Source organism: Grampus griseus (genome assembly GCF_964374135.1).
Source record: "Grampus griseus genome assembly, chromosome: 2".
NCBI classification, from domain to species: domain Eukaryota; kingdom Metazoa; phylum Chordata; class Mammalia; order Artiodactyla; family Delphinidae; genus Grampus; species Grampus griseus.
The window spans coordinates 99064069-99195144 of record NC_139018.1 but is presented as its reverse complement, the minus strand read 5'-3'; the positions used below and the strand labels follow the sequence as shown (position 1 = coordinate 99195144).

The window sequence follows — 131076 nt, the reverse complement described above, 5'->3', positions numbered from 1 at the left end:
GTTGTGGGCATTAGAGTCTTGAGTGCTTTATCTGCTGTATCCCAAGTCTCAGCCTGCCTAGAAGCCGTGCCTTTTCTACCTGCTCCTTTGCCTGACAGTTGGCCAAAGGCTGCACTGTCTAGTTTGCAAAGCATCCTCAACCTTTCCAGAATTAGTTGCAAAACTCCTTGCAGGAAATAGACTTCCAAAGAGAACAGGTTAGGGTTGGTGTTTTGTGTTGTTTTTTTTTTATCCCAGCTTGGCTTAAAGGGGTAAAGAAGTTTCATTAAATATTAATAATGAAGATAAATGCAGCAGTAGACAGTAAAATGAACTTGAGGTTATCACGGTAACAGTGCCTTCCATTATATATTATGAAGTTCTTTGCCTTATACCTTTTTAATATTCATGAAGTTGTTCAGGATAAGAGTACAGAAAGTTGCCTTAAGAGTTTCTTGGATTTTATCAGTAACTCTTTTGATGTACAGTATTTTATCAAAGCATTTTGGTTTGTTTTTATGCAGGTTTTGTTTAGGGATAAGTATTCAGATCTCTACCAACTTGGTTGTATTTTCTTGAATTCTTAAGAGAATTTGGTACTCTGTTTAATCTTCCTTCAGTGTCAATGCTGTGAATGAGGAATGCTAACTCCAGGAGTGAGTTAATCCTCTTGCTGGTTTGAAATCAGTAAACTGTTTACTTAGCCACATAGAATAGGCCTTCTTTCAGTAATGAGACAGTTACCTGTTAGGTGCCCAGCAGTGAGAGACAATAAAGAATTAAATACATGGTGTAGAGAAGGGACCCCCTTTTCCTTTTAAAAGTATTTCTTCAAATTATCTGGAAATGACTTTTGAGCCGCTTTTTAAAAGGAATCTTAATGGGTATCCCCCTTGAAACCTTTTATTTGTGGAAGTGGGGGGTCATGTTAAATGGTGTTCTAAAGTCAAAAAAATGTTACTGGATGACAGTCCCACCTCTATCATCTTCTACCCCAGTGTCTGATGACACAACCTTTTTTGGTTGTTTTTTAATCTGTAGTTTTGTGCCAAATTGGATGTGTTCAGAAGTAGACCAACATTAATTGCTAGCATGCACTTCTGAACCAAATTCACAGTCCCCCATTTAGTTATCTAAGTATGGGCTTAATGGCAAAACAAAAAAGCAGAGCTTTAGGTGAACAATCTGAGGCCAGGAAAAATGCTGCTCCTGCCTTTATAGCTCCTGTTTATACTACCTCCTTTTAAACTTATTCTAGTGTTATTTTTTTTTTCCTGTACTCAGGGAACGTTTTGTTACTTTTGAGCTGCCTCATGGAAGCATGGGCAAATTGACAGGGTATGGCGTTTTGGGGTTCATAAGTAGAATTATGTGAGGCCAACTTTTATCAATATCTAAAACTAAGGACTACAGTGAGTTCATTTTATGTTTTTAAACTTTCGTTACAAGGCAAACAGAATCTAAAGTTGAAACGTCATCCATCATGTCTAGGACTCTATTAATTTGAATCATTTTAAAAGCCTAAAATGATGATCTGAAGTCCTTAAGGAAAGTATTTTGTTTGTTTTGTTTTTGATGAATAGGCCCATAGTTATTGTAGATCTTTAGGCTATAACTGTTTGCTAATTATTTACCAGTACATTTTTCACTCTTTCACCTTTTCATTTTGTTCTTATATAAGATTTTTTTCATAATAATCCTATTACCAAAGAATTTTCAGTAGGAAGTGAAAATTTGACTATGATTTCCCCCAAAATTTAATTAACTAGAAACATCTATAGGTATGACGCTTATACAAGTAGTTACTAACCCAGAATAATAGGGTTTATCTTGATTGTTGTAGTTAATTAGACTAGTAATTTTAACTACCTTATTGTTACCAGAGCATTTAAAATAATTTCTTTACCAGCAGATAGTTCCAAAGAATTTCAAGTGTAATTTTTTTTTCTTCAGCAAGTAAATCTTCAGCTCTACAGTATTAAAGTATTTTGAAATTGTTGAAACTACTTGTTGTAGAGAAAAAAAAGTCTTTTCACCAAAGAGAAATATTTTGGTCTCATTGAATAAGGTATTTAGTGAACACCAAAGACTTCTTTTTACTTGGCCAAAGCTAGCTTCTTTGAAGTCTTAAGTATGAAATTGTAACTAAAATGTGAAGGTTCTCTTTCATCTCTCATAGTGGTGTTACTTCATGGTATTTTCACTCTGAAGGGGCTAATATGCAAATAGTAACTATTTTCTTTTCCAAAGACTTATTTGCTGTAAGTACTAATACATGCATGTCATTTTTATGCCAAATATTACAAGATACTGCTCATCAGTATTTTCATACCAAAGATCATGCAAATATATAGATTAGCCTGTAAGTAAGTAAAGATGAGCAGATTTGAAATAAATTTATTTAGAGGCTGATAGGGAATCTAGCTTTAGTAGCGAAAGATATCAAAGGGCTAAGTTTACATAATTAAAAGCAATACAATTATATTGGTATTTATCAGTGTTTTAATTCACGTACTTTTTATCAACAAATTTTTAGAAAACCAAAGATATTTAAGGTTATGTCCACATATAGGCAGATTTAGTTGTACATTAAACCATTGTTTCTTGTTTTTATGTCAACCAAACTTGTCTCTCCAGAACCCTGTCTGTATACAAATAGCATACATAGGGACTTCCCATTAAATCTGCTGATTCAGCCACAGGATGTTTTTGCCAAATGATGTGATACTTTCCTAAGCACCTTGAGTGTGAGATGTCAACAGAAATATCAGCAGGCTTTTCCACTGCAGAGCATTCTGGCAACCCCTGAATCAGTCTGTGCTGTCTTCCTTCTGCCTAAAGTATTATGTGGTTAACTCTGAAGGCTTGAGGCAGTCCCTTAATAATAGGGATGTTCTCATCTCTGGGGAGCAATGGGATATAACAGGGAAAAGAATCATATCACTGTTTTAAGTGGCTGTTCTTTGCTCTTTAAAGTTGTCCATAAATTGAAATATTTTAATTGCATCAAGGGAACAAAAATCTTTTTCATGAAATCTGGAGTTTTATATTTTGATTAGCCTAAAAGTAAGGACACAGCTTTATCCACTAAGTGGCTTTAAAAAATCAGTTTTGGCACCCCAGGGAAATTAGATCCTCAGTGAAATGCTTTTCATTTGCTTTTGTTTCAAACAAGCGCAGTGCCAACGCTGGGAACAATGACAGTGATTTGCATTGGTGTGTCTTGGCTTCATTAAGGACATATGCCAGAAACTTGCTCATGTTGACAACTCAGGGTCATTGTTCAAGTCGATGAAGACACCTTTGGAAACAATTGAGTGTCACAAAAAAAGATGATTTGAAAGGTTTTTTTTTTAAACGCTAGAATATCCAGATGTGGTTCCATCTCAGCAGTGGCTGTAGTGATTCACACATACTCTTCTGTTTCATTGAATATAAATGTTTAATACTGAATGTAAAAAAAGAAAAAAAGTGCCAATACATCGAAAGAGGCATGATTTAAGACTAAACATGTATTTTGTAGACTTTGTTCCTGACAATTTGGCACATGGGTCTCTGGTAAAATTGCTTTGGTTTAATAGTCATAATTTCTGTGGGCTGTGAGCACAGAGCACAGGGTTCTGGAGATCACCATACACAACCAGTTGTCTAATTGTAAATTTTATTGATGTTTAGAAGAACACATACCTAGAATTCTGTGTGAAGTTGATTTATGCTCAGGACATAAGATCACAGGCTAATGCAATGTGTATGTTTGCAGGCTTTAATCCCCTCAGGCGGTTTCCCTTGGTAAGCCTTTGAAGGTGTTTAAGATTAACATGACAGCCTTGCATTTTTACCAGGCAGATACTGTATTATTTTCTTATTGCTGCTGAAATGAGTTACCACGAAGTTGGCCTTGAAGCAACACAAATTTATTATCTTACAGTTCTGTAGGTCAGAAGTCTGACACAGTCTCAATGGGATAAAATCAAGGTTTGTTTCCTTATCTTTTCTGGATTTTAGAAACTGTAGACCCCACCCCCTATTCTCTCTGACCCCACTTGCATTATCATATCTCTTTTTCTGACCCCAACGGGGAAACATTCTCCAGCGTTAAGGACTCATGTGATTAGTTGGGGCCCATCTGGATGATCCAGGGTACTCTCCCCATCTGAAAATTCTTAACTTAATCACCTCTGCAAAGTCCCTTTTGCCCTGTATGGTAACATATTCAGAGTCCAGGGATTTGGGCGTGGACTTCCGTAGATGGCCGTTCTCTTACGTACAACAGATATATTATTTCTGTAGAATTCTGATCTGCATAAAATGTATATAGCATTACAGAGATTGGAAGTGTGAAGCCATGTGCCCTTTAGTGATCTTCAAAATGTCAAAGTATGAAAACCTTGGCTTATCGCCTATTGAATGTTTACATTAAACTTTCTCTCTAAATCACTTGCAAAAACAGTTCGGCTTTAAACTTTTTGAATATGTGCTTTGTAAGTTAACATCTCAGCTCTATGTGTTTAACAGAAAGTTTCCTAATATTTGACTCTAACTTTATGGAATTTCATCAGATATTTTTGAAAACTGTTCATATTATAGTTGAGCTTTCTCCTTTTCTCTTAAGTGATTACGTCGGTGGGGTAGGGTTGGGGGAAAGACCTCAAACGTAGGAACTCAGATTAGATGAGCAGGACCATGCTCAAGTTCATTCTTCATTTTCTTTTAAAAGCATTTTGCAACATTCACCCTTTCTGACTTTTAAATTGGGTTTATTTCTTCAGCTTCACCAGCCACTGTTTGGTTTTCAGTTTGATAGCCTCTTGATTTTCCATCAGCCTTAGCAAGAACCTCCACTTATACTTAGCAGCATGTACAACTCCTAGGAAATTTTGTCTTTGTTTTCTTTGATTTCAATTGTCCCTTTTCCTAGAAAGCTTTAGATCCCACAGCTCTAGTTTGTTCTGATTCCTGGATCATGTCAAGTCAAGCCTTCTTTCAGATTTGAAGGATAATTTATAATTATACCCTAAGTTTCAGCATTTCTTCAATGAACGAAACAAAGCTATCTCCATCATGGGGTGGAGACCGTGATGATATTCTGAGTAAGGTTAAGAGTGCTGGTCATTTTTCATCCACTTCTGACTCTACTCCTTAGGAAGGGATAAGGCCATTTACTGAGCGTATGCGATGTGCCAAGCACATCTTCATCCCTGCACACTGCTACATTCTGCAAGGCAAGTATTATTCCCATTTCAGAGATCAGGAAACAGGTTTAAAATGTCTAACTTGCCAAAGATCACAGCTAGTAAGTGGCTTAGCCAAGATACAAACCCAAGTTGGTCCAACTTCAGGGTTTATAGGATTTCTACTGTGATAACATCATCTCAGCTAAGACATGATATTTAATTACCTAGGCTCATAGTGCCTTCCACTGTGTCAACACAACCTGTCCACACAGTCATAGCCAATCAACAGAGAGAAGTCTGTCTTAGTTACGTTCATTTATTCAAGGAGGAATTTAGGAGGCTGGGCTATAACTCACTCTTTGTCATCTCGTAAACTCCCTTTTTTCCTCGTTTAAAACCTTCTATTTCTCTTAGCCGAAACTGTGTCTGAAAGCTGATGCTTGTGCCTAGAGTTGCAGTAAACAAGGTAGGCATGGTTTCTGTAGTCCTTATCTGTTCAAGCATTTCCTTATTAGACTAGGTGTTCAGAATTTAATTTTATCTTTCGTAATTTTTCTGTAGTCCCCATATCTAAATAGAAATTTATTAACTAGAAAAAGCCAGGTGTGTAAGCAGTCATCCTTTCTTGCTAGATCTGAAGAGCATATTTGTTATTTGAATTCAACCTAATTAATTTAGGAGAGAGCAAAGTTGAGGAGAATCATATAGTAGGACAAGTATAAGGTTAGTCTTTGGCACATCTAAATTCTAGTTTTTGACCATTTTGCGAATTGTTTGGTAGGAAAGTTCTTAACCTATTTTTGTTCCTTTTCTTAACATGAAGTAAGGATACTTTGTTGTGCAGAATGAAGCAGTAGTACTTTGAAAACTTAAAAGTGTAGATAATTATAATCCAAAAGTAATTTCTATAAGGCTGTGAAACATATCTTAACAGATTTTTTTGTTTTACAGGGCAGCCTTTCCAATTACAATTTTGCCTGTGCTAAAATGAAAAATGTTTGCTTTCCTGTATACGCACCAAAAAAACAGAAGAAAGTGATGGATAAAAGATGTAGACTGGGATTTAAACACTCATCTTTAATGTAGGTAAATCTGTAAGATGAATAGGGGAATTTACAGTGCTTTTGAGAGTGCTAAACATGAAATCATCTTACCCTAATTTAAATCTTTCATTTTTTGATATCTTGGCTTTTAAAGATCTCTCTCTTAAGGAGAGAGATCTTTATCCCCAGAGGGGTAGATGGGTAAGACAGAAGTGCATTTTTAGGATTCTTCTCTAACAGATCTACTTTTTCAAGATTATGGAGCATTTCTAAATTTATTTAAACTATTCGGAATAAATTTTAGGGTAACACCTACTGGCACCTAATTCTAGTTTACTCAAGTCAACCTTTAAGGCTATTGACAAGAAATATACGATTATCATCTTTTTTTAGAAAAAGGAAATACTTTACCTAACTTTTTCTTGAACCAGCCAATATCACTCTTAGTATAATCCATGAGATTCTGAACACCTTTCTTGATTTACTCAGGTTTATATCTTGTAAGTAGTTCATGGTATGTAGACACAGTCCTAACTTACAAACTTTATCTTTAAAAATGTATGTTACAGAAGTTTCTTTTTCTACAGAACTGTCTTTTAAAATAACAAAAATACTTAAAATGTTTACCTAAAACATTTTTCTCCCTATTACCACATTCTTCATTCTGTTTGCAAATGAAAATGATTACCGATGATTAGCAACATGAGCCTGTTACAGAAATTTGCAAAGCCTGAATACACACACATTGCCTTAGCCTATCAGTAGACTGGAGGACATATATTAAGTAAGTTTGTCTGTCTGTTGCTGTTGTTGGACAAAATTTTATGTCTGTGTATGTGCGATTTTTTTTTTCTATTTTCTTTGAAGATGTGAATTAAATGAAAGTGTGGGAGCCAGTTACATTGTTTCATATTATGGGTGTTCTGGATCCTTTCACTCTGTATACAATTTTCTTGTAAGGGCAGCATTTGCAGACTAGCTAATGGACTCTAGAGCTGAGCTATTTTAATTTTATACTTGACTCAGGGGATCAGCTCTGTGAACTCCATTGCATGAAGAAAGCAAATGTTTACCTTGATTTTGAATGTACCTTTTTAATGTCTTCTTAAAACATATTTTGCTTAATAATGTGGGTTTGTTTTCCTTTTCTAGCATCATAGTAAGCATTGCCTAGTACTTTCCCCCTCCCCAGGATAGTTTATATACTATCCTACAGGTCATGCCAAAAATGAATAAAAGTTTAAATGCCAAAATGTTTATAAAACTGCTGTCTAAATACTGATTGATTGCACAGTTTAAATAAAAGTTTTCCTTAGTTAAAAAAAGAAATAAAAATGTTTTCTTTTACTCTTCACTTTTGGGTGATAGAAAATGAAAACTTTGAGTTTATAGAATGATGGCTTTCATATCCTGGGATGGGATGATCATAGAGTCTACTCCAAGCAGTAGGAATAGAGCCTATTTAACGCATCTAAGAATTGTTTTCATCTGGCATTTACTGAATAGCAACAAGGAAATAACAATTTTCCCATTCCAGTAGATGATTGCTCACCTCAGGAACTAAATAGCCTAAAAGCTATGGGTCATCCAGATAGACACATTTCTAATTCAGGTTAAATTTTTGGTTTTTTAATATTATAAAAAATGGTTAAGAAATATTGAAAACACTTCCACTTAAAAAATCTAGAACTAACAGGTAAAATATGACCCAAACAAGCTTTGTAAGATAGCTGAATTCTTATTTTTTAAAAACTCCCAATTTGGGAGGGGAACTGAAAAACAGAACAGGAACTTCTTGAAAGGATATTGTGCTGACTGTGGAGGACATGAAAGAAAGAATTGAAACATTAGAGAACAATAAACTATATATTTAAAAAAAAGAACAAGTACATTAAAAAAAAGAAATAAATGGAATTCCCAGAAATTAAAAAAAAAGTCACTGAATTTTTGAAAATCTGTTAAATAGCGTATCAAATACACTGAAAGAATATTCTAAAACTGGAAGATAGATGTGAGGAAATTATCCAGGATGCAGCACAATAGATAAACAGAAAATATAAAAGAGATAAACAGAAGATTCAACATACATCTGACAGTCATTCTAAAATGAAGGGGAATGAAGGCTAAACAATTTTCAAAAATAATATGACTAATTTATGAAATCCTCAGATTCAGGAAGTATAAACCTCAGTCTAAAAATATAAAAATAAATCCAGGGCTTCCCTGGTGGCGCAGAGGTTGAGAGTCTGCCTGCCGATGCAGCAGACGCGGGTTCATGCCCCTGTCTGGGACGATCCCACATGCCGCGGAGCGGCTGAGCCCATGAGCCATGGCCGCTGAGCCTGTGCGTCGGAAGCCTGTGCTCCGCAACGGGAGAGGCCACAACAGTGAGAGGCCCGCGTACCGCAAAAAAAAAAAAAAAAAAAAAAGAAATCCAAACCAAGATGTCTTAGTGAACTTCAGAACATCAAGGCCAAAGATAAGAACTTAAAGGCAGTTATAGGGGAAAAAAATGATAAATAGATTGCACTAAGAAGATTTCTCAATAAAAGAAGCAAGAAGATGGTGGGATAATATCTTCAAAACATCACAAAGAAAAATAACTGCAGTGTGGAGTTCTGTAACCAGATAAATTATAATTTAAATGTTAAGGTTAAGTAAACATAATTCTAGATACAGATATGAGTGAATTTACCACACACACACTCTTGCTAAATAAACAATAAAGGATATACTTTAGGAAGAAGGAAATACAATACACAAGGAAGATATGAGAAGAAGCAACAATGAGCGGGAAATACAAATCAAAAAGACAGTGAGATACCACTCCATATCCACTAGGATGACTATAATCAAAAAGACAGATCATAAGTGTTGACAAGAATGTGGAGAAATTAGAACCCTCATAGATTGCTGGTGGGAATGTAAAATGCTGTAGCCACTGTGGAAAATAGTTTAGCAGTTCCTCAAAAAGTAACATAGTGTTACCATTTGACCCAGCAATCTCATTCCTTAGATATATACCCAAGAGAAATAAAACATGTTCATATAAAAACTTGTACAGGCATATTTATAGCAGCATTATTTATAATAGCCCCAAAGTGGAAACAACCCAAATATCCACCAACTGATGATTGGATAAATGGAATGTGGTATATTAACTTAATGGAATGTTATTCAGCAATATAAAGGAATTAAGTACTGATATATGCTACAACAAGGGTGAATTTTTTTTTTAATGCTAAGTGAATGTAAGCAGTCAAAAACCCCAACATATTGTATAATTCTATTTGTATGAAATGTTCAGAACAGGCAAATCTATAGAGACAGAAAGTAGATCAGTGGTTGTATAGGACTGGAAGGTTGTAGTGAATGGGAAATGACCACTGGTGGATATGAGATTTCGTTTGGAGAGATGAAAATGTTCTGAAATTGATTGTGATAATGGTTGGACAATTCTGTGGATATACTAAAAAAAAAGAGCCTGTGCTCTGCAACGGGAGAGGCCACAACAGTGAGAAGCCCGCGTACCGCAAAAAAAAAAAAAAAAAAAAAATCCATGATGAGCAAAGAGAGAAGTGTGGGTAAATCAACACTGACTATATAAAACAAAAATACTACTAACTAGTTTTATATTAAAACAAGGTAAAACTAAAATACTAGACAACAATGAGCCATAAAACTAGAAGAAAAATGAACAGAGCCAAAGTATTCTACCATTCATTTTAAAAATAACTATGTTAAAATTTAAGATTAAGTGCTAAAATAATAGAAATAGAATGTATCATTTCTAAGTCTGCTAATTTAGGTGGAAAAGGAAATGAAGAATACATGATCAATTTAAGAGAAGGCAGTGAAGCAGATGGGAAAAAAGCAAACGATAATACTGAGAAAAAGAACAGAGTAATATGGTAGGAAAAATACAATTATACCTGTAGTTACAAAAAAAAAAAAAGTAAACTACTCCTACTTTAAAAATTGGATAAAAAAAAATCTTCCTATATGTTGTTGCCACTTAAAACTTAATGACCCCAGTCTCCCAAGGCAGTAGAAATAAAAGCAAAAATAAACAAATGGAACCTAATTAAACTTAAAAGCTTTTGCACAGCAAAGAAGACCATAAACAAAACGAAAAGACAACCTATGGACTGGGAGAAAATATTTGCAAATGATAACAACCTGTTAAGGCTTAATTTCCAAAATATACAAACAGCTCAGCATTACTCGAAAGACGTATACAAATGGCTAACAAGCACATGAAAAGATGCTCAACATCCTTAGTCATTGGAGAAATGCAAATCAAACCACCATGAAATACCACTTCACATCTACTAGGATGGCTATAATAAAAACAACAAAATTGTAAAGGAAAATAAATATTGGAAAGGATGTGGAGAAACTGGAACCTCACACATTGCTAGTCGGAATACAAAATGGTGCAGCCATTGTGGAAAACAGTTTGGATTCCTCAAAAAGCTAAATGTAGAATTACCATATGGGCCAACATTCCACTTCTAGGTACATAGCCAAAAACATGAAAACAAAGACTGAAACAGATACTTGTACACCAGTGTTATTTGCAGCTTTATTCACAATAACCTAAAGTTAGAAACAACCCATGTGTCCATCAGCAGATGAATGGGTAAACAAAATGTAGTGTGTCCATAAAATGGAATACTATTCAGCCATAAAAAAGAAATGAAGTTCTGATACATATTACAACATTGATGAACCTTGAAAGCATTACTGCTCCCCCATGAGCTAGTTTAGTAGGTAGAACTGCAAAAGAAGAAACAAAACTATCATTACATGCATATGGTGTGATTGTCTGCATAGGAAATCCAAGAAAAATCTATAGACAAACTATTGGTCCAAACAGAAGATTTAAGCAAGCTTGTTGGGTATAGGATCAAAATACAAAGTACAATAGAGTTCCTATTTATTGGTAACAAACACCTACAATGTGTAATTTTCAAGAAAGGTATAATTTACCAAATCAACAATAACTAACGATTAAAAATATATCATACCAAACGTGTAAGACTTTTGCAGAGAAAATTATAAAGCTCTATTGAAGGACATATTTGAAGAACTATTTAAAGAAGGAGAGAGCCCATGTTTATGGATAGGAACATTCACTATCTTGAAAATGTCAAAACCCCCAAATCTATATATTTAAGGCAATTCAAATGAAAATCCTAATAGGATTTCTCACAGAAATTTCCATATGAAAAAGATAATTTTGGATGCCTACCTAATCTAAATGAACAAAACGCAAATAAATGAACAAAACATTAAAGACCTGATTGCAAAAAGCCCAGTAGAATTCTATATAGCACTTACTACTATTCTAAGCACTTTATGTACATTAACTCATTTAATCTTCACAACAACCCCATGAAGTAGATGCTATTATTGTACCTATTTTGCAGATGAGGGCACTGAGGCACAGACAGGTCAAGGAACATTCCCAAGATTATACAACTAATAAATGTAGAAGCAGGATTTGAAGTCAGGCAGCCTGGATCCAGGTGTCTGAGTACTTAACCAGTATACGTACTGATTCTCTTTTACATGTATTTACACATATATTCAGATCAATATAAACTAAAGAAAATTGATAATTAGGAAAATAGCCTTTTGTTCTATTAGATCCTCCCTGACTTCCTCCAATCCTCACCGTTCTCTTTCTCACCCTTCTTCACTTCCAGTTCCCTCCAGCTCAGCCTTATAAGAGCTATCTACTAATCTCTGTGTAAGGTATAAACCAATGGTAAAGCCTTTAGAGCTAGGTAATATACATTTTAATAGATAACTCTTTAAAACCAGAGCAATTTTACAATCCAAAAGCATGGTGAAGAGACATCAAAATAATAGTGGAGCAACAAGTGGTGGTGAGGTTGACATTTGAGGGAAAGAGAGCCTGACTAAAATTCATTCAAATGAATGACCGTGTACTCTCAAATTGTGCATGTATACATGAGTGCACATGCTTATAATGTGTATGCATTGTTAATATAATTTTGAATTTAGAAATGAAAGCTGTGCTTCCACATTTTGCTTATTTTGTAACAAAAGCTATAATAAAAATGGGAACTCTGGGAACCAGGGTTCTCATTTTAGGAAAAGAAGGATACAAGAAGGGAAACAGTAAAGGCAAAGAAGAACCATGTGAAATTGGTTTGGAATTATAGGTATTCATATGTATTGATATGAATTCATGGTTTAATATATTTAGATGCACCATATGAAACTGCATTTTTCCCCAAAAAAGAGTCTAGAAGCAGTGACAGTTTAGTGGCAAAGAGCACACCAAGCACTCAGAGTTTGTTTTCTAAATACCATTTCCCACTAGAAGGAATGAGGGCTCCTTGTGGGAAATTGTGTATCCTAGGGCTGGAGCAGAGACGGTATTCGATCCTGGAACACCTTGTTGCATCAGAAAGTAAGTAATAGCTCAAGAAATTATGGGATATGTTCAAAAGATTACAGGGGTCACCCAAAGGGGCTCCTACTAGCCAAATCTGGAAATTTGAGTATTAAGTATTAAGATGAATAATGAATTACTATTATAACCCTTTGAATAAATGTATTCTGATAGGAAACAAGAAAGAAAGGAGGTGAGGGAAGGAGGGAAAAAAGGAGAAAGGCAAGCTCTTTCTTACACTAGAATGCCAAGTAAGAAATGTAGCGGAATGGCAGAGTTAGAAATGACCATTTTGCAGCTATGATAGTAATAACTGATTCAGATAGGAATCACTAACTAATGCAAAAACTAGCAGATGAAAGTTTAATGAGGAAAGGGATATTTATATAGTCTCAAATTATTTTCCCAGAGAGTACTCACTAACTTTACAGTGATGATATCTTTATAGTGTAGAATTCTATTGGACACCATTTTAACCAAGTGATCAAAGTTAACATCACCAATAATAAAACAAATGGATATCATGTGCCTCCTGGTGTGATACACTGAGTAGGACACAGACTCACTTATCCATTATTCCTGCCAGGAATGCAATAATCAGTCTAATCCTGAAAAAAAAAATCAGACAAGTCCAAACTGAGCATCATTACACAAAAACAACTGTCCTGTACTCTAAAAACATCAACATCATGAAAGACAAGGGAAGACTGAGGAACTATTCCACACTGAGGAAGACCAGAAGGACATGATAGTTATATGCAATCTGGATCTTTGATCAGAGGGAAAAAACTGATATAAAGGATATTATTGGGAATATTGGTGAAATTTAAATATGGACAGTAGGACTTCCCTAGTGGTGCAGGGTTAAGAAATTGCCTGCCAATGCCAGGGACACTGGTTCAAGCCCTGGTCTGGGAAGATTCCACATGCCGTGGAGCAACTAAGCCCGTGCACCACAACTACTGACCCTGTGCTCTAGAGCCCACGCGCCACAACTACTGAAGCCCGTACTTAGAGCCCGTGCTCCGCAGGAAGAGAAGCCACCGCAGTGAGAAGCCCACGCACTGCAACATAGAAGCCCACACGCAGCAACAAAGATCTAATGCAGCCAAAAACAATAAATGAATAAAGTTAAATAAATATGGATGGTATGTTAGATAATAGTATTTTATCAGTGATAAATTTCCTTAATTTGATCATAATTTTCTGATTATGTAAGAGACTACCTCATTATTAGGGAATATATTCTGAAGTATGGGGTAGAGGGGTATGATGGTTCAGAAGATGATTCAGAAAGTAATAATAGCAACAATAATAATGTGTGAGGGTAGAGATAGAAAAAAGAAAGAAAGCAAATAAGCAAGTGAGGCAAAATGTTACTTTATTTGGGTAAAGGATATATATGAGAGTTCTTTTTATTATTCTTGTACCTCTTCTGTAATTTTGAAAATAATTTAAAATTTAAAGATTTCAGAAGTGAATGTTCTGATATATTCATACAATGGAATATTATTCAGCTATAAAAAGAATTGAAACACTGATACATATACAGGATGATGGACCTTGAAAACATTATGGAAAGTGAAAGAAGCCAGTCACAAAAGGCCATATATTGTATGATTACATTTACATGAAATGTCCAGAGTAGGTAAATTCATAGAGACAGAGTAGATTAGGGGACTTCCCTGATGGTCCAGTGGTTAAGAATCTGCCTTCCAGGGCTTCCCTGGTGGTGCAGTGGTTAAGAATCCGCCTGCCAATGCAAGGGACATGGGTTCGAGCCCTGGTCTGGGAAGATCCCACATGCCGTAGAGCAATTAAGCCCGTGCGCCACAACTACTGAGCCTGCGCTCCTAGAACCCGTGAGCCACAACTACTGAAGCCCACGGGCCTAGAACCCATGCTCACAACAAGAGAAGCCACCGCAATGAGAAGCCCGCACACCACAAGGAAGACCCAACGCAGCCAAAAATAAATAAATAAATTTATAAGAAAAGAAAGAATCTGCCTTCCAATGCAGGGGACGTGGGTTCGATCCCTGGTTGGGGAACTAAGATCCCACGTGCCGCGGGGCAACTAAGCCTGTGTGCCACAACTACAGAGCCAGAGTGCTCTGGAGCCCACACACCACAACTAGAGAGAAGCCTGTGCACCGCAACCAAGAGTCAAAGCACCGCCACGAAAGATCCTGCATGCCTCAACTAAGACCTGATGCAGCCAAAAATAAATAAATATTAAAAAAAAATTACTAGTGGCCAGGGGCTAAGAGGGGTCAGGTGGGTGGAGGGGTGCAATAGGGACCAGCACAAGGTTTCTTTTTGGGGTGATGAAAATGGTCAGATTTAGATAGTGGTGATGGCTGCACAACTCTGTGAATATGCTAATACACACTAAAAAGTGAATATACGATACACCGAATTGCATGTATTTAAGTGGTGAGTTTTATATATAAATTATATCTTCATTAAAAATTCTGGATACAAAAAAATGGGGGGACTCAAAGAAATGTTACTGTGCAAAGTTGTCATTATCTTGCCTCCCCTTTTCCAATCTTTCCCTCCCAACACACATACAAACTAAAAAGGCTTAAAATTGGCACATTTTCTGTCGTTTAAAAGAGATTTCATAAAATTGTTTTATATTTACAGTTTGTTGTTTTAACACCCAGATTTGTCATGTTTCTTAGGTAGTCCTGCCTTGCTGTGTTTCATTCAGAAATAAGCACATATCTTGCTCATTCCCACATGCTCTTAAAAAATTTCTCAAGCACCCACAGTGTTGCAGTCTGCCTATATTGGCAGTATTTATATCCTGAAAAAAAAATCTGCCTCTTTTCCCATTGCTGTAAGAAACAGAGCAAAACAAGGCAAAACTCCCACATTACTTTGCCATATTGGTTTATCAGCTGTCACATAAGAAGTATGTGACTCACTATGTCTTTAGAGTCGAAGATCAAACACAGGTGCCCCACTGGAGGCACCTCACTTAACCATGTTTTAACCATGCTGCCCCAGGAAAGATTGAGGACCTTCCTTGACGATTATGTTAAACTCAAGTCTTGTGCTTATTTGCAAAGGGTATGTCAAGTTCATATGACAAACAATAATCATGATGAAGAGCTACATAGACACTTGTCCCCTTTCTTGTCTTGCAAGCCTCCTTAATATTTTATAAGAATAACAAATCCTCTATCAATCATTTCCTTTGTTATTTTTCAATAACAATTATCAAGTAGGAATACTTTGAAATATGTCTTAGTCTGAAATAATATACTTCAGAATGTATTAGTCTAAACTTTGTATGACTGAAATTTTTTTCGGCTGTAAGAATCTATTACTTAGTTGACCACCTTGAACATGAGTAGTTAATATATCTTTATCCCCCCCAGCTTTAGAGTAGTTACTATATCTTAAATAATCGATAGACAAAATTATAGAATGTTAAGACTTTGACACTGAATTCCTAGCAAGTATATAATTCACTCATTCATTCCAAAAAATGTTTATCGAGCACCTAATATGTGCCAGCAAAAATCAACACAACGCTTGTTCTCATGAATTTTAAAGTCTGGAGGTAAAGACAAAATGTAATCAGATAGTCACAGAAATTAATATGTAGTTTCAAACTGAGAGAAGTGATGAAGCAAACAACATGAAAAAAGAGAATCTGACGTAGACTAGAGAGAGCCTTCCCTGATGAGAGAAATACTTGAGTTGAGAATGAAAGATTAGAGTTTGAGTTAATTAGAGTAAGAGTAGGGAAAAGAGCATTCCTGCAAGAGGAAACAGCATTTGCAAAGCCCTTGTAGCAGGCGAATGTTGGAGGAAACATTTTTTCCCATTTATTAAAGTCTTTATTGCATTTGTTACAATATTGCTTCTGTTTTATGTTTTGGTTTTTTGGCCACGAGGAATGTGGGATCTTAGCTCCGACCAGGGATCAAACCCACACCCCTTGCATTGGAAGGCGAAGTCTTAACCACTGGACCGCCAGGGAAGTCCCTGGAGGAAACTTTTAAAAGGCCCGTGAGCATAAAGAGCAAGGGCAGTGGCACAGGATGAGGTTGGAGAAATCAGTGGAAATCATTGTATAAGCCTTATAGTCTGTGTTTAGGAAAAAAAAAATTTAGCCTTAATTATAATAGCAGTGGGAAGCCATTGAGGAGTTTTATGTAAAGTGATGACAGGATGAGATTTGTGTTTTAAAAAGAGCACTCTACATTCTGGAAAATAGTTTGGCATTTCCTTCAAACTAAAAATGGACTTACCATATAACCCAGCAATTGCATTCTTGGGCATTTTTCCCAGAAAAAAATGAAGAGTTATTTTCACACAGCAACTTGTACATGAATGTTCATAATGGCTTTATTCATAATAGCCAAAAAGTAGAAACTACCCATGTAGTACTTCAGCGGGTGAATGGTTTAACAAACTGTGGTACATCCATACCATGGAACACTACTAAGTAGTTAAAAAGGAGCAAAATATTGACACACAGCATAACTTGGATGAAATTCAAGGAAATTATATTACATGAAAAAAATCTCAAAGGGATATATACTGCGTGATTTCATTTGTGTAACCTTCATGAAATAACATAATTATAAAAATGCGTAATAGATTAGTGGCAGCCACTGATAGGTTAGGGATAGGGGATGGGTGGATGTAAAGAGATGACACCAGGGAGTCTTGTTATCAGGGAGTCTTGTGCTGATAGTAAAGTATCTTGATTGTGGTGGTGGTTATACAAGGCTATACCTGTGATAAAATTGCATAGCCTTACACACACACACACATATACACAAACCCATGCATGTATAACTGGTAAAACCTGAATAAGTTCTATGGATTGTACCAATGTCAATTTCTTTAAAATTTAAATTTTTGCTTTTTAATATTGTACTACAGTTGTATATGATGTTAACATTGCCGGAGGATGAGGGAAGAATGCACAGGACTCCCTGTTAAACTATATCTCAAAATAAAAATTAAAAAACAAAGAGCACTCTAGCTACAGAGCAGGAAATGGATTGAATAGAAGTTAAGGCTGATATGGAGGAAACTACTGAGTGATTATTATATTAGTCTAGGAAAAAGACAAATGATCATGGCTAGACTTGGGTGGTGGCAGTAGAGAGAGAGAGAGAAGAATGGACACATCTGAGAAATATTTAGGAGGTAAAAATTATGGAATCTGGTGATGGATGGGATATAAGAGGCTAGAGAGAATGAGCTCAAGGGTATTTTGAAGTGTAACTTTGCCCCATATTTCATAGCCTAGAAAATAAATATACATTTAGGGCAAGACAGCAAAAAATTGGAAGGCATCATCTCATGACAGAGCATATTCCACAACCAAAGGTGCTGTTGCTATGAGGTCACTTGGGGAGTTTTGCTAGCCTAAAGTACACAGTATTATTGTGTCAAAACTCAATTTATTGTCTCTCAACCCCAATTTACCCTTCATTGCCTGTTCTCCATAAATGAAGCTGAACACTTTAACTATTTTTGCTTTGCCAACTAGCATGATGTTATACTTTCTCAGCAGAGGGTGCTGGAGAGAGATTACAGGAGGAAGGGGCTTTTCTTCCTGTCTCAGTTGCTCCTCTTTGTAGGCTCCTTTCAGCATGCATGCCTCCTCCAGCGTCTGGCTGCTGCAGCACTGGCAACTGATCCAGTGCCAGGATCCCGCAATACAGGCAGCACCCAGGAACCAGCAGCTTCCACGGGGACTCCCCTCAGTGCACGGCTGCACTGTCTCCAATAAGTTCAGGATCTTAGCCTGGAGAGGGAGGGGCCTCTTCTCTGGGGGCTCTATCGCAGTTTTAAGGGTAGTAGCTCCTCCTTATATCTGCTTTTCTCATTCTCTTTACTCCTTACTATCCAATCCCTCCCTACTTCAACCTCCTGCTGTACTTAAGAATTCTTTGATTAAACTTACCCTGTTCAAATTACTGTATGACTTTTGTGTTTTGATTGAATGCTGACTCAAACAATCCCCCAAAGAGTGCTGTTTTGATTCCCTCAACATTGAGCTTTTAATAGCCCATCTATATTTGTCAACGAAGGGCTCCTGGATGTGGCTGACCAATGTATAGAGGTTGCTAAACTGACCATGGTTTCAATTATATCATGAAAGCATTCAAACCGATGTTGCAAATTTTCCAAATATCTAGAATTGGGTTTTACTTTTTTTCAACTTGAAACAAATCTATGATTTTAAGTTTGAAAATGGAGTTTATAGCAATATTTTTTTTTCTGAAAAAACGTTTGCATGTTAATCTAAACCAACTTATATTCGCATCTTTATGTTTAAAAGCTCCACTATGCTACCTTGCACAATATAAACAGGTAAAATTTGAGATGTAAAATATTAAAAGCAAAGACTATAAAATACTTCAAAATATAAGCAAACAAGGTTGAGTAGACTCCAGGCCAAGGATGGTGATGATAGAAATGAGTATTTCTTTCTGCAGCATGTGAAAATGTTGATCTTTTCTCCCTTTTCTTGATTGCCCTAACACTCCTGGTTTTTGTTTTTGTTTTGTTTTGTTTTTTTTCATTCCTTCTCATTTTCCTTTACAAGCTCCTCTATTTCAGTCCACCCTTTAAAATGTCAGTGTTTCCCTGGATTCTGTTCTTGGCTCTCATTTCTCATTGGTGTTGGGTGAGTTTATCCAGACTTAGGTAATGTCTCCTTTATTTGTATCTGCAGCCTAGGCCTGCCTCCTGAGCTCCAAAGTCCTTTACATGATCCAGTTTCTAGTCTGGGGTCAGCAGATGACAGCCTATGGGTCAAATTCAACACAGTTTTTGTAAATGAAGTCTCGTTGTAACGCAGCCACACCCACTTGTTCACATACGGTTCTTTCCTACTATAATGGCAGAGTTAAGTAGTTGTGACAAAGAATGCATGGCCTACCAAATCCATGTTTATTATCTAGCCCTCCACAGAAAAAGTTTACTGACCCCTGCTCTAGACTAAGCTGTGCATTCTACTGTGGTTTAGGCATGACTGAGCATGTACTTCTTTTTTCTTTTTTTTTTGGCTGTGTTGGGTCTTTGTTGCTGCGCGCGGGCTTTCTCTAGTTGCGGCGAGCGAGGACTACTCTTTGTTGTGGTGTGTGGGCTTCTCGTTGCGGTGGCTTCTCTTGTTGCAGAGCATGGGCTCTAGGTGCACAGGCTTCAGTAGTTGTGTCAGGCAGGCTCAGTAGTTGTGGCACACGGGCTTATTGCTCTGCAGCATGTGGGATCTTCCCCGACCAGGGATCGAACCCGTGTCCCCTGCATTGGCAGGTGGATTCTTAACCACTGCACCACCAGGGAAGTCCGAGCATGTACTTTTAAGTAGAGGGGTAGGCCCTTTACTTGCATCTCTCTGTATGAGAGAACCATACTCATAACTGGAACTCATATCCAAGACCCACGGATAAAGAGTACAACAGCAAAGTGAAGGGATATTTTTGTTAGGAATTGTCATACTGGGAACATAAGGAGGATAACGCACGATGCTCTTTGCTGTAGAATCACCTAGAGAGCATTTAAAGACAGATTGCTAGACCTCATTCCCAGAGATTCTGATTCAGTACAACCGGGGAGGGCCTTGGGAATCTGAAATTTTAGAATGCTTTCCAGGTAATGCTGATATGTAGCAAATAGTCAGGATTTGGAAGTCCAAATGATCTAAAAATCCATGGCCAAGTAAGATGGTCTTTTTATTCTTGATGAATCATTAAAAAGAGGCCAATTCGTTTCTCTTCAATTTATATATTATTTATGAGTCCCTAGCTTTAGGGAATACAATAAAGAATTCAAAATCTCTTAGCAATGATTTTTCTCAACGACTTTTCTTGCACTAAGGATCATGTAATAAAACTCTACGCTTCCATACTGCCTGATATTTTCAAAGTGGTTTCACATCTTCTCTCAGTGACCCTGTGAGGTAAAGTGAGGATCCAATACTTAGCATTCGCTTGAGTTTATCACACTTACCAAAACCCTGTCAATCCGTTGACCAAGGGCCACTTCCAGTTCTGTTATTCATGCATTCATTCAACAACAAAAATTTTTTTGAACACTTGCCAGTCATTGTTAGGTACAAAGAATTGTGGACTGGATAAAATTCCTGCCCACATGGAGCTTACATTCTAGTTGTGGGACGGGGAGGGGGGAGAGGGGGAGCTCTCCTTATACGTGCCTTCTGTAAAAATTTCCCTAACCTGTCCTAGTCTGAATCTTCAAATTAGGAATTTCCCCCCAAACTTATTAAATGAGAAAGGATAACACTTGTCCCATGGTCACACCATATCTTGTCATTTAAAGCTGATTCCTCTGCTGTGGTGCTTGTCTGTCACGTAGCCCTTAAGGCTGTAACACTGGTTTCATGTTTACATCTGTTCTGACATTATATGTGCAAGTGAATGAGTTCTATGGGTCTTGTCTCTGAAAGGAAGAGACTCCTATTTGTAGTTAGTTCTAAGCCCTCATATGATTAATGAGTGCTTCTCAGTGATTCTGGATCAAAATAATCAGTCTCACCTGATTGAAGATTAGAGTCTGCACCTACAGATTCTCTTTAGTAGGATAACTGGAAACCTAACAAACAGGGAGAACAGTTTCGTGAAAGTAAGCCAAAGAATGTCAGAGATAGAAGAGACCTCAGGGATGTAGCCCCACTGCCTTTTCAAGATCTGAAATCTGAGACTCAGAGAGGTTACCTAAGTTGCCTCAGGTCACACAGCCTAAACGATGGATGTGGAATCAGTAACCAAATACAATCTACAATCACATGGGGGCGAGGAGATCCTTCTCCTAAAATTTAACGTCTACATCAGGTCCCGGCGCCTCACCGCTTCCACCCATCCCCCTTTCTTGTATTAATTACGCATCGCTCTTTTTTGAAGAATCGGGTCGTTAAAACTTGCAGTTGGGGCATTCCACAAACAGGTGTCCAGATCACTGACACATAGTCGGGGAATCTGGGTCTCCACCTGCCCGCCTGCCCGCCGAGAACTCTCCAGCTCCCGCGTACAAAGTTTGCTCGGCTCATACATTCCTCTTTCAGATCCCTGGCCGCGAGGCCAAGATGCCTGCTGCGGCCTCCGAAGAAGTTCGGAGATGCAGTTTCCTCGCAGAAGCCGGGCCGGGGTGCGTCGGCCGCCGAGCTGAGCGTCCTCTGGCTCGGTGGCGGCGGGGGAGCGCCGGGCGCCTGTAGGCGCGGGGCTGGGCGGGGCGGCCCCTCGGCGCGCGCTGCCCGCCCCGGCTCCCAGGGCCGCGGGCCCGCTAGCCCCGCGTGGAGCGAGAGGCGCGCGCGGGCCGTGGGGGCTGGGCCGAGGCGGAGCGCGAGGCGGCGGCGGCGGCAGGAGGCGCCGCGGGACGAGGCAGCGGCCCCCGCCCCCCAAAGTCCGTCCCCGCGCGGGGCTGGGGAGCTCGGGGCGGGGAAGCCGCGGGGCCGCGCCACGTCCCTCGCCCGCCCCAGAGCGGGTTTTGCAGGCGGCTCTAAGCTGGGGGCTTTTGTGTCTGCGACTCGGGAGCGGCGAGAGCGCAGACCTCATCCTCAGAGGGCGCTGTGAGTGCGCCGCCAGGGCCGGGCCGCCCGCCTCCCGCCTCCCCTGTCAGCGGCTCCTGAGGCGGCGGTGGCGGCGGCGGCGGCGAAGAAGAAGGAGTGGGAGGAGGCGGCGGCGGCGCACTCGTCCTCCGCACACGCCGGCCCCGGGCGGGGGGCCGCCCCCAGGCCGCTCTCCCGCCGCCGCCGCTGAGCCCGGGTGGCCCCAGCACGCTGCCCGGCCGCCCCGAGGCCTCGTCCTCCTCCCAAACTTTGCAAAGTCGGCCCGCGTCCCCACCGCCCTCGGCCGCGCCTCACCTCGGAGGCTCGCCTCGCAGCCGCAGCGGCCCCGCGAGGAGGAGGAGGAGCCGCCGCAGCAGCATCAAAGAGACCGAATTCCCGCGGCCTGGGGGGGAGTCATGCTTTGCGGTCTGTAATGTCAGCAGAACAGGAGAAGGATCCCATTTCGCTGAAGAGAGTTCGAGGTAACCGAGAAGGGCGCCGGGTTGAGGGGAGCGGGGGGAGCGGGGCGCGCGGGGGCCGTGTGCCCGCCGGCCGGGAGGCAACGGGGCTCTGTCCGGGCCTAACTCCGCGCAGCCCGCGTCCCGCCTGCGCCCCGGGGCCCGGGCTGCGGTCGGAGGCGCGCGGCCGCCGCGTCCCCTGTGCCGAGCCTTGGCCGCCCCGACTTTGTGTTAGGAGGCAGTTGAAGCCGCACTCAGCATCCCTTCATACCCCGCTCCTCGCCCACCTTACCTCGTTGGCCAGACACAGCACAATAGGCAGCTCAGAGGGTGAGAAAGAAACACCCCCTGGCAGAGACCACGAACGATGCCCTCCACCCCCCCCCCCCAAAAAGTAAGTTGGACCGCACTGGAGTTGACGCTCTTGCAGAAGGTGTGCCGGGCCTCCGTGTCTCTCCCAGCCCCCCTTCCCATTCTCCAAAAGGCAACAAACATACAGCTTTATTTTCCTTAGGCTTAAGAGGAGAACCTATATTCATTCAAAAGGCTTTTCTCTATTGGCTTATGGATAAGAATCATATCGCCCCAAATCAGTTTTATACACGGCTGGCTTGCTTCTTCCTTGCACACTAGTTAGGAATTTTCCTGCTGCCTTACTATCTAAGAAGTATCAGAGGGAACGATGTGCCAGACAAAAGATAACGCATGTAAGTTCACAGACACCAAGTGCCGTCTGGAAATTTGGGGAGTATCCTCCAGCTCTTATTTCCAGCTTTCAATAGGGTTCAGGCCGAAAGTCACAAAGTTCAAGTAATACTGTTTGTTCAGTAAGCAAATATTTATTGAACATCTACTGTGTGCCTGGCACTGTTTTTGGCACTGGGATACCGCGGTGAACAAAGCAAAAAGACCATCTGCACCCAGGAGGAATGCACACTCTTGTAGGGTAAACAAATGATGAACAAATAAAAGGTATAGGATGTCAAATGGTAAGTGGTATGGAGAAAATCAAAGCAGGGAGAGTGGTTAGAAAATATGTATGGGGGTGGAGAGGTAGCAATTATGTATAAGAGGGCTCAGCTGGAAGATGATGTTTGCGCAAAGACCCAAAGGAAGTGACAGAGCAGAGCCATATGGATATGTGTGGGAATAGAAGTGTTGGCAAAAGGAACAGCAAGTGCAAAGGCCCTGGGTCTGGAATTTGCCTAGTGTGTTCAAGCAACTGCAAAGAAGCTATTGTGAGTGAGCAAAGGGAGAGTAGTGTGAACTGAGCTGAAGTATGGGGTGAATGTGTATTGGCCTTGTGAGCCATTTAAAAGGTTTGGGCTTGTACTCTGAGATAGCGCCTGGATGATTTTGTGCAGAAGAGTGAGTGATCTGCCTTATGTTTTTTTTTTGGTTTTTTTTTGCGGTACGCTGGCCTCTCACTGCTGTGGCCTCTCCCGTTGCGGAGCACAGGCTCCGGACACGCAGGCTCAGCAGCCATGGCTCACGGGCCCAGCCGCTCCGTGACATGTGGGATCTTCCCAGACCGGGGCACGAACCCGTGTCCCCTGCATCGGCAGGCAGACTCTCAACCACTGCGCCACTGGGGAAGCCCTGCCTTATGTTTTTAACTGGCTGTTCTGCGGAGAATAGACTGTAGAGAACAAGGGCTAAAGCAGGGAGGCTAGTTAGGAAGTTATTGAAATAATCCTTTCATCCAAACAGGATAAAGTGCTTTATAAATCCGTAAGTAGTAAGGTAAATTTCCAATTGACTTAAGTGATGTAGAGATCAAGGACCACAGCCATTCATCTATGTTTTTGTTCCTTGTGACTAGAGATTAAACCTATAGAACTGGCTTGTGACACAGTGACAATGTGATATCCAAATAACATCACTTGAGTATTTAGTTAGAGATTGATTTTCTTAGCCATTTAAGCAAAAACATAATTTAGAGCAGAATATTGTTTTTACAGGCTTAATAGCACAATCTTTCATTTGGTGAAGGTTTTCTATTTCAACTTTCTTTTCTCTTTGTTGTTATGAATTGCCAAAGCCTTTAAGGAATAGACCTTTCTGAGATAGTTATTTCTTTGATATGTTTGCCATGTTATTTTGCCTACTATTAAAAATTACTTGGGGGTTGAAGGAAAAGAAAGCTTTATCAAGTTTATACCTTTGAACTCAATTATCAGTCTTAATCAAATGTAATTTTAAATAAAATTGATGGATATTTTATTGTGCATCAAGACTACAGATCTGTCTTTGTTTTATTACAACTGCTGGTTTTAAGTTTGATGCCCTAGTTGTTGGAAGTTGACTTAGGTGTCAGCTCAAGAATATTCTGAGAGTCAAGTACCAAAATAAAAGACAAAGCACTTTTTAAAATAAAAAGCCAATATGAAGAGGGGTTTTTATGATGTCATTTTGTACTAATTAGAACATTAATTTTTAAAACATTTTAAAATTATTTTATAATCCATAAAAGGTACCAGATTATCTACATGAGCTCTTCCGAAGCACAATTCTGCTGAACTTCACTGCCCTGGAGCTTCTAGTTATAATTTATATCATCAGACTGCACGTAGAATGTGGTGTTTGCAGAGCATAATCTCTTGAACAGTGCTTCTCAAACTGTTTCTTATCCAATGATATATATATAATCAGACTTTTTCATGGTTATGTATTTATTTCATGGGTATTATCAAAAATATAAGTTATCAAACCTTTTGCTTAGGATAAGACTAAGATATAGATAAATAGACATATCTTTCTCTATATATAGAGAAAGACCTATATATTTTTTTAAATTTTAAATTTAAAGGAATTACTAGAAAATAATATTATAGACATAACTCAGATATGGCAAAATTATGGCAATGTGAATGACTAAGGACTTCGTAGACCAAAAGCATCGTAATCCCCTAGGATGCTTATTCAAAATGTAGCTTCCTGGACACACAGAATCAGAATTTCTGAGAGATTTCTCTGCATCTTTAACAAGCTCCCCTGGTGTTCCTTATGTACACTAAAGTTTGAGAACTGCTGCTGGTAGACCTAGATTGTGAAGGTAAGTGGACCAGAGGAAGCTGATCGGTGGTTTTCCAAATGTGTCGTGATAGTTTATTTATTTATTTTAATTTTACTTTTTAAAATATTTATTTATTTGGTTGTGCTGGGTCTTAGTTGCGGCAGGCAGGCTCCTAAGTTGTGGCTCGCCAGCTCCTCAGCTGTGGCATGCGAACTCTTAGTTGCGGCATGCATGTGGGATCTAGTTCCCTGACCAGGGATCGAACCCGAGCCTCCTGCATTGGGAGCCTGGAGTCTTACCACTGCACCACCAGGGAAGTCCCTGTCCTGATATTTTAATATTAGATTCACAATTGCTATTTAATGGCAAAGTATCTTACTCCTGTTTCCTACCAGTTCTTACCACTCCCCAAACCCTCAGCCCTGGGTTGTAAGACAGATCCATGAGGATAGGTGCAATATCTTGATTATCCTTCTGTTTCTTTCCTAATTGCCTTGCTCACAGTAAATACCAAATGAACGAATGAGTGAATACATGAAGGAACTGATTCGTATCGTTATGCTGCTTTCGGATTGTCCGTAGCCCCTCCCACCACTTTTACTTGCCCTTTTTCCTTATTCTAACCAACACTCCCATTATCCAGTATTTTTAGAACTCTTAGGTGTTGATCTGATGACGCTATTCATTCGTTTATTCAACAAATATTTGTTGGGCAGTTATAGTGCCAGACAGTGAGAATACATTGATTAAGAAGACATAATACCTGTCTTCAAGAACTTTTAGTGTAGTCTGGGATACTGACAAATAAGTAATCAATTACAAACAGCATGATAAATGCTGTGATAATCTACAGGACATAAAGGAACGTATATAACCTATCTTTAAGGGAGTCAAGGAAGGCCTCCTGGAGGAGAGTTCTACGAAGTGGTGGGTGTTCCTTTGTTTTAAATGATGTAGAAAGAGCAGCAAGGAGGATGAGGGATGAGAAAAAGGTCTAGGAAGTTAGTGGTGATTTTGAGAAGGCATTTTTGGGAGAAAACTACATTTCAAAGTAGTGAATATTAAGTGGTGACGATATAATTTAAAAGAAGCTTGATGATAGAAGGAAAGACATAGCCAATAACTTGGAAAGAGAGTCAAGAGGAAGTTTGTATGGGTTCTCTTTATTTTTTCTCCCTTGAAAAATGACAGACATATTAGTAGACAAACAAAAGAACCTGATTTAGAAGGAGAGGGGAGAAACTGAAAAAGCAACAGAAAGAGAGGATAATTCATTAATAGAGCATTCAGTACGTGTTTTTTAATATCTGCCATGTGCTAGGTATTCGCTGTTGTGGAAGCTGGGCATTAGACAGACAAGACTCCTCATAAATCAGGTTTCTGCATATGAGAGAAGGAATAGCAACAAGGATGCAAATGAAGAGTTAGTCTTGGGGAAAAAAAAGAGAAAATGAAGGAAGAAAGACAAATTTAGAGATGAAGAAGGAAGCTGAAGCATTCATTTCAGATGAAATGCTTTTTTTTTAAACATACATGCCACATTTATTGTTTCAAATACAGTTATGTCTGATTTATTACTGATTTTGCCTGAAGAAGTTAAGACAGCAGACTTAATGACTCATATCAGAACTATGGTGAACACTATATAGTATCAAGATAACTCCATCTAGACTATGAACAAATGATAGTTCTTTAGTAAAAGTAGAAATTTCTCTAGTCATGAGGCAAAAGTGATTAAGTAGCTATCTGCTTTTAAAAGACTGTGCACCCTCAGATGAAACACTTTTAACCAGAGTTAGAAATGACATTGGAGAGGTAAGCATGTATTTTAGAATGGCATAGTAACACAAAAATGTCACAGAAGTGCTAAAAGTAGACTGTACTAAAAAAATATAGACCATCTTGATCAGAGAAGTGTATGGAAGATTTGGATTAAGATTGAAGAGGAAGCATGATTTACAGTCACAGAATTGAGGGGAAGAACTGATGAGAGAAAGTCTGCAGGAAAGGATTGGGGGTTTTTGTTGTTTTGTTTTTTAATTGGCATATGTAAGGGCTAGGCAGAGTGTCAGGGAAACGAGTTTGGTTTTCAACACATTGAATGAATATCCCCCTGGGATGTTGCAGTGTATGCAACAGATACACGTGGTTTGGACTGAGGCCGGTGGTCTGAGCCAGAAATAGAGATCTGGAAGTTATCAGTAAACATGTGAATACTAATTGATGCCTTGGGAGTAGATGAGCTCACCCAAGAGAGTGAAGAGTGAGAAGAGAAAAGCATTGAGAAACGCAACTTTAGGAACACTAACATTTAGGAGATAAAAGGGGAAAGAGGACCCTGAAAAACAGAATGCGAAGGAGTAGCCAGAGAGGTAGAGGAGAAAACTGTAAGAGAATGGTGTCAGATATATAACAGGAAGAATAAATTTATGAGGGGGAGATAAATGGATTTTGTTGTTAACAAGTAGAATGAAAGGTGTCTATCTGTGAGACCTCCAGCATGTTCTTTCTCCCATATTCCCTAACCTGATGAAGATCATTTATCTAGAGATCCAAACCCATGCCCCGCTGCAACTCAGCACTGTCCCAGAGTCCTAGATTATCTGTCTCCTTAGTATGTTTTGAACCCATCATCTCCTCAGTCTTTCCACAACCACTTCTTTAGTTCAGGTTTTGATTATCTCTTTGCTTATTATAATAACCCTATCACTGGTTTCAGTGGCCTCCCGTTTTGTCTTTCTTAACCCATTTTGCACATTGTTACTTACTGCTGGTGGTAAGTAACTACCATCTATTGAGTACTTACCAAGCAGTTTGCTAAGTAATTTAAATGGATCATCTTGCTTAATCCTCTCAATAACCCTATAAGCTGGCTGATATCATCATTCTAGGTTTATAATTGAGGAATTGATATTCAGAGAGGTTAAGTAATATGTGGTTAAGTAACATATTCAAGTTTACCCAGCTAGTAAGTGGCAAAGCTAGAACTTAAATTCTAGGGCCCCAAATCTTAGCCGGTGTGTTCCATTGCTATAATGCTTCCCAAACACAATTTAGTCATGTTATTCTTTTTTGTAAAATTCTTCATTGGTTCCCCATTGCATTTAGGATAAAAATCCAACCTTCTTATATTAGCCCAATCCAACCTTCTTATATTTTTATTTGGCCCAGGCCTACCACTTAGTCCTCCATCCTTCCTATTCCATGAAATGCTTACCCTTGTCTCCCATGCTCCAGTTCTGAAATAGTCACATTTCCTCTCTAGATGTTGTCATGATCTCTCATGTCTTTAAATTTTTCTTTGCACATTCTGTTCCTTCTGCTAGGCATGCCCTCTTTTTTCCCGACTTTGGTAAGATACTCATCCTCAAAGCTTCAGCTCCACCAAGACCGCCCATTATTCGAGGTATTGACATTATTGTGTAGAGTCAGCTTCACACTTGGATGCCATCCACCCACCCTTCTAAGCTTTACCTTTGTGAGCAGCCTTAAACCTCATGTACCTCAGGAATGCAAAGATCATTAATTTGGGGCGAACAGCTGGCACAAGAACCACAAATATATGAAACTTTAAATCACTGATGTTGAGGGCTTTCTGAATTTAGTATTTATTACATACCCAGATTGATCTAGGTTTGGGGCATCACATAGCAGACACTTTCTGCCTTGCATTCTAAAAGGAAATAATGTCTTTTTCACTTCAATCATATAAGACCATTTTGCCAAATGCTTAATGGAATTCATACAATACTATATTCACTTTTTTTTTTTTTTTTTTTTTGTGGTACGCGGGCCTCTCACTGCTATGGCCTCTCCCGCCGCGGAGCACAGGCTCTGGACGCGCAGGCCCAGCGGCCATGGCTCACGGGCCCAGCGCTCCACGGCATGTGGGATCTTCCCAGACCGGGGCACGAACCCGCGTCCCCTTCGTCGGCAGGTGGACTCTCAACCACTACGCCGCCAGGGAAGCCCTATATTCACATATTAATTCACAATATTTCCATTCCATGGTAGAGACCAGTATTACAGAAGTATGTGTTTCAGGTGAAGATAAAGCTGTTAGCTAAGATGTTCACATCCATAGTAAATGGTAGAGTAAACTGACATTATATCCCAGACTTCTCTGCTGTTGTGAAAAACCGATACTTGAGTGTCCACTGATTGTGCTGACACTGCTGGCTATTAGATATTTTGATAGGATGATAAATACTATAGAAGCTGAAATGAAGTGCACTAGTGGTATAGTTTAGTCTAAAGGAAAGCAAAATGAAAACTAATAATTGAGTACCCATTGTGTGCCAGGCAATGTGTTAGGCACTGTCTTAGTCCGTTTGGGCTGCTGTAACAATACCATAGACTGGGTGGCTTGTAAACAACAAACATTTTATTTCTTACAATTCTGGAGGCTAGAAAGTCCAAGATCAAGGTGCCAGCAGATTTGGTGTCTGATGAAGACCCACTTCGTGGTTCATAGACAACAGTCCTTCTCACTCTGTCCTAACGTGCGCAAGGGGCTAGGGAACTCTCCCAGGTCTGTTATGTAAGGGCACTAACTCTCCCAGATCTGTTTTATAAGGGCAGAGCCCGCATGACCTAATTTCCTATCAAAGGCCCCATCTCCTAATACCATCATAATGAGGATTAGGATTTCAACATACGAATTTTGGGGGAAAACAAACCTGGGTTGAGTCATTTAATGAGCCTAGAATACATCCTTATACCACATACACATATTAAAATAAACACTTATTTGGAATAATGATGAAGCAAGTCTCTTTAAAGGAAAATGTTGATTATAAAATATTTTAAAATAATGTAGTCACATTACTTATGAGAACAGTCACTGTCACAAACCAAACCATTATTGTGAATAAAGTGAGTTTAACAAAGGAAAAATTTAAATATATTAAAGGCACACTGCTATCTAGTGTACAGAATAATGCCTTCACTCCCTTTTAAGGACATGGGGCCAAAATAGATTGAGTCTTTAATAGGAAGAATAACTAGACCTAAAAAAAAAAAAAGCATAAAAGGCCTAAAGTAAATAATCCGCTCTTTACAAAATAAAAAGTACTTACAAATAAAAGAATGAGTTTATACTTACAAACAGATTTCATATGAAAAGATCATTGATTTGTAGCGTCTTTAGATGGGGAAGAAATTGTATCATTTAGTAGGTTGGACTGTCCTCTAAGACTACAAGTAGAGAAACAACTTAAGCTTCCAGCTCTAAATAAAGGTGAAAGGGTGAAAGGAGAGGTAAAACTATTTTTGTGCTTAATTGAGATTGATTGGCATGATGAAAAGTGATAATATATAGATAAAATTCCTTAACTTAAGATGAGAGAGGTTTCTTTTTCTATTGTTGATATCACCCTTTCCCACTTCTCTTCCGCCTTGTGCATTCGGAGGGCTCTGGGAAGGTAGGAGTGAAGAGATGAGTTGAAGAAATTCAATTATTAACAGAAGGATCAGAGTAGCCACTGTTACAACAAGATTTGGAAGTTTCCGTTTTCTTGGTTCTGTGCTCCACAACTCTCAACTTCTGGCTGAATGTTCATGGTTTACCTTGCAGAGTCAGCTGCAGCAGATATGTAGAGCAGATAGAGAGTCGCTTTGGTACCAAAAGTTATTAAGGTAACCTAAATAACTAGCTTTATGACCACTACTTTCCCCTCCCCTTGCACTTCGTTTTTAAAGAGTAATAATTACAGAAATTCTTGGTAGCTTATATTCTGATTAGCCCCAATGACCATGAATCTGATCTAACATTACTTATTAACATCATGGAGATGACAGAACCACCAGTATTACATATAGCAGTGGGAGGGACCTAGGTAAGGCCAAGAGTCAGAGCCATTGGAAATGTTACATAGTTAACTTTTTAGATGAACAATAAGTGAGGCAACTGAGACCAGTGGGAACTTGAAGATTGTTTTATGGAGGGAAATATTAGACTCTTAAATAAAAAACTAATACTATAAAACTCAATTTTCAAAAAAGAATTTTAGGTGGTTTTGCTTACAGATTACTTGAAAATAATGAATTTATTTAACTGATTCCAAATGTCAGAGTTTTGCCTTACAGTAAATACAGGAATTATCATTAAAGTTTTAGAAAATGAACAGAGATGGTAGATACTAACCATTAAGAGTACGTTTTGTCCATCTTTAACTTACAGCATTTTAATAGTAAAATTATAATTATTCAGTAGTCTTAATAATGCTGTGAATGGTAATTTATATATTCTAGATTAGAGACTAATTTGTTAATAACTTTTTATTTTTTAAGAATTACCTTTTTCTGTTGATACTTTTGTTATAATGAAATACCCATAAAAAATGTTAGGAAGGACAGGACTTTGATGTTTGGACCTTTTGTTTATTTATATAGCCACTTTATTATTTGACCTCAAGCCCATTAGTAATTCTTTTCCACAGAATTTCTAGGTATTCAGATTCAAGAACAACACATTTCTCTGTTCAGTATGTTAGTATATACTGTTATGGAAAACTGCATACAAATTGTTAATATGAACTCATTAGTTCAGTGTATATAGGCTACTGAAAGTTATACATTGGTTAAGTAGTTTAGCCATTCCTGAACCATATGATTTTGAATGAATGACCTTGAGGAGTGCACTGGATCTCTCTCTTAGTTCTTTACTTACCATCTATTCAAATGGGATTACCATGTCAAATTAAAATTAAAAGATAGGAGTCCCTTTATCATTTTTTTATTAAAGATTTTTTTTAATGGTCACAACTATAATTTAATGAATGTTTATATTTTTCCCTGTTTATAGTTTTTTTAAAAAATTCAAGTTTAGTTTATTTACAATGTTATATTAGTTTCAGGTGTACAACATAGTGATTCAGTGTTTTTTATTGATTATATTAAGATAGGAGTTCCTTTAGTTTGAACCAGAAGTTTCCATTTTTGCCTTTTGTGGGCCACTGAGGAAGACAGTATATGTACAAGATCTTAGGGAAGCAAACTACTATATTAAAAGCAGATAAACCTAGTTTTATCCAAGCAACAAAACAAAAATAAATAATTCGAACTTCATCAAAATTAAAAACGTATGTGTTTTACATCTGATGATTCTAGTATCCTTAATATATACATAAAGAATTCTTAAAACTTAACAGAAAAGACAAACACTCTAACTAAAAAATAGGCAGAGAACTTGAATAGGCATTTCTTCAAAAAAGATAAAGAAATGGTCAATAAATACATGTAAAGATGCTCAACATCATTAGTAATTTTGGAAATGCAAATTAAAAGCACAAGGAGATACCACTTCATACTCACTAGAGTCACTATATTAAAAAAAAACCTATAAATCTTGGGGAGAATGTGAAGAAATTAGAACTGTCAGACTTTAGAGGTGGGAACATAAAATGGTGCAGCCACTGTGGAAAACGGTTGGGCAGTTCCTCAAAATGTTAATCATAGGGATACTATGTGACCCAGCAATTCCACTCCTAGGTGTATACCCAAGAGAATTGAAAACATACATTTATTTAAAAACATGTGCGTAAATGCATTATTCATAGTCCCTCCAAAATAGAAACAACCCAAATGTTCACCAGCTGATGACTGGATAAACATAATGTGGAATATTGTTCAGCCATAAAAAAGAATGAAATACTAATATATAAAATTACATGGTTGAACGTCAGAAATGTTATGCTAGGTGAAAGAAGCCAAACTCAAAGCCACACATTAGGTGCTTCCCTGGTGGCACAGTGGTTGAGAGTCCGCCTGCCGATTCAGGGGACACGGGTTCGTGCCCTGGTCTGGGAAGATCCCACATGTCCGGGAAGATCCCACATGCTGCGGAGCGGCTGGGCCCGTGAGCCATGGCCACTGAGCCTGCGGGTCCGGAGCCTGTGCTCCTTAACGGGAGAGACCACAACAGTGAGAGACCCGCGTACCGCAAAAAAAAAAAAAAAAAAAAAAAAGCCACACATTATATGGCTAACAGGTATGGGGTTTCTTTTTGGGGTGCTGATAATGTTCTGGAATTAAATAGTGGTGATGGTTACACAGCCTGGTGAATACGCCCAAAACCCACTGAATTGTACACCTAAAAGCAAAAGAAAAACAAATACTAGTTTTAGATTTCAGAGCTGCTTTTTTACCAGGGGTATGATCCATACCTTTGCAATTCCATTTCTTTTTCTTTCTTTTTTTAAAATGGGGATGATTTTCCTCATAGGTTTGTTATGAAGATTAAGTGAAAGAACATAGATACAGATATAAACTTCTACGATGGTAGAACAAAGCTACCGTACAGATTCTCTTCTAAATTTCAAGTGAAATGAACCAAAACAGTTTTAAAAAACAGCAAAAATGTCAGCGATAGCAGCAAACAAGGGAAGTGGCATTGCCCGGTAACATAAATCTGGAACAGGGTGAAATCTGGATCACTGTTTTAGGCTTCTAAAACAATCCCTGCCCCTTGGAAGCTGCTGGTGATTTACAAAATTTTGAGAATTACTAATAACCTCAAGTCTGGAGAAAAGCAAATTAAATGAGTAGTCTTGTCTTCTCACTCCTCTGAGTAAGAAAAAAATGAGTGAAACAGGGGAAGTTTTTGTTGTTGTTTTTAAAGGACTCTCTGACAGAAAAGAAGCCTTCAGGGATACAAATTGAATCAGAGGACTCAAGGGAATCCTCCCATGTGAATGGGTTACTGCACCCCCCTACTAGGTAGATGTGCATTTAACAAAATCTTAGAATTAAGAGCCTGGATGTTTCAAGGAAACACAACAGGTTAATCTTACTAACATAGGCAAGCATTATAAAGAGAATATTAGCATATCCAGTCACATAAATATAACATTCATATAAAAATTAGTAAGTTGGGTTTACTAACATAGGAATGTCAGACTGGGTTCAACATTAAAATAAGGTAAAGGGGACTTCCCTGGTGGCACAGTCGTTAGGAATCCACCTGCCAATGCAAGGGATACGGGTTCGAGCCCTAGTCCAGGAAGATCCCACACGCTGCGGAGCAACTAGGACTGAGTGCCACAATTACTGAAGCCTGCATGCTCTAGGGCCCACGAGCTACAACTACTGAGTCCACGTGCCACAACTACTGAAGCCCGTGCGCCTAGAGCTGGTGCTCCACGAGAGAAGCCACTGCAATGAGAAGCCCACGCACCACAACAGAGTAGCCCCCACTCGCCACAACTAGAGAAGACCCAACACAGCCAAAAATAAATAAATAAATAAATTTATAAATAAATGTATAAAAATAAATAATGTAAAGGAAAAACATCATATGATTATCTCAATAGATGCAAGCCATCTAAGCCAGGCAAACAATCTTAGATAAGAATAAAAGGGAGTCAAAGTTATGCACATTAAATCAGAGCTTAAAAGGTCTGGGCAAAGTTACAAGATAAAAATAAAAGCATGATAATTATGTAAACATACTGTAGCAAACTAGTGAACTGACACAAAGAATAAGAAGAGAAAGAGCATGCAGAAGATGAAGAACCCATAACCTACAGGACAGAAGGAAATAACTCACATGTACTTCAAGTTGTAGAACTTAAATAAAATAAGAGCTCAAAGACAAGATAATATTAAAACACAGAAGAAGGGTAAATTGCAGACCTAAGGAAATAAATTGACTAAAACAACATATATAGAGAACAAATTAGAAACAGAATAAAGATAGTTAACAATTAAGTTACATAATAGAAAAACTTCAGATAATCAGATTAAGTGCAGATGAAAAAGACTAGTCAGATGAGCTAATAGGTATGGAGCTAAAAAATCTCCCCAGCATAATGATAATTAGTACCCCTGAAATAGAGCACTGAACAAATAGAGTGGAAAAAAAGTATTCAAAGATATGAGAAAAGAAAATTTATCTGAAATGAAGAATCTAGAGATAGAAAATACCCTGCTAAATTTAGGGAGGGAAAAAGAAGAATAAGATGTGATACTATACTATCCTCAACTTTCAAAGCAGGAAGTCACTTGACACCATCTAAAGATTGAAAAAAGAAAAACCATAATTTCTCCAACTTAATGTTTTTCTTGTTGTCTTTTCTTAGCCTTAGAGAATTATTTTCAAAAATTTCTCTTTTGGTGAAGAAACATTTAGCATATTCTTCAGTTTAATTTATTTCTTTTTCCTTTATTAAATTCTAATAAAGTTAAAATTTAATGCTTTTATTTAAAAAATAATAGCCCATTTTTGTAAAGGTATTACTATCACAAATTTATACACAGGAGGAAAAGTAGGTAGGTAGATAGTAAGCTAAATCTCTGGAATGATGTTAACGTAGGAGTAATACTATTTTCAGCCTGGGAGGTGTTAGAAATATGTATCAGTCAGAGTCCAGCCAGGAGACAGAAACCAGACTATTTTTAAATTTATTTATTTATTTGTCCTTGGCTGTGTTGGGTCCTCGTTGCGGTGCACGGGCCTCTCACTGCGGTGGCCTCTCCCGTTGTGGAGCACGGGCTCCAGGCGGGTGCGCTTCAGTAGTTGCGGCAGGCAGGCTCAGCATTTGTGGCTCATGGGCTCTAGAGCGCAGGCTCAGTAGTTGTGGTGCACGGGCTTAGCTGCTCCGCGGCATGCAGGATCCTCCCGGACCAGGGCTTGAACCTGTGTCCCCCGTGCCGGCAGGCGGACTCCCAACCACCGTGCCACCAGGGAAGCCCCAGACTAGTTATTTTTAATGGAAAGAATTTGATATAAAGTATTGTTAACGGATATTAAACTGGCAAAATAGGATACTAAAGTTTTTACAGAGGTAACAACTGTGGGAAGCAGCTACCATTCTTAAGGCTGAAGGACATAGGAAAGAGGTTGGAATTATTAAAATATATAAACTCACAAGAGGGTCCCTGTGGAGTTTAAACTCAGGTCTCTGAGAAGGGGGTGCTGCTTAGGCTGGTATGAATGCCTGTGGGGTTAGAGGATGGGCCCTATGGGCCTGGGACTCAGACACCAGGTGCTGATGTCTCTGAGGAGGGCACAACCAGGCTATCTGGGATAATATGTGAGCTAAATAAAAACAGTATTATTTTGTTCTAGATGGCTAGCCAGAACAGGGAGTACCTTTCTACTTATTAGAAGTCTTCCTCTTTGTCCCTCAATAGGGCTTTTAAAAAGTTTTTGTTCATACTGATCTTGTGCACCTCTTAAATTTATTGCTAGCTATTTTAGTTTAGTTTTGTTCCTGTTAATGAAAGCTTATCTTCTACTTTATCTTTTAACTGGTTATAGTTTGTAATATGAAAGCTTTTGATGTTTAGATATTAATTTAACATCCAGAATCCTTACTAAAATTTTGTTATTGTTGTCATAGTTTTTTACCTCCACAATATTTAAACCTCTTCTAAATAGCTCTTACAGAAATCTGCTTTGCATTTTTATGTGTGGAACTATCGCCAGCATGCTGATTTCTCTTTATTGCCAAGTACCATTACTTTTCCTGAACTACTATTGTAAAGATATCATTACTGGTCTCCCTGCTTCTACCCCATTCCCATCACCAATTTATTCTCAGCACAATTGCTAATGTAATCTTTTAAAAACATAAATCGTGTTACTTTCCTGCCCAAAATCCTTAAATGATCATCCACTGTTCTTAACATAAAATCCAAATTCCTTACCATAAACTCTAAGGCTCTATGTCTCAGTTGGCTCGCGCTGCCATAACAAAATGCCATAGACTGGGTGGCTTAAACAACAGAAATTTATTTTCTCTCAGTCTGGCACTAGGAAGTCCAAGATCAAGGTGCCAGCTAGTTTGTCAGCTCCTGGTGAGGGCTGTCTTCCTGGCTTGTAGATAGACGCCCATCTTCTTACTTTGTCCTCATATGGCCTTTCCCACTGTTTGCATGTGGGAGGAAGGAGGGTGGAAGGGAGGAAGGGGGTGTGGAGAGAGAGAGTTCACTTTCTCTTCTTAGAAGGCCACTAATCCCATTACCCTCATGACCTAATGTAACCCTAATTACCTCCAACAGCCCCCACCTCCAAATACTATCACATTAGGGGGCAGAGTTTCAACATATGAATTGTGCGGGGACACGAGCATTTAGTTCATGACACTCTAAAATGATCTGGTCCCTGCCTGTCTCTTCAGCCTCTTCTAAAGGTGCTCTCCAGAGTTCCGTAACACACTGGCCTCTTTTAAATGTCTCAGACAGGATGACACATTCAAGCTCCTTTCTATTTATTCTCTCTGCCTAGAGGCTTTTCGTTCTGCTCTTCATATGAGAGATTTCTTATCATCTTTTAGGACTCAGTTTAAATATCTCTTTCTCTGAATCCACATGTATGAGCAAGTCTCCTATAATTCTCTGTCAACTCATTGGATTTATTTATTTATTAATCTATTACAGATATGTGTTATAGTTTACTACAAATGTGTATCTACATATATGTGCACATAATTTTATTCTGTCTGCTTTTGTATATGTTCAGAATTCTCTGTAATAAAAAGTGTGTTTTTTTAATGGAAGAAAATCCCATGTTTTTTTAAACTTCTTAGATTCACAGTCAAGCTTTTGCTTTTGCTTGATCATATTGAGAAAATCATACTCACATACATTGTTGTATTTTGACAATACCTTTCAGAATTAAGAGGCACATACCTCTGATGCCATAATTCCAGTCCTAGGAATCACTTTTACATGAGTGTAAAGACATTGATACATGGATTTTCATTGCAGAACAGCAAAGGTTTGAAAACAATCAAAATATCCATCAATAGGGAGGGGACTAGTTTAATGAATTATGGCATAATCATACTGTGAACTACTCAGTTATTAGAGAATGGAGCAGTTCTATATGTAATGACATGGAATGATTTCCAAGTAAGAAAGCAAGGTACAGACCGTTGTTCCATACTAAGCATGCCATTGTTTGTGTACTCCCCAGAGATATACTGGAATTTATCTAGATTATCTTTGGAAAGATAGATCAGAAACTAGCAACAGTGTTTGCTTCAGGGATAGGAAACCAGATGACTGAAGGTTTGAGGGTGGGATGGAGAATTACTTTTTCACTGAAAGAATAATAAAAAATGCTATGGGGTAGAGGTGAATGACTGATTTTGGCTGAGATTATGGGGAAGACTTTTTGGAGAACAAAGATAATAAGAGCTTAGTATTGCTTTTACATATTAACAGGTAGCTATAATACATATTGCTATGAGAGATATAAATTTCACTTATAAGTAGAAATACTATCTGGATTTATTTATTTATTTATTTTTAGGTGGTGATAGTGGACTGGATGGGTTAGGAGGACCAGGTGTACAACTAGGAAGCCCAGATAAGAAAAAGCGCAAGACAAATACCCAGGTAAATTGGCATTTTCTTTAATAACAGTTTTTCTTCACTGATATGATCAGGCTATGAGGTAAATTTAACTTTCGTCGTGGGTTTTGTTTCCTATCCTAATTCAGAACCTAGTAGTGACTTCTGCACTGATTTGTTTTTTGGGTTTTTTTTTGCTTTGCAGCTAGCGGCTATTATTGGACTGTAAGCCTAGAGTGAATATTGCAGGAAGGAAGTGTAGGCAGATAAATTAAAATGCTTACTCTTAAAGCTAATTTAAAAGGAATAGATGCCTGTACTTTTATGAAAAGATTTAAAAATATATGGACACAAGTTTAACTTGGAGTAATGTTCAACTATTATAATAAGTAGTATGTACATATCATGAAGCAATCATGATGGAAGCATCTTTTGTCTGAAACCTTTGGTTGTAATAAACAGTTATAAATACAGACTTTCTTGGTTTTATCCTCTGTAAATTTGAAGCACTGTTTTTATTATAAAGACTGCAAGTAACTATGAAATGTGTACAGATTACCTGTTTCCATTTTGGCCACACTGTTAACGCTTGCAGTTGTGACTAAAACTGGCAGTTTATTTTTCCAGTCTGAGGCCTAGGCCTTAGTGCTTTGGGAATACTTTAATAGCTAACTCTCTGAAGTTAAGCTAGGGAAAGAAATTTAGATCCTGTTTACTGTTATTTCATTTTATGGCTGTTTGGAGGTATAAAGGTATTTTCAGTTAAAATTTTAAGTGAAAGATTCTAGAGTTACAGGCAAGCATATTCAATGAAAATTACGGTAATGAAGCTTCTTTTGAAGGCTGAGTACTTCTAGAGTTTGTAACAATTGATTTGAGCTCAAAAAAGTACACCTTATTTCCTTTTCTAAATGAAAGAAACCTACACAGTTTTATCATTAAATATAAATAGAAACATTATTTGGAATTGAAAGGTCAGGTGAAGAATTAAATTTTTGTAACACTTGAAAAGAAATTTAAAACTAAGTTCATAAATGTTAACATTTATGACTTCTTTGATCAAAAACATGTATTTTACATTCTCATTTCAGGGGCCTTCTTTTCCTCCATTGTCTGAGTATGCTCCACCACCAAATCCAAACTCTGACCATCTAGTGGCTGCTAATCCATTTGATGACAACTACAATACTATTTCCTATAAACCACTACCTTCGTCAAATCCATATCTTGGCCCTGGCTATCCTGGCTTTGGAGGCTACAGCACATTCAGAATGCCACCTCACGTTCCTCCAAGAATGTCTTCCCCATACTGTGGTCCTTACTCACTCAGGAATCAGCCACACCCATTTCCTCAGAATCCTTTGGGCATGGGTTTTAATCGACCTCATGCTTTTAATTTTGGGCCACATGATAATTCGAGTTTTGGAAACCCATCTTATAATAATGCACTAAGTCAGAATGTTAACATGCCTAATCAACATTTTAGACAAAATCCTGCTGAAAACTTCAATCAGATTCCTCCACAGAATGCTAGCCAAATATCTAACCCTGACTTGGCATCTAACTTTGTCCCTGGAAATAATTCAAATTTTAGTTCTCCATTAGAATCTAATCATTCTTTTATTCCTCCCCCAAACACTTTTGGTCAAGCAAAAGCACCACCCCCAAAACAAGACTTTAGTCAAGGAGCAACCAAAAACACTAATCAAAATTCCTCTGCTCATCCACCTCACTTAAATATGGATGACCCAGTGAATCAGAGTAATATTGAATTAAAAAATGTTAATCGAAACAATGTCGTAAATCAAGAGAATAGCCGTTCGAGTAGCACTGAAGCTACAAACAACAGCCATGCAAACGGGACACAGAATAATCCACGACAACCTAGAGGTGCCGCAGATACATGCACCACTGAGAAAAGCAATAAATCCTCTCTCCACCCAAGCCGTCATGGGCATTCTTCTTCTGACCCAGTGTATCCTTGTGGAATTTGTACAAATGAAGTGAATGATGATCAGGATGCCATCTTATGTGAAGCCTCTTGTCAGAAATGGTTTCATCGGATCTGCACTGGAATGACTGAAACAGCTTATGGCCTCCTAACAGCAGAAGCATCAGCAGTATGGGGCTGTGATACCTGTATGGCTGACAAAGATGTCCAGTTAATGCGCACTAGAGAAACTTTTGGTCCCCCTGCAGTGGGCAGTGATGCTTAATCACAGGCATTAACTACAGTGGTTTTTTTCTCCTGTGTATTACAGAGGTTCAGTGACACAGGATTTTAATGTTTTACATTATTTTTTTAAATGCACACACAAAAAAGTTATTTACCTTTTAGTTTTTATTAATAACCACTTCATTGCTAGTGCAAACTTTGTATTGTTTTTGTTTGCTATCTTAAATAAGAATAATGTATATGGGGGTGCATTAGAAAGTAATATACAAGTAAATTTTAGTTTGTAATCATGAACATAAAAGCCTCTTGAAGCTTCAAGATAATATATAGCAAATGTAGGCAAGTTTTGACTTTTAAAAGTTAGAATCATTGAAAAATGTATCAGTTGACCCTTGAACAACAGAGGTTTGAATTGCCTGGGCCCACTGATTTTCAATAAACACATACTATAGTACTACATGATCCACGGTTGATTAAATTCCAGGATGCGGAACCACAGTTTTGGGGGGCTGACTATAAAGTTGCATTCAGATTTTTGACTGTTAGGGGGTCGGCACCCCTAGCCCCCGCGTTGTTCAAGGATCAAGTGTATTCCAGTGCTGAACTTTGGCAATATCAAATTAAATATTTAGTTCAAAAAAATATTTGAGGATCCATTTAACATGTTTTCAGAAAGAATATATGTAGTTAAAACATGGACGAAAGCATACATTTCAATGAGTGTTTTAAAAAGTAATAGAGTATGACACCAGATTCGTCCCATATTAGGGTCCTTGAAATTAGTGACCTTCATATTATCAACTCAGTCTTTCCAGGATGTCTGTTTGTACAGATATGAGACAGATGTTAGCATATAGTAGATGTTCAATAAGTATTTGTTGATTAACTTGTGGATTGTACCACATGAAATTGCTACCATTAGATCAGTTGAAAATTGACTACAATTAGTAGAATTGTCATAAAGGATTTTTTAGTTGTGCTATTTAGAAATATAACTATGCTCTTCACTCTTCAATTTGATTATTGAGTTGTTTTGTTATTGTTTTCCAGAGAAATAAATAATACAGTATCCTCAGAAGAATTGTGAATACTTTTCTTAATATCATTTCAAACCAGGGACATATTGCAAATGAGATAGGTAGAAACATCAATTTGGCCTTAGAGAGCTCTACTGGCCAAAGAGTGGTGGGTTGAAAAATCTTGTTCTGGGGATCTGAAAATTAAAAATGAGCCTCAGGGGAGTTCAAAATCCATTTTAAGCAAAGATCAATTAAGAGCCAAGATGAGAGCTTACTCACAGTTCGAGGCCCTGCAGCAGACAGGAGTTTCCGCTGTGACTGGGGAAAGAGTAAAAATGGACCTGAGAGTATTCTCTTGAGAGATGATTAAGAATGGAGACAATTGGAGGTGCACTAATTAAGATTTGAAACAACAGAAGCCTGTTTTTGGAGTGGATCATAACCTGTGACCCAAAAAAAGGATTCTATATGACAATTGATAATAATTTATACAATGGTTGGATGTTGGTAAATCTCCCAAACTTGAACCATCGTTGTGACCAAAATTCTGAAGACTACGTGGTGACCTGCAAAAGGGATACTTTAAACCTTGGTGAAATGACAGCAGCAGCAATATTGCCAAGAAATTTAAATTATGCATGAAAATTTTGATTATAGTCCTTCGGTTAATAAACATGAACCCACACTTTTACATGACAGCACTGGTGTCACATGTCACAAGCCACTAAAGCAAAGTTAATTGAATTTTTCAATTCTGTTGTTTACAGTGTAGTCACCAGAACTTTATCCAGTGAACTGGTATAGTTTTCATCATTTGGAGATTTTTCTAAGAAACTTCATATTCTCCAATTGAAAAACAGTAATTGGAGGGTTTGAACAGTTTATACAGCCTAGCAAATGATGAATTTTATAAAAATGAAATATTTAATGTCCTATTAGAAGAAAACTGTTAATGCTTGTGATGTGTATTTTGTTTGAATAAAACTTATTTTTTTAAGTAGTGTTTTAATTTTGACCTACAGAAACAGCAATTTCATATGGTACAAGGCAATATAAGGTTTTCTCCATTTACCTGTGACTAGTTAGAGATGAGTACAAGATATTTTAAATATAGTTGTAATATAAATGTCTTTATAGTTTTAGGAAATGAAATGATATAAACTCTAATACTAGGTACTCCTTTGTGTGAAAACTTTACCAGCTGAAGCAGGTAAAAATGCAGTAGTTTGGGCTGACTCTTGACATTTGGTACGTTCAGTAGCATACTCGAAGATCACATTTTGCTTACATTGTAGTTTTTGTTAAAGATACATAATTTTCTAAATGTTTAAGGACTTAATTATGTTGTTTTTGAAATCCTAGTGACTGCAGATTTTTAAGATATGATGCACTGTATGCTATATGCCTAGTTCTAGCATCAGATCATGGTTGTTTTTTTTAATGACTGAATACAGTTAGGTAGATGCTGAGTAGAACCTTCCAATGTCTTCAGGAGTTAACACTTTACACAGTAGTACTCAAGTTGTGCTCATTGCTAAAACTGATTATGCAGTTTCTAAAGCCCTCTATTGCTTACACTTTTATTAGTAGTTTTGTGAAAATGAAATAACCTCTCCCAAGTTAGTCTAAAAATACTTGATTTATAATGTGATTCTTTTATTTTCCATTTCCAAGTAGTTGTTTTTAAAAACTTACAAACAAGTGAATTTTTATTCTTGTATTTAGGTCTTAAGAGCACCTTACTTAAATACGAATCTGTTAAATTTACAGAAGAAAAACCCGTGGTTGATTTTAACAGTGAATCATAGGCAAACTACACTCATAGCTGTTGAATGTTTTCATGTATTTGAATTAATTTTCTTACTAGTTCCACATTTGTCTCTACATAACACTGTCAGAAGTTATCTAGAGGCTTTTTGGTAGGGAAAGTGATGAACTATAAGAATGGCCAGATATTAATTTGCCTAATGTGACTCAAAGAAGGCTATGATACAAATCAATACGACTTTCTTAAGACAAGTGATGAGCTGTCCTAAACATTTAAAAAATACTCAGTGAGGGAACTAACTGCACACAGGTGGCATAATCTTCCAGTAGCATCGCACCTTTTTTGGTGTAATCCTTTTCCATCACTGAAAGGCCTCATCTCACATGCACACATACACGCAAAGACACACGTACATGCAATTGAGCAGGAAATCTTGGGGTTTCTCCTACATTCTCAAGTTTTGCCAGAGTTCAACCTGGCTATCAGCAGCTAGGCTCTCTCACCAAGGCTAGGTTACTAGAAAGTTTTAAAGTGTCAGTTCCTTTCTCAGAACTTGCTTTGTTCATTTCACTAGAGAATTCCTGATCCACTTGCTTCTAGATGCTACTGGACTCCCTAATGCAGGACAGCTTAGCTTGCTATAGAAAAATAAATTATTTTTCAGATAGAGTGCTTGGAATTAGATTTGTGGTCCATGTTTTCCTTTTGTGTGAAATACTTTAGCATACTGCTATTATGATTCTTGTTATCCAGACTAGAAGATTATGTACATAAAACTGAAGATTTTCTTGTACTAGTGCTTATTCTTCATAGATGAACACAATATAAAGAAATCCAATTTGTGTGTTTGTGTGTGTGTATGTGTGTGTGTGTGTGTTTAGACTCCTAACTCTGCCTAGTGGTAGGAAAAAAACTTCAATAATAGGTTACCCTGAAATCTGCTGACTTTGATCATCCAGGTAAAATATCAGGAGTTTTCTTCTAATATTCTTTTACATTTGTTTGTCTTGAACAAACTGAGTGCTAGTACTTATTGTCCAACATACTATGGTAATTGTTTGTAATAGTAAAATATATATATATAAGCAATGATTTTTAGAGGGAGCTCGAGAGTTTTTGGATTTCTTTTTTGCAGTGTATAAAGGTTTCATATGCATGAACATTTGTGCTATTTAAGATTTTTTTAATTAAAAAAAAAGTTTAAAAGCATCCAGATTCCCAAAGGTCATTTGTAAATAGTGGTTTAGAACTCTGTATAAGGTGATTAGATTCTTAGGGAAGCTCATAAAGGCTTATTTACACCATCATGTAGTTAACAATGTTGTATCATACTGAGTGCTCAGTCCTCTTTAGGGAATCAATCAATGTAGGAAGGAGAAAGAAGCAGAGGTCTTTCCTTTTTTCTGATTTGGTTCAGGAAGGTTGAGATGTTTGGTGTGTTTCCCAGTTGCCCTCTTCCCATCCTAAACTCTCAAGTGGAATGCTATATAAACCAATTTGCCTTGTGCCTTCCTGGATGCTCTGCACTTCAAAATTTCATATCTTTCCTCTAATCAGAATTCTCATTTCTTTGTTGGCTGTGGTTGGCTAGATTTTAAGGGGACAGTCTGTTGCAGCAAGATTTGAACAAAGATAATGAAGTGGAATTAAATTTCTCTTTTTTTAAAGACTTTATTCAGAATGAATCTTTAATATCTTTGATTTCATACAATATGACCACATTTAGGCACCATGGAAAGCAGTATTTTTATCAAATTGATACGTTCTTGAGAGTACTTCCCAATCTCCTTTAGGTTGTGGAGACTTTTCACAATTTCTTTTCCTCTACTTCTGAACTCAGAGGTTTTCTTCTCATTTCCAAATTTTATCAACTTCCCCCTTTTCTCTATTCCATTTATCTGATAAAGCAGTATAGAAGTTATATCTGTAATTTTCCAACTCTTGGTACAGTGATGGGCTTAGAGGCATCCCTGGAGTAAAGGGACTAGGGATGGGATTAGTATCTCCCAAGACAAGGGGTCTAGGGCAAATAAAGGGAAGAAAGTTTTCATTGAAGACTTTTAATGAAACCCAATGGATAAGCTTCGTCTTTGTCATATTTTGTCGAAACACATTACTTGTAATTATATTAAAACTTATTCTAAATACCTGTACTTCTCTTGTTCTGTAGGTGATGTAGATGATGTTGCTTGTTAGTTAAAATACCTTTTATAAAAGAAAGTCCTGCTTCTTATCATGATGTATGTGACTTAAATGACTGTTTCATATTAAAACTATTTCTTCCTTATGTACTGCTTACATATACCTCTTTTTGGGATATTAGTTCAGTACTTTTATACAAATCTGAGTGTGTTCCACATTGGTGACATGTATTTTTGCAGTAAATTTTTGTTTTGTTCTTAGAGCATGTTTAAAGTAATACATGCACTAGTGCTGTGATCTGTGGCAAAATTACTGTAATTCAAATTGGAAAATAAAATGTTTCCAGACTTTGTCCAACATTTATTCCTATGACAAAGGAAATTACTATGTAATACTAATTATTTCATATGCTGGTATGTTTAAGCTACTCTATGAAGTATGTGAGACATCAATATTTATGGGTTAGTAGATGGCCTGATGTCTTTGAAATGGGAGAGAGGGGTAAAATTTGGTGCTGGCAATTCATAGCACTCATAATACAATAAATACTTCTTAAAAATTTGATCTTCCTCTTACAGTTATAATTTACTAAGGAATTATCTTAATTTGACAGTGCATATTCAATTTTTTTAGCCCATACCATTAAAATTATATATTAGACTTTGAACTTATTCTGATGTCTTCCAACCAAAAAAGATATCATTCACTCCACTGTAACCAAAATAAGTAGTAATATTAATCTTCATTTATTAATAAACTATTAAAATACCATAAAACTCCTCTAATTTACTTACAATTTATAACCATTGATACAAGACTTGAATGTTTACTTTCTACTATCTGATGAAAAGATTTGTTAATAAAAGTCATAATCAAGATTTTAAAGAAAAATGTTTAACCTTGGGAAAATTTTAAGCTTTTTAGAGACACTTATTTCAGAATACTAGTTTAAAAGCATTCTTTTGTCATTAAACCTTAAGTACCCAAAAGAATCGTAATAGATAATACTTGGAAATTTGTATATTTGAAATTACGTGCTTAACAGAAAAAAAAAGAATGCTTGTGAGTGCTTAAACTGCATATCTTTTAAAATATTCAAATTTTTAGACTTTTATCAATTTAACCTGAATTAACAAGGTTTTACTATATCAGTGATGTATATTACAAGATTAATGTCTACCAATGTTATTCTAATGATCTCTCTATACAGCATCGTTTTTGGCATGGTTGTTGTGGTATATTTTGTACATTTGATTGTTAGCTGTTGATAGAATTGACATAGCAATAAATCTGATTCAGTTCTTAAATTTTAAAAAATGCCAGATACAATACTGTGTCATAATCCCATTATACTTTATTTGAATGCCCAATGTTTTCATGGGTTTCTTTTTTTGTATTAAAAATTTAGTTTTACATGTTAGGGATTTTTTTTTTTCTGGTATTTTCATATACAATCTTTTAGAACTGGGTCTGTTTCTATTTGAATCATAGAAGTTGAAAGAAGTATTCGTATTAAATGATTCATGAATTGCTTTGTGGAAAAATCTGAATAAAGTATGAAATGACTAGGTTACCCCCAAATTGTTTATGTTCTTTATGTGGTTAATGTACAGGTTACAGTTTTCAAGGAAATAAAATTGGCTTGGTAACTGATTGGATATAGTAGATAATGGATAGTTTAACTGTCTAAGGGCTTCCAAATATTAAACCAAATAATTCTCAATTCTGAATACTTTTTAATAATTACTATAAATAATGGTAAGCCAATTCTCATTTTTCTTTTTAAGATATTTAACTCTATAATTTCTTCCTTCTTATCCTTTTTCTTTCTTCCTTAAACACCGTGCTAGAATTTAAAATTGGATGAGTTTAACTTATCTCCACATTTTAGTTTTTTATTCTGTAGGTAAATAGTAAGACGGGTAGAGGTTCTATCAAACAGTCCATGTTATTGTTGGCCATTCTTTTCAGGGATCATGCTAAATGTCATTTGTGCATTGTATAAAGAATGTTATCAGTATATAGACCTACTATTAGTAGAAATTATGTATGGCAGGCTTTCTTGAATAATATGTATTGTAAGTTTGTTTCCTATTAGTGTTATGCTTCAGATTCTTTTAAATAAAGCTAGTTTTTAAAGAGAAAAATAACTTTTTTAAATGCTTGACTTTTATCAAGACAAGTAGGCGTTGAACAGTCTTGGCTTTGGGTAGGAGATGTCCTAGGAAACATTGAGCAGGGCAGTAGCATACAATTTACCAGGAATTTACTTTTGTTGTTGTTGTTTATTTATTTATTTATTTATTTTTGGCTGTGTTGGGTCTTCATTTCTGTGCAAGGGCTTTCTCTAGTTGTGGCAAGCGGGGGCCACTCTTCATCGCGGTGCGTGGGCCTCTCACTGTCGTGGCCTTTCTTGCTGCGGAGCACAGGCTCCAGATGCGCAGGCTCAGTAGTTGTGGCTCACGGGCCCAGCCGCTCCGCGGCATGTGGGATCTTCCCAGACCAGGGCTCGAACCCGTGTCCCCTGCATCGGCAGGCGGACTCTCAACCACTGCGCCACCAGGGAAGCCCAAACCAATATTTTTGGACAGACTTTGCTATATACAACTTGTTTTTCCTGTGAAGTTTATACATAACACTGAGTCCTGAGTTTCCTTAAGAAAATGTGAACATATCTCTATTTTGATTTTTACAAATTAGGACTACAGTTTTGTTAATAGAAAATTAATTGGAGAGGAGTGCTACAATCTCAGCAGCTTAGTGATCCCTGAAGTAGAGACACCACTGTAGCAATATTAAGAACAAACTTGCCTGAATGATAAAATTAGTTTTACAAAAGACATCCAAAGTTTGCTTGAAGCAACCATCAGGTGCCTTGAGTAAAAAGAGAATGCATAAAATGTGAATGTATCAGTTGATGCAACTTGGTATTAGAGGTAATAAAAGTGACAAAAATACAAGATAAAATTTGAATGCACAAAAGATTTATATAAATGTGTGGAAGGAAAAAAACAGGAAAAGTGTATCTTACCTGTTGTAGGAAAGAGAAAAGATGTACAGAGACTTCTGATCAAATAACATGAATTGATGCTCTAAGGTATCCCTTTGTTTCAAACATATAGCAATAATAAATATAAAAAGATACAATTGGGTTCAAAACCAACATAAATACATCCCAGGACAAGAAATAAAGAAAAAAGCATAAATGATGCTGAAGGAGCATCCTGCCTGACTCTGAGTCCAAAGCAGGAATTTGCAGTCAAAAATTCTAACCTGGCAGGGTAATGAGGTCTAAAGTGCTACTACATTTCAAAACTTAAGAGATGCAATAACACAATACTTAATGGGAAATGTATAGCTTTAGATAATTTTTAAGCCCAAAATATAATGCTAAGTGTTGATCTCAAGAGGATAAGAGAAGAATAAAAAATCCTAAGGAAAGTAGAAGGAAGGAAACAATAAAGAAAATAATAGGAAATAAAATAGAAAACAAACACTAGAGAGGAATAATAGGGCCACAAATAGGCGATTTTTACCTTTAAAAGATAAAAGATTTTATTTTATTGGGTTGGCCAAAAAGTTCGTTCAGGTTTTACCATAAGATGTTATGGAAAAACCCAAATGAACTTTTTAGCCAACCCATATTTTAAAAGATTAATAATATTGATGAGCCTCTGGTGAAACTGATTTAAAAAGAAATGGCCGACAGAAATAACAGGAATGTAAAAAGGGCAAAAAACATAGCACTGCTTTAAGCCTGGAGGGAGCTGGGATTCCTCTGCACTGCTGCCCCACATGTGAAAAAGGTTAAAAAGCAAACCTAGCTCCAACCGATACCTGGGACTCCAGCTTATAGGCCTAACGTGGCAGAAGTGCACAGTTTTGTAATTTGCTCAGTTGATAAACTGGTGTACAGTATCACCAAAGAATTAGAAACTAAATTAGCATATAACACTTGGCTGAATTGGAGTCCCTAGGACACAAGTTAGAGGCAACTTAAAACTGCTAGAAAGGAAAGGATGAACCTAAAGGAAAGAAACAAAAATAAAGAAAAGAAAACCCCACTCTAAATCAAAATTTCAAAACATATGAAGAAAACTAATGATAAAAACAGCCAACCAACATCTTTTAAAATTTTGATCCACTCAAGATGAAAATGACAGCATAGCCTGAAAAAGGCTTTAAAGAGAAGTACCATTCAGGATCCTGAAAGGTAAACTAAAGAATTAAAATTACAAAACCCAGTATGTAGATATTCATTCATTCAACATTTACTGAGTGTTATTTATATGTCAGGCACTGTTGTAAATGCTAAGAATATAGTGGTAAATCAAACAGACAAAAATCACTACACTCATGAAGTTTTTATTCTGTAGAGACAGAAAATAAGTAAACTAAAAGTGTATTAGAGAATAAGTGCTAAGAAGAATAAGAAAGGGAATGGGATAGGAAATGCTGAGCCTGGTAGCGTGAAAGGTGCTAGATCAAATAGTAAGAGTATGTTTCATTTTGTAAGAAACTGCCAAACTGTCCTTCAAGTGGCTGTACCATTTTGCATTCCCACCAGCAATGAATGAGTTCCTCCACATCCTCACCAGCATTTGGCGTTGTCACTGTTCTGGATTTTGGCCAATCTGTGTGTAGTAGTGGTATCTCATTGTTTTAGTTTGTATTTCCCTGATGACATATGATGTGGAGCATCTTATCATATGCTTATTTATATCAACTGTGTATCTTCTTTGGTGAGCTGTCTGTCAAGGTTTGGCTCATTTTTTAATCAGGTTGTTTGTTTTCTAATTGTTTCCATTTTAAGAGTTTATGTATTTTGGATAACAGTCCTTTATCATATGTATCTTTTGCAAATATTTTCTCCCATTCTGTGTCTTGTCTTTTCATTCTCTTGATAGTGTCACCCACAGAGCAGAAAAATTTTATTTTAATTAAGTCCAGCTTATCAATTATTTCTTTCATGAACCATGCCTTTGGTGTTGTACCTAAAAATTTATCACCAAAGTCAAGGTCATCTAGATTTTCTCCCATGTTATCTTCTAGGAGTTTTATAATTTTGCATTTCACATTTAGGTCTGTGATCCATTTTGAAATCACTTTGTGAAGGTTATAACCGCTATGCCTAGATTCACTTTTTTGTATGCGGATGTCCAGTTGTTCCATTTGTTGAAAAGACTGTCCTTTCTCCATCACATCGCTTTTGCTTCTTTGTCAAAGATCAGTTGACTGTATTCCTGTGGGTGTATTTCTGGGTTTTCTATTCTGTTCCACTGATGTATTTGTCTATCCTTTCACCAATCCCACACTGCCTTGATTATTGTTCTTCAAACTTGATCTATAAATTTAATGCAATCGCAATCAAAATCCTAGCAAGTTATTTTGTGGATATTGACAAATTGATTTTACAGTTTATATGGAGAGGCAAAATACCCAGAATAGTCAACACATTACTGAACAAGAACAAAGAGGACTGACACTACCCAACCTCAAGACTTGGCACAAGGTTGGCTAAGTCTTCTTGGAGATTTCTAGGGTGGTAGTATGTCTGGCTTTATAGAATGAGTTAGGAAATATAGTCTCTGCCTCTATCTTCTGAAAGAACTGTAGAGAATTGGTATTTCTTCCTTAATGTTTGGTAGAATTCACTAGTGACCCCCATCTGGGCCTGGAGCGATCTGTTCTGGAAAGTTATGGATTATTGACTCAATTTCTTTAATAGATATAGGCCTATTCAGATTGTCTATTTCTTCTTATGTGAGTTTTGGCAGATCATGTCCTTCAGGGAATTGGCCCATTTCTTGTAGATCATCAAATTTTGTAGGCATAGAGTTGTTCATAGTATTCCTTTATTTTCCTTTCTATATCCATGTTGTCTGCAGTGATATCCCCTCTTCCATTTCTCATATTAGTTATCTGTGTCCTCTCCCTTTTCTTCCTTAGGTAACCTGGCTAAGGGCTTGTTGATTTTATTTTCAAAGATTTTATTTTCAAAGGTTTGTTTTATTGATTTTTTTAAATTTCATTGATTTATGCTCTAATTTTTAATTATTTCATTTTTTAATGCTACTTTGGATTTAATTTGCTTTTCTTTTTCTAGCTGCCTAAGGTAGAAGCTTAGTTGATTGATTTTTAAATCTTTCTCTAATATATGCATTTAATGCTGTAAATTTCTCTCTAGTTAGTTAAACTCTGATAAAACCCTAGCAGGTTAGTCTCTGGTTAAATAGTTTCTCCCGAGGTCAGATCTTGCTGAGAACAAATGCTCTGGCATATTTCAAAATGGTTCCTTTTCCCTTCCCCCTGCCGGGAGCATGAGAATATTTTTGTGCAGTATTCACTGTGAGAACCTGGTAGAACTTCAGGAAGTAAAACTCACAAAAGGGTTGGGGGTTCCCTGATGACTGGGGTCCCTCTGGAGTTTTTATCTCTCAGACTTGCCCACAGTGGGCCTCCAGCAATTTGTCAACTACATTCACGTTTTCCTACCTCGGCACTAGTTCCCACGGAGGTTTCTGCTCTGATTGGTTGTGATTCTCTATAGACACAATCTTTCCCATCAGGGGCGCAGGGGTTTGCCCTGTGACCTCACTTTTCTTGTGGAGCTAAGAAGAGTTGTTGATTTTTCATTTTGTTCATCTTTTTACTTGTTGGGATGGAGTGGTGACTTCCAAGCTCTGTACATGCCAGATCAGAAACTAGAAGCACTTAAAAAAATTTTTAAAAACTGATACGCTAAAACAAGTCTTACAGGAAAAATCATTGAGATCTATACTTTGTAAATGTCAATCTAAGATATTTGGGCCAAAATAAAAGGAAAAGTATAAATGGATAGTTCACACTGTCCACATGAGCTCTACCTATATATTCTTGTCTAGCCGTAAATCACATTGTGTTTTTCTAAAGCGCAAATTTAAAATAGTAAAATAGTGAATGCATTTAAAACCTAGTACCTAGATTTTGCTCTTGAAAGCTATCCCCCGTTAAAAAGAACTAATGGTTCTTGGAGAACGACTGATTCCATTTCCCAGAGGAGAAAAAAAAAAGGAAAAGAATTCAAACTGGGTCTAAATCATTTTTGTTCCAAGAATAAAGGATTTTGAAAAGGCTTAAAAAAGTTCTGGGGTGGTGTTAAAAAAGTCATAAATCAGCCTTTCCTAATGGCCAAATTTGACAGTTTTACTATCAAAAAATAAACAAATTTTAGTTAATTCATTTTAGGTGAAGAATAATAAATCAGATTTAATTTTTGCTTCATAATGTACATTTTCACTCCCTAAGAGCCTCACAATACATAAGGAGAAAATAAGGACCCTTCTCTATTATAGAGCTTGTTTTTAAAAATTTTACTTTAATTTTGTAATATTTGTTACATAAAAAATGATACAGATATTTGTATATGTACGTTATGAATCAAAAGATGAATAAGGCAAATCCATCACCAAAATTAGAGAGAGAAAAAAAAAGGCAATTTCTTTGATGGTCTCTGATGGCATGCTTTGTTGTAATGAACAAAATCAAACAAAAAATAATTTGGGGTGTTCTCTCGATTTTCCTAGGGAACCAGCCAATAGGACCTGGACCTCCTGTCTTCCAGTGGGAGTGGCTGCATCTGACGCAGCTTGCCAGGGTACTAGTAATTTTTTTCTTCCAACTAAATCTTTCCATGTGAATCAAGGTCTCCAGATATTGGGTAGCTGGCTTTCACAGATAAGTCTTATAGTTTGCACCTAAACCAAGATTGCCTGGGTCCCAATAACTTCCCTCCCGAAAAGGTTCCTTTCATGTTTGCCCTATAAGAAGGGAGAACAGCAAGGGGATGGAATTCCTCTCCTGTAATGCAGAGCTACACTGCAGATGGAGCATAGTGCTCTGGCCCCAGTGTGCTTCTCCTTGGGATGATGGGAGAATGGGGAAACCTGTGGTTTTTCTTGGCTTTGTTTCTCCTTTCCTCCATTAAAACCTATCTCTTAACCTAGTGGGTCACAGACTTTGGTATGTATCAGCATTACCTGGTGGGCTTGTTAAAACACAGATTGCTGGGCCACAGTTCCAGATTATCTGGTCCAGCAGGTCTGGAGTGGGGTCTGGGAATTTGCATTTCTAGCAAGTCCCCAGATGATGCTGATATTGTTGTCAGGGGACCACACTTTGAGAAACTTTGTCTTAATTCATGCAGTGTGTCTATGTAGAAATCAGCTTTTCTGGCTACCACAAAGGGTGTCATTTGCAAGACTTTCACCTAGGAGTTAACCATTATCCTTTCTTACAGCTTAACTTTCCTTTATAGTTGTACCACATATGTATAAATAGGAATCCTTAACCAACAGATTTGGTTTTCATTATTTTCAAGTTTTATACAAATGGCATTGTTCCTTAAGGGTCTTATAAGACTTGCTTTTTTCCACTCATCCATCCAGTGTAAAGTAAAATTAATTCATTTTTACTGTTGTATGATATTCTTTTGTATGAATATACCTATTGATAGATATTTGGCTTGTTTTTAGGTTTTTGCTAGAAGCTGCTACGAACAGTTACTTCTTTACCCAATCATAGAGTTACGCTCTCTTTAAGAAAGGACCCAATCTAGAGGAAACCCTCCCTCCCTTAGATCTTCCCTCCAGCTCTGACACCCCCTTACTGAGAATCAATGTGGTGTGCGCTCAATGACTAAATAAACTCAACTTGTTCAACTACAGGTGCCCCGTGGTTTTTGACTGAAGGGCATTGAAAAAATATATATCTTGCCATTCTTTATTGTGCCTTTTGGTGAGCACCAGTTCTTAATTTTAGTTTGTTTTCAATCTTTTTCCTTTAAGGTAAGTGCTTTTGATGTCATACTTAAGAAATGCTTTCTTACTCCAAGATCATACAAACACACACACGTATTTGTATATGTGTATATATAAAATATATATATGTTTTAAGCTTGTATGTCTTTAGTTCATCTGAAATTCATTTTTGTGTGTGACACCATATGCATGTAGAGAGCCAATCCCATTTTTTCCCATGTGGTGACCATTTCTCCTAGCACCCAATGTATTCAATAGTCATTCCTTTCTTTGCTTTTCCCCACTTATGTGCACAGTCACTTTTACCATATATCAAATTTCCATCTACACTCGAGTTAGATTAAGATTTTTTGTTTTTTAAATCTAATAGGAAACACAGATTAAGACTTTTAAGACTGAATAAGTTTCAAGGCTTGTTAAACACTTTTTAGATAAGTACCTGTCTTGAAACAATGTATAAAGATTAATGGTGTTTTAAATTGGTATCAGCTGATGTAATGATTCAGCAATAAAACTGATCAAGTTTTTTTTTAAAAAAGACATAACTCAGAGTGTAAAAAGTTTCATAAGACTGGTAGTCAGGGGAACAATTTCACTACAGAGGTTTGTATGTGCTTAACAAAGTGATTGCTAACGAATTTTCCTGAAACTCCCAAACAGAACAAAGTATCCTTTTTATTTTCTATACATATATCACTTGTGTTTTTATATAGTGGCAGAATCTACACTTTAACATTTTATATAATAGGAATGCATAAACTCTGTCTTTTGAAGACACAGGAGAGTTTGAAACAAAATGGTAAAGGTAGGAATTGAACACAAGGGGGAAAAATGCCAAAAGCAACATAAAAAAGAATCTATAGGATTGATTGTTAGGTTTCTCCGATTAGGAGGACAAGGGAAAAGAAGTCTAACATGGCCCCAGTATTCAAAGTTACGGATCCTTGAGATGATGAACAGCTGACAAAATTAGGTAAGGTAGTGAGGGGTGCTCTGTTTGGGGGGTAAAAGATGATTTTTTTTTCCTCCCAAGTCTGCTGCTCCTTAGCTTTCCTCAAGGACTTTTTCAGGAGCTTTTAAATTTGTATTAATGACTTCCAAAAGTAAAATGTTAAAAATCCCCATTCCTAGGTGGCAAATACTTTGTAGATGCTTAATTTTCATGTCCTTCTTTTTTTTTTTTAACATCAAATTCCAGTAATTTATAAACTGTGTCTCCAGAAAGCATCCCAAGGAAAGAACATTGGAATGGGAGTTAGGGGGTCAGGATCTTAATCACAGTTCAGCTGCTAATCCATGTGGCAATGGGGTTGGGTATATGGATCTCAGATTCCTTAAATACTGCATGTGGGAATACTACATGATCTTTAAGTTTCCTCTCAGCGCTAAAGTTACAAATCTCCTTAAACAACGGTAAAACATATCCGTGTCAATTCAACTTATCCTACAGTTGAGTTGCAGCCAAGCATTCGCCAGGTGAGTCATACGGTCGTTTCTCCCCAGTTCTCAAACCAAGGAAAGAACCCTACCTACATGCTTGTGACGGGCTTACGGTTGATAGGATTTTAAGGACAACAGTACAGGCAAGCTCCTAGGCCAGAAGGTCAGTATGAACTGGAAATTTCCAAAACAGGAACACCAAATGGTGCTAATTTCTACAGCCCCCGTCAGAACAAACAAAAGGCAAGGGCTGCAATGGCGCGTGAACGTCGCACCTGCTTCTCGCGGGTTACGCTTTCCCACATCCTTTTATGCATTTTCAAGCGTGAAGCTCTTTTCTTGCTTAAGCGGAAGTGGGTCTGCTACTTCGCAGATTCGCTTGGACTGCGGGTGAGAGAGAAGACCTCAGGCAACGGTAACGCTCCCGCTAGGGGCGCCCAGGCAGTGGTGACGGGAGTCCGCAGGTCGACCGCAGTGGCGCGCCCGGGGCACGCTGGGAACGGGGGAGGGTGGTGCCGCGGCCCGGCCTGACCCGGAAGGGCTGGCCTGTGGTAACCCCGGCTTCCCTAGCAACCGAGCGGGCGCGCGTCCTCCCCAGCCTCTCCGGACGCCTCCCGGGATGCCCCTGCAGGTTAGCGACTACAGCTGGGAGCAGACGAGGACTGCGGTCTTCATCTCTGTGCCCCTCAGAGGCGTCAGCGTCAGGGACGCGGACGTGTTCTGCACGGAAAACTATCTGAAGGTAGGAAAGCGAGTCGTGCCTGCCGGCAGGGTGGGGGAACCGGGGGTGTGGTCCGAAGCGGCTGCAAGGGCGCGGCTGTGGACCTGCAACAGGCGCGTCCTTGCAGATAAGCATCCTAAAATTTTAGTCCTATTAAAAATAAAACAAAGCAAAACAAACAAAACAAAATACGAATCCCATACAGGTGACACCTCGTCTGTAGACAGATGTCACCAGGTCAGAGATTATTTTATCCAGGATTTCCTCATATGCCGTGCTTTTATCGTGACCTGGAATATATTTATAGAAGGAATTTAAGAAAATGATTTAGACTTCTTTCTTATCACATTTCTTAACGGGTGTGTCTTTCATTTGTGTAACTAAATGGACTTCCGTTTTCCCCCTTTTGAATAGGTGAACTGTCCTCCATTTTTATTTGAGGTGTTTCTCTATGCTCCCATAGACGATGAGAGCAGCAAAGCCAAGATTGGAAATGACACTATTGTTTTCACTTTACACAAAAAAGAAGCGGCCATGTGGGAGACCCTTTCTCTGTCAAGTGGTAAGTTCTTTACTAAAAGACGTTCAGCTGGTTGTGCTTTTTATACTTTATACCATTTAAAATTTTCTCTTTTGAAATTTATGTTGCTATTCTAGGAAAACGAAATAGACACATAGCATGATTTAAAAGAGTTAGTGCTTCAGCTGCCTCTTAAAATAAATCACCTAATTCCTGAGTAATCGAATTACTCAAAAATTAGAGTCCGTTAATACTAGCTTTTAAAGGATGTGGGCTCCTATCTTCAGGGGATAAGGCCTCCCAATATGGCCTTTATTTAGCACTCATTTTGTATTAGGCATTAGTTCATCTGTTAATCCTCACAACAATCTATCACTTAGGTACCCCCCTCTTTTTTTAAGGTGAGGCTACTGAGACACAGAAGGGTTGAGTAATTGCCAAAGGTCACACAACTAGTAAGTGACAGACAAGAAGTGGAGTCTTAGGGCTTCTCTGGTGGCGCAGTGGTTGAGAGTCCGCCTGCTGATGCAGGGGACACGGGTTTGTGCCCTGGTCCGGGAAGATCCCACATGCTGCGGAGTGGCTGGGCCCGTGAGCCATGGCTGTTAAGCCTGCACGTCCGGAGCCTGTGCTCCGCAACAGGAGAGGCCACAACAGTGAGAGGCCAGCATACCACACACACACAAAAAAAGTGGAGTCTTAGCAGTTTGACTCTAGAGCAGTGTTTCAGCTACGGAACTTTTACAGAATACAGATGTCTGAATCTCACCCTAGACCAATCAAATCAGTTTCTGGGAGTGAGACTTAGACCTAGGTACTGGTAGTTTTTAAAACGCTTTTTGGGAATTATAATGTACAGTCCAAGTTGAGATCCCCCATTCTCTGTACTCTTAATCAGTATTCTTCTGCCAAGATCAGCTTTGTGGGTCAGTAATTGCCCTATACTGCTTTAGCTCTGTTATCTTCCTCCCTGATCTAGTTGTCATGTTTTCTTGTGTTTTCTATCTACTGCCTGAAATTTCTCTTAGGTCTTTGGCGTTAAGTCTTGAGTTAGGACTATTGAGAAATGGGAAAATGGCAGCCATTCTTTATGTTAATGTCTTCTTGGTATCTTGCTGTGGAATTTAATTTTTTAATCCCTAGGACCAGGTGGAATTTTTCTCTAAAATGTGGTATTCAGCTCAGAAAATACTGGTTAAGGTAGGTTACCATAGCCAGCTTACTTTAGTTCTTTATTGAGCCCCAGAATAACTGAGGAGTTTTTAAAAACCAGATACCTGCTCTCCTACCCCTGCCTTCCTTTTTGATTCAAGTCTGAGATAGGGCCTGGGAATATGTCGTGAAACACACCCAGGGTGTTCTGACTTCGTACCTAAGATTAAATGTAAATACTTTGATTTATTTCAGCTGTTGTTGATAATCTTAATTTTGAAGTTAGATGGGACCAGAACCATCTAATGGCTTCTTTTAAAATAAACAGATTGGGGGTTGAGAACTCCCCAGGTGATTATGATGCCTGGCCAGGTTTGTGAACCACTGACTTAAGTGTGTGTGTGTGTGTGTGTGTGTGTGTGTGTGTGTCTGTGTCTTGATTTCCCCAGGTAACGTTTTGTCCACCAACTTTTTAGGCTATAAAGAAAAGTCATATCCATAAACCTGTTACTTTCCCCTGTTTCTGACATGAAACGCTTTCTTCTATGTCAAATTCCCTTCTTAAACTTGTTGGCCACTTTATTCAGGAGTGGGAAGGGAATTTTCTAATCATAACCTTCCTCTCTAATTTAGATATCTGCTTTCATTGCACAGGTGCTTGAGTCTTCTCTTTCATGGTTATATGGTCAGCTATTCCAAATTTTGACCATTTAAACTAGGGTTGGCAAACTTTTTCTGTAAAGGACCAGATAATATTTTGGATTTTGTGGCCTATGTAGTCTGTGTCACAATTACTCAGCTCTGTTATTGCAGAACAAAAGCAGCCATAGACAATATGTATTTATTGATGCTGAAATTTCAATTTATTCTAATTTGTATATGTCATAAAGTATTACTATTCTTTTGATTTTTTTCAACTATTTAAAACTGTAAAAATTATTCTTAGCTTATGTGCTGAAAGAAATCAGGGAGCAGGTTGGGTTTGACCGTAATTTGCCAGTTAGACTAATCAAAACAGTCTTAAAACTGACTTATATAACAAGTAATGAACATCGATTTTACTTCAGAAACCAGGTTTGAGATTCTTTTAGAAGTCAAACTCAGTTTCAGATGCAGTTCAGTGAAATTGTTTAACAATCTGTTTTTCACATGCAGTATTGTGGAGCTCCAGTCTATACTCCAAGTCTGCCTCCCTGATTATTCAAAACATACTTGCTCCATTTTTTTCTGAAGTTCCTTCTTGATCCATTTTTCGTTTCTTTTAGATATGGAGCATTTCACTTGGAAACTTGATTTTCTTTTAATTACTTCTGCCCCTGAAACTGGTCCAACTGTCTGCCACTCTGTTACTAAACAGGTGGTTTGGGGAGAGACTTCTGAAGTAATTTCAGTCCTAATTCCCAGCCAAGATCTTGGATGGGTAAAAATTCCATACTCTTTACTTATTTTTAACTGAAATTAATATTCCCTTCAACTATGAGTGTAGATGACAAACAACAGTAGTGTCAATAAAAATCACAAATATGTTCATATCACAGGTACCTCTATCTTTTATATACACTACTTTGAAATTATAGTATTTATTAGACATTTTGCTATGTATTATTTAATGCATTAATAAAGAAGCACATACTTGTATATCACAAATTTATTTTTTAATATTTTGTGTTTTAATATAACTAGTTTTCTTTGTGTATTTTTTCATATATTTTAAAACGCTATGAAGGTGTGTATAAAACTTTACTAGTCATCCCTCCACTTCTGCCATTCTTTTTTTTTTAATCAGAAACAGTGAATATATATATATATTTTTTAACATCTTTATTGGAGTATAATTGCTTTACAATGGTGTGTTAGTTTTTGCTGTATAACAAAGTGAATCAGTTATACACATACATATGTTCCCATATCTCTTCCCTCTTGCGTCTCCCTCCCTCCCACCCTCTCTATCCCACCCCTCTAGGTGGTAACAAAGCACCGAGCTGATCTCCCCGTGCTTTGCGGCTGCTTCCCACTAGCTATCTATTTTACGTGTGGTAGCGTATATATGTCCATGCCACTATCTCACTTTGTCACAGCTTACCCTTCCCCCTCCCCATATCCTCAAGTCCATTCTCTAGTAGGTCTGTGTCTTTATTCCCATCTTGCCCCTAGGTTCTTCATGACCTTTTTTTTTTTCTTAGATTCCATATATATGTGTTAGCATATGGTATTTGTTTTTCTCTTTCTGACTTGCTTCACTCTGTATGACAGAGTCTGGGTCCATCCACCTCACTACAAATAACTCAGTTTCGTTTCTTTTTATGGCTGAGTAATATTTCATTGTATATATGTGCCACATCTTTATCCATCCATCTGTTAATGAACACTTAGGTTGCTTCCATGTCCTGGCTACTGTAAATAGAGCTGCAGTGAACATTTTGCTACATGTCTCTTTTTTTTTAAACATCTTTATTGGGGTATAATTGCTTTACAATGGTGTGTTAGTTTCTGCTTTATAACAAAGTGAATCAGTTATACATATGTTCCCATATCTCTTCCCTCTTGCATCTCCTTCCCTCCCACCCTCCCTATCCCACCCCTCCAGGCGGTCACAAAGCACCGAGCTGATATCCCTGTGCTATGCGGCTGCTTCCCACTAGCTATCTACCTTACGTTTGTTAGTGTATATATGTCCATACCTCTCTCTCGCTTTGTCACAGCTCACCCTTCCCCCTCCCCATATCCTCAAGTCCGTTCTCCAGTAGGTCTGTGTCTTTATTCCTGTCTTACCCCTAGGTTCTTCATGACATTTTTTTTCTTAAATTCCATATATATGTGTTAGCATACAGTATTTATCTTTCTCTTTCTGACTTACTTCATTCTGTATGACAGACTCTAGGTCTATCCACCTCATAACAAATTGGTACATGTCTCTTTTTGAATTAAGGTTTTCTCAGGGTATATGCCCAGTAGTGGGATTGCTGGGTCATATGGTAGTTCTATTTGTAGTTTTTTAAGGAACCTCCATACTGTCCATAGTGGCTGTATCAATTTGCATTCCCACCAACAGTGCAAGAGTGTTCCCTTTTCTCCACACCCTCTCCAGCATTTATTGTTTATAGAGTTTTTGATGATGGCCATTCTGACCAGTGTGAGGGGCTACCTCATTGTAGTTTTGATTTGCATTTCTCTAATGATTAATGATGTTGAGCATTCTTTCATGTGTTCGTTGGCAATCTGTATGTCTTCTTTGGAGAAATGTCTATTTAAGTCTTCTGCACATTTTTGGATTGGGTTATTTATTTTTTTGATATTGAGCTGCATGACCTGCTTGTAAATTTTGGAGATTAATCCTTTGTCAGTTGCTTCATTTGCAAATATTTTCTCCCATTCTGAGGGTTGTCTTTTGGTCTTGTTTATGGTTTCCTTTGCTGTGCAAAAGCTTTTAAGTTTCTTTAGGTCCCATTTGTTTATTTTTGTTTTTATTTCCGTTTCTCTAGGAGGTGGGTCAAAAAGGATCTTGCTGTGATTTATGTCATAGAGTGTTCTGCCTATGTTTTCCTCTAAGAGTTTGATAGTGTCTGGCCTTATATTTAGGTCTTTAATCCGTTTTGAGTTTATTTTTGTGTATGGTGTTAGGGAGTGTTCTAATTTCATACTTTTACATGTACCTGTCCAGTTTTCCCAGCACCACTTATTGAAGAGGCTGCCTTTTCTCCACTGTATATTCTTGCCTCCTTTATCAAAGATAAGGTGACCATATGTGCGTGGGTTTATCTCTGGGTTTTCTATCCTCTTCCACTGATCTATATTTCTGTTTTTTTTGCCAGTACCATACTGTCTTGATTACTGTAGCTTTGTAGTATAGTCTGAAGTCAGGGAACCTGATTCCTCCAGCTCCATTTTTCGTTCTCAAGATTGCTTTCGCTATAAGGCATCTTTTGTGTTTCCATACAAATTGTGAAATTTTTGGTTCTAGTTCTGTGAAAAATGCCAGTGGTAGTTTGATAGGGTTTTCATTGAATGTGTAGATTGCTTTGGGTAGTAGAGTCATTTTCCCAACGTTGATTCTTCCAATCCAAGAACATGGTATATCTCTCCATCTATTTGTATCATCTTTAATTTCTTTCATCAGTGTCTTATAATTTTCTGTATGCAGGTCTTTTGTCTCCTTAGGTAGGTTTATTCCTATGTATTTTATTCTTTTTGTTGCAATGGTAAATGGGAGTGTTTTCTTGATTTCACTTTCAGATTTTTCATCATTAGTGTATAGGAATGCCATAGATTTCTGTGCATTTATTTTGTATCCTGCTACTTTACCAAATTCATTGATTAGCTCTAGTAGTTTTCTGGTAGCATCTTTAGGATTCTCTATTTATAGTATCATGTCATCTGCAAACAGTGACAGTGCTACTTCTTCTTTTCCAGTTTGGATTCCTTTTATTTCTTTTTCTTCTCTGATTGCTGTGGCTAAAACTTCCAAAACTATGTTGAATAAGAGTGGTGAGAGTGGGCAACCTTGTCTTGTTCCTTATCTTAGTGGAAATACTTTCAATTTTTCACCATTGAGGATGATGTTGGCTGTGGGTTTGTCATATATGGCCTTTATTATGTTGAGGAAAGTTCCCTGTATGCCTACTTTCTGGAGGGTTTTTATCATAAATGGGTGTTGAATTTTGTCGAAAGCTTTCTCTGCATCGATTGAGATGATCATATGGTTTTTCTCCTTCAGTTTGTTAATATGGTGTATCACATTGATTGATTTGTGTATTTTGAAGAATCCTTGCATTCTTGGAATAAACCCCACTTGATCATGGTGTATGATCCTTTTAATGTGCTGTTGGATTCTCTTTGCTAGTATTTTGTTGAGGATTTTTACATCTATGTTCATCAGTGTTATTGGCCTGTAGTTTTCTTTTTTTGTGACATCTTTGTCTGGTTTTGGTATCACACTCCTGCCCTTCTTATCACTCCCCTACTTCACACTCTCCTACCAAGTTTCCTCTCCCCTCCTGTTTTTTTCTTCTTCAAAGTCTAGATCCCTTCCTTATCCTTCTTCCCCTAAGATAATTTACCCCCAATGGATCACAGCCTGCAGTTTCTAAAATACTGAGTGACTGAATAAAAAATAATTGTGAATGGTAAAGTCTGTATGTAACATGTCATGTTACTTTGTAATTTTTACTAAGGCTGGCTCTGTACTCTTCATATGTATCACTGTAAATCACCATTTGTATTTTTGAAGGTGATTGATTATATCAGATGGTCTCAACCCAACTTCTCTTCTAGGAGACCCCCCAGAGATGATTTATTGTGATCAGGTTTATGAGCAAATAGCTCTAGTTTCTCAACAGAGAGAGAGGAGAATAAATGTGTTCTCTTTCCTCCCATCTTGTCCCCTCCGGCTCCCTTTCCCTCTCCCCCTCATTCCACAGTCCTCTCTCTCCCTCTTGTGACCCTCTCCTCCTCTCCCTCCCCTCTCTCCATCCTCTTTCCCTCTGTTATTTCCCCTCTCCATTGTTCCTCTTCTCTCTTATTCATATCCTCCCTCTCTGTCTCTCTCTCTGTCTCTCTCTCTCTCTCTCACTCTGTTTGTCTATCTCTCTCAGTGCACAAAGGCATGCATTCTTTTTCTAAATTTTATTTGTGTATTTATTTTTGGCTGCATTGGGTCTTCGTCACTGTACGTGGGCTTTCTCTAGTTGTGTGGAGCGGGGGCTGCTCTTTGTTGTTGTGCACAGGCTTCTCATTGCGGTGGCTTCTCTTGTTGCTCTTGGAGCACGGGCTCTAGGTGCGGGCTTCAGTAGTTGTGGCACATGGGCTCAGTAGTTCTGGCTCTTAGGCTCTAGAGCACAGGCTCAGTAGTTGTGGTGCACGGGCTTAGTTGCTCCCCGGCATGTGGGATCTTCCCAGACCAGGGCTCACACACATGTCCCCTGCATTGGCAGGCGGATTAACCACTGCGCCACCAGGGAAGTCCCAAGGCATGCATTCTTTACTAATTCATTACTATTACAGTTACTTGCTTACCTTTTAGTATTAGCTTCTTGACCAGTTTAATATTGGGATATTTTTTCACTTCTCCATGTGAGGTTGGGTCCAAAAACATCTTATCCCAGATCAGTATGTAAGCAGTTTCTCCTGAGTAAAACAAATTCATCATGATCCTAATTTATTGATATTCCTTATGTTTTAGTTGACAAAGAGATGATGCAAAGAATAAGGGAGAAATCTATCCTACAAGCACAAGAAAGCGCAAAAGAAGCTATGGAAGCAAAAGCTTCGGCAAGGCGGGAAGATCAAAAATATACACTAAATGTCATGATGAAGGTAAGTTGAAGATTCACAGGAAAGTCCTTTAATTAAAGATGTAGTAATTGCAATGATAATTTGTTGCAACCACTGTATTTCCTCACCATTTTGTTCATACTTTGGTTACAGGCCTTGCTGTGTTATGTAGGCTATCTACTATTGATGTGTATTTCTGAAAATCTGTATGAAAGTTGAGAGTATAAGGTTGAACAATAGGTTTACTTGTTTGAGGGAAAATGCTCTATTTCCAAGGGAATAAAACAGTTACAAGGTTTTATGCTGTAAATGTTTTACTTCTTTTTTAATCTTGGAATTATTGGACATGATTATTTAAAACAAGAAAAGCATAAATTTAACACTAAATATTGACCAATTAATATCTTTTAACTGTTGAGCCTTTCAAGTTAAATCTTTAATCAGCAATATATTTTTTGAGATATAATTCACATACCATACAGTTCACCCATTACAGGCTTACAATTCAATCGTTTTTAGTATATTTAGAGTTGTAAAACCATCACCACAATCAATTTTAGAACATTTTCATCACCCCAAAAAGAAACCCTGCACCCATTAGCAGTCACTCCCCATTCCTCTGAACCCCTAGCCCTAGACAACCGACAATCTACTTTCTATCTCTATAGGTTTACCTATTCTGACTAATTTTTACAAATAATTTCCCATCTCAAATTCTCATTTTTGACATTTTGAAATGATTAAGGAATCTATAATAAGCATTATGTCATCAAGAGTCCTATGGACTCATGACTGTTCTTTTGCATTTGGATCACTAGTATTGTTTTTATAATCAACAGTTCATAATTCCAAAGATTTCTCTGCTTCTTTTATCATTTTTACTTGACTTTTAAATGTCACCAATGGTTAATATACTTTTTTTTTACTTAATAATCGAACACGTGGTCATCCGTCCAAAGATTCCTGCTTTCTGTATACTTGATGAGTTACACCTTTTCTTGATCATGTTATCAATACTATCAAACTTTAAGCAAAATACTATAAAATTTGTGGCAACAAATAAGTATTTACTGAACTAATAAAATAGTTAAACAATGGCACACACACTGCTGCATTGGTAAACATAACAAAGCTGAACAATTGATTGGCAGGCAGTACCACAATGCTATACCTTGAAGTTATTCGTCTACTGACATATGAAAGCCTGACTTTGGTAGTATTGGAAAGGTGCTTTAGGGGCATTAGTGTATAAAGAATGAAGCTATAGATCACATTGAAGTGATAGAACCTATGAAAGTCTATACCCTATACTACCAACTATTCATTTTGTCTGTCTCTTTCCCTGAGCAGTGTTGAGAGTTGAGACTACATTTTCTTTCATCCTTATCATAGCAGTTGCCAAGTAAATAGTAGGTGCTCAAACAGTTGAATGAATTAATGTGAATATATTGTTCGAGTACCCTGTAACCATAGTATAGTTCTATTCTGGTAGATAGATGTAGCTATTTTTACTCTGTCCAATATTAGACACCATTCAGAAAAGAGCAAAAAAGAACTTTGATGTTCCATTAAGAGCAAATGAAGTGATATGATGACAAAAGGCAACTCCTTATTAGCTTAAACCATAAATTAGCTTAAAACTTGAATTACATATACCACAAAATAATGGGGTTTTTTAAGTAGTAACCTTTTCTTTTAAAAATTAATTAATTAATTTATTTTGGGCTGTGTTGGGTCTTCGTTGCTGTGCGTGGGCTTCTCCCTAGTTGCAGCGAGTGGGGGCTACCCTTTGTTGCAGTGTGCGGGCTTCTCACTGTGGTGGCTTCTCTTGTTGCGGAGCACAGGTTCCAGGTGCATGGGCTCAGTAGTTGTGGCTCATGGGCTCTAGAGCACAGGCTCAATAGTTGTGGCTCATGGGCTTAGTTGCTCTGCGGCATGTGGGATCTTTCTGGACCAGGGCTCAAACCTGTGTCCCCTACATTGGCGGGTGGATTCTTAACCACTGCACCACCAGGGAAGCCCTAATAGTAACCTTTTAAAAATAATTAGCAGGGCTAGTGCTAAGACTCACTGTGTCAGTTTGCTATGCTGTATAGTATAAGTCTGCTTGGGCTACCGTAACAAAATACCAAAGAGTGGATGACTTGAACAACACACATTTATTTTCTCACAGGTCTAGAGCCTAGAAGTCTCAGATCAAGGTCCATTGGGGTTGGTTTCTGGCTTGCAGATAGCTGAGAGAGAGAAAAAAATCTCTGGTGTCTCTTCTTATTAAGAAACTAATCCTATTGTATCAGGGCCCCACGCTTATGACCTCATTTAACCTTAATTACTCCTCAGCAGCCCATTTCCAAATGGGAGTTAAAGCTTCAGCATATCTGGGGGAACACAAACATCTAGTCAATAACACTGTATAAAAACTATCCAGAATTTAGTAGCTTAAAACATTTATTTTCTCACGATTCTATATGTTGGTCAGGCTGTTCCTGTGGTCTGAGGTTGGCTTGATTGTGGCTGGAAGTTCTAGGATGGCCTCACTCACATGTTTAGAGCCTTGCCAGGGAAAGCTGAGCCCCTCTCCATGTGGTATGTCATTCTCCAAGAGGCTAGCACAGGCTTCTTTACTTCATAGTTAGTGTTCCTGGTGGCAAGAACGGGAAAGCCCTAATGCAGAAGTGCTTTTAAAACCTCTGAAGTGGGAAAGCCCTAATGCACAAGCCCTTTTAAAGGCTCTGCTGTGTCACATTTGCCAATGTCCCATTAGCCAAATGTCCCATATATCCAAGCCCAGATTAAGGGTTAGAGAAATAGACTGCACCTTTTCTAGGAAAGAAAGATTAAGTCACATCGCAAAGGGGCATGCATATAGTTATGGGAGGAACTTGTCGTCATTTTACAACTTAGTTGGAATTGAAAATGTTAGGATTTAAACAATAAAGATAATTTGATTGATCCAGCAGGAAAAGTTCCGCGATAGAGCAGTAAATCCAAGCTCTGACTCCATCTCTCTGCAGCATCCTTAGCACTGCTTTTTCTTTGTGTCTGCTTCATCCTTAGGCTGACAGGGAGATGATCCACATCTTCACATAAGCAGGGGCCAGCAGGAGACAGGCTGTCTATTCTGTTGGCTCCCTTTCAAGCCCCATAAAACAATTGCTTTAGGTATTGTAGAATGATATTTCAAATGGTAATCACTTTTACACATGTTCAAATAAATCTTTACTTCAAGTCTGTTGCTTCAAACTTGGTTTGCTGCATCCACTTCTCATTATCTTTGCTGCTGATCTATCATTCATTTAGCAGACATTTATTGAATACTGTGAAAGGTACTGAGACAGAGTTGAACAAATCAGTCTTCACTTTCTGTTTACTCATAGTATAGAGAGGGTGACAGACAAGAACAAACAAAGATTACACCATAGTATGCATAAGAAGTCATGGGCAGATAAAGAGAAAACACTGGCAAAAGGTTGGTGTTTCAGTCTGAGAGGCTGGTCAGGAAATACGAAGCAATGTTGTTTGTGCTGAATACTGGAGAATAAGCCACAGTTACCTGGGGATAAATGGGAAAATGACGTTACAGTTAGTTTGGATAAGTGCCTGACAGAGTTTGGCACAACAAGGAACATTTGTTGATCAGAAGTAAAACCTTGATATTTAGAAAAATCTCCTGAAGGGAACTCTTTAGGAATTTTCAGCAAGAAACCCAAAATAATTGGGTTTGTGTTTTGGAAAGCTCATTCTGGGGAGTGAGTTTGAGAGGTTGCACGGTGGAGGCAGAGCTTTTGTATTCTTAAGACGGAAGGATTTTGAACATATTTATACGTTGAAGAAAGAAGCCAGTAAAGAGTGAGAGATTGATAATACAACTAAGAGAGAGGATTGATGATGAAGCAGTTTTTTTTTTGTGGTGGGATGAAGGTTGGAACAGGTGAAAAAATTAAATCTTAGGTAATAGGGGATATTTTATCTTTTGACCCTAAAGGGCAGGAGTAAAGAATAACTAAGCATTTGGAAAATTCTTAGAGACACAGATAGTTAAAGTAACCCTTTTTTTCCTTGGTGAAGGTAGCAAGGTCATCTACCCAGACTGTGAAGAATTGAGGTGGGGTAGGAGTGATTAATGAAAGGTTGGAATATTCATGGCAGACCAATCTGAAACATGCTTTTTTCCCCCTCTTTATTTTGGACTGCTATTGCCTACTTTTCCTGTTTTCTTCACTCTTTTGTTTTATAGGTTGCCTTCTTCTATTTTGAATTTTTTGGTTTTATTTTGTTTCATTTTCTACTTTAGGGGACCCCATTTCCCACTAATTTTTAAACTAAACAGGTCAGATTTGAAGTGCTTTCTTCTGATATTGTTTTCTTAAAGTTGAAACTCGGAAACTTTAACTGTAAAACAACTTTGCCTGATCATGCAGATGAGGTATGAGTTGCTTTCTAGAGTTATCTAGATTATACTATAGGGCCTTTAAAAAGCCCTTATCAGTGAAACCACATGCCCTGTTTATTAGAAGCATGTATAACTAAGGGATAGAAAGGCCACAAGTAACTACTTGCTCATTTTTTATTCTATGCAATTGTAAATGTGATTGTTCTGTTTATTTATTTATTTATTTGGCCACATGGCTTATGGGATCTTAGCTCCCTGGCCAGGGATTGACCAGGGTCACAGGAGTGAAAGTCCGGAATCCTAACCACTAGGCCCCCAGGGAACTCCTGTAAATGTGATTGTTTTTTAAATTTCTCTTTCTGATAGTTCATTGTTAATGTGTACAAATGCAACAGATTTCTGTATGTTAAATTTATATTATCAAACTTTACTGAATTCATGTATTCTAATAGTTTTTTGCTGGCATCTTTAGGATCTTCAATAGATAGTATCATGCCATCTGCAAACACTAACGGTTTTACTTCTTCCTTTCCAGTGTGGCTTCATTTTATTTCTTTTTCTTGTCTGGTTGCTATGGCTAGGAATTTCCATACTATGCTGTATAAAAGTGGCAAGAGTGGGCATCCTTGTCTTGTCCTGATCTTAGAGGAAATGGTTTCAGCTTTTTACCATTGAGAATGATGTTGTCTCTAGGTTTGTCATATATGGCCTTTATTATGTTAAGGTATGTTTGCTCCATACCCACTTTGTGGACAGTTTTTTATTTTTTTACATCTTTATTGGAGTATAATTGCTTTACAATGTTGTGTAGTTTCTGCTGTATAACAAAGTGAATCAGCTATACATATACATATAGCCCCATATCCCCTCCCTCTTGCGTCTCCCTCCCACCCTCCCATAAAGCACTGAGCTGATCTCCCTGTGCTATGAGGCTGCTTCCCACTAGCTATCTGTTTTACATTTGTTAGTGTATATGTGTAAATGCCACTCTCTCACTTCATCCTAGCTTACCCTTCCCCCTCCCGTGTCCTCAAGTCCATTCTCTACGTCTGCATCTTTATTCCTGCCTGCCCCTAGGTTCTTCAGAACCTTCTATTTTTTTTTTTTAGATTCCATATATATGTGTTAGCATATGGTATTTGTTTTTCTCTTTCTGACTTACTTCACTCTATAGAACAGACTCTAGGTCCATCCATCTCATTACATATAACTAAATTTCATTTCTTTTTGGGGCTGAATAATATTCCATTGCGTATATGTGCCACATCTTCTTTATCCATTCATCTGTTGACGGATACTTAGGCTGCCTCCATGTCCTGGCTATTGTAAATAGTGCTGCAATTAACATTGTGGTACGTGACTCTCTTTTTTTTTTTTATTGCGGTACGTGAGCCTCTCACTGAAGTGGGTCAAAAAAGATCTTGCTGTGATTTATGTCTTAGAGTGTTCTTCCTGTGTTTTCCTGTAAGAGTTTTATAGTGTCTGGCCTTACATTTAGGTCTTTAATCCTTTTTGAGTTTACTTTTGTGTATGGTATTAGGGAGTGTTCTAATTTCACTCTTTTACATGTAGCTGTCCAGTTTTCTCACCACCACTTATTTAAGAGGCTGTCTTTTCTGCACTGTATATTCTTACCTCTTTATCAAAGATAGGGTGACCATATGTTCGTGGGTTTATCTCTGGGTTTTCTGTCCTCTTCCATTGATCGATATATCTGTTTTTGTGCCAGTACCATACTGTCTTGATTACTGTAGCTTTGTAGTATAGTCTGAAGTCAGGGAGCCTGATTCCTCCAGCTCCGTTTTTAGTTCTCAAGATTGCTTTGGCTATTCGGAGTCTTTTGTGTTTCCAAACAAATTGTGAAATTTTTTGTTCTACTTCTGTGAAAAATGCCATTGCTACTTTGATCGGGATTGTATTGAATGTAGATTGCTTTGGGTAGTAGAGTCATTTTCCCAACGTTGATTCTTCCAATCCAAGGACATGGTATATCTCTCCATCTATTTGTATCATCTTTAATTTATTTCATTAGTGTCTTATAATATTCTGCATACAGGTCTTTTGTCTCCTTAGGTAGGTTTATTCCTAGGTATTTTATCCTTTTTGTTGCAGTAGTAAATGGGAGTGTTTCCTTAATTTCTCTTTCAGATTTTTCATCATTAGTGTATAGGAATACAAGAGATTTCTGTGCATTAATTTTGTATCCTGCTACTTTACCAAATTCATTGATGAGCTCTAGTAGTTTTCTGGTAGCATCTTTAGGATTCTTTATATATAGTATCATGTCATCTGCAAACAGTGACAGTTTTACTTCTTCTTTTCTGATTTGTATTTCTTTTCCTTCTCTGATTGCTGTGGCTAAAACGTCCAAAACTGTGTTGAATAATAGTGGTGAGAATGGGCAACCTTGTCTTGTTCCTGATCTTAGAGGAAATGGTTTCAGTTTTTCACCATTGAGAATGATGTTGGCTCTGGGTTTGTCATACATGACCTTTATTATGTTGAGGTAAGTTCCCTCTATGCCTACTTTCTGGAGGGTTTTTATCATAACTGGGTGTTGAATTTTGTTGAAAGCTTTTTCTGCATCTATTGAGGTGATCATATGGTTTTTATCCAATTTGTTAATATGGTGTATCACATTGATTGATTTTCGTATATTGAAGAATCCTTGCATTCCTGGGATAAACACCACTTGATCATGGTTTATGATCCTTTTCATGTGCTGTTGGATTCTGTCTGCTAGTATTTTGTTGAGGATTTTTGCATCTGTGCTCATCAGTGATGTTGGCCTGTAGTTTTTGTTTTTTGTGACATCTTTGGTTTTGGTATCAGGGTAATGGTGGCATTGTAGAATGAGCTTGGGAGTGTTCCTCCCTCTGCTATATTTTGGAAGAGTTTGAGGATAGGTGTTAGCTCTTCTCTAAATGTTTGATAGAATTCACCTGTGAAGCCATCTGGTCCTGGGCTTTTGTTTGTTGGAAGAGTTTTAATCACAGTTTCAATTTCAGTGCTTGTGATTGGTCTGTTTTTATTTTCTATTTCTTCCTGGTTCAGTCTCAGAAGGTTGTGCTTTTCTAAGAATTTGTCCATTTCTTCCAGGTTGTCCATTTTATTGGCATATAGTTGCTTGTAGTAATCTTTTATGATCCTTTGTCTTTCTGGAGTGTCAGTTGTTAATTCTCCTTTTTCATTTCTAATTCTATTGATTTGAGTCTTCTCCCTTTTTTTCTTGATGAGTCTGGCTAATGGTTTATCAGTTTTGTTTATCTTCTCAAAGAACCAGCTTTTAGTTTTATTGATCTTTACTGTTGTTTGCTTCATTTCTTTTTCATTTATTTCTGATCTGATCTTTATGATTTCTTAACTTCTGCTAACTTTCGTTTTGTTTTTTGTTCTTCTTTCTCTAATTGCTTTAGGTGTAAGGTTAGCTTGTTTATGTGAGATTTTTCTTGTTTCTTGACGTAGGATTGTACTGGTATAAACTTTCCTCTTAGAACTAACTACTTTTGCTGCATCCCATAGGTTTTGGGTCATTGTGTTTTCACTGTCATTTGTTTCTAGGTATTTTTTGATTTCCTCTGCGATTTCTTCAGTGATCTCATGGTTATTTAGTAGTGTATTTTTAGCCTCCATGTGTTTGTAATTTTTACAGTTTTTTTTACTGTAATTGGTATCTAGTATCATAGCGTTGTGGTCAGAAAAGATACTTCATACGATTTCAATTTTCTTAAATTCACCAAGGCTTGATTTGTGACCCAAGATATGTTCTATCCTGGAGAATGTTCCATAAGCACTTGAGAAGAAAGTGTATTCTGTTGTTTTTGGATGGAATGTCTTATACCTATCAGTTAAGTCCATCTTGTTTAATGTGTTATTTTAAGCTTGTGTTTCCTTATTTATTTTCATTTTGGATCATCTGTCCATTGCTGAAAGTGGGGTTTTAAAGTCCCCTACTATGATTGTGTTACTATCGATTTCCCCTTTTATGGCTGTTATCATTTGCCTTACGTTTTGAGGTGCTTCTATGTTGGGTGCATAAATATTTACAATTGTTATATCTTCTTCTTGGATTGATCCCTTGATCGTTATGTAGTGTCCTTCTTTGTCTCTTGTAATAGGTTTTATTTTAAAGTCTCTTTTGTCTGATATGAGAATTGCGACTCCAGCTTTCTTTTGATTTTCATTTTCATGGAATATCTTTTTCCATTCCCTCACTTTCAGTCTGTATGTGTCCCTAGGTCTGAAGTGGGTCTCTTGTAGATAGCATATGTACGGGTCTTGTTTTTGTATCCATTCAGCCAGTCTGTGTCTTTTGGTTGGAGCATTTAATCCATTTACATTTAAGGTAATTATCGATATATATGTTCCTGTTACCAGTTTCTTAATTGTTTTGGGTTTGTTATTGTAGGTATTTTCCTTCTCTTGTGTTTCTTGCCTAGAGGAGTTCCTTTAGCATTTTTTTTTTTTTTTTTTTTTTGTGGTACGCAGGCCTCTCACTGCTGTGGCCTCTCCCGCTGTGGAGCACAGGCTTCAGACGCGCAGGCTCAGTGGCCATGGCTCACGGGCCCAGCCGCTCCGTGGCATGTGGGATCTTCCCGGACCGGGGCACGAACCCGTGTCCCCTGCATTGGCAGGTGGACTCTCAACCACTGCGCCACCAGGGAAGCCCTAGCGTTTTTTTTTTTTTTTAAACTGGTTTGGTGGTGCTGAATTCTCTTAGCTTTTGCTTGTCAGTAAAGGTTTTAATTTTTCCGTTGATTCTGAATGAGATCCTTGCTGGGTAGAGTAATCTTGTTTACAGGTTTTTCCCTTTCATCACTTTAAATATGTTCTGTCACTCCCTTCCGGCTTGCAGAGTTTCTGCTGAAAGATCAGCCGTTAACCTTATGGGGATTCCCTTGTATGTTACTTGTTGCTTTTCCCTTGCTGCTTTTAGTATTTTTTCTTTGTATTTAATTTTTGATAGTTTGATTAATATGTCTTGGTTTGTTTCTCTTTGGATTTATCCTGTAGTGGACTCTCCGTGCTTCCCGGACTTGATTATTTCCTTTCCCATATTAGGGAAGTTTTCCACTATAATCTCTTCAGATATTTTCTCAGAGTCTTTCTTTCTCTCTTCTTCTTCTGGGACCTGTATAATTCGAATATTGGTGTGTTTAATATTGTCCCAGAGGTCTCTGAGAACGTCCTCAATTCTTTTCATTCTTTTTTCTTTATTCTGCTCTGCAGCAGTTATTTCCACTATTTTATCTTCCACGTCACTTATTCGTTCTTCTGCCTCTGTTATTCTGCTATTGATCCCTTCTAGAGAATTTTTAATTTCATTTATTTTGTTGTTCATCATTGTTTGTTTGCTGTTTAGTTCTTCTGGGTCCTTGTTAAACGTTTCTTGTATTTTCTCCATTCTATTTCCAAGATTTTGGATCATCTTTACTTTCATTACTCTGAATTCTTTTTCAGGTAGACTGCCTGTTTCCTCTTCATTTGTTTGGTCTGGTGGGTTTTTGTTTTGCTCCTTCATCTGCTGTATATTTCTCTGTCTTCTCATTTTGTTTAATGTACTGTGTTTGGGGTCTCCTTTTCGCAGGCTGCATGTTCGTAGTTCCTGTTGTTTTTGGTGTCTGCCCCCAGTGGATAAGGTTGGTTCAGTGGGTTGTGTAGGCTTCCTGGTGGAGGGGACTGTTGCCTGTGTTCTGGTGGATGTAGCTGGATCGTGTCTTTCTGGTGGGCAGGACCGTGTCTGGTGGGCAGGACCGCGTCTGGTGGTGTTTTGGGGTGTCTGTAAGCTTACTATGATCTTAGGCAGCCTCTCTGCTAATGGGTGGGGTTGTGTTCCTGTCTTGCTAGTTGTTTGGCATGGGGTGTCCAGCACTGGAGCTTGCTTGCTTGGCGTTGAGAAGGAGATCTTTGAGAGAGCTCTCGCCGATTGATATTACCTGGGGCCGGGAGGTCTCTGGTGGTCCAGTGTCCTGAACGCGGCTCTCCCACCTCAGAGACTCAGGCCTGACACCTGGCTGGAGCACCAAGTCCCTGTCAGCCACAGAGCTGAGAAGAAAAGGGAGAAAATAAAGAAACAAAAAATAAAGTTATTAAAATAAAAAATTAAAAAATTATTAAAATACAAAAATTTAAAAAGTAATAAAAAAAGTGAGCAACCAAACCAGTAAACAAATCCAGCAATGATAACAAGCCCTAAAAAACTATACTAAGATAAACATAACAGTCAGAAACTAGTCAGTTGCATACAGCAAACCCCAAGTCTACAGTTGCTCCCAAAGTCCACAGCCTCAATTTTGGAATGATTTGTTGTCTATTCAGGTATTCCACAGAAGCAGGGTACATCAAGTTGATTGTGGAGATTTAATCTGCTGCTCCTGAGGCTGCTGGGAGAGATTTCCCTCTCTCTTCTTTGTTCGCACAGCTCCCAGGGTTCAGCTTTGGATTTGGACCCGCCTCTGCATGTAGGTCACCCTCTGGCATCTGTTCTTTGCCTAGACAGGAGGGGGTTAAAGGAGCACCTGATTAGGGGGCTCTGGCTCACTCAGGCCAGGGGGAGGGAGGGGTATGGAATGCGGGGCGAGCCTGCAGTGGCAGAGGCCGGCGTGACGTTGCAGCAGCCTGAGGCGCGCCGTGTGTTCTCCCGGGGAAGTTGTCCCTGGATCACGGGACCCTGACAGTGGTGGGCTGCACAGCCTCCTGGGAGCGGAAGTGTGGATAGTGACCTGTGCTTGCACACAGGCTTCTTGGTGGCTGCAGCAGCAGCCTTAGTGTTTCATGCCCATCTCTGGGGTCCATGCTGATAGCTGCAGCTTGCGCCCATCTCTGAAGCTCATTTAGGCGGTATTCTGAATCTCCTCTCCTCATGCACCCCGAAATAACGGTCTCTTGACTCTTAGGCAGTTCCAGACTTTTTCCCAGACTCCCTCCCGGCTAGCTGTGGTGCACTAGCCCTCTTCAGGCTGTTTTCACTCAGCCAACCCCAGTCGTCTCCCTGGGGTCTGACCTCTGAAGCCCAAGCCTCAGCTCCCACCCCCCACCCCCACCCTGACGGGTGAGCAGACAACGTTCTCAGGCTGGTGAGTGCTGTTTGGCCTGATCCTCTGTGCGGGAATCTCTCCGCTTTGCCCTGCGCACCCCGTTGCTGTGCTCTCCTCCGTGGCTCTGAAGGTTCCCCCCTCTGCCACTCACAGTCTCTGCCCGTGAAGGGGCTTCTAGTGTGTGGGAACCTTTCCTTCTTCACAGCTCCCTCCCACTGGTGCAGGCCCCATCCCTATTCTTTAGTCTCTGTTTATTCTTTTTTCTTTTGCCCTACCCAGGCACGTGGGGAGTTTCTTGTGTTTGGGGAAGTCTGAGGTCTTTTGCCAGCGTTCAGTAAGTGTTCTGTAGGAGTTGTTCCACATGTAGATGTATTTTTGGGGAAGAAGGTGATCTCCATGTCTTATTCCTCTGCCATCTTGAAGGTCCTCCCCTGTGGACAGTTTTTATCATAAACGGATGTTGAATTTTGTTGAAAGCTGTCTGTGCATCTGTTGAGATGATCTTATAATTTTTATTATTCAGTTTGTTAATATCGTGTGTCACATTGATTGATTTGTGGATATCCTGGCATCCCTGGGATGAATCCCACTTGATCATGGTGTTTGATCCCTTTAATGTATTGTTGGATTCAGCTAGCTAATATTTTGTTGAGGATTTTTCCATTTGTGTTCATCAGTGATACTGGCCTATAATTTTCTTTTTTTGTGGTGTCTTTGTCTGGTTTTGGTATCAGGGTGATGCTGGCCTCATATAATGACTTCAGATGCATTCCTCCCTCTTCAGTTTTTTGGATTAGTTTGAGAAGGGTAGATGTTAACTTTTCTTTAAATGTTTGGTAAAATTCACCTGTGATACTGTCTGGTCCTGTACTTTTGTTTATTGGGAGTTTTTAAAATTAATAATCAATTTCAATATGAACCGAATTGGTCTGTTCATATTTGTATTCCTTCTTGATTCAGTCTTAGGAGATTTTACGTTTCTAAGAGTTATCCATTTCCTTTAGGTTGCCCATTTTATTGACGCATAACTGTAGTAGTCTCTTATGATGCTTTGTATTTCTGTGGTGTCAGTTTTAACTTATCTGTTTTCATTTGTGAGTTTATTTATTTGGACCCTCTCTTTTCTTGATCTGTCTGGCTAAATGTTTATCAATTTTATCTTTTGAAAGATTCAGCTCTTAGTGTCATGGATCTTTTCTGTTGTTGTCTGTCTCTTTCATTTATTTCTGCTCTGATCTTTATTATTTCTTTCTTTCTACTTTGGATTTTATTTGTTCTTCTTTTTCTAGTTCTTCAGTTGTAAGATTAGGTTGTTTACTTCAGATTTTTCTTGTTTTGTGACGTAGGCTTGTATCGCTGTAAACTTCCCTGTTTGAACTGCTTTTGCTGCATGCCGTAGATTTCGGATCATTGTGTTTCTGTTTTCATTTGTCTCCAGGTATTTTTTGATTTCCGCTTTGATTTCTTCAGTGACCCATTGTTTGTTCAGTAGCATATTGTTAGCCTCCATATGTTTGTGTTTCTTGCAGTTTATTTTTTATAGTTGACTGCTAGCTTCATAGTGTTGTGGTCAGAAAACATGATTGATATGATTTCAGTCTTCTTAAATTTATTCAGACCTGTTTTGTAGTCTAGCATATGATGTTTCCTGGAAAATGTTCCATGTGTACTTGAAATGTTTATTCTGCTGTTTTTAGATGAAATGTTCTATGTATAAATATATATCTATTAAGTTCATCTGATCTAATGTGTTATTTAAGGCCAGTGTTTCCTTATTGATTTTTTTTTGTCTGAATGATCTATTGATTTAAGTGGGGTGTTGAAATATGCTACTTTTACTGTGTTAATGTCAGTTTTTCCCTTTATGTTTGTTCATATTTGCTTTATGTATTTAGGTGCTCCTATGTTGAGTGAACATATATTTACAATGGTTATATCTTCTTGTTGGATTGATTCCTTTATCATTATGTAAAGTTCTTCTTCATCTCTTGTTACAGTCTTTGTTTTAAAGTCTATTTTGTCTAAGTATTGGTACCCCAGCTTTCTTTCCATTTCTCTTTGCATGAAATACCCTTTTCCATTCCCTCACTTTCAGTCTGTTTTTAGATATGAAGTGAATCTCTTGTTGGCACCATATAGATGGGTCTTGTTTTTGTACATATTCAGCCACTCTGTGTCCTTTGATTGGTGCATTTAGTTCATATACATCTAAAGTTATTATTGATAGGTATGTACTTATTGCCATTTTGTTAATACTTTTGGGGCTGTTTTTGTAGTTCTTTTTAAAAATTTATTTATTTTTGGCTGCGTTAGGTGTTCATTGCTGTGTGGACTTTCTCTAGTTTCAGCGAGTGGGGACTACTCTTCATTGCGGTGCACGGACTTCTCATTGTGGTGGCTTCTCTTGTTGTGGAGCATGGGCTCTAGGCGCACAGGCTTCAGTAGTTGTGGCAGGCGGGCTCAGTAATTGTGGCTCGCGGGCTCTAGAGCGCAGGCTCAGTAGTTGTGGCACACGGGCTTAATTACTCTGCAGCATGTGGGATCTTCCCAGACCAGGAGTCAAACACGTCCCCTGCATTGGCAGGCGGATTCTTAACCACTGTGCCTCCAGGGAAGTCCCTGTAGTTATTTTTTGTTCCTTTCTTATTCATTTGCTCTCTTCCCTTGTGATTTGATGTCTTTCTTTAGTGTTATGTTTGGATTCCTTTCCCTTTTCTGTTTCTATTATAGATTTTTGGTTTGTGGTTATGATGAGATTATATATAGTAACCTGTATATGTATGTGATTGTTTTTAGCTCTCTCTCCCCCCACGTTTAATGCTTTTGACATTATCTTTTACATCTTTTTGTTCTGTGTATCCTGTAACTGTCTATTGTGGATATAGGTGATTTTACTACTTTTGTCTTTTAACCTTCCTACCAGCTTTATAAGTGGTTGATCTACTACCTTTACTGTATATTTGCCTTTACCAGGGAGGTTTTTTTTCTTTCATAAATTTCATATTTCTAGTTCTGGTCTTTTCTTTTTTGCTTAGAGAAGTCCCTTTAACATTTCTTGTAAAGCCAGATTAGTGGTGCTGAACTCTTTGCTTTTGCTTGTGTGTAAAACTCTGTATCTCTGTTTCAAATCTGAATGATAGCCTTACCATGTATTCTTGGTTGAAGGTTTTTCCCTTTCATCACTTTAAATATATCGTGCCACTCCCTTCTGGCCTGCAAAGTTTCTGCTGAAAAGTCATCTAACAGTCTTATGGGAGCTCCCTTGTATGTAGCTAGTTGCTTTTCCCTTGATGCTTTTAAGATTCTCTCTTTATCTTTATTTTTTGCCATTTAATTACAGTGTGGCTTGGCGTGGACCTCGTCAGATTGATGTTATTTAGGACTCTGTGCTCCATAGACCTGGATGTCTGTTTCCTTTCCCAGGATAGGGAAATTTTCAACTCTTATCACTTCAGATAAGTACTCTGCCCCCTTCTCTCTCTCTTCTCCATCTGGGACCTCTATAAGGCGATTGTTTGTATGCTTGTTGTTCTAGAGGTGTTTAAGACTGTCCTCATTTTATTTTTAATTCTTTTTTCTGTTCAGCTTCGGTGATTTCTACTACTTTGTCTTCCAGTTCGGTGATCCATTCCTCTGTATCATATAATCTACTGTTGATTCCTTCTAGTGTATTTTTTATTTCAGTTATTGTACGCATCAGCTCTGTTTGGTTCTTCTTTATATTTTCTAGCTCTTTGTTAAACTTCTCACTATGGTCATTCATTCTTCTCCTAAGTTCATTAAGCATCTTTATGATCATTACCTTAAATCCTTTATTGGGTAGATTGTTTGTCTTCACTTTGTATAGTTCTACTTCTGGAGTTTTATCTTGTTCCTTTGTTTGGAACATGTCCTTTGTTGCCGCATTTTGCCTAATTGTTTGTGTTTACAGTAGGTTCCCTACACACAAACAAGTTCCATTCCAAGAGCGTGTTCATAAGTCCAATTTTTTCGTAAGACCAACAAAGTTAGCCTAGGTACCCAACTAACATAATCAGCTATATAGTACTGTAATGTAATAGGTTTATAATACTTTTCACACACATAATACATAAAAAACAAAAAAGAAAAATAAAGAAAACATTTTTAATCTCACAATACAGTACCTTGAAAAGTACAGTAGTACAGTACAACAGCTGGCATACAGGGGCTGGCATCAAGTGAACAGGCAAGAAGAGTTACTGACTGGAGGAGGGAGAGGAGGTGGGAGATGATGGAGCTAAAGGATCGTCAGCAATAGGAGACAGAGGGCAAGCTGCAATTTCACTCATGCCTGACATTGATGGCACAGGTTCTGGTTCTTTGCTGGATTCAGTTCTATCTACCCTCTTGAAAAAATGATCCAGTGATGTCTGGGTAGTAGCTCTTTTTTTTCTCGTCATAGATGACATGGTGGCACTGGATTGCATTCTGAATGGCTGCTGCAACCTTTGTGTACTGTTCTACATTTGGGTCCTGTGCCTCAAAAACTAACAGTGCCTCCTCAAATAAAGAAAATCCCCTTGCCATTTCTTGCATCGTGAATCTCTTCAGTTCTTCAGTTACTTCTTCTTCCTCTTGTCTCTCTTTGTACTTTCTCTGGGCCACTGCTTTCTTGTCATCACCGCTGCTTTTACGCTTGCTTTTGGACATCCTGGGCTTGAAATAAAGATACTGTACAGTAAAGTACACAAAAACACAACCACTGTAGCGGATGCATGTGCGTGGCAACGTACGCCCGGCATGTGAACTAACTCACGTGATTGTATGTGCGAATGCACATTCACATCTTTTTTTTGTTTTGTTTTGTTTTTTTGTTTTCACATCTTTGAAAGTTCTCAACTTGAAGGTTCGTATGTAGGGGACTTATTAAGTAGGTCATTTATATTTCCCAATCATGAAGAAGTCGGCTTGTGTAAAAGATGTCCTGGGACTTCCCTGGTGGTCCAGTGGTTAAGACTCTGTGTTCCCAATGCACAGGGCCTGGGTTTGATCCCTGGTCAGGTAACTAAATCCCACATGCTGCAAGTAAAGATCCTGCACGCTGCAACAAATATCCAACACACGGCAATGAAGATTCCCACCTGTCACAACTAAGACCTGATGCAGCCAAATTAATTAATTAATTAATTAATATTAAAGATAAAATAAAAGACATCCTATGGGGCTCAGCAACATACTCCCCTTGTGTCACCGTAGCTATATGATCTAGGGGTGCCCCCTATGTGCCTTCTGTTGTGGCAGGGCCAATTACTGTGGGCATGCTGGTAGAGAGCGCTGGCCCCTGTGCCTGTTGGCTGCTAGGCCCTTCCTCAAGAGGCGGCAATCAGCTGATTATGGGCAGAGCTGGGTCTTGGCATGGTTGGATGCATGGCTTGGGCTGTCCCGGGATTTGTGCCAACCTGAGTGGGGCCAGGTCCCAGCAAGGCTGTCTGTGGGCAGGGCGTCCTGGAGCAGCTGGCTGCAGAGCCTGGGTGTCTCAGGATTGGTGCTGCCTGCTGGAAGGTGGGGGTGAATCCTGGGGGATCCTGGGTCTTGTGTCAGCCCACTGGTGGGTGGGGCCAGATCCTAAGGTGGCTGGCTGGGAGGCTATGGAGCCAAGGCTGGTGCCCGCCCACTAGTGGGGAAAGCTAGGTCTCCTCTGCAGTTGGCTGCTTGACCTTAGGTGTCCTGGTACTGGTACTGATAGACTGGTGGACAGGTAAGCCTCCTGCAATAATAAACTAGAGGGAGGACTCCAAAATGTTACCAGCACCAGTGTTCTCATGGTAGAACAAGCTCCCCAGAGTGGCTGCTGCCCATGTCTTTATCTCCAGGAGGAGTCCAAGTTGCTTCCTGGCTCTCTGGAAGGCTTTCCAATATCAGCAAGTGGGTCTGACCTAAGCTCTTTTCACATTATTGCCTCTGCTAGGTCTTGGAGTGTGTGAAATTTTGCATACTCCCTTTAAGAGTAGAGTCTGTTTCCTACAGCTCTCCAGCTCTCCTGCACAAAATCCTCACTGGCCTTCAAAGCATCATGTTCTGGGGGCTTATCTTTGTGGTACAGGACCTTTGGGCTAGGGAACCCGATGTGAATTCGGACCCTTCTCTCTTTGGGAAGAACATTTGCAACTGTGTTTATCCTCGTGTTTGTGGGTTGCCTGCTGGAAGTGTGGGTCTTGACCATAGGTCTCTACCCCTTCTACCTGTCTCATGGTTCCTTCTATATATTTTTAGTTGTAGAAAATCTTTTCTGTTAGTCTTTAGGTCCTTTCTCATCAATTGCTCTGTAAATAGTTGTAATTTTGGTATGTTTATTGAAGGAGGTGAACTCAGGGTCTTCTTCAAACTGCTGCCATGGTAACTTTTTATTTTTAAGCTATTTTTTTCCAGTTTTTGAGGTATAATTGACAAATAAAATTGTAGTATATTTAAAGTGTACAATGTGAAGATTTCATACACGTTTATATAGTGGAAGGAATCCCATAGTCAAGTTCATTAACACATCTGTCACGTAACATAGCTACCCTTTTTTAATCTTTTTTTTTAATGTGAATCTTTAAGATCTACCCTCTTAGCAACTTTCAATTATGTAGTACAGTTTATCAACTATAGTTACCATGCTATACATTAGATCCTCAGCACTTGTTCATCTTATAGCTGAAAGTTTGTACCCTTTTACCAATATGTTCCCATTTCCCCCACTCCCCCAGCCCCTGGTACCACCATTCAACTTTCTGTGATTCTGACTTTTTCTTTTAAGATTCCACATATGTATGATTCAGCATTTTCTTCTTTTTTAAGGCTGAATAATATTCCATTGTGTGTGTTTGTGTACATATATATACACATACACATAAAAAAAATAAAGTATACAATTCTTTGGCTTTTAGTTTATTCACAGGTTATACAACCATCATGACTATCTAATTCTGGAATATTTTCATCACCTCCAAAAGGTACCCCATACCCATTAGCAGTCACTCCCCACTCTTCCCTCCCTTTAGTCCCTTAAAATCCGTAATCTACTTTCTGTCTCTATGAATTTGCCTATTCCGGACATTTCGCATACAATATACGGCCTTTGGTGTCTGCTGTCTTTCACTTAGTATAATGTTTGTAGGATTTATCCATGTTGTAACATATCTGAGACCTTCATTCGTTTTTATGGCTGAACAATATTCTGTTGCATGCGTATACCACAATTTGTTTATCCATTCATCATTTGGTGGCAATTTAGGTTCTTTTCATCTTTTGGCTATTGTGAATAGTGCTGCTGTTAACATTCACTTGCAAGTATTTGTTTGAGTACCTGTTTTCAATTCTTTTGTGAATAAACCTAGGAATAGAATTGCTGGGTCATTTGTAATTGTATGTTTAATTTTTGGAGGAACCACCAAATAATTTTTCATAATGGGTGCCCCTTTTACATTCCTTCCAGCAATATATGATGATTCCAATTTCTTAAACCCTTGTCAACACTTGTTATTTTCCATTTTGTTGATTATAGTCATCCTATTGGGTGTGAATTGGTATCTCAGTGTGGTTTTGATTTGCATTTCCCTGACACTAGTGATGTTGAGCATCTTTTCATGTGTGTCTTGGCCATTTGTTTATCTTATTTGGAGAAATGTCTATTCAAGTCCTTTGCCCATTTTTAAATTGGGATATTTGTCTTTTTGTTGTTGAGTTGTAAGAGTTCTTTATATATTCCAGATACTAGACCCTTATTAGGTAAATGACTTTCAAATATTTTCTCCTACTTTGTAGATTATATGTTCACTTTGATAATGTCCATTGGTACACAAAAGTTTTAAATTTGCACAGAGTCCAATTTGTTTACTTTTTTCTTTTGTTGCTCGTGCTTTTGGTGTCAGTCATATCTAAAAATCTGTTGACAAATCCAAGGTCATGAAGATTTACCCTATGTGTTCTTCTAAGAGTTTTATGGTTTTACTTATATTTAGGTTGTTGATCCATTTTTAGCTAACTTTTGTATATGATGTGCAGTATGGGTCCTGCCTCATTCTTTGGCATGTGGATATTCATTTGTTCCAGCACCATTTATTAAAAAGCCTTATCAAAAATCAGTCACCTTGGGCTTCCCTGGTGGCACAGTGGTTGAGAGTCCGCCTGCCGATGCAGGGGACGTGGGTTCGTGCCCTGGTCCGGGAGGATCCCACATGCTGCGGAGCAGCTGGGCCCGTGAGCCATGGCCGCTGAGCCTGTGCGTCCGGAGCCTGTGCTCCACAATGGGAGAGGCCACAACAGTGAGAGGCCTGCGTGCCATCAAAAAAAAAAAAAAAATCAGTCAGCTCATAGATGTATGAGTTTATTTCTGGACTGTCAATTTTATTGCATTGGTCTATATGTCTGTCCTTATGTCAGTACCACACTTTCTTGATTACTGTAGCTTTGTAATGTTTTTTTTTTTCGGTACATGGGCCTCTCACTGTTGTGACCTCTCCCATTGCGGAGCACAGGCTCCGGACACACAGGCTCAGCGGCCATGGCTCACGGGCCCAGCTGCTCCGCGGCATGTGGGATCTTCCCAGACCGGGGCACGAACCCGCATCCCCTGCATCGGCAGGCGGACTCTCAACCACTGCGCCGCCAGGGAAGCCCCTGTAATGTATTTTGAAATTAGGAAGTATGATCCTTCCAACTTTGTTTTTTTCAAGATTATTTTGGTTATTCTGGGTCTCTTGTAGTTACCTTTGAATTTAAAGATTGGCTTTTCCATTTCAGTTAATATGGTAGTATATCCACGTGTTTTCTGACGATTTGAAAAAGGTCATTACATAAAATCTTATTTTTATAATTAAAAAAGTATAGAAAATGAATGGGGGTTAAGATCACTAGTATTTTTTTCTTTGGGTTTTTTTTAAATTTTTTATGTTTTCCCAATAATAAACATGTTTTCCTCAATAACAAAACATTTATTTTTGTAGAAGGAACAGTGCTTATCTTCCTATGATTATTTTTTAGACTTTTAATTTCTTTTTGTTCTAACAGGAATTACTAAAATTCTATGTACATCTACCAAATTTCCAAACATATGAGAAATTAACTTTAGCCATTAGCATGGTATCATGAGAAAAGGCAGTATCTTTGATACTTTCTTATATTTACACTTTGTCAAGTCTACTGACCTACTTACGTTTTGTGTAAATATATCCCAAATTCACAGCATCTGTGCAGAAATAAACTTTCAACAATCATATATATCCAATTTTTTGTTGACTATAAGCTTTTTCATCTTTTCCAGAGGTGTGGTTAAAATCTTTTTTTTATTTCCTATGTCCCTGGCCTCACAGAGCTCAGAGAAAGTCTATGGGCAGTTTCTCAGAGCTCTTACAACTTGAGTGCAAGACAGTCAGTCTTCTTCTACTCCTTTCCCTAGGTCCCTGAATCTAGACCCTAATCAGCTTCTTGGGAAGTCACTGAAGGTTTATAAGTAGATAATTTTAGGGCAATATATATATTTTTAATTCTCTGTATATGGAAGTAAGTGGCCCACACTTCATGGAGTTAAGCTTGAGTACCAGTTGAGTTGTTCAAGTGGCTAGTATATGTATTATGGAAATAGTGTTATGGAAAAGAGATGGATAGTATAGGGTCACACATTTATAATACTGATTAGGTTTTTGTTAGCCTTGGAAAGAACAGAGTGTGGGAGAAGAAATACTTTTTTTTCAGAGAGAAGTTGAGAGATTTAAGTTGTTGATGGTTCCTTGTCATCTCAACAGCAAGGTCTTTTGAGATGGAAGTAGCTGAGTTCAATTGGACACCTCCAAAAAGGAAATTGTTTGCAAAAGTCTGTTATCAGAGTTGAGTAAGATTACTATTGAACAACAAGGATAAGGTGAAGAGTAGGGTACAAGAGTATGATATTAATTCATTTCCATTAGTCAAAATCTGGTTTAAAAAACTAACAGTTTTTCTTCTGTTCCTCAGTTCTGTCAGATTTGTTCCTTGAATTTGAAGGCTAGTTTAATAGAAGCATTTTAACATATATGACATTAAATATGTCAGTACTATGTCTCTGTGTAGTAAACCCAGGTACTGACTTAAGAAAGATTTCTTCATCAATAAGCCAAAGCTGAATCTTTGAAAGATACCAACAAATCATGACAGGATTGTGAAATCATATAGTGTAAGACCAAAGAATTTTCTATCGAGTAATAACTTTTGTTCAAGGACAGATAGAGCTAACTACTATAGTAAGAGTTTGCTCTTATCCTTGTCTACACCTGGAGTTTCCAAGACACTTACAAATTCTTATGCTTTATATGAAAGTCCAGATTTCAATTTAGTTAGGTTATTATTCTGCCTTTCAGTTTACTTACGTCCAAATTTGCTGGAGAGTTTAACAAGTTCCTCTCAGTTATTCATAAGTTTGATTTTTTACTTTGTGAATTAATTAGCCATTGGCTCTCCTTATAACTCTCAACGATATCTTTGGGCCACCTTTCACCTATTTGAAAATCTGCCAAAGGGAAAAGAAAATGTCCTAGTCTGCTTGGGCTGACATAACAAACAAGCAAAAAACACAGACTGTGAGGCTTAAGTAACAGAAATTTATTTTCTCACAGTTCTGGAAGCTGGGAAGTCCAGTATCTAGGTTCAGGCCAATTCATTTTCTGGTGAGGCTTCTCTTTCTGGTGTGCAGCTGGCTGCGTCCTTGCTGTGTCTTCACATGGTGGACAGAGAGAGAGAGAAAACACTCTGGTGTCACTTCTTAAAAGGACAATAATCCTATTGTATCAGGGCCCCACCCTTATGACCTCATTTGACATTAATTACCTCCATGTAAGCCTTATCTCCAATATTGTCACATTGAGTGTTAGGACTTCAACATTACAAATTTTGGGGGACATGATTCAGTTCGTAGGGAGAAGAGAAGGGAACTGAAATGAAAATCAATTTTGTTACATTTTAGCTTTGAACACATACCTATATTATTTTAACTGGATTATCATTTCCACAGAATATAAACAACTAAATAATTAAATTTCAGAAGTTAACAGCTTTCCAAGAGAAATTTTAACACTGTATTTATTAAACTTCATTCTGAATTAATACTTGAATTTTCTTAGCTTAAGGGAGCTCATTGTTAGAATGATATATAGCTCCATGTGGAAGATGTTGACTGAAAAGATAAAACGTAACTCTCAATTTTTAGGCTGTGTGTTATTCAGGGACCTCACTGAGGACTGTAGCCCTGGAAACAGCCTCTCAAGATAGCTCTGAGGAACTGTCCCAGAGAGGTAAAGAATGAGCCAGGATATATAGGGGGTTTTGCTGAAAAAATGAACAAACAAAAAACATGTAGTTGAACATCAAAAGATTACTGCTAGGCACAAGAAAGAGACATCTCAAGTTAATGATTTTAGTGCTTTTCTATGTATGGGAAGATGCTAGAGTCTGGGCTCATTGAAATTATTCCTTTGAAATGCTTAACTGTCTAGGGCCAGTATCCTGTTTTTCTCCATCCTAATTTCCCCTCAGGGTGCACCATTGGGGCATCTACAGTGGCTGATGGCTTGATGGTGGACAACATTGTTTACCAGAATGACAGGCAACATTCTTTGTTTACAGAGATAAAACTTTTTTTTTTGGCTGCTCTGCACAGCATGTGGGATCCTAGTTCCCCGCCCAGGGATCGAACCTGCACCCCCTGCATTAGAAGCCTGGAGTCTTAACCACTGGACTGCCAAGGAAGTCCCCACAGAGATAAAACTTTAAGATATTCTTAGGGGGCATTTTGCACAGTGTCTTCTTTTCCCATTAGAGCCCTTCACATATTAAACAGTTATTTAAAATTCCATGCCTAATAATTCTTACATCTGTGTTGTGTCTGAGTCTGGTTCTGATGATTGCTTTGTCTCTTTACAATGTGTTTTATCTTGCCTTTGGCATGCCTTGCAATTTTTTGTTGAACACTAGGCATATTGTATCAGGTAATAGAAACTAAGGTTAATATGCTTTTAGTGAGTAGATTTATTTACTCTGACTGGGTTTTGGGTTGTGTTTAATGTTAGCAATGTTAGCTGTACATAACAGGTACCAGAGGCTTCAGATTCCTCTAGTGTTTTTTTGGTTTTTTGGGTTTTTTTTTTTCCCCTTCTCTTTTGAAGTTGGGATTTTTGGCTTTTCTGTCTACTCATCCTCAGAGAGAGCCTTTGTCATAAGCTCTTTCTTCTGTAATCCACTGTCATTATCCTGGAACCCTGTTGGTGCGGTAATAAATTGTAAGGGAGTGGACACAATCTATAATCTTGCCATTAAGTCTCAGTCTTTTCATGGGCCTGTATTTTGGGCCTGTGATCTTCACAAGTGTTCCTCCAGTGATACAGCTTTTCTCCCTTGGCTCTTATTCCCTTCTCCAGCTGCAGTGTTCCCCGTGTATTTTCCTGAAACCCTGACAGTTCCCCAGCGGGAAGGGAATTCCTTTAGCTCTGACAAGGTCCTTTCTCCTGGAGAGTAGATCTTTGTTATGGAGAATACTCTGAGTATTTCTGTATTTCACAATGATTATTTTTCCCCCCTTCCTGCCAGAGTTCTTATTCATGGTGACCTAGTGGGGTTTCTGATGGTAAAGCTCACAAAAATACGGGTTCACCCTCCAAGATTGTGGCTCCCGAGAGTTTCTCACTGTCATGCTGGGCCACACTCAGACTCCAACATTTTGTCAAAATTACCGTTTAAGTGTTCCTACCAGTTTGCAGCTCTAGTTGCTTCTGCAATAGGCAAGCAGATCTTTTTGTCTTTCTGGATACACTTATCTCTTTGTTTCAGGGTAGCAGTTTGCCCTGTGACTCACTTCTCTGTTGGGTCCAAGAAAATTTGGTTTTCAGTGTGTCTATCTTTTTTTTTATAAGGATAGGAATGACAACTTCTTAACATGTCAGAGCTGAAACTGGAGCTCCCTTGTTGACCTTTTAGCTACTTACATGTGTATGTGTATGTATGTGTGTGTGTATATATATAATCTAATATAAATAAAAGTAATTTTTATAATATGTATATATTTTTTAGGTTGTGAAAGTTTTTAATTGTTGCCACATGCACCTTTAACTTATCACAGTCTATAATCTACTTTAGGTTAACACTGACTCAATTCCAGTAAAATATAGCAACTTTGCTTTTTACAATTCCATTTTTCTCTCCTTATTTTTGGGCTATTGCCATTCATGAATAGGTATATGTACATGGATATTATAAACTAAACAATATGTGTTGGGACTTCCCTGGTAGTGCAGTGGTTAAGAATCGCCTGCCAATGCAGGGGACACGGGTTTGATCCCTAGTCCAGCAAGATCCCACATGCCATGGAGCAACTAAGCTCGTGCACCACAACTACTGAGCCTGCGTGCTGCAACTACCAAAGCCCATGTGCCTAGAGCCCATGCTCCACAACAAGAGAAGCCACCACAATGAGAAGCTCGCGCACTGCCCCCGCTTGCTGCCACTGGAGAAAGCCCGTGTGCAGCAACGAAGACCCAACACGGCTAAAAAATAAATAAATAAATTTATTTAAAAAAAAAAAGTATTGCTTTTTTCAAAACCCCAAGTTTTTAAATAAAGAGAAGAAAAGCAATAAAATATTTATTGTCTTTTTAAATTTATTTTTAATTGGATAAAACATAACATAAAATTTACCATTTTAACCATTTAGAAGTGTATAGTTCAGTGGTATTAAGTACATTCACATTACTGTGCAACCATCATCACCATCCATTTCCAGAACTTTTTCATCTTCTCAGACTGAAACTCTGTATCCGTTAAATAATAACGTCCCATTCCACATTTCTCTAAGCCCCTAGCAACCAGCATTTTACTGTTTCTATGAATTTGACTCCTCTAGGTATCTCATATAAGTGGAATCATACCATATTTGTCCATTTGTGCCTGGCTTATTTCACTTAGCATAATGTCTTCAAGGTTCATCCACTTTTTAGTATGTGTCAGAATTTTCTTCCTTTTTAAGGCTGAATAATGTTCTATTATTATGTATATACCACATTTTGTTTATCCATTTGTACTGTCTTTTTTTTTTAAGATTTTTTGATATGGACCATTTTTTTTAAGTCTTTATTGAATTTGTTACAATATTGCTTCTGTTTTATGTTTTGGTTTTTTGACTCCAAGGCATGTGAGATCTTAGCTCTCCGACCAGGGATCGAACCCACACACCCTGCATTGGAAGGCGAAGTCTTAACCACTGGACCCCCAGGGAAGTCCCTGTGTTGTCTTTTATACTTACCTATATATTTACCATTTCCCATATTCTTGATTCCCACTTACAGATCAGAGTTAGTGTTTAGTGCCATTTCCTTTCTGCCTGAAGATTTTCTTTGGTATATCTTGTTGGACAGGTCTCTGGGCAATAGTTTGTCTCAGTTTTCATTTATCTTGCAATGTGCTTATTTCATCTTCATTTATGAAGAATGTTTTTGCTGGATCTAGAACTGGTAGTTTTAGTTTCTTTCTGTCAGTGCTTTGAACGTGTCATTTCACTACCTTCTGTCCTGTGTTGTTTCTAATGATGAATCAGCCTTTAATTGTATTATTGTTACCCTGTCCATGATGAGTCCCTTTTTTCTTGCTGCTTTCAAGATTTCCCTGTTTTTGTTTGGCTTTTGTATTTACTTAGCAGTTTGACTAAGTTGTATCTAGGTGTATCTCTTTGTATTTATTTTACTTTGGTTTGAAATTCTCTGAGGTATGTAATGTTTTCATCAAATTTGATAAGTCTTTAGTAATTATTTCTTGATATATTTTTGGTTGAAAACTAGACATTTTAGTTAGTAGATTATAGTAATTCTGAGTTCTGTTTTAATTAATTGTTTATTTTTTAGTAACTTGCCTGGACTTTAACTGTGGGATCAGTGTAGACTCCCTTGTGGTATACAACTGCTGATGTCTCTGCTGAGTTTTTTAATTCTTGTTTTTTGGACTGGCTTCCTTAAGGGTCTTCCCTGTGTCTGCGTTAACTCACTTGTTAGCTAATGATTTGGGCAGAGGTAGTAAATACCTTTAGCCTGAAAGGCTTCCACCCCGTTGCTGATTGGTCTGTGTGTGGGTTTGGAAGTACATTCACAGTTAGAGCAAGTTCTCAAGTATCCCTTGGCTTTGTTTTATGCCAGGCTTCCTTAGGTCTCCCCCAGAAATGCATAGCTTGCTGTTTAACCAGGGGTGTATGGTGAGCTTATTACAGACCTTCTATGGCTCTCTAATTTACATGATCTTTCTCTTAATTTTCTGACTACTCAGGCACTTACCCTGACTAGGACCTCAACCTCAGACCTTAACTGTAAATTTTCCCTCTTCATTCCCACCAAGTTTACCACTTTTCTCCACCAAAGCCACAGATTTTCACTGCCCCACCCTGAAATGAGTCCACCGTTTTTGCTAACAAAGCTGCTGGGTTCTTTTTCCTAGTTTCATGTTGGTAAAAATGTCAGTCTTGTCATCCTGGCTGGAGGTGGGTGGTTGGGAGTAACCTTAAGCAGGTCAGAGCCTCCCACTGTTCTTACCTATAACTTTAGCAGTTCTTCTAGAATAAACACTTATCAATTTGCAGGCTGCCTTTGGTTAATTCCCACTGCCCTGAATTGGTTGTTTTTGATAAATTTGTCTAGATTTATACTTGATCTTTATGGATGAGAATTGCCAACCTCTTCACAGCTCCATAAAACCTGCACATTTTCTTCTGTGGATGAATTTCACAGTTACTTATCAAGCTCCCTAAGAGTTCTTCTGGTATTTTGATTAGATTTACACTGACTTATAAACTAATTTGCAGAATATCAGAATATTGAGATTTTCTTCCAGGAATGTGGCATTTATCTCCATTTATTCAGACTTACATTTTATATCCCTCAGCAAAATTATTTAGCTTACATATAGGGCTGGCTCATATTTTGTGAAGCTTACTTGTAGCATTTTAAAAGCTTTTCTGGCAGTTACTAATGAAATGACTTTTTCCATGGTATTTTCTAATTGTTTATTGCCAGATTGTAGGAAAGTTAGTTTTAAGAGTTTGTATAAGTTGACCTTGTATGTGATTGCCTTGCTGAACTCTCCTTTTCATTCTAATAGTTTGTCAGTTTATATGTTTGTGTTCTTTTAGGTAGTCTACCATATTATTTGCAAATAATGATGGTTCTATCTTTGCATAATCTATATTTGTATTTCTTAAAGTTTTTTCATTTAAAAAAATTATTTATTTAAAAAATTCTGTTGTGTAGGTTATGCCCGCTAGGAAAATAGTAAAGCAGTAGGCATATTGGCCTTAGGGACTTTACTAGAAATATTTTTAATGCTTCACCATGAAGCATAATATTGTGTAGGTCCTTTTATTGATCTAAAAATTTTTTTCTTAGTATCAAGGGTATTTTGACATGTAGTGAGATCATATTATTTTTCTCTTTTGATTTCCTAATATCATAGATAAGAAATACATCATTGATCAAGATGTATTATAATTTTAATATTTTCCTTGATTGAGTTTTCTAGTATTTTATTTATTATTTTTACACGTAATAAATGAGATTGGCTTAAAAAGAACAATGCCTGATAAACCAGAGATTCATTCCAAATTAAAATAATTATAGATTTCCCTTTCTTCAGGAATTTCGTTTAGGAGCTGCTCATTATTCTCCCGTTACTTATATTTGCTGTCTGTATTAAACTAATATCCCATACTATATGGCGTCCTTTGAGCAGTACAAAGCAGTTAAAATCCAGTTCCTTCAGTGCGGTGATTGTTTTTCTAGCTTTCTGAGTTACTACACATTCCTCCTTTAAGTGGTATATTCCCCTTATTATGTTTTTTAAAAAATAAGACCTTCAAGGATTGTTTAACATTTGTCTGTCTCTGTTTCTCTTTGCTGTATGTCGTCTGCCTTTATCATAATCATAAGGTATTACCTTCTTCATGTTTTTCTGTTCATTCTAGTTCCTTCTGTCACCTGCTCTTTGAAGCCTTTTTAAATCCTTCTTCTTCCTCATTAATCCCTGAGGACTATTTTTGTGTTTCTAATATAGCCTATTATAAATTGCATATACATATATCTTTATATGCACACATGCGTGCGTGCGTGCACACACACGTATTTCCCTTAACTACATCTTGGCATAATAGAAGAACTTTCTTGTTACTTTTGGTTATAAGAACAGTCTTGTTTTTGGTAAGTAAGACTCAGTCTTATGCATTTTAAAAAACTTTTCAAAATTCATTCTGCATAACAGGGATCATGAGGGGTGAAGGTGTTCTGACTCTTCACATACTTTTTCCTCCTTCCGTGTGTTGGGGAACAGAGGAAGGAGGGAAAAAAGGCAAACATATTACTAAACTGGGGGAAGTTGTCATCTTCTTCTTTTAGGTTGTGGCTGCCTCTAGCTAACACTGACTGTTCATCATGGCCTATTATCAGGCATTTAAATGCTGGTTCATTGCCGCGTACAGATTCTTTCTGGCCCAACCTGTTGGCAGTTCAATGCGGCTCTCTGAATTTAGGACATATAGTAATTAGCATCTTTTGTGCTTAGTTTAGGCCTTAGGTGCAATTCTGGGATTATAAGAAACTCCTGTTAGTAATCTGTGAAATTTATTTTAAAATAAATGTTTCATGGTATAATAGGAAAATAAACAGTCTCCAGAAGAGGGTATTAACTCATGCAAATATTACAGAGTACCTCTTCAGTGCACGGTTTTCATACCTATAATGTTAATTCTATATCCTAAAATAATTCAGCCTCTAGGAAATTTTTTCCCAGCATGTCATTCTAGAGCTGTGTCAGATGTCCTATTTAAAAATAAATTAATTTAAATTTACATTAATGAAACGTAAATAAAATTACCAATTCAGTTCCTCAGTCACACTAGCCCCATTTTAAGTCCTTCATTAGCCATATGTGACTAGTGGCTAATGTACTGGATAGTACAGAACATTACTACCATTCAAAAAAGTTCTGTTAGACACTGCTTCTCTAGAGGATAGAGGTGAGAAATTTTTGTTACCATAGGAAGGTTAGGTACATGGAGTCGACCATATATACTAACCAGTTACTCTGTTTCACAGGGACTTTTTTTTCTTGCCCATGTGAGGGAAGTTTGTGAAAGGGAGAAAAATTGGCGCACAACTGAGCAATGTATTGCTTTCAGATTCATCTGATATTTAGCTTTTCGTGTGGAAATGTCAAATAACTATTGCAAACATAGTTGACAGCAGGATTCAAAGTTCAAACATTTCCACCCACCAGAGACGAACTCCCTAGTTCCTCCTTCCTATTCCCTTCTTATTATTCCCTCATTCCTCAGGTGAAGGTCGGCACAACTTCAGTCCTAAGACAAGGTAAGACTGGCATTGGTAGAAAGGCGAATGTTTGCATATGTGTATTTGTGTGTGTGTAAAGATTTGGGGACAAGTGACTTAACTTTCAGAGTAATAAATTCTTCCTTTTTTTTTTTTTATTAACCAAGCCCTTAGATATCATCTAATTGAATGCCTGTCCACATTTTACATGCAAGTAAACTGAGGCTAGAGAAGGTGACTGCCCAAGAACATATCAATAGTTAATGGTAAATCTGGAACTAAGACCTTTGTTCATTGACACCGTATCATTGAGCATTCTGCTAAATCATTTACCGTTCCCATTTTAATTTTTTATTCACTGCTAACTATTGCTGCAGATTTAATGACAAGTGTTTAAAGGTAAAAATAACTAATTATTATAATGAATTTCTTATTTTTAAAATATTGCTTTTTGTATGTTTTAAAGGATTTGGTAATTTTAATTTTTTCAGATTGAAGAAGAAGAGAGGAAAAGAATAGAAGATATGAAAGAAAATGAACGGATAAAAGCAACTAAAGAATTGGAAACCTGGAAAGAACATCAAAGAAAAGCTGAAGAACATAAAATAATTCAGAGAGAAGAAAAATTATATCAACAAGAAAAGCAAATTGAAGAAGAGAGAAAAAAATTAAAACATAAAGGTCTTACTAGGAATTCAGTATCTAGAAATCTTGCCACAAAAGGTACAATGATTACTTAATATTTTCTGGGAAAGTGAGTCCTGTTAGTGAAGTATATATGTCAGAGTGTGTGTGTGTGTGTGTATGTGAATGAATCTATCCACAGTATTAGGTCATTATTTTGGTATATGAATTACTGCAATACAAAGACTAAGGTGAAAGACTTATTCCTTCTTCTAGGAAGTAGTGAAGTTTTCATAATAAAATGAGCAAAGATTCAATATCGCTTTTACTCATGTGCTTCCTTTAGAAATTTATGCAGATGTTGTTAAATATGTGTTTAACTCAGGTGCAGGAAGACTTGGAGTGAATTAGCAGTACCAGGAGCATTCATTTATTTCTTTAGAGATAAGAAAATAGGAATTTCATTAAAAAACCTTTTCGTCACATAACTCAGGAAAATAAATACTGTTAAGCAAACTTCACAGTAAGCAGACAAGAACTCTTCTGGCCTTTGATTCTAGTGTATTCAAAAATAGGTGAGAGGGCAATTTTCTTTATTGAAAGCTAAGAGTTTGTTTTTATCTGATTTTAGAATATTAAACTTTGTTTTGGGTTTATTTATGTTTAGTAAATGGAACGTTTTGTAGTTAAATCACTTACATAATAGTGACAATTAACATTTCTTGGGTGATTACTATATTCCAGGTAATTTTATTGATTGTATCACTCAATTCTCACAACAGCACTTTGGGGTAAGTGCTGTTATTCTTATTTTAAAGGAAATAGGTGTTTTGAAAGGATAAACAACTACCCAGTAAGCAAACCTATAGGATTTGAACCCGGATCTGATTCTGAAACCTATGTTCTTTTCAAAGGCTACATGTCTTTACTACTTTAACAGTGAGGTTTAGCATGTTAAGTCATTTAGAGTAAATATTAAGCAGTAGCTTTATTAAATTTATATGTTTTGTGGTTTAATATTGACATGCAAGTTAACTACTACACTATCTCCTTCTTTAATGCCATTTCAACAAAATATTGATACAACTGGAGTATTTGAAAGCATTTCCTTCCTAATTTCAATTACTTCTAAACAAATAGGATGTTTTAAAACACTGGTGGAACCCAAACAAACTTTTGTATATAAGAGATATCCTGAAGATGTTTTAAAAAAATTCATCCAAGGATACAAGGGAAATTAAACATGGTGGAGGAAAAAAAATGTATAAATCAGCTTTTTTTGGATTTTTTACTCTAGAAGTCCTTTTTTTCCTTATTTCAGTAGTATCATTATGGATGACTGGTAGCATTCTTTAGTAGGCTTTGGTTACTTTCTTCCGTCTCATCCATGCATTTAACAAATATTCATTTACTCAGTGTCTCCTCTGTACTAGGAGTTATAGAATATACAAATAGGACTTAACGTGTGGCCAGTGCCTAAGGAACATAAAATGTTGTAGATACAAATAACTTCAGTTAGCTGGGATTTGTGAGTAACGGCTTAAAAAATTGACAAATGTCTCATTGGCCAGTAAAGTTAGACCTCTTAAAGAGGAAAATTTGGCTGCTCCTAAAAAGTCTAATGCTACTGTTTTAATGCCACCTTTCACTAAAAATGCTCATTTGATAACATTTTTAACTATAGAAAGAATATTGTATTATTTGCCCCAGAAACGTTCTTGAGACAAGCTACTTTTATAGTATACTGAATACAAATGGTGTGGCAGGTGCTGTGGATTGCCTACTCAATATATACTCTCCTTTTCCTTTTTTACCAATAGAATCATGATTTGGGGGTGGGGGACAGAAGAAATGTGTCCAGCTTAAAAACTTACCTCTTGGAAGTTTGAGTATTGATTGGATATTTGAAGAAATTAAGGAATAATTACATTTTTTTTCTTTAGATGTGATAATGGTATTTTCTTTAGATGTGATAATTTATAAAGTCCTCATCTTGTAGAGATGCCTACTGAAATATTTATAGGTAAATATAATGTCTGAGATTTGCTTCAAAATAATATGGTATGTGAAAGTGGATAGAGGTAAAGATGAAATGGTGTTGGCCATGAGTTGATAATTGAAGTCACGTCATGAATGCATGATTGTGATTATTCTATCCTGTCTACTTTTGTACATATTTGAAATTTTTTATTATAAAATGAAAAAGTAAGGAACAAAGCACAGTGATTCATTTTTACAAACAAAGTAATTTAAAATTAGTTTAAAAAAAAAAGGGAAAACAAAATTTACTTCCTCAGACTCTCTTGTAACTGTATGTAGCCAAGTGGCACAGTTCTGGCTCTTGAAATGCAAGAAGAAATCTACTAAGGATTTATAGAAAAGTATTACTTTTCTGAGATAAGTGTCCCCAGTTCCTTTCTGCTTGCTCCCTCTTTCCTTTTTCTACCTAAGATGAAGATCTTTGCCAAGAAGTGCATTAACACTTCTTGAGATCATGAAGAGGCATGCCATACATTAAGAATGATAGAACAGGGAAGAAGAAAGAGCCTGGGACATTAATGACATTGGAAAGCTGATAAATCGTGCTGAACTATCTTTCTTCAAGCTTGTTAAGTGAGAAAAATAAACCCATGTTTGGTTAAACCACTGTAGTCATGTTTTTTTTTCACACAGCCTAGAGAATTTTTGACTTCTGGAAATGGGTAATGGAAGGGAAGGTTGATTTAGCATTTGAAAATCATTCAGTATAATTATACTAACAGAACAAAGGACAAATGTGATTATTTCAATATTGCAAAGAGGCATTTGACAAAATCCAACACCCATTTATAATAAAAAATTGGACTAGAAAGAAACTTTCTCAACCTGATAAGAGCCTTCTACACAAAAATCTATAGTAAACATCATATTTACTGATGAATTAATGTGTACTTTGTCCCTTAGGTTGAAGAGCAAGGCAAGCATGTCTGTTTTCACTACCTCATTCAACATTATACTAGAGGTCCTAACTGCTGCATTAAGACAAGAAGAAGAAATAAAAGCCATGAAGATTAGACAGGAAGAAGTAAAACTGTCTATTTGTGGATGACATGATTGTCTATGTAGAAATCCCTAAGGAATCTACAGATAACTGCTAGACCTAATAAGTGAATTTAGCAACGTCTCAAGATATAAGATAGCAAAAATCACTTATGATTTTATTTATCAACAGCAAATAATTGGAAAATTAAACTTTAAACAATTTATAATAACACTAAGACACAAAATGTTTAGGAATAAATTTAATAAAAGAAGTGTAAGATCTCATCACTGAAAACTATAAAAAATTACTGAGAGATATTTTTAAAGGCCTAAACAAATGGAGAGATATAGCATGTTCATGAATAGGAAAACTCAATATTGTTAAGATGCCACTTCTCCTTAAATTGATGTATAGATTTAATGCAATTCCAACAGAAATACCAGTAAGCTTTTTATAGAAATCGACAAGCTGATTCTAAAATTTATATTAGAATGCAAATGACCTAGACTAGCTAAAGAAATTTTTAAAAATAAGAACAAAGATGTTGGACTTATACTACCTTTATACTACCTGATTTGAGGACTTAACATCAAGCTACAGTAATCAAGATAGTGTGGAACTGGTGAAAGGATGAACAGAAAGGTCAAAAGAATGGAGTACAGTGAGTAGAAATAGATCCTTACCTGTATGGTCCGATGCTTTTCATCAAAAGCAGAACAGTTCAATGGGGAAAGGAAAGTCTGGAACAATTGGGTATCTGTGGAAACAAATGAACATTGATTCTTGCCTCACCGTGTACGTAATATATACACAGAAGACAAACTACCCAATAAACAATTAGACAAAAGATTTGAATGAACTTTTCACAAAAGAAGACATATGAATGGTCAATATGCACATGAAATGATGTTCAACATCATTAGTAAGGAAATGCAAATTAAACCACAGTGAAATATAGTACATATCCACTAAGATAGCTAATATTAAATATTAGAGAGTCCATCAGTACAAAGTGTTATTGAGGATGTGCTACAATTGGACCTTGTACAATGATGGTCAAAATATAAAATGGTACAACCACTTTGGAAGAGTGTCAACTGTCATATAACCTGTCATATAACTCAACCATTTTAGCCCTAGGTATTTACACAAGAGAAATGTGTCTACCTAAAAACTTGTATTCAAATGTTTACAGCAGCTTTATTTACAATAGTGAACAACTGGAAACAATGTCCATCAACAGGTGAATGGATAAACAAATTATGAAATACATTCATAAAATGGAATATTACTCTTCAATAAAAAGGAGACAACTGGGACTTCCCTGGTGGCCCAGTGGTTAAGAATCTGCCTGCCAATGCAGGGGACACGGGTTCGATACCTGGCCTGGGAAGATCCCACATGCTGCAGAGCAACTCAGCCTGTGCACCACAACTACTGAGCCTGCGCACCTAGAGCCTGTGCTCTGCAACAAAAGCCACTGCAATGAGAAGCCCACGCACCACAATGAAGAGTAACCCCTGCTCGCCACAACTAGAGAAAGCCCATGCACAGCAATGAAGACCCAATGCAGTCAAAAATAAACAAATAAATTTATTTTTTAAAAAAGAGACAACTACTGATACACATGACATGAATGAATCACAAAATTATTCTGAAAAAAGCAAGACACTAGTCCATAGTGTGTGAAATTCTAGAAAATACTAACTAATTTATAATGACTGAGAGCACATCAGTGGTTGCCTGGGGCCAGGAGTGAAGGGAAAGGATGAACTTCACAGGGTTATAGGGGACTCTTAAAGGTGATAGAAATTTTCTGTGTTGATGGTGATTTCAGGAGCATGTACATCTGTCAGAACTCATTTAATATACTTTAAAATGAGTATAGTTATTGTATGTGAATTCTTTCTCAATAAAATTGAAAAAATAATGTTTATTGATTTTAGGCAGGAAAGCATCAAAGTGTGCACAATTTCCTCAAGTTCTTACTATTCCACAGAGTTATGCTTAGGGCCAGGCATAGTGAGGCCATTCCCCCAAAAGGCTCCAATTGAGGGTCCCTGCTCTTGTACTGTTGTCTATATTTATAAGGTATGAGGAAAGGGGAATCAATGAGCATTAATTAGTTACATGACTATGGGGCTTTCTTGTCTTGTCAGAAACAGCTTTGTTCAAAAGGGGAAGCCGGAACTTCCCTGGCGATCCAGTGGTTAAGACTTTGCCTTCCAATGCAGGGCATGCAGGTTCGATCCTTGGTCGGGGAGCTAAGATCCCACATGCCTCGAGGCCAAAAAATCAAAACATAAAACAGAAGCAATGTTGTAACAAACTCAATAAAGACTTCAAAAATGTTCCACATAAAAATAAAAAAATCCAGAAGGGGAAGCCTCTTGAGGTCAGTTACTGGTATCTGTTGAACTAGTTTTGATTTGCTGAGCTATCTATTTGCTAAGCTACTAAAAGCATTGTAGTGGGAGAGATGAGGCTTCAGGGCAGGTGGATTTGTCCCTTTTCAACTTGGTAGAACTAGGTACGTCTAAAGGTAGGGGCAAATGTAGGTCTGGAAAAAAATAGGATTGGTTAAAAGTGCATAGGACTTTGATTACCAGCTCTCCTCCCGTACTACAGCAGATAACTGGAGGTTTACTTTCTGCACAGTTGAGGACTGAATGAGATTCTGCTCTGAAAATACAGAGATTGAGTGAAAGTCTGCATTGTAAAAATCTAAATACTGATTCAAGAGATCCCCTCCAGCTCTATTCTCTTCCCCATATGCATGCAGGAGCCCAGTGCACCTGTTATGTAGACTGGAGAATTCCTCTACAGGGAAGCTAACTAGTATAGGATGAAAAAACTCTGGCATTTATAATGGCCCCACTAGTTCACCACGCTGAAGCTCACTAGTCAACAATCTTTAGATTCACGTACACAAAACTTCCAGTCAGAATATTTGTACTTCATCTTTAATATGAACAGACAGCCAAGAACCAAACAGAAAAATGCAAATTGGAACAACCAAGTAATGCAGGGAATAGAAGAAAACTTAAAAAGAAGTATAATTAGGTGGGGCTAATGGCAGATTCTGGGAGGGCTCACACTGAGTACTTCCCAGAAATTCTGCCAGTGTCCTTGTCCCCACGGTGAGCCACAGCCACCCCCCGCCTCTGCAGAAGACCCTCCAACACTAGCAGGATGGACACCAACCTCCAAACTTCATTCATATGTTGAACCTGAAGACAGTTGACACACCAAGAGAATCTGACAGAACGTCCTCACATGAGGGACTCCTGGTGAAATCAGTTTGTGGAAACAGTCACAGTGCATCAAGAAACCTTTACTATTCACAGAAAGATAGATGAGATGAAAAGGCAGAGGGATATGTACCAGATGAAGGAACAAGATAAAACTCCAGAAAAACTACTAAATGAAGTGGAGACAGGCAACCTTCCAGAAAAATAATTCAGAATAATGGAAGTGAAGATGATCCAGGACCTCGGAAAAAGAATGGAGGCAAAGATCGAGAAAATGCAAGAAATGTTTAACAAAGACCTAGAAGAACTAAAGAACAAACAAACAGAGATGAACAATACAATAACTGAAATGAAAACTACACTAGAAGGAATCAATAGCAGAATAACTGAGGCAGAAGAACGGATAAGTGACCTGGAAGACAGAATGGTGGAATTCAGTGCTGCAGAGCAGAATAAAGAAAAAAGAATGAAAAGAAATGAAGACAGCCTAAGAGACCTCTGGGAAAACATTAAACGCAACAACATTTGCATTATAGGGGTCCCAGAAGGAGAAGATAGAGAGAAAGGACCCGAGAAAATATTTGAAGAGATTATAGTCGAAAACTTCCCTAACATGGGAAAGGAAATAGCCACCCAAGTCCAGGAAGCACAGCGAGTCCCATACAGGATAAACCCAAGGAGAAACACGCTGAGACACATAATAATCAAATTGGCAAAAATTAAAGACAAAGAAAAATTATTGAAATCAGCAAGGGAAAAATGACAAATAACATACAAGGGCACTCCCATAAGGTTAACAGCTGATTTCTCAGCAGAAACTCTACAAGCCAGAAGGGAGTGGCATGATCTACTTAAAGTGATGAAAGGGAAGAACCTACAACCAAGATTACTCTACCTGGCAAGGTTCTCATTCAGATTCAATGGAGAAATCAAAAGCTTAACAAGCAAAAGCTAAGAGAATTCAGCACCACCAAACCAGCTCTACAACAAATGCTAAAGGAACTTCTCTCTAACTGGGAAGCACAAGAGAAGAAAAGGACCTACAGAAACAAACCCAAAACAATTAAGAAAATGGTCAGAAGAACATACATATCGATAATTACCTTAAACCTGAATGGATTAAATGCTCCCACCAATAGAACACAGGCTTGCTGAATGGATACAAAAACAAGACCCATATATATGCTGTCTACAAGAGACCCACTTCAGACCTAGAGACACATACAGACTGAAAGTGAAGGGATGGAAAAAGATACTCCATGCAAATGGAAATCAAAAGAAAGCTAGAGTAACAATACCCATATCCGATAAAGTAGACTTTAAACTAAAGACTGTTACAAGAGACAAGGAAGGACACTACATAATGATCAACAGATCAATCCAAGAAGAAGATACAACAATTATAAATATATATGCACCCAACGCAGGAGCACCTCAATACATAAGGCAACTGCTAACAGCTGTAAAAGAAGAAATCGACAGTAACACAATAATAGTGGGGGACTTTAACACCTCACTTACACCAATGGACAGATCATCCAAAATGAAAATAAATAAGGAAACAGAAGCTTTAAATAACACAATAGACCAGATAGATTTAATTGGTATTTATAGGACATTCCATCCAAAAACAGCAGATTACACTTCCTTCTCAAGTGCTCACGGAATATTCTCCAGGATAGATCACATCTTGGGTCACAAATCAAGCCTCAGTAAATTTAAGAAAATTGAAATCATATCAAACATCTTTTCTGACCACAATGCTATGAGATTAGAATTGAATTACGGGGGAAAAACGTAAAACACACAAACACATGAGGGCTAAACACTATGTTAGTAAGTAACCAAGAGATCACTGAAGAAATCAAAAAATACCTAGAGACAAATGACAATAAAAACATGATGATCCAAAACCTATGGGATGCAGCAAAAGCAGTTCTAAGAGGGAGGTTTATAGCTATACAAGCCTACCTCAAGAAACAAGAAAAATCTCAAATAAAGCATCTAACCTTACACCTAAAGGAACTAAGGAAAGAAGAACAAACAAACCCCAAAGTTAGCAGAAGGAAAGAAATCATAAAGATCACAGCAGAAATAAATGAAATAGAAACAAAGAAAACAATAGCAAAGATCAATAAAACTAAAAGCTGGTTCTTTGAGAAGATAAACAAAATTGATAAACCATTAGCTAGACTCATCAAGAAAAAGAGGGAGAGGACTCAAATCAATAAAATTAGAAATGAAAAAGAAGTTACAACAGACACTGCAGAAATACAAAACATCCTAAGAGACTACAACAGGCAACTCTATGCCAATGAAATGGACAACCTGGAAGAAATGGACAAATTCTTAGAAAGGTATAACCTTCCAAGACTGAACCAGGAAGAAACAGAAAATATGAACAGACCAATCACAAGTAATGAAATTGAAAATGTGATGAAAAATCTTCCAACAAACAAAAGTCCAGAACCAGATGGTTTCACAGGTGAATTCTATCAAACATTTAGAGACGAGCTAACACCCATCCTTCTCAAACTCTTCCAAAAAATTGCAGAGGAAGGAACACTCCCAAACTCATTCTATGAGGCCACCATCACCCTGATACCAAAACCAGACAAAGATACTACAAAAAAAGAAAATTACAGGCCAATATCACTGATGAATATAGATGCGAAGATCCTCAACAAAATACTAGCAAACAGAATCCAAAAACACATTAAAACGATCATATACCATGATCAAGTGGGATTTATCCCAGGGATGCAAGGATTCTTCAATATACATAAATCAATCAGTGTGATAAACCATATTGACAAATTGAAGAATAAAAACCATATGATCATCTCAATAGACGCAGAAAAAGCTTTTGACAAAATTCAACACCCATTTATGATAAAAACTCTCCAGAAAGTGGGCATAGAGGGAACCTACCTCAATATAATAAAGGCCATATATGAGAAACCCACAGCAAACGTCATTCTCAATGGTGAAAAACTGAAAGCATTTCCTCTAAGATCAGGAACAAGAAAAGGATGTCCACTCCCACCACTGTTATTCAACACAGTTTTGGAAGTCCTAGCCACAGCAATCAGAGAAGAAGAAGACATAAAAGGAATACAAATTGGAAAAGAAAAAGTAAAACTGTCACTGTTTGCAGATGACATGATACTATAAATAGAGAATCCTAAAGATGCTACCAGAAAACTACTAGAGCTAATCAATGAATTTGGTAAAGTTGCAGGATACAAAATTAATGCACAGAAATCTCTTGCATTCCTATACACTAATGATGAAAGATCTGAAAGGGAAACTAAGGAAGCACTCCCATTTACCACTGCTACAAGAAGAATAAAATACCTAGGAATAAACCTACCTAGGGAGACAAAAGACCTGTATACAGAAAACTATAAGACACAGATGAAAGAAATTAAAGATGATACCAACAGATGGAGAGATATACCATGTTCTTGGATTCGAAGAATCAATATTGTGAAAATGACTCTACTACCCAAAGCAATCTACAGATTCAATGCAATCCCTGTCAAATTACCAATGGCATTTTTTACGGAACTAGAACAAAGTAATCTTTAAATTTGTATGGAGCCACAAAAGACCCCGAATAGCCAAAGCAGTCTTGAGGGAAAAAAATGGAGCTGGAGGAATCAGACTCCTTGACTTCAGGCTATACTACAAAGCTACAGTAATCAAGACAATATGGTACTGGCACAAAAACAGAAACATAGATCAGTGTAACAATATAGAAAGTCCAGAGATAAACCCATGCATCTATAGTCAACTAATGTATGACAAAGGAGGCAAGGATATACAATGGAGAAAAGACAGTCTCTTCAATACGTGGTGCTGGGAAAACTGAACAGCTACATGTAAAAGAATGAAATTAGAACACTCCCTAACACCATAATGAAAAATAAACTCAAAATGGGTTTGAGACCTAAATGTAAGACTGGACACTATAAAACTCTTAGAGGAAAACATAGGAAGAACACTCTTAGACATAAATCACAGCAAGATCTTTTTTGATCCATCTCCTAGAGTAATGGAAATAAAAACAAAAATAAACAAATAGGACCTAATGAAACTTAAAAGCTTTTGCACAACAGAGGAACCCATAAACAAGACCAAAAGACAACCTGCAGAATGGGAGAAAATATTTGCAAACGAATCAACGGACAAAGGATTAATCTCCAAAATATATAAACAGCTCATGCAGCTCAATATTAAAGAAACAAACAACCCAATCCAAAAATGGGCAGAAGACCTAAATAGACATTTCTCCAAAGAAGACATATTGATGTCCAAGAAGCACATGAAAAGCTGCTGAACATAACTAATTATTAGAGAAATGCAAATCAAAACTGCAATGTGGTATCATCTCACACCAGTTAGAATGGGCATCATCAGAAAATCTACAAACAACAATGCTGGAAAGGGTGTGGAGAAAAGGGAACCCTCTTGCACTGTTGATGGGAATGTAAATTGATACAGCCACTATGGAGAACAGTATGGAGGTTCCTTAAAAAACTAAAAATAGAATTACCATATGATCCAGCAATCCCACTACTGGGCATATACCCAGAGAAATCCATAATTCAAAAAGACACATGCACCCCAATGTTCATTGCAGCACTGTTTACAATAGCCAGGTCATGGAAGCAACCTAAATGCCCATCGACAGATGAATGGATAAAGAAGTTGTGGTCCGTATATACAATGTAATATTACTCAGCCATAAAAAGGAATGAAATTGGGTGATTTGTTGAGACATGGATGGATCTAGAGACTGTCATACAGAGTGAAGTAAGTCAGAAAGAGAAAAATATTGTATATTAATGCATGTATGTTGAACCTAGAAAAATGGTTCAGATGAACCAGTTTGCAGGGCAGAAGTTGAGACACAGATATAGAGACCAAGCTTATGGACACCAAGGGGGGAAAGCTATGGGGGCATGGCGATGGTGGTGTGATGAACTGGGCGATTAGAATTGACATGTATACACTGATGTGTATAAAATTGATGACTAATATGAACCTGCTGTATAAAAAAATAAAATTCAAAAATTAAAAGAAAATAAAGAACTATAATTAATGTCCTCAGAGAGATGAGAACATATTTTAATCCTTGAACAACAAGCGGCTGTAATAAAGAATTTTTCCTAACAACAGTTTGGAAATTAAAATGTAATTTAAAAAATTAAAAATTAAATCAAATAGTTGGAATATTGTTAATTTTTTTCCAGAAAATAGAATAAGATGACAAAGAGATTTTATTATTTTATTTTATATTATTTATTTATTTTTGGCTGTGTTGGGTCTTTGTTGCTGCCCGCCAGCTTTCTCTAGTTGTGGCTAGCAGGGGCTACTCTTCATTGCGGTGCACAGGCTTCTCTTTGCGGTGGCTTTTCTTGTTGCGGAGCATGGGCTCTAGGCACATGGGCTTCACTAGTTGCAGCACGTGGTCTCAGTAGTTGTGGCTCACAGGCTCTAGAGCACAGGCTCAGTAGTTGTGGCGCACGGGCTTAGTTGCTTTGTGGCATGTGGGATCTTCCTGGACCAGGGATCGAACCCGTGTGCCTTGCATTGGCAGGCGGATTCTTAACCACTGCGCCACCAGAGAAGCCCCAACAAAGAGATTTTAAAATAGAAAAGATAAAACAACTAGAGTATCCATTCAGGTTGTACAACATTCACATAATAGGAGTATTAGGAAGAGGGAAGAGAGAAACAGAGGAAAAGTAATAATTTATTAAAAATTCTTTTTTTATTGAGATTTAATTGACATTGTGTTTCATGTGTACAATATAATGATTTGATATGTGTGTATATTATGAAGTGATCATCACAGTAAATCTAGCAAATATGTCCAGCACCATACATAGTTACAATTTTTTTTCTTAAGATGAGAACTTTTAAGATTTACTCTCTTAACAACTTTCAAATACGCTATACAGCATTATTAGCGGCAGTCACCAGGCTGTACATTTCATTCACAGGGCTTATGTATTGTATGAGTAGAAGTCCATAACTTTTGACCATCATCACCCATTTTGTCCACGTCCCACCCCCCACCTCTGACAACCACCAATCTGTTCTCTGTATCTATGAGTCTGTTTTTTTGTTTTAGGTTCCACATATAAGAAATAATTTTAAAAAACATTTTTTTTTAGTGAGGGGTGGTGGGAGAGATAAATCAGGAGTTTGGGATTCACATATACACACTACTGTATGTAAAATAGATAAACAAGGACCTGCTGTATAGCACAGGGAACTATATTCAATGTCTTGTAGTAATCTATAATGGAAAGGAATCTGAGAAAGAAATGTATATATATATATGTATATATATATTTGTTGTTGTTGTTCCTAATACTATTTTATTTTTCCTTGATCAACTATTGCAGCATTTTGCAAATTTTGTTTGTCTGTTCAGAAAAGCAATTTTTGGTTTTGTTGATCTTTTATTGTTTCTTTGTTTTCTATTCCATTAATTCCTGTGTTTATTTTTATTTGGCTTCTTCTAGTTTCTTTGGGTTTTCTCTGTTCTTTATACAATTTGTCTGCATTAATTTTTGAATCTTTTAACACATGCATATGAAGTTATAATTTTTTCTCTTAAATACTGCATTAATACATTCACCAAGTCTTGAAATCTTGTGTTTTAGTTGCAAATCTTGCAACTAAATCTTGTATTTAGTTGCAAATATTTGTAACCCATCATGATTTTTTTTGTCCTTGAATTATTAAGGAGATTTTAAAAAAAATTTCCAAATGTATAAAAGAGGAATGACAGTTGTTCTCATATTTTATATTATGTGGGTCATTGTGTTATATACAAATGTGTTTATAAATCATTTGTAGTTTGCTAGTGTGTATTTTTGTTTATTGTGAGTCTTTCTTTTGATATGGGCTACTTAGGTTTATTATTATAAATAAAATATATCCTGGGACCTTCCTGGTGGCACAGTGGTTAAGAATCCACCTGCCAATTCAGGGAACCCAGGTTTGAGTCCTGGTCTGGGAAGAAGCCACATGCCATGGAGCAACTAAGCTCACACGCCACAACTACTGAGCCTGCGTGCCACAATTACTGAAGCCCATGCACCTAGAGCCCATGCTCCTCAACAAGAGAAGCCACTGCAGTGAGAAGCCTGTGCACTGCAATGAAGAGCAGCCCCCGCTTTCCGCAACTAGAGAAAGCCTGCACACAGCAATGAAGACCCAATGCAGCCAAAAATAAATAAATTAACTAATTAAAAAATAAAATAAAATACATCCAAACATCTTAGAATTTCCTTCTGCCCTCTTACTTTGTGATTTATATTTACCAGACTTCCTTTTTTGTTCTTTTTTCTATTTTTCTGCCTTGGATTAAATAATTTTTCTTAATTATGTCCTTTCCTTTGTACTAATTTGAAAAGTATACATTCTATTTTTGTTCTCTGAATGATCAATATTAAATTTTTTATAACTGTTTTGATACATAGATATAATTACAATTCTATTTTTAATGTGCATACTAAACAAAATTTAATCTCTACCATTACTTGTAAATATTAGAAGGAAATTTAATACATGAACTTCAGTCGTACCCATCCTCTATGTTACTGTCTAAAGATTTCATTCCACTTTTTTGGCGGGAGGGACTCAACTGATCTCACCTTATTTTTAAACCTCTATATTTAGTCGTTAGTGTGGCTTTACCACATATACTCATTACTATTTCTGTTGACCCATATTTACTGCTTTTTAATTATCTTTGCTTCTTGCATCTAAGTTCTTTCTGGATCCAATTACCTTTCCTTTAAGTAAATCCTGTAGTAGTTTTTAAATTTTTTTTAACATCTTTACTGGAGTATAATTGCTTTGCAGTGGTGTGTTAGTTTCTGCTTTATAACAAAGTGAATCAGTTATACATATGCATATATCCCCATATCTCCTCCCTCTTGCACCTCCCTCCCACCCTCCCTATCCCACCCCTCTAGGTGGTCACTGAGCTGAGCTGATCTCCCTGTGCTATGCGGCTGCTTCCCACTAGCTGTCTATTTTACATTTGATAGTATAAGTCCATGCCACTCTCTCACTTCGTCCCAGCTTACCCTTCCCCCTCACCGTGTCCTCAAGTCCATTCTCTACATCTGCGTCTTTATACCTGTCTAGTATTTCTTTAATAAAGATCTGAATGTTAAGTTCAGTTATTTTTATTTTGTTATTGTTATTCAGTGATGTTTTAGATGGTTGCAGAATTCAAGATTGACAGTTATTTTCCATCAGTAACTTGAAGGTATGTCTATTGTCTTCTGACTTTTAATATTGCTGCTGGGAAGTCTGCTCTTGATTTAATATTGATCCTTTATAAGGTAAATCCATCCTTTGTCTCTGGTTGCTTTAAAATTCTTCACTTTGGTATATGTTGATTTTATTACTCTAAGTGCAGTTTTATATTTATTCAGCTCATAATATCAGAAGTTGGAGTATAATTTCACTCAAAGAACGTATGTCTTACCTCAGTTCTGGGAAGTTATAAGCTATTGTTTTCAAATAGCAAATTGTTTTCAAATTGCCTTTATCTTCCTTGGCTGCGTTCTGTATGATATCCTCAGATCTGTCTTCTAGTTTGCAAATTTTCTTCAAATATGCCTAATGTGCTGTTAAACTTGTCCTAGAAGTTTTCAATTTCAGGGATAATATTTTTCATTTTGCAAGTTCTGTTTGCTTCTTTCATACCTGTTTGTTCTTTTTTCATTACCTTAGTTTTTCATTATGTATTTTAGCCTATCTTAGCTCTTTAAGTAAGCATGTTTTAAATTATTATAGTCTCTTTCAGATTGTTCTGGTATTTCAGATTCTTAATAGGCCAGTCCTCCTGTTTGTTGTGTCTGCTGACTGTTCTCCATACTGTAAGGAAGAAACATACATTGTATCCGCATGTGATTTGTAGTTTTTGTTTGTGTGCTCATCTTCAGCACGGATTATTTTTATGTGTGCATATGAGGAAATTTCATGTGTACTGGTTTGCAGAAGTAGAATTACTCGGAAGGGATACCTGAAGTTTAGGTTTCTTACGAGAGACGTTTTTTCTTCTCTTATCCAGAGCCCCAGGAGGAGACATGCTTCACTTTCTTGGAGTTGTGGACAGAGATTTTATGTGTCCATTTCACTGAGAGTGTAGCCCTTCTCAGGCTGTAATTGCATTCTCAGCTTTCACCTCTGTACCTATATCAGCATTAAATTTCCAGTCTTTATCCTTTATATATAGTCTCTAATATATATATGTATAATATATAATATATTCATATATATAAAATTTCAGATACAGATATGGATATCTAGATAGATATATAGATATATACCTTCATAGGTATACCTATATAGATATCTATATCTATATCTGAAATCTTTCCAAATAGCTTTTTGTCAGCTTTTGAGATTACCCTGGCTATAAATTGCTGATAAGGCTTTTCTTTTGCATAGGTTTTGAACTGAACTATGTACTTGAAACTTTTGTTTATTTGTTATATTTTTATCAAGCATTTTATGTGTTCATAGCATTTTGTCTGCTTGTAAAATTGCTTGTTAAAGTTTGTAAAAACTTTAACCTATGCTGCTGAAAACAGAAAGCTAATTTCTTTTTATGTTTTTCTGTTTGTCTTATTTTACTGTAAGAGTTTGAAAGCTAGATATCCTATTTTTAATGTAACTCATGGTCACCATAATGATTTCCATAAGCATTTTCAAATGTTTATTCATTTACTTTTGTTTAACAAAATTAATAGCAAAGTAATTTTTAAATTTCTCATTATGGAAGAATAGTGCTTATTCCCTCCATGTTGTGTATCCTAGTAATCATTAGTATAAAATGTGAACTTATATACTTCATTTTTACTTTTTATTCTGTTTTCCTTCTGTTGTAGTAACATTAAAAAATCTTACAACATTTTTTCATGTGTTTTAGAAAACCCATCCTTTTTCATTTCTACCCTCAGGTTTCCCACTCCTGAGTTCTTAATTTTATTTGTCCATGTTCTGGAACATTTCTTTGAGTAATTCAGAAAACATGGCTAGATGGTATATTTACTTAGTTCTTACATATCTAGGAATGTCTCTTGGCTTCACAAGTGAACAACAGTTTACCAGGCTATAAAATTCTTAGGACATTGTGTTAGGTAGGTTCAAGCCAACTGCTGAAATAAAGAGGTCCAAAGTTACAGATCAAATAAGATAGAAATTGAATTCTCTGTAATCTAAGACTTACTATGTAACAGCAATCAATCTAGGCCTGATAGATGGCTTTGTTCCACGGGGCCATCTAAGCTGGTGGGGCCACATATATCATCACATCATTTGGCTTCCATTTCTGTGTCCAAGGTGGATGCTGCAGTTGGCATTGTTTTTTAGCCAGTGGGAAGGGGAAAGAGGAAGTCCATTGCAAGTAGATTTACATGTAAGATAATGATCCATAAGTTTTATACAGCACTTATATTCATATTCTGTTGTCTCAGGTTTGGCACATAACTACACCACTCTTAAGGGAGGCTGAACTTTGTTGAAGTTACTTTCTTTGTTTGAGTCCTTATTCTTTCTTTCTTGCTCCCCTCCTCCCTCCCTTTGAAATGTTAATTCATGCCATTTTCAATTTTTCTTTAAAATGGAAGTTTTATTTTTTAAAAATTTTCTCTTTTTTTCAGACACTTTAAAAAATATAAATTTATTTATTTTTGACTGAGTTGGGTCTTTGTTGCTGTGTGCAGGCTTTCTCTAGTTGCGGCAAGTGGGGCTTACTCTTCGTTGTGGCTCACAGGCTCTAGGCGCATCGGCTTCAGTAGTTGTGGCACATGGGCTTAGTTGCTCTGCAGCATGTGGGATCTTCCCAGACCAGGGCTTGAACTCGTGTCTCCTGCATTGGCAGGCAGATTCTTAACCACTGCATCACTTCCAGTTCCCTAAATTGGAAGTTTTATATCTTAATTTTATGTATTCATTTTATATCAAGGATATTAACTCTGTCATGTTTCTGGAAAATCTTTTTTTAAACAATTTTGATATTTGCCTTTTAAATCTGTACATCATGTTTTTAGTACTTTTCCTTTTTAGTACCCTTCCTTCCCTTTATTCATATAGTTTATATTCTAACATATAGATTAATTTCTTCTCTTATATTGACTTAATAATTATTACATCTAACTACCTTTATACAAATGTATGGCCTTTCATTACAACTCTTTGCCTGTTCCCATTAGCTGTCTTTAATAGCTGAAAAACTTTTATATCATCACCAGGGAGCTTACAGAAGATACTGATATCAGAGCTTAAGGAAAATGATGGCTTTGCCTAGGTGCCCTCCTCTAGAGTTGATGTAGATTAAGTTGCCTAGAGTGGCTTCCTCTATAGTGAATGTAAGTTAGACACTGTGGTTTAACAAAGAGAACCCCAGAAAAGTAGCTGAGGTCATTGAAAGAACAGATAATTAGCTGCCATAATTTCAATGAGGGATTTTACATGCCTTATTGTAGAAAATATGTTTGGATTATTTGTATAGGATTTTAGAAGTAGCTTTAATGTGTAATTACCTTAAAAGTCAGTTTGTTAACTAGGAAATGAGAGATAAATAACTTAGTTGCTAATATTGTTTTTGAAGGGAGAAATTCAGAAATTATATTTTTTGAGAAGTTAAAGGAAGACAGTATTCCTGCTCCTCGCTCTGTCGGCAATATTAAAATCAACTTTACCCCTCGAGTATTCCCAACTGCTCTCCGGGAATCACAGGTAGCAGCAGAAGAGGAGGTTGGTATACTTGCTGTTAGTTACAGTGACCACAATGAAAATATTTTTTATTCCATATATTGAAACTGTTACTGGGTCTGAATTTTTAAAGTATTCATTAGGCTAAAGATATTACTTCATGAAAAAATTTAATATTTCCTTTTGAGAAAAATATATTTTACAGGATTTTTATTTCTTTTTTGGCTCCAGAATGCTGATGAGAAAACACTGGTTTAATATCCAGTGTTGTTGCTTATCCCAGGAGATAAAATGTTGCATGTGCATTTATTTTATCAAATACATCATTTTCCATAATAGATTTGTAAACTTTGGGTCAGTGTATGTCACGGTAAGAAAAGATTTGTAAATTTATTATTTTATTACAATTATTAATATCAAGTATTTCTAATGTGACATTTGGCATTAATATCTTTCATTCATTTATAAATTCCTGAGCTCTGGGATTTTGAATATTGTATATTTAGTTGTGTAAGCACTAAGAACTGCTTTTTTTTTTTTTTACTGTAAGGTGTGAACTGATACCTCAATTGAAAAGTTGTGGAAATAATTGACTCTCCTTAAGATATAATGACACTTAATAAATATTAATTTTTTTCTTATTATTAACAGCATATTTCTATATTTTATTTATAAAAGTATCTCTGTAACTATAAAATTATAATTTTAAAAATCATTTATATATTTTTATAATGTAAAATATATATATATACATTATAAACAAGAAAAATAAAACAATATTCACGTGAACTCCCAGAAATTTGGATGAAATTTGGACTAGAAATTTTTATACATTTGATCTTAATCAGCTAGTGAAGTTTAAAAAAAAGCTTAAAGATGTATAAAAACTAGAAGTGTAAAATCACCACCATCAATTATTTTATCAGTCTGCTCAGACTGCTATAACAAAGTGGACCCATAGACTGGGTGGCTTAAAGAACAGGCAATTACTTCTCACAGTTCTGGAGGCTGGGAAGTCCAAGGTCAGGACGCTGGGGTGGGGTGGGGTGCCAGCATGCCCTCTGGTCTCTTCCTCTTCTTATAAGGACACTAATCTTACGATGGGAATCTCATCCTCATAACCTCATCCAAGCATAATTATCGCCCAAAGGCCCCATCTCCAAATACCATCACATTGGTGATTAGGGCTTCAACATACGAATTTTGGAGGACACAAACATTCAGTCCATAACAAATAGTATTTCCATCTTGTATAGGAAGATGGAAAATCTAAAAGTAACTTTTAATAAAACAAGACTTTTGTGTCCTTCATTAAACTTCATTCTCATTTCAGTGGCTACATAAACAAGCAGAGGCACGAAGAGCAATGAATACTGACATTCCTGAACTTTGTGATTTAAAAGAAGAGGAAAAGAACCCAGAATGGTTGAAGGACAAAGGAAAGTAAGTTGTTTGAACTCTGCCCATGAGATTTATAATAAATTTGTGTAGATATTAATACATATTTTCTAGTTATCTTGACATATGTGTGTGTGTGAGTTTGGGGGAGAAATAATGCAAATATGCCAATTCTGTAGGTAGTGCTTCCATATTTAAAAAGTCAGATCTTATAACAAATAAGACTCTCATTTTTATTGCTTTTGTATTTATATGTCATGGAAGTGAAAAATATCACGTCTTTTGGATTGCTTATCAAAATCCCTTTTTAAATCACTTAACATTTAACATAAGTCCTTCATACTACTTCCCTTAAAATCATGGTTCTTTGGGGACTTCCCTGATGGCACAGTGGTTGGGAGTCCGCCTGCCAGTGCAGGGGACATGGGTTCGAGTCCTGGTCCAGGGGGATCCCACATGCCGCGGAGCAACTAAGCTCGTGCGCCACGGCTGCTGAGCCTGTGCTCTAGGGCCCATGAGCCACGGCTGCTGAAGCCCGTGTGCCACAACTGCTGAGACCCCAGTGCCTGGAGCCCGTGCTCCGCAACAAGAGAAGCCACAGCAATGAGGAGTCTGCACAACACAACAAAGAGTGGCCCCCGCTCCCCACAACTAGGGAGGGGCCTGTGTGCAGAAACAAAGACCCAACACAGCCAAAAATAAATAATAAATAAATTTATTAGAAAAAAAATCATGGTTCTTTAAAACTAGAGCTACTTTGGTTAGTCATATCCATCTATAAAGGTTATCAAATTATCCTATAAATTATCAATTTATATACAGACAGTCCTTTTATTTATTTATATGTGGCTCTGTGTAAACTTTTAGACAGTTAACAACAATGAATTCTGCTATATTCTGTGGTAATTCGAGTTCATATTTTGAGGCAATTTTGTAGATATTATTTATCTCATTTTATACACTTTTGTATTATTTTCCTATTGCTGCCATAGCAAACTACCACAAACTTAGTGGCTTAAAACAATACAAATTTATTATCTTATACTTCTGGAGGTCAGAAGTCTAAAATGGATTTTTCTGGACTAAAATTAAGATATCAGTTGCAATGCTTCTGGAGGCTGTAAGGGAGAATCTATTTTCTTGGGTTTTCCAGCTTTGAGACTGCCCACATTCCTTGGCTTATGGCCCCCAACCAGCAGTTGCGTCACTCTGAACTTTGCTTCCATAGTCATCTCTCCTTGTCTGACTCTGGCTCTCCTGCCTCCCTCTTTCTTTTATAAGTGCCGTTGTGATTACATTAGTCCCACTTGTATAATCCAGGATAATCTCCTACTGCAAGATCCTTAACTTAATCACATCTACAAGGTTCTTTCTAACTAGCCATTTTAGTTAATATATTCACAGGTTTTGGGGATTAGGATGTGGACATCTTTGGTGGGGAGATTTAGCTGTCTAACCACAAAATCTGTGTTTTTCTTTTCTCATCTTCTCTCTGTTCATCCTTGGTCTTTTCTCATATCTGATAACAACACCAGAGATTAATTTGTGGAGTTGAGCTGGAGTTAACAATTTTTCTGAAGTTCAGAAGCCTGGGGCTGACAAGTTTGTTCCTCTTACTCCCAACAAAAATCCCCTCTCCTTCTTCTCCATCTATTAAACCATTAAATAAATATCTGTTGATTACTTGCGGTTTGTCAGACTGTAGGCTAGGCTCTGAGCTACAGAGATCAGTAGAGAAGAGGGACATATACAAGTACTTATAACACTGTGTGGGAAGTACAATACATAGAAAATACAAATACTTATAACACTGTGTGGGAAGTACAATACATAGAAAGAACAAGGTAAAATGAGAGTACAGAAGAGGGGCACCTAACCTTAAAGGAAGAAAGGTAGTTTCAGGAAGAGCTTCCTAAAGAATATAGCACCTGAGCTCCTCTTAATGATAAGTAGGAGTTTCAGGAGGAAGGACAGAAAGGCAATAGCAGAGGAGACAGTATGAGCGAAAGCTCAGAGACAAGAATACTGTGATATATATGTCAGGAACTGGGTAGTTTATTGCTTGCTAAAACATAAATTTGGTGCTAGGAATAATGCCAAATGAACCTAGAAAAATAGGCAGTGGCCTTGTGTTATTCTTACATTTTATTCTGTAAGGTGGGGAAAATGTGTGGCAGAAACTATGGCAGAGGTCTTGAACCATTATGACATTGTTATAGGGTGAAGAGGAGAGCAGTGTGAGAAATATTCAGGAGGTAAAATAGGGAGGACTTCTTGAGTGATTGTTGGGGGGTGAGAGAAGAGTAGTTGTGGGCGACTTTGGGTTTCTAGTTTCAATGATTGATTATATGATGCTACCAACTGAATTAGAGAACTCTAGAAGAGGGCCATTTAGGAGGGAATGTAGGTAAGTTCAGTTTTGAATATGTTGAGTTTGAGCTGCCTCTTGGTCAGTCTGGCTGACAGTGTCCAGCAAGTTTGAAACTCAGGGGAGAGGCCAACAGTGTATTATGGATTTGGAGGTTATCAGCATTTACGTAGCAGTTGATTTACAAGAGTAGGTGAGATATCTGAAAAGAGCACGTAGACCAGAGGAGTAGTGGCCTAAGGATAAAACCCTGTGACCTACCAACATTTGAAGACCTGGTAAAATAAAGGAGTACACAAAAATACTCCCAGAAGCCAATGGAATAGAAACTTTCAGAGTTTTTGTTTTGTTTTGTTCTTCTTTAAGAATAGAAAAGGTTTGAATAGATGTGCAGATGAGACAGAGGAGGTGGCTGACCTGTCCTCGAGTTTCTCCTCGAGGAGAAAATTGGGTCAAGGCCAAAGGTAGATGGCTTATCCCGATTTTGTTTTTGTTTTTCCTCTTGTTAAAAGTTGCATTCATTTTTACACTTTATGATAAAGATATATCTTTTGAAAAAAATTTACACTGCACATCAATTCAAAGTCCCCCTTGGTTTTTTTGTTTTTTGTTTTTTTTTTAACATCTTTATTATAAGTGCTTTACAATGGTGTGTTAGTGTCTGGTTTATAACAAAGTGAATCAGTTATACATATACATATGTTCCCATATCTCTTCCCTCTGGCATCCCCCTCCCTCCCACCCTCCTATCCCACCCCTCTAGGTGATAACAAAGCTCCTAGCTAACCTCCCCGTTCTATGCGGCTGCTTCCCGCTAGGTATCTATTTTATGTTTGGAAGTGTATATATGTCCATGCCACTCTCTCACTTTGTCACAGCTTACCCTTCCTCCTCCCCATATCATCAAGTCCATTCTCTAGTAGGTCTGTGTCTTTATTCCTGTCTTGCTACTAGGTTCTTCGTGACCTTTTTTTTTTTTCTTAGATTCCATATATATGTGTTAGCATACGGTATTTGTCTTTCTCTTTCTCACTTACTTCACTCTGTATGACAGACTCTAGCTCTATCCACCTCACTACAAATAACTCAATTTCGTTTCTTTGTATGGCTGAGTAATATTCCATTGTATATATGTGCCACATCTTCTTTATCCATTCATCTGTTGAATGGACACTTAGGTTGCTTCCATGTTCTGGCTATTGTAAATAGAGCTGCAGTGAACATTTTGGTACTTGACTCTTTTTGAATTATGGTTTTCTCAGGGTATATGCCCAGTAGTGGGAGTGCTGGGTCATATGGTAGTTCTATTTTTAGTTTTTTAAGGAACCTCCATACTGTTCTCCATAATGGCTGTATCAATTTACATTCCCATCAACAGTGCAAGAGGGTTCCCTTTTCTCCACACCCTCTCCAGCATTTATTGTTTCTAGATTTTTTGATGGTGGCCATTCTGACTGGTGTGAGATGATATCTCATTGTAGTTTTTTTGTTTTTTTTTTTTTTTTTGCGGTACACGGGCCTCTCATTGCTGTGGCCTCTCCCGTTGCGGAGCACAGGCTCCGGACGTGCAGGCTCAGTGGCCATGGCTCACGGGCCCAGCCCTCCACAGCATGTGGGATCTTCCTGGACCGGGGCACGAACCCCGGAAGGATTGGGGTGGGAGTTGGAGTCAGTTATGGCAGAACAGGAATAAGAAAGTGCAAAGGAATAGAGGGGGATGAGAGTAGCAAAGACCAGCAAATACGAACTTTCATGTGAGGACAAAGAAGAAGCATGCTTTTAGATCAGCCCAAAGATAGCAGGTTGATGGAGATGGTTAGAAAGTCCTTTGGCATAAGATGTTTTTGGTGCTGGGACTGGCTAAACATCTTAGACAGTGTTTGATCTGGTCTTATTTTTGATATAGTAATGCTGTGATTTCGATTTAAGTGTGGAAAGAGCAGATAAGATCATTGAGCTGAGGTTGGCATTTGACAAGTACAGCAAAAGACTCTGTGTGTGTGTGTGTGTGTGTGTGTGTGTGTGTGTGTGTGACTGCTGGTGAAAGCAATGAATTACCAGCAACCTCGTGCAAAAGTGTACTTGGTTGCAGTCAGGTGTGACTGGTAGATTGTAATCACTTCAGTCTGTTGTTTTTTGTACCTTTTTGCCTCACTGCCTCCAATTAGGTAGAATAAGAAAGAGAAGCAAAATAGGAGAAGAAAAGAGTTAAAAATGAGGAGAGATGGAAGAAAACTTAGTAACTGGTGACACCCAGGGAAACAAAGTACAGTTAATCATAGTGCCAAGTACAAACAGATAAAAGGAAAGGTACTAATTATTAGAGAGAAATGTATCCTCTCTGGCAATGTAATGCAGTACAAAAGACAGAAACAGACATAAAAGAACCCATTCAGAAGCAGTGTTGAATTTAAGCCAAAAGATAAAATACTTTCATCTCCAGAGGCTTTGTTTCATGCTAGCCTTCTATATTTACACAGGCAAAAACAATCCAACTGTCCTTTATTGTTTTTAAACCCGTGGGTAGAAGTGGACAAGACTTCCAAAAGAGCAATAGTTTGAGAAAACTGTTTATGGGATTGTATCTACTCAAAAGAGACTCTTAGAAAAAGCCGTAGAATGTTTTCGTTTTTTTAACCTAGCATTCTATTGCCAAGTCTTAGTTTTAAATGCCAAATCTACCTTTCAGGAAAATTTATAAGCTTAGGTAATTTTATTTGCTCATGAGAACATTTTACTGTTGGCAGTTAACATTGTACCAGATAGCTTTTTACTGAGAACATCTCACATAAAACAGAGTTTCTGTGCTCTAATTTATATATTCGCATGGTGTGTTGTTATTTAACAGCCTTACATGACTCAGAATCTGTAAATAATAGCTACCCTTGCAGTCACTTATAATCATATAAGGTTAGATGAATCGTTGTTCTGTCCCACTGATGTTACTTTGTGCTTGAGTTTTAGCATGCGTTTTTTTGGATACTCTCTTAACCCCAGTCTGAAAGTTCCTTCTTCCCCCACATTAGGACCACTTGAATGCCATCTGCATACCTCACTCTCTACAGCAAATTGTAATGTTAGATAGGAGGAAATTAAGGATATATAATTCTACAATCTAGCACCCAGCATCATATTACTGTTGTTACGTAAAATTACCTACATTAGTTCTAGTGTCTGAATTTTCTTTTTTTTTTTCTTGGCCTAAGTGTCAGATTTTATAGCCTGCCCAATACTCCAGTCCTTTTAAGACTGAGGCTCTGCTTTGCTTTTACTTATTCTCTTTCCACCCAAGTTAATTCTCTTCTGAACCCCAGATTTGTGTGTGGGAGCCTGCTATTTGATGACCGACTAACCTAGTACCAACTTGTGCCAGTCTGAATTTCTGTTTGCTTGCTGTTTGTGAATTTTCTGTAGCTGGATTCTATCTGCCTGTCTGGATGTCCTTTTACTTCACGTTGGACTTTTTGTTACTGATTGTTAACCACCTGTTACCATCTTCTCCCAACACAGCATACAGTTCTACTTGCCAGATTGAATTTCTTTCTAGCACTTTGGTTTGGATCCATGCCCTGACAAGGACTGTGAAGAGTTAGCCTACCACAGTTTCATAGGTGCTGACAGAAGTCAGGAGACTCATGAGTCAAAGAGAAAGGACTTTACTATTCAAGTCACATCAAACAGTATGACCTTCATGTTGGTTCCCTCTGCCCCTAAAGTCCCATGGGGCCAATGCAGAGGGGGACCCAGGTGGATGCTGTACACACAGTAGGTTTGGTACCATAGCTGAGAAGACCAAGCTTAAGGAACACAGTTTTTTATAGAGGATTATTAGCAAACCTGTCCAATTTTTGCCTCACAAGGTGATGATATCTTTATTATACTGAGCAGTGAACAAATCTATTCTTTGCCCCAGAGAGAGACACTATCTCTATCTTCCAAGGCTGTGCACTATACAAACATCTTTGAAAAGATAGTCCCAAACAGAAGCTGTCAGTGCATCTGACATATGACACGCAGGGTTAAAGACCCATGGAGAATTGTCTCCCAGTATCCTCTTGTACTTGCCTACTTTCAGAACAGATCTGCCAAATCTGCCTTGCTCTGCTGCATTTTTTACAACTTTATTTGTTTATGGAGATAAGACAGTTTTCTTATGCTGCTACCTTTTGCCTGACTTAAAGAAGTGTAGAAGCCATATTCTAAGATGACTTCTTTGACATAATTATAATTTTGTTTGTTGATTGTATGTATTTTACATCCCATAATATTCTGTTGCAGTACAGTCCCTATTATGGCCTAACTTGTCATTTTATTTTGTATGCAGTATCCTTTTCCTCCTTCCATCCTGAGTGCTAAATTGTACTGGTTGATGTTCCTTCACTAAGGTGCACTAATACTCAGTTTTAGAAGCTCTTGAGATACCAAGAATGTTTTCTACCCACATAAGATGCTGAAAGAAACCAGGACCTTAAAAGTCTTTTGAGGGGTAGGTGGCTGTTAGAGTCCTTATTACCCACAAAACAGAGCTGTTGTGTCTTGTATTGGAATATGTGTTACTCTCTGCCTCCATTGCTGTTTCTAAGCCCCACTGCTTTTTTTTTTTAAAAAATAAGCAAACATTGTTATAGTTTAACTGGCAGATTTTTTCTTACTATATATGAAATGACGGTGTGACATATAATCTGTAACATCTCAGTATACAAAGAACAGTACTACCAACGTACAAATTCTACATCTTGCTTCCTTTAGTCATTTTTTTTTAAAATTAATTTTTATTGGAGTATAGTTGCTTTACAATGTTGTGTTAGTTTCTACTGTACAGCAAAGTGAATCAGCCATACATATACATATATCCCCTCTTTTTTGGATTTCCTTCCCATTTAGGTCACCACAGTGCATTAAGTAGAGTTCCCTGTGCTATACAGTATGTTCTCATTTGTTATCTATTTTATACCTAGTATCAATGTAAGCCCCACTGCTTTTGACTTCTCTTAACTCTTTTCTGCCCCTTTCTTTACTTCCCTCCACATTGCTTCTTTCTTATCACTCCTGCTTCTTGTAGCTTCTCCTGTGCTGAACTGTTGCTCAAAATGTTTGGCCCTTTTGGCCATTGCCAATCAGAATGTTTCCTTCTTTACAAAGTCAAACCAATCAATCGTCATAAAAATGACAGGAGTGTTTGCAATTCTCCACGTCTCTTTTGTTCTTTCTGTATAGTCAGTACCATAAGGACTCAATATGTTTTGAATGAGTACTTTTGCATAATTCTTTTCATTGGCATTGCTTTATTTGGAGCCATCAGGCGAGACTTACTGGTTATTAGCTTCTCTGTTTAAATTTGGTGTTCAAAGGCTACTGCCCTTAAGACAGGTTTAATTTTTTTTCCCTTTCCTTTTGAAATTCAGCTGTTTCTGAGTTCAGAACCATTCTGAAAGCCATAAAGCAAATTATGCTTTATTGGATGTTTGTACTGGTATTGAAGTTTAAAGAATATAATGTTCATTTGGATTTATATTTTAATATATATGTAAACATTAAAAATGTTTAATACTTCATATTTCTTGCTATTATGGCTCCTACAGTGGCTCTTATTTTTTTAAATTTTTATTGGCGTATAGTTGATTTTTAATGTTGTGTTAGTTTCAGGTGTACAGCAAAGTGAATCTGTTATACATATATATATATATGCACTCTTTTTTAGATTCTTTTCCCATATAGATCATTACAGCGTGTTGAGTAGAGTTCCCTATGTTATACAGTAGGACCTTATTAGTTATCTGTTTTATATATAGTAGTGTGTATATGTCAATCCCAATCTCCCAGTTTATCCCTCTCCCCACTTTTCCCTCCTACATGCTACACTGGTTTGTTTCCTACATGCTACACTGGTTCTTTTAATACTGCTCATTGTAAGCTGTTCTTCCCTTAGAATCTGGGAGAATTTTTCTGTTAAAACTGTTACATTATAAAACTGTAAACTTATATTAAAGATGAAAAATGGAGCTCCAAATAAATGTATTAATATAAGGTTTATATAGATATAGCCCAATGGAATAGATAGCCCAGAAACGACCTTCACATATGAAAATCATATGGTCAAATGATTTTCAACAAGGGTGCTAAGAATATTTAATGGAGAAAGGATGTTGTTTTTCAACAAATGGTGTTGGAAAAACTGGATATCCAGTTTTCATTTCATTTTCAGCCTTTATTCCAAAGAATGAATTTGAACCCTTACCTAACACCATATACAAAAATTAACTCAAAATGGATCAAACACCTAAACATAAGAGCTAAAACTATAAAACTCTTAGGGGAAAACATAGGATTCTTCATGACATTGGATTTGGCCATATTTCTTGGATGTAACATCAAAAGCACAGGCAACAAAAGAAAAAATGGTTATTTTGGAATGCGTCAAAATTAAAACCTTTTGTGCATCAAAGACACTGTCAACAGAGTGAAAAGACAACCCATGGAATAGAGAAAATATTTGCAAATCATATTTCTGAAAAGGGTTAATATCAGAGTACATATAAAGAACTTCTACAACTCAACAGCAAAAAATAAACAGCCTGATTAAAAAATGTGCAAAGGACTTAAATAGACCTTTCTTCAAAGATATGCACATGGCTAATAAGCACGTGGAAAGATGTCAAACATCACTAATCATTCAGAAAATGCAAATGAAAAGCACAATGAGATAATACTTCACACACAGAAGGATGGCTATTATTAAAAAAACAAACAACAACAAAAAAAAACAGAAAATAACAAGTGTTGGTGAGGTTGTAGAAAAATTGGAACCCTTGAACACTGTTGGTGGGAATGTAAAATGGTGGTGCACAGTAGAGAAAACAGTATGGAGGCTCCTCAAAAAGTTAAAAATAGGCTTACCATATGAGGGAATTCCCTGGCAGTCCAGTGGTTAGGATTCCGTGCTTCCATTGCAGGGGGCACGGGTTCGAACCCTGGTTAGGGAAATAAGATCCTGCATGCTGTGCAGCATGACCAAAATAAAAAGAATTCCCATATGATCCAGCAGTTCTGTCTAGATACACACACAAAAGTATTGAAAGCAGGGACACAAACAGATATTTGTATACCCATGTTTATAGCAGCATTATTCACAATAGCCAAAAGGTGAAAGCAACCCAAGGGTCTATTGATGGATAAATGAATAAACAAATGTGATTTATCCATACAGGAGACTATTGTTCAACCTTAGAAAGGAAGAAAATATTGTCACGTGCTACAACATGATGAACCTTGAAGACATTATGCTAAGTAAAATAAGCTAGGCACAAAAGGACAAATATTGTCCTTATATGACTCCACTTATATGAGGTACCTAGAGTAGTCAGACTCACAGCGACAGAAAAAGAATGGTGGTTGTCGAAGGTAGGAGGGAATGGGGAGTTATTGTTCAATAGGTGTAGAGTTTCATTTTGGGAAGATGAAAAAGTTCTAGATATGGATGGTGCTGATGGTTGTACAAAAGTGTGTAAAGTGTGTATGCATTTAATGCCACTAAGCTGTACACTTAAAAATGGTTAAAGTGGTAAATTTTAAAATTAAATTAATTTAAAAAGAAGGTTTGTAGTAGACACAATAGGTTATCTAGTCAACATTTATCATCTCCTTTTATCCTTGTTGGCGGAGTCCCTATTTTGTTTAGGTGTGTAGACCTTGCCTGTGTGACTTAGGGTGGGGACCCTGTCCCAAGTTCAGCTATAAATTCTGATTGACTGCAACAAATCAGGATTACTTTCATTACACTGCTGGTGTGTGTGTGTGTTTTATGTATATGTGCAGCAATGTGTATTATAATATTGTTTATAAAAGCTAAGTATCGGGAAACAAAACACCTAAGTGTCTCTCAGTAGGAGGAGACTGGTTTTAGAAATCCTTGCACAAATGAGAGAGTGGTCTGTAAAAATCTCTGTAAAAAAAGTATATCTCTATATTTATTAACATGGACAGATGGTCATATTGTTGAATTTTTTTAAACGTTTCCAAACAGCAGTATATAGCATTGAGGAGTGAAACTGGAGAGAGAGAGAGAGAGAGAATGGGTAGAAGGATTGAGAACAGGAGAAACTGGTTGGTTTTTTTAAGGCAAAATATTTTTTAAGGGTAGATATTTTTGGTCAGTGAGATGGGAAAGGAAGTGAACTGGGAGATTTCTGGGCAAGGTTTTCTTGCTCTCAAGGAGCATATACCAGAAAATACTGTCCCATTTTCTTCTAATGAATATTGTGCCTGAATGTGGCACCTTGAACTATGCATGAGGAAAACCAGCTCCAGGATGAAGTAGCTGCTGAGTCCAGTAGGGTGGAGAAATGGAAGGAAACTGAGGCCTTGATAAGATCCTTGTTCTGCTGATCATATTGGGCATGGAGCCTTTCCCTCTGAACTTGTTTAATGTGAGACGATCTATTTCCTTCCTTGTTTAAACCAGTTTGAGTTGAGCTTCTGTTCCTTGCAGTCAGAAACATCCTAGCTGAAATGAGACATTTCAGAAAGGTAAACTGTTCCCACAGAATTAGCTTTTCTAGTTTGAGGAAGTTATTTTAAACTTGAGTCAGGCTTAGGTTAAATGTCACAGTGGTGTCATTTTACCTTTTATTCATGATTTGCTGTCTCCTTTTATGGGTCTACTTTTGAAGTCATCGTGTTTATTATTCTAGAATTGTAAAGTGTAGAGTACAATCGACTGGAAATGAATACAATGTACAAAGTGTTGTTTTTATGGCACTTTTATATTTGGCAAAGTATTTTCTATTTTCCTTGGTTTATGCATTTTTCGAAATACCAGGAACTGTACATGAAAAACAAACAAGACGCTTTATGTTTTAAATACATCCTTTAATTATGTACATCTCTTTATTTGAAGAGAATTTTGGAAGGTTTGAACTGAAAGAGTGTATTTATTAGGATGCTTTTGTTTTGCAAGTAACTGAGAAACCCAATTTAAACTGACTTAATGTTTAAAGGAATTTATTGGCTTATATAACTAAAAAGCTAAAGGTGTGTTACATTTCGGGTAAAGCTTGATCCAGCAGCTTAAGTGCCTTTTTATCCTTTTCATAATTCAATAGTATCAACTTTATTCTAGTGCTAGCTCCTCCCACAGTATGAAAGATGGTCAGCAACAATTTGGGCTTATATGCTTTCTTCATTTGTGTCCAGCAGGGGGAGTTTTCCCAATTTTTCGTTCTCCAACTTTGGTAATAAAATCACAGGCTTCATTCTCAATAGACCAGTTTAGGTCATAAATCCATCCCTTTGTCAATCATTGTAGCAGGGTGGATGGAAATATGCCTGTTGGCTTAAGCTGTTGATTGGCTACCCTTGGAGGTGGAGGTGAGGTCAGGCCCGTTCAGATTACATGCTGATGTATGGAGGATAGGTGGGCTTAGTGCCACCCGCAATGTCCATTTTACAAGGAATGGAAAGAAAGGAAGCCATCCATCCCCTGTGCCAAATATCATTAGATATTATTTCTGTGTTTCTCTTTTAGTGTTACATTGCTTTTCTTTTATGTTTTCGTCTCATTAGCAAATTGTTTGCAACAGAAAACTATTTGGCAGCTATTAATGCGTACAACTTAGCCATAAGACTAAATAATAAGATTCCACTACTGTATTTGAATCGGGCTGCTTGCCATCTAAAACTGAAAAACTTACACAAGGCCATAGAAGATTCTTCTAAGGTATGTGTATCTATTTATTTATATATGGTGCTTTAAAATTGTTATGCTCCTATTTATTGGTTTAAATGATGCCCTTATCTTTTGTCAGTTAAATTTGAATAAGTGAGTTGCAATCTTTTAAGAATCTTGCTTTTTACATCTTTTTACTGAAAAAAAAAATTCTTTTTTTTTATTTTGTCCATGCCACGTGGCTTGCAGGATCTTAGTTCCCCAACTAGGGATCGAACCTGTGTCCCCTGCATTGGAAGCACAGAGTCCTAACCAATGGACCTCCAGGGAATTCCCCCCCAAAAGAATTTTTTTTTTTTTAATGGACAAGGAACTAGTGTTTCTTGAGACTTCAAATTAGATTAGAGATCCCCTATCAATTGCCCTGGTATATCAGTTGAAGTTCAGAAGGAAATTAGTAAATGGTTGTCAGTTTGTGCTCACCTTTTTTCTTATTAAAGTTTTGCAGACTTGATGCGAGATAAAAGAACACTTGATGTCACTACCGCTTGCCCAGTAAAAGGATATCTCCATGATTATTTTTCCATTTTCAGAGTAACTTAGTATATTCTAATTTCCATTATGAATATCATGTCATTATCTTAAACTTCTAGTTTTTTCTGTTTCCCCCCCCCCCATATCAAAGTAACTTGTTTTAAGGGAAATCACATGCAAAATCTTTTATGTGTCTCCTTGAGATTGAGGATATGGAGGAAACAATCACGTCCTCCTATTTTTTTTTTTTTTTTGCGGTACGCGGGCCTCTCACTGTTGTGGCCTCTCCTGCAGAGCACAGGCTCTGGACGGGCAGGCCCAGCGGCCATGGCTCACAGGCCCAGCCGCTCCGCGGCATGTGGGATCTTCCCGGACCGGGGCACGAACCCGTGTCACCTGCGTCAGCAGGCAGACTCTCAACCACTGTGCCACCAGGGAAGCCCTAGTCCTCATATTTTGATCTCATTAAGCTATTGAAGATGTGACAATATTTTTGTGATCCAGTTTTCCTTTTAGTAGCATAATTTCGGGCACAAACAAATATTTATTGAATGAACGAATAAATGGAATCACCAAATTTAAATATAAAAGCATTATATATAGTATATATAATACTATAATTAATAGCATTAATTAAATTAATGCTATTTAATCATCCCTGCTAGTAAAGGTAAAGCTGTAGAGGTTTCAAATGATAAACTGAATCATAAGTTTGGGGGCAAGGGTATGAATCTCATATAGGAACAATTGAACAAGTCCTAAAATTGTTCAACATAAATGTATGTATTTGATAAATTCCTGTCCTAGTTAAGCCAAAAATTTAGGTGGGTGAGGGCTTGAGGCTTGTTTTAAAGTTGAGTTTTATCATGTTTTGCTCAAGTTTAAATTAGGAAATTATATTTTTCCCTATTTTTTTTTCTTTTTGTAAGGCACTAGAATTATTGACACCACCTGTTGCAGACAATGCTAATGCAAGAATCAAGGCACACGTACGACGTGGAACAGCATTCTGTCAACTAGAATTGTATGTAGAAGGTAAGAAATGACAGAAATGTTTTAAGTTCCAAGTTATACTCTAAAAAAAACGTCATTGCCATTATTCAAGATGACTCCATTATTTTACACTTTTAGCATTTAATTTATTCTTTGCAATTTCTGAGAAAACAAAAGATGATTTGAAATATTTTAATAAATCATTGTTATAGAAGGGAATTAACACAAGATATAAACATCTCCCTAGGTCTAGGGAGATGCTGTAGTATCAGACAAGTTTTTTTGTGGAAAGATGTGTGATAAATGAGTCACTTAAGATATAATGGAAATTTTAAAATGAGCTTCTTTGGTCAGACACACAGACACTACATACATACATACATACATACATACATTCATAAGCTCAGAAATAACTGATCTACCACAATGTATGATCAATTGCTTATTTTTGTGAGACCGTACTAAGGTTTGTAATTCAGTCTCATGTGTATGGAAGCCATATTTATTTAATTTTTATTGTTTTTCATTTTTAATGTAATTAAGGACTATTTGCAGTTACTCATATTGCCCCCGAGTTTTATCTTCAGTGCTCTTCTTCCCATACTTCCCTACCCAGATTCCCGTTCAGTTTCCCTTTATTCAAGGCCTAAAGGCCTATTCCTGATGATGTCTTGCCAGGGAATTGGCTTTAGCTTATAAAGTTTTATTATTTCTGACTTGTTTGTAAGCTTGTTTCTGCCATTTTTAGGTTTTTCCAACCAAAGCATCCAAATTAGGTTTATATGCCTATCCTTTTTTTTAAGAGTCTTATTCAGCTTCATGAGGATAAAAATGATCAAGACAGGAATGAAACACTGTAAGCATTCTTTAGGAATTGCAGCATCCTAGACTTTTTTGAGCTAAAAGGACCCTCCTTTCATTTTAAAGATGAGAAAATGGAGACTTAGAGACATTAAGTGATTTGCCTGAAGTGGCATGGCAAATCAATAGCACCTGGAAGTCAAGTTTCCTTAGAAATTCTTCTCACTGATATTTTTGTTAAAGATTTAGATCCAGTTATATATTTTTAACAACCAGTCCACAGTGCTTTCCTTTTTAACCAATTTTCCTCAAAGAAATTTTGTAGATAGGATAATTAGGAGAAAAAAAGAGAACACAAACTATAGTCTATAAATTATATAAAGTATGGATTGAGTCTACCGAAATTATTTTTTAAAATCTAGAATTCTGAAAGAAGATGGCATTTATTACTTTTTCATTGAGGTGATAAAAATGTCCTTTTGATATATGAGTTTTGAGTCTATTCATGCTTTAATGAATTTAAGCTGTTAGCTTATTTGTATTTCAGTTTAAAAAAACTGCTTCTTACTGAATCTTGAATGAAATCATAATTATTTCTGAAATTACTGAAAAATTTCTTCAGTCTCTTAGAGAGAGACTGTATTTTCACATGTATGTGAAAATGGGAATCTGACTAAAACCCGTTGCTTGTGCTGAACCATGGATTTAATGATTCTTTTTATTTTTTAAAAATATTGTTTAGATAACACAAGTATTTATAAAATATTTTATTCATCATCATTGCTATATAAATATAGGCCTACAGGATTATGAAGCTGCCCTTAAGATTGATCCATCCAACAAAATTGTACAAAATGATGCTGAGAAGATTCGGAATATAATTCAAGGAACACAACTAAAATCTTAATGACTACTAGAAGCAACTAGGTATTGTACTAGGTATTGTTCTAAGTTTTACAAAAATAACTGGAGGCATTAGGAATCTGTGCATATTATGGCTGATTATACAGAATCACTTTCTCTTTAGTTCTGTACAGGGCAGAATATTATAAATCTGTAGAAAATGAAATGTTTGATTTCAGTGGTTTTTGAATAAGTAAGTCAAAGTAAGAATAATCTATTTTAATTATTTGTTTCATATTACAACATAATTGTATTTTTTTGTTACTGAATTCAGCTTGCCCTTATAACTAACAAAATATTTGTTGGTGTGATTACCAGGATGCTTACTGATTCATTTTTAACAAAGAGAAGTTTAAAATAAAAGATTGTATTTATAAAGTATTTTTGTTTGTATTATATACTACTCTATTTAATTGTCTGAATGATTGGGCTTGGTATAATCAATACTGATGTTTTGACTTAGTTTCCAAATGCACAGGACCTTCTTTTAAAAAAATACTGCTCTGCTACCTGTTGTTTGAGGTTAGACCAGTTTACCCTAGTAAAACAACTGTTTGGGAAACCTTATCTTCAACTTTAGTTGTGGGAAGTGTTTGCCAAAGTGTCGATCATATTTCATAACACTATCTGGTGATGATAAATTTTCTAGTGAGATTTTTTCTAGTACCTTCAAGTACATCAGGAAAAAAACAAAAGAAGGCAGCAGGGACTTCCTTGGTGGCCCAGTGGTTAAGAATCCGCCTGCCAATGCAGGGGACATGGGTTCGAGCCCTGGTCCGGGAAGATCCCACATGTCGCAGAGCAACTAAGCTCACGCACCACAACCACTGAGCTTGCACTCTAGAGCCCGAGAGCCACAACTACTGAGCCTGCGTGCCACACCTACTGAAGCCTGTGCGCCTAGAGTCTATGCTCCGCAACGAGAAGCCACCGCAATGAGAAGCCCACACACCGCAACGAAGAGTAGCCCTTGCTCGCTGCAGCTAGAGAAAGCCCGTTCGCAGCAACAAAGTCCTAACACAGCCAAAAATAAATAAATTTATTAAAAAAAAAAAGGAAG

At 37.4% G+C, this 131076-nt stretch overlaps 2 protein-coding genes across 3 annotated transcripts; both read left to right on the top strand.

The window, feature by feature from the left end:
- The first annotated feature begins 22394 nt into the window (after nt 1-22394).
- On the top strand, nt 22395-48197 carry PYGO1 (pygopus family PHD finger 1). The gene is made up of 3 exons (XM_082649237.1): nt 22395-22651; nt 38902-38987; nt 40034-48197. The coding sequence occupies exons 1-3, from the start codon at nt 22603-22605 to the stop codon at nt 41156-41158; spliced, it is 1260 nt and encodes a 419-aa protein (XP_082505363.1). The 5' UTR covers nt 22395-22602; the 3' UTR covers nt 41159-48197.
- Nucleotides 48198-56880: 8683 nt separating this feature from the next.
- DNAAF4 (dynein axonemal assembly factor 4) lies at nt 56881-130147 on the top strand (the record flags this gene model as incomplete). Of its 2 annotated transcripts, XM_082649156.1 has the most annotated exons (9): nt 56881-57027; nt 57421-57568; nt 64857-64990; nt 95193-95424; nt 113252-113397; nt 114689-114798; nt 126683-126836; nt 128249-128354; nt 129911-130147. In XM_082649156.1, 9 exons carry the CDS (start codon nt 56905-56907, stop codon nt 130018-130020), a joined length of 1263 nt encoding a protein of 420 aa, XP_082505282.1. In that variant the 3' UTR covers nt 130021-130147. The 2 variants fall into 2 exon arrangements, with proteins under 2 accessions (XP_082505282.1, XP_082505283.1); XM_082649157.1 differs by lacking the exon at nt 128249-128354 and having other exon boundaries at nt 56905-57027; nt 129911-130098.
- Between the last annotated feature and the right edge of the window lie 929 nt (nt 130148-131076).

Coding starts and splice junctions, on each gene's coding strand:
- PYGO1 (XM_082649237.1), top strand. CDS start 22,603: ATGTCAGCAGAACAGGAGAAGGATCCCATTTCGCTGAAGAGAGTTCGA. Junction 22,652..38,901: donor TTCGCTGAAGAGAGTTCGAG/GTAACCGAGAAG, acceptor ATTTATTTTTAG/GTGGTGATAGTGGACTGGAT. Junction 38,988..40,033: donor AGCGCAAGACAAATACCCAG/GTAAATTGGCAT, acceptor TTCTCATTTCAG/GGGCCTTCTTTTCCTCCATT.